The following is a 144179-nucleotide window of genomic DNA, read 5'->3' as shown; positions in this document are numbered from 1 at the left end:
AAGAATGCAATTCGTAGGAGCGGATCTTTTTTAATGATTTTTTTAAGATTAAAACTTTGGAAAATCGTAAAAACTCATATCCCGCAGCATTTTGGGTCGGCATTTATTTTGTTGTGCATTTAAAATCCCCATTTGAATTGTGGTGTATACACTTGGTGTGCACCAAAAACCTTCTTTTTGCTACACACCGGGGGCGTGCGCACCAAGGGACAATCTTTTCGAAGGTTGTCCTTTTGATCTGGTTTTTTCATGGTGGTGGAGAAAATTGCAAGGAACCAAAAGCAGAAAAAAGGAAGCAATTTACGAGAGCGTATTTTTTTTTAATGATTTTTTAAGATTAAAATTTTGGAAAATCATAAAAAATCATATACTAAGCATTTTGGGTTGGGGTTTGTTTTTCTGTTCTCCAAAAATGCCCATTTGAATTGTGGTGTATTCATTTGGTCGGGGGATCTTGAACTCTGTGGGGGACGATCTTTTCAAAAGAAGATTTTTGGTGCACACCAAGGGCAAACATAGCCCACATCAACCTCTATTCCTCTAAACTGGGTTTTCGGAACATAGAAAGGGGTTGAAATTCAAAAGTTTTGGTTTTTTGCATGGTGGTGAAGAAAAATGCAACGAATCTAACGCAAAGAAGAGGACAAAATTCGCAGGAGCGGATTTTTTTTAATGATTTTTTGAAGATTAAAATTTTGGAAAATCGTAAAAAATCATATACTAAGCATTTTGGGTCGGGGTTTATTTTGTTGTGCTTCTGAAATCCCAATTTGAATTGTGGTGTATACACTTGGTGTGCACCAAAAACCTTCTTTTTGCTACACACCGGGGGGGCCTGCATGCTTGAAGAATTTTAGAATTATTGAAGAAACAAAGAACAAGAAAATAAAAGCAAGAACGAGCTAAAGAGTAAAGTGAATATGTTTCTGGAAACTTGATTTTTACTAACTAACTAAAAACAGAAACAGTGCGGGCTAATTTATATTGCCCTTATGACAAAACGCATCGTATTAGCTGTTCTTTTACAAAATTGCTAAAGAAACATCCTTGTTTGTAAAGATTACAAAATACACCAAGATCTACTAAATTGTAAACTTGTACAGATTACAGATAGATCCAGATCCCATTATACACATTTTTCTCAACATCTCCCCTTAAACAAAACTCCACTACACATACCAAAAAAACCAATAACAATCCTCATTACACATTCTTCTCAACATCTCCCCTTAAGCAAAACTCCACTACACATACCAAAACAACCAATAACAATTCTCGTTACACATTCTTCTCAACATCTCCCTTTAAACAAAACTCCACTACACATACCAAAACAGCCAATAATAATCCTCATGCGTATTAGTCTCAACATCTCCCCTTAAACAAAGTTGCATTCCACACCAGTGACACTGCACTATACTTATATCAGTAACACTGCACTATACTACACTTACCAGTAACACCAACACTGCATTACACATTCTTTTTCAACTTCTCCACTTACATTCAAAACTACACTGCACACCAGTAACACTGCACTATACTACACTTACCAATAACACCAACACTGCACTACACATTCTTTTTAAACTTCTCCACTTACATTCAAGACTGCACTGCACACCAGTAACACTACACTAAACTATACTTACCAGTAACACCAACACTACACTAAACATTCTTTTTAAACTTCTTCACTTACATTCAAAATTGCAAGAACAACAATAACACTATTGCACTGATGCAGCCTACTTCCAAGCAGCTCTATAGACATTTTGTCACGGATCAAAAGAACTCTTCAGTTAGTTGTCTCAACCTTTGGCATTAAGGGAAACACATTCAACTTCTCTTTAAGAATCAGAAATCTAATTGTAGCAAGTGTTTTTGTTAGAACATCAGCAATTTAGTACTCCAAGGATACATATTGGATAGATAACCTTTTGTCAACTGCTAGCTCTCTCACATAATGCACATCAATTTCCATGTGCTTTGTTCTTGCATGAAAAATAGGATTTGATGACAATGCACCAGCACTCATGTTATCACACCATAGAATAGGAACATTGTTGATTTGTAAGCCAAGTTCTTGAAACAAGTTTTGGATCCAAACTAACTCTGTTGCTGCCTGACTAAGGGCTCTATACTCTGCCTCGGTGGAGGATAAAACAACCACCCTCTGTTTTCTAGAGCACCATTGGATCAGATTTCCACCAAGAAAAATATTGTAACCTATTATAGATCTCCTGTCACCTACATCACTTGCTCAATCTTCATCTACATACCCTTCTAAAGTAAGCTGCTGATTTTTGGTAAACAATAAACCATGCTGCATTGTACCTTTAATATATCTGAGGACTCTTTTGCATGCAGTCCAGTGATTCATAGTAGGATATTGAAGAAACTGACTTAGTCGATTGACAGCAAAGGCTAAGTCAGGTCTAGATAATGTTAAATACTGTAGTCTTCCTACAAGGCTCCTATAAAGAGAAGGTTGATAAAAAAAAGGCACTGTCTTCTTTCATGAGTTTGGTTCCCGTAGCTCTAGGAGTGAAACAGGGTTTACAATCAGAAAGACCAACTTTGCTCAACAAGTCTTGAGCATATTTGGCTTGAGTAAGCAATAAACCCTTTTCATTTCTATGAACCTCAAAGCCCAAGAAATAGTTAAGTGCACCTAGAGTTTTTAGAGCAAACCTATTGTTCAAGTCTGTAACAATCTTATCAATCAAGATAGAATCATTCCCAATAATTAGAATATCATCTACAATCACCAATAGGTAGATTACTTTAGTTCCTTCCTTAAAGAAGAACAAACTTGTATCAGAAACACTGCCTTAAAAACCCCAATCAATAAGGGCAGTTTTTAATTTGTCAAACCAGGCCCTTGGGGCTTGTTTGAGGCCATAAAGAGCCTTACGAATTTACATACATGTTTAGGGTAATGCTGATAAGAAAAACCCTCAGGTTGCATCATAAACACTATCTTTGTAAGCTCCCCATTTAAGAATGCATTGTTGATGTCTATTTGCTGAATTTCCCAACTGTTATGGACAGCAAGAGAAAGCATGATTCTGATAGTTGCTTGTTTAATTACTGGTGAAAAAGTGTCAAAGTAATCTAATCCAAGGGTCTGCTGAAACCCCTTGGCAACTAACCTCGCCTTATACTTTTGAAGGGTGCCATCAAGTTTCAATTTGGTCTCAAAAACCCACTTACAGCCTACTAGATTCATGTCTGAAGTAAGGGGTACCAGTTCCCAGGTTTTGTTCCTCAATAGTGCATCAAACTCCTCATTCATAGCTATTTTCCATTAAGGAATTATGACTGCTTCTGCAACAATTTTTGGTTCTAGTAAAATAGATAGATTTGTAATATAAGCCTATCCTATCAAATGTTGAGACCGAGACTTTGATCTTGTAATCATTGGGTGGTTATTGGTGACAGGTTCGTGCTGTTGAATAGGAAGAACTATTTCTAACTGAATTCCAGAAGATGCAACCTGATCACTCACTAATGAACCTTTAGCTAAACCAGAATCTAAAGTATGATCACTCACTAATGAACCTTTAGCTAAACCAAAATCTGAAGTATGATCACTCACTAATGAACCTTTAGCTAAACCAGGATCTGAAGTATGATTACTCACTAATGAACCTTTAGCTAAACCAGAATCTAAAGTATGATCACTCACTAATGAACCTTTAGCTAAACCAAAATCTAAAGTATGATCACTCACTAATGAACCTTTAGCTAAACCAAAATCTGAAGTATGATCACTCACTAATGAACCTTTAGCTAAACCAGGATCTGAAGTATGATTACTCACTAATGAACCTTTAGCTAAACCAAAATCTGAAACACCTTGAGGTAAATCTGAGATACCTTGAGCTAAACCAGAATCTGAGGTACCATGAACTAAGCTTGTTGCATCAGGAGAATAAACTGGTGAATCAAAATACACTCTTGTATTTGTGTGAGTTGTAGGCAAAGTATCAGAAACAGGACAGGACTGAGAGGAATCTATAACATCAACATCAGAATTGATTCCCATTCTAATATTGGAGTTCAAATAGTGAGATAAATCCCAGGATGAATGTAAACCTTCAATATTAGAATAGAGATTTGATTTTGCACTATCCAAATCTTTAAACAGAAAACACTTAAAACCAGTCTTGTAAGGAAATTCCTCTTCATTAAACTTAGCTTGCTTTACTATATAAATTTTACCTGTAGAGGAAAGGCACTTATATCCTTTATGAGTTGAGCTATATCCAAGAAAAATACACTGCTCCGTATGGTAGGATAACTTATGTTTTTGGTAGGGTCTTATAAAGGGATAGCAACAACATCCAAACACTTTCAAGGCAGTATACTCAGGTTCCTTGTTATACAACTTCTGATAAGGTGAAACATCCTCTAAGACAGATGAAGGCAGTCTGTTTACAATAAAAATTGTTGTACTAAAGGCTTGCCACCATAGACATAATGGCATACCAGCATGTGCCAATGAAGTTAGACCAAACTCAGTGATGATTATGTGTCTTCGTTCTACCCTACCATTTTGTTGGTGCAGGTAAGGACAAGGATGCCTAAAACCAATACAATGCTCCTGTAAATATCCAGTAAAAGATCTAAACTCTCCCCCCCAATCTGTTTGCAAACACTTAAGCTTGGCATCTAATTGTTTCTCAGTAAACTTATGAAAATAGGTAAAAACTTGAAAAGCTTCTGACTTAAATTTTAAGGGATATATCCATATATGCCTACTATAATCATCTACAAGCAACATGTAATATTTGAAGCCTTCAGAGGAGCTCACAGGTGCAGGACCTCACAGATCAGAATAGACTAACTCAAGAGGTTTTGTGGTTGTAGAACCAGACTTGGGAAAAGAGATTTGAGACAACTTGCCAAATTGGCAGGATTCACAGAAAATATTATTGTCAAAAACACCAGTTACATGAACTTTATTCATCACATTCTTAAGAGTTTTGACTTGTGGATGCCCTAATCGAGCATGCCACAGTTTAGTCAAACTAAGAGGTACATCAGATTTCTGTGAAACAAAAGTTTTATTTAAACTGCAGCTATCAATAATAGAGCTGAAAGTAGAATTTATTGCATTTGAACTAGAAATGGAAGTGGCAAGAGAGAAAGAAACTTACTCAGCAGTAGGCAAAAAAACTTGCAGCTGATAGAGACCATCCTTTAGGGATCCTTGAAGCAATATCTCACTGGTCCACTTATCCTTTACAAGACAATGGTCAGAATGAAATTCAACGATCACGCCATTGCTTTTGTAATTTGAGATATGCTTAGTAAATTCTTTGCAATGTTAGGAACACACAACATATTCTTGAGAAATAAAACTCTAGAGGTAGTGTTTGAGTTTAGAAAAGACATACCTGTGTGTGAAACTGGAACTGTTTAACCATTCCCCACTTGAACAGTAGCTCCACCGTGGTAATTGTCTTGGATCACCATATTCTTTAAATCAAAAGTCATGTGGTTTATTAGCTCCAGAATCCACATACCATGTTTGATCTTTCACAGTCTGAGGAGTAGCCATTGATGTGCCAAAAGAGGATGAATTAAGCTGCTGTTGTAAGTTATGTTGTTCTCCATCAAGGACTGAAGAGTGGCCATACTGAGACTGTTGAAGATGCCCAGAATTAGGGACACTTTGTGGAATAGAAGCATAACCTCTAGAGTATCCAACTTGAGAATTAATTGGTGGATTTGTCTCTGCTGAGTTATATGGGATAGGGGTAAAATTGGTATTAAATTGACTTGGTACACCTCTAGTTGCTAGTAGAGCTTGTGGTGACTTATGGGATTGAGCATCAATCAATGAAGTTTGTGGACTATTGATATTGCTAAAACGAGTACCCTGTCCAGCATTGTGAGTAGCCTGTCCAGCATTATTAAAGCTTCTAATACTATATCCAATTCCAGTATTATATCCTGATCTAGAATTTACAAACCCCTAATACTTATGATCAAATATGTGGTAACACTATAATGCCGAATGTCCTCCTTTACCACACACTTGACAAATCAGCCTTGGTCTAAAATAACCTCTGCCTCTACTACGTACCAACTGAGAATTATAAGCCTAATACTGATTATATGGCATAAAACCATCCCTTGGAGCTGACTGTTGTGGGTGTTGTATGAGGCTAAACTCACGTCTAGGAAACCCCAGATTAGTATTAGAAAACTAATTTTGTTGTGAACTAGCTAGATGATTCCGATGAGTGTAGTGAGGAATATTGAGAAAGGATTGTTGCAACTGTGAATGTGGGTGAGAGGTTTGTGTATAAGGTTTGGAGTTAGTGACATCAAATGCGTGAGGATTAATAACCTGAGGTGCTGAATTGGACTCATTCAAACCTTGTTTTGAAACCACAAGAGCCTCATGAAAATTGGTAAAGGATGTATGTTGTCTTTCTAACCTAATTTCATGTTTGTGAAGTAAAAATTGTGCCTCCTACAGTGTGGTTTGACTACTGGTTGAGACTAAATTGGCCACTATCGCATCATATTCAAGCCCAAGGCCATCCAAGATATACAACAGAAGCTCTTCATCAGTTAAATTGACACCACTAGCAATTAACTCATCTCCTAGTTCTTTCATTTGCAACACATATTCATTCATAGTGCTAGCATCTTTGTTGGTAATTTGTAACAAATTTCGAAGGTGTAGGGTTCTAGCTTTAGAGGCAGATTGAAAATGTAACTCAAGAGTATTCCAAATCTCATAAACAGTAACACATTTAGCTACATGACGAAACATTGTCTCTGAAATTGTAGAGTAGAGCCAACTTACCAAAAACTGATCAATCTTCTTCCATGCAAAGTAATCTGGATTTGGTTTCTTGATTGTCTGTCCAAGATCGTCTGACTTTTCAAGAATAAACATCGGTGGACACATCCTTTCTCCAGTCACAAATATTTCAATTCCATGTGAGGTAAGTGCCGGCAGAATCTGTGATCTCCAAAATGAATAATTTCTTTCCAGGAGTTTCATAGAAATGGTAGGTAGAGTAGGAGGATTACTCGGAATACTGAAATTAGTACTTTCAGTGTTCATTTTCACTGATTTTGAGTGAGAATTTTCTGAGTCAAAGCAAGGAGTCACCATAGACGTGTGTCTAGGGCTCTGATACCATGAAGAATTTTAGAATTACTGAAGAAACGAAGAACAAGAAAATAAAAGCAAGAACAAGCTAAAGAGTAAAGTCAATATGTTTTTGGAAACTTGATTTTTACTAACTGACTAAAAATAGAAACAGTGCGGGCTAATTTATATTGCCCTTATTACAAAACACAGCGTATTAGCTGTTCATTTACAAAATTGCTAAAGAAACATCCTTGTTTGTAAAGATTACAAAATACACCAAGATCTACTAAATTGTAAACTTGTAAAGATTACAGACAGATCCAGATCCCATTATAAACATTCTTCTCAACATCTCCCCTTAAACAAAACTCCACTACACATACCAAAACAACCAATGACAATCCTCATTACACATTCTTCTCAACAAGGGATGATTTTTTCGAAGGTTGTCCTTTTGATCTGGTTTTTTCATGGTGGTGGAGAAAATTGCAAGGAACCAAACGCAGAAAAAAGGAAGCAATATATGGGAGCACATTCTTTTTAATGATTTTTTGAAGATTAAAATTTTGGAAAATCGTAAAAAATCATATACTAAGCATTTTGGGTCGGGGTTTATTTTGCTGTTCTCCAAAAATACCCATTTGAGTTGTGGTGTATACATTTGGTCGAGAGATCTTGAACCTTGTGGGGGACGAACTTTTCAAAAGAAGGTTTTTGGTGCACACCAAGGGCAAACACAGCCCACATTAACCTCCATTCCTCCAAATTGGGTTTTCGGCGCATAGGAAGGGGCTGAAATTCCAAAGTTTTTGTTTTTTGCATGGTGTGAAGAAAAATGCAAGGAATCTCACAAGAAGAAAAGGAAGAAATTCGCATGAGTGGATTTTTCTTAATGATTTTTTGAAGATTAAAACTTTGGAAAATCGTAAAAAATCATATACTAAGCATTTTGGGTCGGGGTTTGTTTTGTTGTGCTCCTAAAATCCCCATTTGAATTGTGGTGTATACACTCGGTGTTCAAGCCCTCGGCGTGCACCAAAAACCTTCTTTTTGTGCACACCAAGGGACAATCTTTTTGAAGGTTGTCCTTTTGTTCTAGTTTTCTCCATGGTGGTGGAGAAAAATGCAAGGAATAACATTAAAAAAAAAAAAAAAAGAAGCAATTCACACGATGGATTTTTCTTAATAATTTTTTAAGATTAAAACTTTGGAAAATCATAAAAAATCATATATTAAGCATTTTGGGTTGGGGTTTGTTTTGTTGTGCTCCTAAAATCCCCATTTGAATTGTGGTGTATACACTTGGTGTTCAAGCCCTTGGCGTGCACCAAAAACCTTCTTTTTGTAGCACACCGGGGGCGTGCGCACCAAGCGACAATCTTTTTGAAGGTTGTCCTTTTGTTCTAGTTTTCTCCATGGTGGTGGAGAAAAATGCAAGGAATAACGGAAAAAAAAAAAAAAAAAAAGCAATACTGAGGAGCGGATTTTTTTAATGATTTTTTGAAGATTAAAACTTTGGAAAATCATAAAAAATCATATACGAAGCATTTTGGGTTGGGGTTTTTTTTGCTGTGCTCCAAAAATGCCCGTTTGAATTGTGGTGTATACATTTGGTCGGGAGATCCTGAACGTTTTGGGGACGATCTTTTCAAAAGAAGGTTTTTGGTACACACCAATGGCGAACACATCCCACATTAATCTCCATTCCCCTAAACTAGGTTTTAGATGCGTAGGAAAGGGCTTAAATTCGAAAGTTTTGCTTTTTTGCATAGTGGTGAAGAGAAATGCAAGGAATCTAACACAAAAAAAAGAAAGCAATTCGCACGAGCTGATTGTTTTTAATGATTTTTTGAAGATTAAAACTTTGGAAAATCGTAAAAAATCATATATTAATCATTTTTGGTCAGGGTTGGTATTGTTGTGCTCCTAAAATCCCCATTTAAATTTTGGTGTGCACGCCCTTGGTGTGCACCAAAAACCTCCTTTTGCCTGCACGTCGGGGCGTGCGCGCCAAGGGACGATCTTTTCGAAGGTTGTATTTTTGGTATGGTTTTTTCACGGTGGTGGAAAAAAATACGAAGAACCAAACACAAAAAGAAGGAAGCATTTCGCAGGAGCGGGTTTTTTTTAATGATTTTTTTAACATTAAAACTTTGAAAAATCATGAAAATTCATATACGACGAATTTTGGGTCGAGGGTTTATTTTGCTGTGCTCCAAAAAAGCCAATTTGAATTGTGGTGTATAGATTTGGTCAGGAGATCCTGAACTTTGTTGGGGATGACCATTTCAAAAAAGGTTTTTGGTTCACACCATGGGCAAACACATCTCATATTAACCTCCATTCCACCAAACTGGGTTTTCGATGGATAGGAAGGGGCTGAAATTCGAAAGTTTTAGTTTTTTGGAAGGTGGTGAAGAAAAATGCAAGGAATCTAATACAAAAAAAAAAAGAATGCAATTCGTAGGAGCGGATCTTTTTTAATGATTTTTTGATGAAAAACTTGGAAAATTGTAAAAAATCATATAATAAGCATTTTGAGTCAGGGTTTGTTTTGTTGTGCTCCCAAAATCCCCGTTTGAATTGTGGTGTGTACACTTGGTGTGAAGGCCCTTGGTGTGCACCAAAAACCATCTTTTCACTGCACATCAGGGACGCGCGCACCAAGGGACGATCTTTTCGATGGTTGTCCTTTTGATCTGGTTTTTTTCACGGTGGTGTAGAAAAATACAAGGAATCAAGCGCAAAAAAAAAGGAATCAATTCGTAGGAGCGGATTTTTTTTAATGATTTTTTTAAGATTAAAACTTTGGAAAATCGTAAAAAATCATATACTAAGCATTTTGGGTCGGGGTTTGTTATGCTGTGCCGTAAAAATGCCCATTTGAATTGTGGTGTACACATTTGGTCAGGAGATCCTGAACTTTATCGGGAAGGATCTTTCAAATGAAGGTTTTTTGTGCACACCAAGGGCAAACACAGCCCATATTAACCTCCATTCCCCCAAACTAGGTTTTTGGTGCACAGGAAGGGGCTGAAATTCAAAAGTTTTGGTTTTTTGCATGGTGGCAACGAAAAATGCAAGGAATCTAGCGCAAAAAAAAGGAAGCAATTCACATGAGCCGATTCTTTTTAATGATTTTTTTAAGATTAAAGCTTTGGAAAATCGTAAAAAATCATATACTAAGCATTTTGGGTCGGGGTTTGTTTCATTGTGCTCTTAAAATCCTCATTTTAATTGTGTTGTATACACTTGGCATACACGCACTTGTTGTATACCAAAAACCTTCTTTTTGCTGCACAATGGGGGCGTGCGCACCAAGGAACGATCTTTTCGAAGGTTGTCCCTTTTCTCTGGTTTTTTTTCATGGTGGTGGAGAAAAATGCAAGGAACCAAACGATAAAAAAAAAAGAAGCAATTCACATCAGCGGATTTTTTAACAATTTTTTGAAGATAAAGAAATTGGAATGTCTTAAAAAATTATATACTAAGCATTTTGGGAAAGGGTTTCTTTTGTTATGCTCCAAAAATGCCCAATTGAATTGTGGTGTATACATTTGGTCTGGAGATCCTGAATATTGTGGGGGACGATCTTTTCAAAAGAAGGTTTTTTGTGCACTCCAAGGGCAAACATAGGCCACTTTAACCCCTATTCCCCCAAACTGAGTTTTCAATGCACAAGAAGGGGTTGAAATTCAAATGTTTTGGTTTTTTGCATGGTGGTGAAGAATAATGCAACGAATCTAACGCAACAAAAAAGAAAGCAATTCACACGAGCAGATTTTTTTTAATGATTTTTTGAAGATTAAAACATTGGAAAATCGTAAAAAATTATATACTAAGCATTTTGTGTCAAGGTTTTTTTTGTTGTGCTCCTAAAATCCTCATTTGAATTGTGGTGTATACACTTGGTGTGCACGCCCGTGGTGTGCACCAAAAACCTTCTTTTTGCTACACACTGATACAATCTTTTTGAAGGTTGCCTTTTTTATCAGGTTTTTCTCATGGTGGTGGAGAAAAATGCAAGGAACCAAACACAAAAAAAAAGGAAGCAATTTGCAGAATCGGATTTTTTTTAATGATTTTTTTAAGATTAAAACTTTGGAAAATCGTAAAAAATCATATACAATGCATTTTCGGTCGGGGTTTATTTTGCTATGCTCCAAAAATGCCCATTTTAATTGTACTGTATACATTTGGTTGGAAGATCCAGAACATTATGGGGGACGATCTTTTCAAAAGAAGGTTTTTGGTGCACACCGAGAGCAAACACAGCCCACATTAACCTCTATTCCCCCAAACTAGGTTTTAGGTACACAAGAAGGGGTTGAAATTTGAAAGTTTTTTTTTTTTTTTCATGGAGGTGAAGAAAAATGCAAGGAACCTAACGCAGAAAAAAGGATGCAACTCGCAAGAGCGAATTTTTATTAATGATTTTTTGAAGATTAAAATTTTGGAAAATCGTAAAAAAATCATATACTAAGCATTTTGGGTTGGGGTTTGTTTTGTTGTGCTCTTAAAATCCCCATTTGAATTGTGGTGTATACATTTGTTCCGGAGATCCTGAACATTGTCGGGGACGATCTTTTCAAAAGAAGGTTTTTGGTGCACACCAAGGGCAAACACAGGCCACTTTAACCCCTATTCCCCCAAACAGGGTTTTCGGTACGCAAGAAGGGGCTGAAATTCAAATGTTTTGGTTTTTTGCATGGTGGTGAAAACAATGCAAGGAATCTAACGCAAAAAAAAGAAAGCAATTCGCACGAGCAAATTTTTTTTAATGATTTTTTGAAGATTAAAACATTGGAAAATCGTAAAAAATTATATACTAAGCATTTTGTGTCGGGGTTTGTTTTGTTCTGCTCCTAAAATCCCCATTTGAATTGTGGTGTATACACTTGGTATGCACGCCCTCAGTGTACACCAAAAACCTTCTTTTTGCTACACACTGAGACAATCTTTTTGAAGGTTGCCTTTTTGACCTGGTTTTTTCATGGTGGTGGAGAAAAATGCAAGGAACCAAACGCAAAAAAAGGAAGCAATTTGTAGAAGCTAATTTTTTTTAATGATTTTTTGAAGATTAAAACTTTGGAAAATCGTAAAAAATCATATACTATGCATTTTGGGTCGGGGTTTATTTTGCTGTGCTCCAAAAATGCCCATTTGAAATGTACTGTAAACATTTGGTCGGGAGATCCAGAACTTTGTGGGGGACAATCGTTTCAAAAGAAGGTTTTTGGTCCACACCAAGCGCAAACACAGCCCACATTAACCTCCATTCCTCGAAACTGGGCTTTAGGTGCCGAGGAAGGGGTTGAAATTTGGAAGTTTTGGTTTTTTTTCATGGAGGTGAAGAAAAATGCAAGGAACCTAACGCAAAAAAAGGATGCAACTCGCACGAGCGGATTTTTATTAATGATTTTTTGAGGATTAAAACTTTGGAAAATCGTAAAAAAATCATATACTAAGCATTTTGGGTTGGGATTATTTTGTTGTGCTCCTAAAATCCCCTTTTGAATTGTGGTGTATACACTTGGTGTGCACCAAAAACCTTCTTTCTGCTACACACTAGGACGATCTTTTTTAAGGTTGCCTTTTTTATCTTGTTTTTTTCATGGTGGTGGAGAAAAATGCAAGGAACCAAACGCAAAAAAAAGGAAGCAATTTGCACAAGCGGATTTTTTTTAATGATTTTTTTAAGATTAGAACTTTGGAAAATCATAAAAAAAATCATATACTAAGCATTTTGGGTAGGGGTTTGTTTCGTTGTGCTCTTAAATGTTAGAGTAGATGCCCTAGAGTCAATCAATTATTGTGGAATTGACTCTTTGTAATAATGTTCATTAATCAATAAAAGGCATTTTATTCTATATTGCGTAAATCATTATTATGGCAATATGTATTGATATATGTCCTTAGAATGGTAGAACCGTGACGAGGGTATCAAGTGTTTCAAATCTTGATAGTGAGAACCCTATGAGCACATGTGGTGGCCATTATAGAAACATCCGTAGGCCCAATATTATTCTGAAGTAAGGGCACAGATAATACGGTAAGGCTATCATAGTGTTGAACGACCCTGTCGAAAGGCAGTGACTGATCTCACTTGTCAAGGTTGTTTGGTGACAACCTGGTGCAACAGATGGGTGTTTGCTGTAGGCGAATACACCGCAGCAAGTTCACTAGACTGACCCACCAGAGTATTCCATATGGATGGTAACCCCAGTGTCTATGGAACAAATCCTCTAACGAATGATGGTGCATGTGATCCTTAAACTTGAGATCACCAGAGCGCCTTGTACACCGATTGGTACAGTTTGACACTAGCCTAACGCAGTTCTATTCAGAGCTGTCAATACGGTGGTGATTGGCTGCATCAAGGAGTGTATCAAAACTCTGGTGGATAGACAGAGGATTCATCACTCCTAGGTATAGGAGAAGTTATCTCACGACATAATTCGTAAATGGCAATGACACTAAAACTGTGGCCACAATGGGATTGAGTTGTTGCTCTATCCAGTTTATAATATAGGTCATTGGTCCAAAAACTGAATACATAATATCAAGAGTAACCGAAGGTTGACACTATTTCTATGCCTTCGTCTCGTCGAGATAACGTATGATGAAAGGATCGAATTGTACGGTAACCATATCGTTGACAGGTAGCTACTTTGCTGAATCCGAATCTATCGGGTGGCCATGATGCCTTGCTAGGGGCCAATCTTGGTCTGTGTATTAGTGAGACGATTAATTGGTGTTAATCGCGATACTATACACTACCGGTATGATGAAGAGCCTATGGGTCACACACATAGAAGATAATTTAAGAGCCAAGAAGAAAGAAGGGCGTTTTCGTCTTTTTAGGCGAAAGGGTATTTTGGTAATTTCACAGTGCAATTCAATTTGTTGAGGTCGTAGCCTTTTATTTAATTTGTTAGAAAAATTAAATAAGTAAAATTACATTTAAATATGTGTTAGCATATATTTAAATAAATTATCATTATTGTTAAATGTTAATATATATATTAATTTATTTTAATTGAGATAATGATGAATTCAAATAAATATCTAATTGGGAGTGTTTGGAAACAAGGGGTGTTTGGGTTGGAGCCCAAGCCTATTCCATATGGGAATAGGACAATTAAATTTTACTGTAAAAGAAAAAGGTTATTTGTAAAAGGTAAGAGATTCATTCATTTGATTATTCATTGAAAAGAGAAAGAGCTACAACCCCTAAACACTCTCACGCCAGATTTGGGTTTTTGCCTAAAATCAATTACTCTTCATTTCTTCTTTGTTCTTAAGGCTAAAGAGGGATCTAGCAAATCCCTCCTTAGTTCCTTGCGATTGTCTTCGTGTGGACTACGTCGGTTCGATCCTACACTTGGGTCGGTAGCAAAATACATTCAGAGACAACTTGGAGGAGCCTCCAAACGTGCGTATGATTTCTTAAACTCTAGATTAATTTTCTGTAGATTCTTATTTGGTATAAACTGTAAAATTGTACCCTGATCTTGGTTCTATGGAACAATCCTTGTTATTATTGTTTTTGTTTTCCGCTACCTCAATGGATCGTTTCCTAACATTAAAATCCTCATTTTAATTGTGGTGTATACACTTGGTGTACAAGCACTTGGTGTATACCAAAAACCTTCTTTTTGCTGCACACCGAGGGCGTGCACACAAAGGAACAATCTTCTCAAAGGTTGTCCTTTTTCTCTGGTTTTTTTCATGGTGGTGGAGAAAAATGCAAGGAACCAAACGATAAAAAAAAGAACCAATTCACATCAGCGGATTTTTTTAATGATTTTTTGAAGATAAAAAAATTGGAATATCGTAAAAAATTACATACTAAGCATTTTGGGTTGGGGTTTATTTTGTTTTGCTCCAAAAATGCCCATTTGAATTGTGGCGTATACATTTGGTCCGAAGATCCTGAACATTGTGGGGGACGATCTTTTCAAAAGAAACTTTTTGGTGCACACAAAGGGCAAACACAGGCCACTTTAACCTCTATTCCCCCAAACTGGGTTTTCGGTGCACAAGAAGAGGCTGAAATTCAATTTTTTTTGTTTTTTGCATGGTGGTGAAGAACAATGCAAGGAATCTGACGAATAAAAAAGAAAGCAATTCGCATGACCTGATTTTTTGAAGATTAAAACTTTGGAAAATCGTAAAAAATCATATACTAAGCATTTTGGGTCCGGGTTTGTTTTGTTGTGCTCCTAAAATCCTCATTTGAATTGTGGTGTATACACTTGGTGTGCACCAAAAACCATTTTTCTGCTACACACTAGGATGATCTTTTTGAAGGTTGCCTTTTTGATCTGGTTTTTTTCATGGTGGTGGAGAAAAAGCAAGGAACCAAACACAAAAAAAAGGAAGCAATTTATAGAAGCGGATTTTTTTTAATGATTTTTTTTAAGATTAAAACTTTGAAAAATCGTAAAAAATCATATACTATGCATTTTGGGTCGGGGTTTATTTTGCTGTGCTCCAAAAATGCCCATTTGAATTGCACTGTTCACATTTGGTTGGGAGATCCACTTTGTGCGGCAAGAACTTTTCAAAAGAAGGTTTTTGGTGAACACCAAGAGCAAGCACATCCCACATTAACCTCCATTCCCCTAAACTGGGGTTTAGGTGCACAGGAAGGGGCTGAAATTCGAAAGTTTTGGTTTTTTCATGGAGGTGAAGAAAAATGCAAGGAACCAAACGCAAAAAAAAAGATGCAACTCACACGAGCGGATTTTTATTAATGATTTTTTAAAGATTAAAACTTTAGAAAATCGTAAAAAAATCATGTACTAAGCATTTTGGGTCAGGGTTTGTTTTGTTGTGCTCCTAAAATCCTCATTTGAATTGTGGTGTATACACTTGGTGTGCACCAAAAACCTTCTTTCTGCTACACACCGGGAGGATCTTTTTGAAGGTTGCCTTTTTGATCTGGTTTTTTTCATGGTGGTGGAGAAAAATACAAGGAACCAAACGCAAAGAAAAGGAAGCAATTTGCACGAGCGGATTTTTTTTAATGATTTTTTGAAGATTAAAACTTTGGAAAATCATAAAAAAATCATATACTAAGCATTTTGGGTCGAAGTTTGTTTTGTTGTGCTCCTAAAATCCTCATTTGAATTGTGGTGTATACACTTGGTGTGCACCAAAAACCTTCTTTCTGCTACACATTGGAACGATCTTTTTGAAGGCTGCCTTTTTTATCTGGTTTTTTTCATGGTGGTGGAGAAAAATGCACGGAACCAAACGCAAAGAAAGGAAGCAATTTGCACGAGCATAATTTTTTTTAGTGATTTTTTGAAGATTAAAACTTTGGAAAATTGTAAAAAAATCATATACTAAGCATTTTGGGTCAGGGTTTGTTTTGTTGTGCTCCTAAAATCCTCATTTGAATTGTGGTGTATACACTTAGTGTGCACCAAAAACCTTCTTTCTGCTACACACTGGGATGATTTTTTTGAAGGTTGCCTTTTTGATCTGGTTTTTTTATGGTGGTAGAGAAAAATGCAAGGAACCAAACGCAAAGAAAAGGAAGCAATTTGCACGAGCAGATTTTTTTTAATGATTTTTTGAAGATTGAAACTTTGGAAAATCATAAAAAAATCATATACAAAGCATTTTGGGTCGAGGTTTGTTTTGTTATGCTCCTAAAATCTTCATTTGAACTGTGGTGTATACACTTGGTGTGCACCAAAAACTTTCTTTCTGCTGCACACTGGGACGACCTTTTTGAAGGTTGCCTTTTTGATCTGGTTTTTTTCATGGTGGTGGAGAAAAATGCAAGGAACCAAACGTAAAAAAAGGGAAGCAATTTCCACGAGCGGATTTTTTTTAATGATTTTTTGAAGATTAAAACTTTGGAAAATCGTAAAAAATCATATACTATTCATTTTGGGTTGGGGTTTATTTTGCTGTGCTCCAAAAATGCCCATTTGAATTGTACTATTTACATTTGGTCGGGAGATCCAGAACTTTGTGCGGCACGATCTTTTCAAAAGAAGGTTTTTGGTGCACACCAAGAGCAAACACAGCCCACATTAACCTCCATTCCTCCAAACTGGATTTTAGGTGCACAGGAAGGGGCTGAAATTTGAAAGTTTTGGTTTTTTTAATGGAGGTGAAGAAAAATGCAAGGAACCTAACGCAAAAAAAAGGATGCAACTCGCACGAGTGGATTTTTATTAATGATTTTTTGAAGATTAAAACTTTGGAAAATCGTAAAAAAATCATACACTAAGCATTTGGGTCGAGGTTGGTTTTGTTGTGCTCCTAAAATCCTCATTTGAATTGTGGTGTATACAGTTGGTGTGCACTAAAAACCTTCTTTCTGCTACACACTGGGACGATCTTTTTGAAGGTTGCCTTTTTGATCTGGTTTTTTTCATGGTGGTGGAGAAAAAAAAAAGGAAGCAATTTGCACGAGCGGATTTTTTTTTAATGATTTTTTTAAGATTAAAACTTTGAAAAATCGTAAAAAAATCATATACAAAGCATTTTGGGTCGGGGTTTGTTTTGTTGTACTTCTAAAATCCTCATTTGAACTGTGGTGTATACACTTTGTGTGCACCAAAAACCTTCTTTCTGCTACACACTGGGACTATCTTTTTGAAGGTTGCCTTTTTGATCTGGTTTTTTTCATGGTGGTGGAGAAAAATGCAAGGAACCAAACGTAAAAAAAGGGAAGCAATTTCCACGAGCGGATTTTTTTTAATGATTTTTTGAAGATTAAAACTTTAAAAATCGTAAAAAAATCATATACTAAGCATTTTGGGTCGAGGTTTGTTTTGTTGTGCCCCTAAAATCCCCATTTGAATTGTGGTGTATACACTTGGTGTGCACCAAAAACCTTCTTTCTACTACACACTAGAACAATCTTTTTGAAGGTTTCCTTTTTGATCTAGTTTTTCTCATGGTGGTGGAGAAAAATGCAAGGAACCAAACGCAAAAAAAAAGGAAGCAATTGGAGAAGCGGATTTTTTTTAATGATTTTTTGAAGATTAAAACTTTGGAAAATCGTAAAAAATCATATACTATGCATTTTGGGCTGGGGTTTATTTTGCTGTGCTCCAAAAATGACCAATTGAATTGTACTGTATACATTTGGTAGGGAGATCCCGAACTGTGTGGGGGACGATCTTTTCAAAAGAAGGTTTTTAGTGCACACCAAAAGCGAACACAGCCCACATTAAACTCCATTCCCCCAAACTGGGTTTTAGGTGCACAGGAAAGGGCTGAAATTTGAAAGTTTTGGTTTTTTTCATGGAGGTGAAGAAAAATGTAAGGAACCTAATGCAAAAATAAGGATGCAACCCGCACGAGTGGATTTTTTTTAATGATTTTTTGAAGATTAAAACGTTGGAAAATCGTAAAAAAATCATATACTAATCATTTTGGGTCGGGGTTTGTTTTGTTTTGCTCCTAAAATCCCCATTTGAGTTGTGGTGTATACATTTGGTTAAGAGATCCTAAACTTTGTGGGGGACGATCTTTTCAAAAGAAGGTTTTTGGTGCACACCAAGGGCAAACACAGCCCACGTTAACCTCCATTCCCCCAAATTGGGTTTTAGGTGCACAAGAAGGGGCTGAAATTCAAAAGTTTTGGTTTTTTTCATGGAGGTGAAGAAAAATGCAAGGAACCTAACGCAAATAAAAGGATACAATTCGCAAGAGCGGATTCCTTCTAATGATTTTTTTATGATCAAATCTTTGGAAAATCGTAAAAAATCATATACTAGCATTTTGGGTTGGGGTTTGTTTTGTTTGTCTCCAAAAATGCCCATTTGAATTGTGGTGCATGCCTTTGGTGCGCACCAAAAACCTTCTTTTGCTGCACACCGAGGTCGAGCTCACCAAGGGACGATCTTTTCAAAGGTTGTCCTTTTGATCTGGTTTTTTTCATGGTGGTGGAGAAAAATGCAAGGAACCAAACGCAAAAAAAGGAAGCATTTCGCAGGTGCAGATTTTTTTTAATGATTATTTTCAGATTAAAACTTTGGAAAATCGTAAAAAATCATATACTAAGCATTTTAGGTAGGGGTTTGTTTTGTTCTGCTCCTAAAATCCATTTGAATTGTGGTGTATACACTTGGTGTGCATACCCTTGGTGTCTACCGAAAACCTTCTTTTGCTTCTCACCGAGGGCGTGCGCACCAAGGGACGATCTTTTCGAAGGTTGTCCTTTTGATCTGGTTTTTTTGCATGGTGGTGGAGAAAAATGCAATGAACCAAACGTAAAGAAAAAAAAAAAAAGGGGAAGCAATTCGCAGAAGCGGATTTTTTTTAAAGATTTTTTGAAGATTAAAACTTTGTAAAATCGTAAAAAATCATATACTAAGCACTGCGCTCCGAAAATTCTCATTTGAATTGTGGTTTATGCTTTTGCTCGGGAGATCCTGAACTTTGTGGGCGATGATCTTTTCAAAAGAAGGTTTTTGGTGCACACCAAGGGCAAACACAGCCCACATTAACCTCCATTCCCCCAAACTGGGTTTTCAGTGCACAAGAAGGGTTTGAAATTCGAAAGATTTAGTTTTCCGCATGGTGGTGAATAAAAAAGAAAGGAATCTAACGCAAAAAAAGGAAGCAATTCGCACGAGCAGATTTGTTTCAATGATTTTTTTAAGAATAAGACTTTAGAAAATCGTAAAAAATCATATACTGATCATTTTGGGTCGGTGTTTGTTTTGTTGTGCTCCTAAAATCCCTAATTGAATTTTGGTGTATACACTTGGTGTGCACCAAAAACCTTCTTTTTGTTGCACACTGAGGGCGTGCGCACAAGGGGACGATCTTTTCGAAGATTGTCCTTTTGATCTGGTTTTTTTCATGGTGGTGGATAAAAATGCAAGGAACCAAACGCAAAAGAAAGGTAGCAATTCACATAAGTGGATTTTTTTTAATGATTTTTTGAAGATTAACACTTTGAAAAATCGTAAAAAAATCATATACTAAGCATTTTGGGTCGGGGTTTGTTTTGCTGTGCTCCAAAAATGCCCATTTGAATTGTGGTGTGTACATTTGGTCGGGAGATCCTAAACTTTGTGGGGGACGATCTTTTCAAAAGAAAGTTTTTTGTGCACACCAAGGGCAAACACAGCCCACATTAACGTCCATTCCCCTAAACTGGGTTTTCGGTGCACAGGAGTGTCTGATATTCGAAAGTTTTGGTTTTTAGCATGGTGATGAAGAAAAATTCAAGGAATCTAAAGCAAAAAAAAAGGAAGCAATTCATATGAGCGGATTTTTTTAATGAATTTTTTAAGATTAAATCTTTGGAAAATTGTTAAAAATCATATACTAAGCATTTTGGGTCGGGGTTTGTTTTGATGTGATCTTAAAATCCCCATTTGAATTGTGATGTATACACTTAGTGTGCACCAAAAACCTTCTTTTAGCTTCACACCGAGGGCGTACGCACCAAGGGACGACATTTTCGAAGGTTGTCCTTTTGATTAGGTTTTTTTCATGGTGGTTGAGAAAAATGCAAGGAACGAAACGCAAAAAAGGGAAGCATTTCGCAAAAGCTGATTTTTTTTAATGAGTTTTTGAAGATTAAAACTTTGGACAATCATAAAAAATCATATGCTAAGCATTTAGGGTTAGGGCTGTTAGCACGTAGCGGAAAAACACAGTTTTTAAAAACAAATAAAACCGATCGTATGCTTTAATCCCAAGTCTGGGTACTAATTATAATATTTAAAACCTTTTTCATTACAAAAGTATGATAAATCCATACAAGGATTTAGAATACTTACTCACGTTTGGAGGGTCCTCTGAATGTCTCTGAATTTGGACACGAACACTGTTCATCGACTAATGTTCACCAACATTGTTCACGTGATTCTTCGCTAATCAATCCAAAATAGGACCGCACTCACAGTAATCAACACGAAGGCAGTCTGCAGAACCCTTGATTGTTTTGCTGGAACAATCAAACTGCTTCAAGATTTAAGAAGAAGAAAAGGAAATTTTTCTCTTTTTCACTCGAGTGAAACGTGAGAGAGAGAGAGAGAGTAAAAGGTTGGCTGGGGTTTTAATTTTTCAATGAATGAATGAATCTCCCAATGTGTTAATTTTAAGTTGCACTTATATAGTGCAACAATTAAAACCCTATTCCACTTAGGAATAGCCTTGGGCTCCAACCCTAGTTCACCCTTGCAACCAAACGCCCCCTTTATGGTATTTTAATTTATTAATTATTATTATAATTAAAATCAATTAATATATAATAATATATTAACATTTAATTAATAAAAATAATTCATTTAAATATATACAGAGATATATTTAAATAAAATCTCTCTAATTTAATTTTAAAATTAAAATTAAATACAAGCAACAACCTAAGCAAATTTATCTGCAATGTGAGATTACCAAAATACCCTTTAGTCCTAAAAGACAAAAATAACTTTCTCACAAATTGATTCTTAAATTATCTTCTAAGTGTGTGACCCGTAGGCTACTCATCATATCGGAAGTGTGTAGTATAGCGATTAACACAAATTAATCATATAACTACACACAGACCAAGATTGAACCCTACCAAGGAATCATGGCCACCAGATAGTTTAGGATTCAGCAAAACTAAAACCTAACAACAATATGGTTACCGTGCAATCCAATCCTATCATCATCTGTTATCTCATAGAAACTGAGATACAGAAATAATGTCAACCTAAGATATCATAGACATATTTGTATTCAGTTAATGGACCAATAACCGGAATAATAAATTGGATTGAGCATCAACTCAATCCCAATATGGCCACAAATTTAGTGTCATTAACATTTAATGAATTACCTGGTGAGATAACTTCTCCCGTACCCAGGAGTGATGAATCCTTTGTCGATCCACCATAGTCTCGATACACTTCTCAATGTAGCCAATCACTACCGTATTGATAGCTCTAAATAGAATTACGTTGGGCTAGTGTCAAACTACACCAATTGGTGCACAAGACGCTCTTGTGACCTCAAGTCTAAGGATCGGATTTATTCCATAGACACTGGGGTTACCATCTATATGGAATCCTCTAGTGGGTCTATCAAGTGAACTTGTCTCTAGCAAGCACCCATGCGTTGCACCAGATTGTCGACAAAAAACCTTGACTATGAGATTAGTCACTGCCATTCGACAGGGTTGTTTAATGCTACGATAGCCTTATCGTATTATCTGTGTCCTTGGTCAGAATAACATTGGGACTACAGACGTTTCTAGAATGGCCAACATTTATGATAATAGGGTTCTCACCAAGGGACGATCTTTTCGAAGGTTGTCCTTTTGATTTTATTTTTTTCATGGTGGTGGAGAAAAATGCAATGAACCAAACACACAAGAAAAGGAAGCAATTTAGAGGAGGCATTTTTTTTAATGATTTTTTTAATATTAAAACTTTGGAAAATCATAAAAAAATCATATACTAAGCATTTTGGGTAGGGGTTTGTTTTGCTGTGCTCCAAAAATGCCCATTTGAATTATGGTATACACATTTGGTTAGGAGATCCTAAACTTTGCAGGGGACGATCTTTTCAAAAGAAGGTTTTTTGTGCACACCAAGGGCAAACACAACCCACATTAACCTCTATTTCCCCAAACTAGGTTTTCGGTGCACAAGAAGGGTCTGAAATTCAAAAGTTTTGGTTTTTTTCAAGGAGGTGAAGAAAAATGCAAGGAATCTAACGCAAAAGAAAAAAAAAAAAAAAAAAAAGGAAGCAATTTACCGGAGCGCATTTGGTTTTAATGATTTTTTGAAGATTAAAACTTTGGAAAATCATAAAAAATCTTATACTAAGCATTTTGGGTTGGGATTTGTTTTGCTATTCTCCAAAAATGCCAATTTGAATTGTGGTGTATACATTTGGTCGGGGGATCTTGAACTCTGTGGGGGACGATCTTTTCAAAAGAAGGTTTTTGGTGCACACCAAGGGCAAACATAGCCCACATTAACCTTCATTCCTCCAAACTGGGTTTTCGGCGCACAGGAAGGGGATGAAAATTCAAAAGTTTTGGTTTTCTGCATGGTGGTGAAGAAAAATGCAACGAATCTAACGCAAAGAAGAGGATGAAATTCGCACGAGCGGATTTTTCTTAATGATTTTTTTAAGATTAAAACTTTGGAAAATCTTAAAAAATCATATACTAAGCAATTTGGGTCAGGGTTTATTTTGTTGTGCTTCTAAAATCTCCATTTGAATTGTGGTGTATACACTTGGTGTACACCAAAAATCACCTTTTTGCTACACATCGGGGGCATGCACACCAAGGGACGATCTTTTCGAAGGTTGTCCTTTTGATCTGGTTTTTTCACGGTGGCGGAGAAAAATGCGAGGAACCAAACACAAAGAGAATGAAGCATTTCGAAGGAGCGGGTTTCTTTTAATGATTTTTTGAAGATTAAAACTCTGAAAAATCGTGAAAATTCATATACTAAGTATTTTAGGTTGGGGGTTTATTTTGCTGTGCTCCAAAAATGTCAAATTGAATTGTGGTGTATACATTTGGTTGGGAGATCCTGAACTTTGTTGGGGATGACCTTTTCAAAACAAGGTTTTTGCTACACACCAAGGGCAAACATAGCCCACATTAACCTCCATTCCACAAAACTGGGTTTTTGGTGGATAGGAAGGGGTTGAAATTCGAAAGTTTTAGTTTTTTGGAAGGTGGTGAAGAAAAATGCAAGCAATTTAATGCAAAAAAAGGAATGCAATTAGCATGAGGGGATTTTTTTTTAATGATTTTTTGAAGATGAAAACTTTGGAAAATTGTAAAAAATCATATAATAAGCATTTTGAGTCAGGGTTTGTTTTGTGTGCTCTTGAAATCCCCATTTGAATTGTGGTATGTACAATTGGTGTGAATGCCCTTGGTGTGCACCAAAAACCATCTTTTTGTTACACACAAGGGGCGTGCACACCAAGGAATGATCTTTTCAGTGGCTGTCCTTTTGATTTGGTTTTTTCCATGGTGGTGTAGCAAAATGCAAGCAACCAAGCATAAAAAAAAAAAAAAAAAAAAAAAAGGAATCAATTCGTAGAAGTGGATTTTTTTTCATGATTTTTTTATGATTAAAACTTTGGAAAATCGTAAAAAATCATATACTAAGCATTTTGGGTCAGGGTTTGTTATGTTGTGCCCCAAAAATGTCCATTTGAATTGTGGTGTACACATTTGGTTGGGAGATCCTGAACTTTGTGGGGGACGATCTTTTCAAATGAAGGTTTTTTCTGCACACCAAGGGCAAACACAGCCCACATTAACCTCCATTCCCCCAAACTGGGTTTTTGGTGCACATGAAAGGGCTGAAATTCAAAAGTTTTGGTTTTTTGCATGGTGGTGAAGAAAAATGCAATGAATCTAGCACAAGAAAAAGGAAGCAATTTGCAAGAACGGATTCTTTTTAATGATTTTTTTAAGATTAAAACTTTGGAAAATCGTAAAAAATCATATACTAAGCATTTTGGGTCGGGGTTTGTTTCGTTGTGCTCTTAAAATACCCATTTGAATTGTGGTGTATGCATTTGGTCTAGAGATCTTGAACATTGTCTGGGACGATCTTTTCCAAAGAAGGTTTTTGGTGCACACCAAGGGCAAACACATGCCACTTTAACCTCTATTCCCCCAAACTGGGTTATCGGTGCATAAGAAGGGGCTGAAATTCAAATGTTTTGGTTTTTTGCATGGAGGTGAAGAACAATGCAAGGAATTTGACGCAAAAAAAAAAAAAAGCAATTCGCACGAGCAGATTTTTTTTTAATGATTTTTTGAAGATTAAAATTTTAGAAAATAGTAAAAAATTATATACTAAGCATTTTGTGTCGGGATTTATTTTGTTGTGCTCCTAAAATCCCCATTTGAATTGTGGTGTATACACTTGGTGTGCACCAAAAACCTTCTTTTTGCTACACACTGGGATGATCTTTTTTAAGGTTGCCTTTTTTATCTGGCTTTTTTCATGGTGGTGGAGAAAAATGCAAGGAACCAAATGATAAAAAAAAGAAGCAATTCGCATCAGCGGATTTTTTTAATGATTTTTTGAAGATAAAAAAATTAAAATATCGTAAAAAATTATACTAAGCATTTTGGGTTGGGGTTTATTTTGTTGTGCTCCAAAAATGCCCATTTGAATTGTGGTGTATACAATTGGTTTGGAGATCCAGAACATTGTGGGGGATGATCTTTTCCAAAGAAGGTTTTTGGTGCACACCAAGGGCAAACATAGGTCACTTTAACCTATATTCCCCCAAACTGAGTTATTGGTGCACAAGAAGGGGCTGAAATTCAAATGTTTTGGTTTTTTGCACGGAGGTGAAGAACAATGCAAGGAATCTAACGCAAAAAAAAAAAAAAAAAAAGAAACCAATTAGCACGAGCAGATTTTTTTAATGATTTTTTTAAGATTAAAATTTTGGAAAATCGTAAAAAATTATATACTAAGCATTTTGTGTCGAGGTTTGTTTTGTTGTGCTCCTAAATCGCCATTTGAATTGTGGTGTATACACTGGGTGTGCACTAAAAACCTTCTTTTTGCTCACACTGGGATGATCTTTTTGAAGGTTGCCTTTTTGATTTGGTTTTTTTCATGGTGGTGGAGAAAAATGCAAGGAACCAAACGCAAAAAAACAAGGAAACAATTTGCAGAAGCGGATTTTTTTTAATTATTTTTTGATGATTAAAACTTTGGAAAATTGTAAAAAATCATATGCTATGCATTTTGGTTCTGGTTTATTTTGCTGTGCTCCAAAAATGCCCATTTGAATTGTGGTGGGTACATTTGATCAGGAGATCCTGATCTTTGTAGGAGACGATCTTTTCAAAGAAGGTTTTTGGTGCACAGCCAAGGCAAACACAACCAACGTTAACCTTTATTATCCCAAACTGGGTTTTCGGTGCACAAGAAGGGGCTGAAATTCAAAAGTTTTGGCTTTTTGCATGGTGGTGGAGAAAAATGCAAGGAATCTAACGCAAAAAAAAAAAAAAAAAAAGCAATTCGCACGAGCAAATTTTTTTAATGATTTTTTGAAGATTAAAACTTTAGAAAATCATAAAAAATCATATACTAAGCATTTTGGGTCAGGGTTGGTTTTGATGTGCTCTAAAAATTCCCATTTGAATTGTTGGTGTATACACTTGGTGTGCACACCTTGGTGTGCACCAAAAACCTTCTTTTTGCTGTAGCCCAGGGGCATGCGCAACAAGGGATGATCTTTTTAATGGTTGTCCTTTTGATCTGGTTTTTTTCATGGTGGTGGGGAAAAATGCAAGGAACCAAACGCCAAAAAAAAAGGAAGCAATTCGTAGGAGCGGATTTTTTTTAATGATTTTTTGAAAATTAAAAATTTGAAAAATCGAAAAAAATCATATACTAAGCATTTTTGGGTCTGGGTTATTTTTACTATGCTCCAAAAATGCCCATTTGAATTGTGATATATACATTTGGTCGAGAGATCCTAAACTTTGTGGGGGACGATCTTTTCAAACGAAGGTTTTTGGTGCACACCTAGGGCAAACACAGCCCACATTAACCTCCATTCCCCCAAACTGGTTTTCGGTGCACAAGAATGGGCTGAAATTCGAAAGTTTGGTTTTTTGCATGGTGGTGAAGAAAAATGAAAGGACTCTAACGCATAAAAAGGAAGCAATTCGCACGAGTGAATTTTTTTAATGATTTTTTGAAGATTAAAACTTTGGAAAATCGTAAAAAATCATATACTAAGCATTTTGGGTCGGGGTTTGTTTTGGTGTGCTCCAAAAATTTTCATTTGAATTGGGGGTGTATACAGTTGGTGTGTACCAAAAACCTTCTTTTTGCTGCACACCGGGGGCGTGTGCACCAAGGGACGATTATTTCGAAGGTTTTCCTTTTGATTTGGTTTTTTTTCATGCTGGTGGTAAAAAATGCAAGGAACCAAACGCAAAAAAAATGAAGCAATTCACAGGAGCGGATTTTTTTTAATGATTTTTTTAATATTAAAACTTTGGAAAATCGTAAAAAATCATGAGCAATGCTAGTTTTACAAAGACACATACAAAGGGGACATACAAAGATAATCCCCACCCTTGATTTTCATGATTTTTCTCTCTCTCTCTCTCTCTCTCTCTCTCTCTCTCTCTCTCTCTCTTTTTCGTTTTTTCTTTATTTTTTTCTTATAGCTGATGTTACTTTGTAGCCCTCTTTGTATGGGTCTTTGTAAGGATAGTATTTTTCAAAAATCATATACTAAGCATTTTGGGTTGGGGTTTACTTTGCTGTGGTCCAAAAATGCCCTTTTGAATTGTGGTGTATACATTTGGTCAGGAGATCATGAACTTTGTGGGGGATGATCTTTTCAAAAGAAGGTTTTTCATGCACACCTAGGGCAAACACAACCCACATTAACCTTCATTCCCCCAAACTGGTTTTCGGTGCACAGGAGGGGGCTGATATTCGAAAGTTTTTGTTTTTTCCATGGTGGTGAAGAAAAATGCAAGGAATCTAACGCAAGAAAAAGGAAGCAATTCGAGTGAGCGAATTTTTTTTAATGAATTTTTTAAGATTAAAAGTTCAGAAAATCGTAAAAAATCATATACTAAACATTTTGGGTCGGAGTTTGTTTTGCTGTGCTCTGAAAATGCCCGTTTGAATTGTGGTGTATACATTTGGTCGGGAGATCCTGAACTTTGAGGGGGACAATTGACATGACCCGTCCCAACCTTCCTCATCCCATACGATCCGGGCGCACCCACAAGACTCGGATAATGGAGATGTGCCGTGTAGGGAAAACTGTGAAACCTGAAATCCTGTTTTCCTGAATATACTTTACATAAATAATCTGTATGAAAATGTAATTAGAAATATATGTATGAATACGTACATAAACATATTTAGGAAGTTTGGAAAAATATAATGCTTAATCCATGAAAATCTGGAAACAGAGTATCAAGTCTTATGTAATTACAACAAAAACATAAGACTATTACAAAAGAAACATAAGCCATTATTTTTTTTTGGAACATATGCCATAATACACACATGAGAAGATGTCGACGTGTGGCATAACCTTGAGCGGTGACTCACTACTTAGCACGATCTCCTTGTTAACCTAGGGGGAGGAAAACATTTTTGAAAAGGGGTGAATTGAAATACTCAGTGAGTACGGGAAAAGGGAAGTTTGCAAAACATTCGTCAAACAAAAGTTATGGCATGTAATGGTTCTTATGAAATACTGAAAACAACATGATTCTATAAACATGATATGGTGGCAACTAATCATTCATGTATGCAGGCATAACTCATTTCTAATTGTTCTAAGTATTGTAATCTGATCAATTAAACTGACAACAATTTCTGAATCCAAGCTCATCACTAAATGCTAAAAAATCTTTTATGAGAACTTAAAGAATAGCTGTAAATGCTTATGCTTCTAAAGACAATGTTTTTTATAAATCATGCTACAAACATCAAATGTTTCATATAACTAATGCAAATTATCCATAACTGTTCTGATACTGAAAATTGAAACTATTAACTGATATTGAAAACTGTAGGCTGGTATCTGAAAACTTTAAACTGATATCCTGTTTCGAAACAGTAAACTGATACCGAAGGTTCTCACCACAACTTATACCCTGGGGAAAAATCTCGATACCTGGTGGGCGTCCCACACACAGGCAGAGCTGGAAAAAACATCTCAATACCCAGCAAGATCTATCATCGCGTGGGCAGAGCCTGAAGAAAACCATCTCAATACCTGGAGGACAAACTAAATGCCCAGGCAAAGCACTAAATATCTCAGTACGCATGTACAAAGCCTGAAGACCGAATATCTCAATACCTAGCGGAATCCTGCATTGCGTAGGCAGAGCTTGAAACTGGGGAATGGGTACTTCGTAGGGTGGTTTTAACACCACCACAATCTCATGCATAATCTCAAGTAACATGTAAGTCAAGAGCATATTACATATGTGCTTATAAAATCATGCATATACGACATAATATTCAAAAATCACATACAAGGGTGACAATGTAATTTTCTAAACATGTTTCAAAACTGACCGTTCAACCCTTTTTAATTATTCACTTAATTACTACTTTTCTATATAAATAAAAAGTCGTTACCACCATAAAACCATTTCAAATTTTTGGGAGTTTATCAACATATTCAGAAGCCAAGGTTCCAACGTCAGTAATTAATACTTTAATCTTACGGAGTTATAAAAAAATGTATATATAAATATAAAATATTATACTAAAGTATGTAGGTCCATCCCTTAGTTACTAGACAAAACATAATTTCTTATTAACATATCTACACCTCTTAACACCTATCCTTTCTCTATCCATAACCCTAGCCCACATGTATAACCATCGTAAGTCTACCCAAATCAACAATCAACACTACCTAGCCATCACTCAAGCTGCCTTAATTTCCCAGCATTTCCAAACACAATTTAAATCAATTTTCTCAAAGACATTCCAGCCGAGAGCATGCAAGTGTATTCAACCAACCAACCTTTAAATCAAAAACATAATGCAAGCATATCTCCCAAATGTTTTCGAGCTGAGTGCATGCAATTAAAGTATCTAGCCAACATCACAATTTAATGAAACAACCAAATGCATGCAAGTTCAATTAGCAAGAAAATTACATTCAATTTGAAAAGTCAAATCAATCACTGTAGAATTCATCCGAAAACATACAAGAGAAAGTAAATCAAACTAACTTCACATTTAGCTCAAATCTCATCAAAACACAAAGACGGAGAACTACAATTAACATGCAAGCATATATCTGAAATTTTAAGGAAAGTTTTCATTTGATCCACCCACAAAAGTTCAGCTCAACTCGAAAAGCCCCACTACCTCAAAGATCTTCCCTTTCTCCTCCACCTAACAACCCGAAGCACCTAAGAATTTAGAGAAAAAGAAATGCATAAACTGTATGAATGGCGGAATGATATGCACTCTAAAATCACATGCATGTTACCCATTGAAGAAAAACTTGTGAGATCTCCTCCTTCCTCACTTAGCCGACACTTACATACACACACTCTCTCTCTCACTTCCTTGCTTTTCTCTCTCTTCTTTCCCTTCTCTTTGGTTTTCTTCTTCTTCATTTGGGCGGGCAGCCAAGATTTATATAAAACAATTTTTTTTACACAACAGCCCCCAAATTCTCTTAATTCTTGTATAACCCTGCCACATAATCTTTTCCTTGCAAAAAGCTCCAGATTTTGTGCCCTTTCTACATGCAAACCCAACAGTTTCCATTTCTTCGTTTTCATCCCCAACGAAACTTTAAAATTTGACAGAAAAATCCCTTCTATTATATAATATATATATATATATATATATATAATATATATATATATTATAATGTAATTTTACAACAATCTTTTCAAAAGAAGGTTTTCGGTGCACACCAGGGCAAACAAACCAACATTAACCTCCATTCCCCTAAACTGGTTTTCGGTGCACAGGAAGGGCTAAAATTCAAAAGTTTTGGTTCTTTGCATGGTCGTGAATTTTTGCTGCACACTGGGGTGTGGTGCACCAAGGGACGATCTTTTTGAAGGTTGTCCTTTGATCTAGTTTTTTTCATGGTGGTGGAGAAAAATGCAATGAACTAAACGCAATAAACTCCAAAAGTAACGAAAAAATTAAACATAAAAAAAAAAAAAAAAAAAAAAAAGAAGGTAGCAATTTAATGGAGCGGATTTTTTTTTAATCATTTTTTGAAGATTGAAACTTTGGAAAATCGTAAAAAATCATATAGTAAGCATTTTGGGTCGAGGTTTTTTTTGTTGTGCTCCGAAAATGCCCATTTGAATTGTGATGCATACATTTGGTCGGGAGATCCTAGACTTTGTGGGGGACGATCTTTTCAAAAGAATATTTTTGGTGTACATCAAGGGCAAACACAGTCCACATTAACATTCTTTCCCCCAAACTGGGTTCTCGGTGCACATGAAGGGACTGAAATTTGAAAGATTTGGTTTTTTGCATGGTGGTGAAGAAAAATGGAAGGAATCTAACGCAAGAAGAAGAAAGCAACTCGCACGAGCAGATTTTTTTTAATGATTTTTTGAAGATTAAAACTTTAGAAAATCGTAAAAACTTATATAGTAAGCAATTTGGGTCGGGGTTTGTTTAGTTGTGCTCCTAAAATCTCCATTTGAATTGTGGTGTATACACTTGGTGTGCACCAAAAACCTTTTTTTTATTGCGCACCGTGGGCGTGCGCACCAAAAGACGATCTTTTCTGAGGTTTTCTTTTTGATCTTGTTTTTTTCATGGTGGTGGAGAAAAATGCAAGGAACCAAACGCAAAAAAATGGAAGCAATTCATAGGAACGGATTTTTTTTAATGATTTTTTGAAGATTGAAATTTTGGAAAATCGTAAAAAATCATATACTAGGCATTTTGGGTCGGGGTTTGTTTTGCTGTGCTCCAAAAATGCCCATTTGAATTGTGGTGCATACATTTGGCTGGAAGATCCTGAACTTTGTGGGGGACTATCTTTTCAAAAGAAGGTTTTTAGTGCACACCAAGGGCAAACACAACCCACATTCACCTCCATTCTCCCAAACTGGGTTTTCGGTGCATAGGAAGGGGCTGAAATTAGAATTTTTGTGTTTTCTGCATGGTGGTGAAGAAACATGCAACGAATCTAACGCAAAAGAGGAAGCAACTCGCACAAGCGGATTTTTTTAAATAATTTTTTGAAGATTAAATTTTGGAAAATCGTAAAAAATCATATACTAATCATTTTTTGTCGGGGTTTGTTTTCTTGTGATCCTAAAATCCCCATTTGAATTGCGGTGTATGCGTTTGGTCGGGAGATCCTGAATTTTGTGGGGGACGATCTTTTCAAAGGAAGGTTATTGGTGCACACCAAGGACAAACACAGCCCACATTAACCTCCATTCCCCCAAACTGGGTTTTCGGTGCATAGGAATGGGCTGAATTTTGAAAGTTTTGGTTTTTTGCATGGTGGTAAAGAAAAATTTAAGAAATCTAACAAAAAAAAAAAAAAAAAAAAAAGGAAGCAATTAGCACGAGTGGATTTTTTTTTAATGATTTTTTTAAGATTAAAATTTAGGAAAATCGTAAAAAGTCATATACTAAGCATTTTGGGTCGGGGTTTGTTTTATTGGGCTCCTCAAATTTTATTTGAATTGTGGTGTATACACTTGGTGTGCACGTGCTTGGTGTGCACCAAAAACCTTCTTTTTGTTGCACACCGGGGGCATGCGTACCAAGGGATATATTTTCAAAAGTTGTCATTTTGATCTGGTTTTTTTCATGGTGGTGGAAAAAAGTACAATGAACCAAATGCAAAAAAAAGGAAGCAATTCATAGGAACCGATTTTTTTAATGATTTTTTTAAGATTAAAACTTTAGAAAATTGTAACGAATCATACACTAAGTATCTTGGGTCAGAGTTTACTTTGTTGTGCTCCAAAAATGCCCATTTGAGTTGTGCTGTACACATTTAGTCGGGAGATCCTGAACTTTGTGGGGGATGATCTTTTCAAAAGAATGTTTTTGGTGCACACCAGGGGCAAACACAACCCACATTATCCTACATTCCCCCAAACTTTGTGGGGGACGATCTTTTCAAAAGAATGTTTTTGGTGCACACCAGGAGCAAACTCCATTCCCCCGAACAGGGTTTTTGGTGCGCAAGAAGGGGCTGAAATTTGAAAGTTTTGGTTTTTTGCATGGTTGTGAAGAGAAATGCAAGGAATCTAACACAAAACAAAAGAAGCAATTCGCACGAGCAGATTGTTTTTAATGTTTTTTTGAAGATTAAAACTTTGAAAAATCGTAAAAAATCATATACTAAGTATTTTGGATCGGGGTTAGTTTTGATGTGCTTCTAAAATCCCCATTTAAATTGTGGTGTATACATTTGGTGTACACGCCCTTTGTGTGCACCAAAAACCTTCTTTTTGCTGCACACTGGTGGCGTGCAAACCAGGGGATGACCTTTTCGAAGGTTGTCCTTTTGATCTGGTTTTTTTCATGGCGGTGGAGAAAAGTGCAATGAACCAAACGCAAAAAAAAGGAAGCAATTCGCAGGAGCCGATTTTTTTTTAATGATTTTTTGAATATAAAAACTTTGGTAAATCGTAAAAAATCATATACTAAGCGTTTTGGGTTGGGGTTTACTTTGCTATGGTCTAAAAATGCCCATTTGAATTGTGGTGTATACATTTGGTCAAGAGATCCTGAACTTTGTGGGGAACAATCTTTCCAAAATAAGGTTATTGGTGCACACCTAAGGCAAACATAGCCCACATTAACCTCCATTCCCCCAATTTGGTTTTCGGTGCATAGGAAGAGGCCGAAATTTGAAAGTTTTGGTATTTTGCATGCTGGTGAAGAAAAATACAAGGAATCTATCGTAAAAAAAAAGAAACAATTTGCATGAGCGGATTTTTTTTAATGATTTTTTTAAGATTAAAATTTGGAAAATCGTAAAAAATCATATACTAAGCATTTTGGGCCGCGGTTTGTATTTTTGTACTCCTAAAATCCCCATTTGAATTGTGGTGTATACACGTGGTGTGCACCAAAAACCTTCTTTTTGCTACACATCGGGGGTGTGCGCACCAAGGGATGATCTTTTCAAAGGTAGTCTTTTTGATCTGGTTTTTTTCATGGCAGTGGAGAAAATGCAAGGAACCAAACGCAAAAAAAGGAAGCAATTCTCAGGATTCGATTTTTTTTAATGATTTTTGAAGATTAAAACTTTGGAAAATCGTAAAAAATCATACACTAAGCATTTTGGGCCGAGGTTTATTTTGCTATGCTCCAAAAATGCCCATTTGAATTGTCATGTATATATTTGGTCGGGAGATCCTGAACTTTATGGGGGACGATCTTTTCAAAAGAGGTTTTTTGGTGCACACCAAGGGCAAACACAACCCACATTAACATCCATTCCCCCAAACTAGGTCTTCGGTGCATAGGAAGGGGCTGAAATTCGAAAATTTTGGTTTTTTGCACGTACTGAAGAAAAATGCAAGGAATCTAACGCAAAAAAAGAAAGCAATTCGCACGAGCGTATTTTTTTTAATCATTTTTTGAAGATTAAAACTTTGGAAAATCATATACTAAGCATTTTGGGTCGAGGTTTGTTTTGCTGTGCTCCAAAATAGCCCATTTGAATTGTGGTCCATACATTTGGTTGGGAGATCCTAAACTTGTGGGGGACGATCTTTTCAAAAGAAGGTTTTTGGTGCATGCCAAGGGCAAATAAAGCCCACATTAACCTCCATTCCCCTAAATTGGTTTTTTAGTGCGCTGGAAGAGGCCGAAATTCAAAAAATTTTGTATTTTGCATGGTGGTGAAGAAAAATTCAAGGAGTTTAACACAAAAAAAGGAAGCAATTCGCATGACCGGATTTTTTGAAGATTAAAACTTTGGAAAATCGTAAAAAATCATATACTAAGCGTTTTGGTTCGGGGTTTGTTTTGTTGTACTCTTAAAATCCCCATTTGAATTGTGGCGTAGACACTTTGTGTGCTCAGAAAACCTTCTTTTTGCCGCACACTGGGGGCGTGCGCACCAAGGGACAATCTTCCGAAGGTTGTCCTTTTTATATATTTTTTTTTTTCATGGTGGTGGAGAAAAATGCAAAAAAAAAAAAAAAAAAAAAAAGGAAGCAATTTGCAGAAGCGGATTGTTTTTAATGATTTTTTGAAGATTAAAACTTTGGAAAATTAAAAAAAAAAAATCATATACTAAGTGTTTTGGGTCGGTGTTTGTTTTGCTTTGCTCCAAAAATGCCCATTTGAATTGTGGTGTATACATTTGGTTGGGAGATCCTGAACTTTGTGGGGACGATCTTTTCCAAATATGGTTTTTGGTGCACACCAAGGGCAAACACAGCCCACATTACCCTGCATTCCCCCAAACTAGATTTTCGGTGCACAGGAAGGGGCTAAGATTCAAAAGTTTTGGTTTTTTTCATGGTGGTGAAGAAAAATTCAAGGAATCTAAAGCAACAAAAAAGGAAGCACACGGGCGGATTTTTTTTAATGATTTTTTTGAAGATTAAAACTTTAGAAAATCGTAAAAAAAACATATAATAAGCATTTTGGGTCGGGGTTTGTTTTGCTGTGCTCCAAAAATGCCCAATTGAATTGTGGTGTATATATTTGGTCTGGAGTTCCTGAAATTTGTGGTGGATGATCTTTTCAAGAGAAAGTTTTTCGTGCACACCAAGGGCAAACATAGCCCACATTAACCTGTATTCCCCCAAACTGGGTTTTTAGTGCACAGGAGGGGGCTAAAATTCAAAAGTTTTGGTCATGGTGGAGAAGAAAAATGCAAGGCATATACCGCAAAAAAAAGGAAGCAATTCGCACGAGCGAATTTTTTTAATGATTTTTTGAAGATTAAAACTTTGACAAATAGTAAAAAATATATACTAAGCATTTTGCGTCTGGGTTTGTTTTGTTGTGCTCCTAAAACCTCCATTTGATTTGTGGTTTATACACTTGGTGTGCACCAAAAACCTTCTTTTTGCTGCACACAGGGGGCGTGCCCACCAAGGGGCGATCGTTTCGAAGGCTGTCCTTTTGATCTAGTTTTTTTCATGGTGGTGGAAAAAATGCAAGGAACCAAACGTAAAAAAAAAAAAAAAAAGGAAACAATTCACAGGAGCGAATTTTTTTTAATGATTTTTTTAAGATTAAAATTTGGAAAATCGTAAAAAATCATATACTAAGCATTTTGGGCCGCGGTTTGTTTTGTTGTTCTCGTAAAGTCCCCATTTGAATTGTGGTGTATCCCCTTGGTGTGCACCAAAAACCTTTTTTTCGGAAACACTAGGGGCGTGTGCACCAAGGGATGATCTTTTCGAAGGTTGTTCCTTTGATCTGGTTTTTTTCATTGGGTTGGAGAAAAATGCAAGGAAGCAAATGCAAAACAAAAGGAAGCAATTCGCGGGAGCGGATTTTTTTTAATGATTTTTTGAAGATTAAAACTTTGGAAAATTGTAAAAAATCATATGCTAAGCATTTTGGGTCGGGGTTTGTTTTGTTGTGCTCCAAAAAAGGCCATTCGAATTGTGGTGTACACATTTGGTTGGGAGATCCTGAACCTTGTTGGGGAGGATCTTTTCAAAAGAAGGTTTTTGGTGCACACCAAGGGCAAACACAGCCTACATTAACCTCCATTCCCCCAAACTATGTTTTCGGTGCACAGGAAAAGGTTGAAATTCAAAAATTTTGGTTTTTGTATGGTGGTGAAGAAAAATGCAAGGAATCTAACTTAAAAAAAAGGAAGCGATTCGCACGAGCGGATTTTTTGAAGATTAAAACTTTGGAAAATCATAAAAAATCATATACTAAGCATTTTGGTTGGGGTTTTTTATGTTGCGCTCCTAAAATCCCCATTTGAATTGTGGTGTATACACTTAGTGTGCATGCCCTTGGTGTGCACCGGAAACCTTCTTTTTGCTATACATCGGAGGCGTGCGCACCATGGGATGATCTTTTCGAAGGTTGTCCTTTTTATTTGGTTTTTTCCACGGTGGTGGAGAAAAATGCAAGGAACCAAAGGCAAAAAAAAGAAGCAATTAGCAGGAGCGGATTTTTTTTAATGATTTTTTGAAGATTAAAATTTTGGAAAATCATATAATAAGCATTTTGGGTCAGGTTTGTTTTGCTATGCTCCAAAATGCACATTTGAATTGTGGTGTACACATTTGGTCAAGAGATCTTGAACTTTGTGGGGGAGGATCTTTTCAAAAGAAGGTTTTTGGTGCACTCCAAGGGTAAACACAACCCACATTGGCTCTATTCCCTCAAATTGGGTCTTTTTAAATATTAAAACTTTGGAAAATCACAAAAAAAAATAAATAAATAAATAAAATAAAAAAATCATATACTTTGAATTTGGGTCGGGGTTTGTTTTGTTGTGCTCCAAAAATACCCGTTTGAAATATAGTGTATATATTTGGTCAGGAGATCCTAAACTTTAGAAGGGAAGATCTTTTCAAAAGAAGGTTTTTGGTGCACACCACAGGCAGGTACTGCCCACATTAATCTCCACTCCCCCAAACTGGGTTTTTGGTGCACAGGAAAGGGCTAAATTTCGAAAGTTTTGGTTTTTTTCATGGTGGTGGAGAAAAATGCATGGAACCAAATGCATAAAAAAAAAGGAAGCAATTCCCAGGAGCAGTTTTGTTTAATGATTTTTTGAAGATTAAAACTTTAGAGAACCGTAAAAAATCATATACTAAGCATTTTTTGTCAGCATTTGTTTTGCTGTGCTCAAAAAATGTCCATTTGAATTGTCGTGAATACATTTGGTCGAGAGATCCTGAACTTTTTGGGGGACAATCTTTTCAAAAGAAGGTTTTTTGTGCACACCAAGGGCAATCACATTCCACATTAACCTCCATTCTCCCAAACTGGGTTTTCGGTGCACAAGAAGTGGCTGAAATTCAAAAGTTTTGGGTTTTTGCATGGTGGTGAAGAAAAATGCAAGGAATCTAACGCGAAAAAAAGGAGGCAGTTCACACGAGCAGATTTTTTTTAATGATTTTTTGAAGATTAAAATTTTGGAAAATCGTAAAAAATCATATACTAAGCATTTGGGGTCGGGGTTTTGTATGTTGTGCTCTAAAAATGCCCATTTGAATAGTGGTGTATATATTTGGTAGGGAGATCATAAAATTTGCGGGGGACGATGTTTTCAAAAGAAGGTTTTTGGTGCACACCAAGGGCAAACACAGCCCATATTAACCTCCATTGTTCGAAACTGGGTTTTCAGTGCACAGGAAGGGGCGCAAATTCAAAAGTTTTGGTTTTTTATGCGGCAGTGAAGAAAAATGCAAGGAATCTAATGTAAAAAAAAAAAAAAAAAAAGGAAGCAATTTGCACGAGGGGATTTTTTTTTTTTTTTAAACTTGGAAAATCGTAAAAATAATATACTAAGCATTTTGGGTTGGGTTTTATTCTTGTGCTCCTAATCCCTCTTTTAATTGTGGTGTATACATTTGGTCGAGAGATCCTGAACTTTGTGGGGGACAATCTTTTTAAAAGAAGGTTTTTGGTGCACACAAAAGGCGACCCAACCCTCATTAACCTTCATTCCCAAACTACGCGTTTCCGATGCACAGAAGGAGTTCAAATTGAAAAGTTTTTTGTTTTTTGTATGGTGAAAGAAAAATGCAAGGAATCTAACGCAAAAGAAGGAAGCAATTCGCACAAGCAAATTTTTTTTAATGATTTTTTGAAGATTAAAACTTTGGAAAACGTAGCGTATACACTTGGAAAAGTTTTGGTTTTTTTTATGGTGGTGCAGACAAATGCAAAAACTCACACAAAAAAAAAAAAAAAAAAAAAAAAAAAAAAAAAAAAAAAAAAAGATGCAATTCACACAAGCGGATGTTTTTTAATTACTTTTTAAAGATTAAAACTTTGGAAAATTGTAACAATCATACACTAAGAATTTTGGCTTAGGGTTTGTTTGTTGTGCTCCTAAAACAGTTGTGGTGTATACACTTGGAGTGCACCGAAAACCTTTTTTCTGTTGCACACTAGGGGCGTGCGCATCAAAGGACGAACTTTTCGAAGGTTGTCCTTTTGATCTGGTTTTTTCATGGTGGTAGAGAAAAATGCAAAGGTCAAACGCAAAAATAGGAAGCAATTCGCAGGAGCGGAATTTTTTTAATAATTTTTTGAAAATTAAAACTTTGAAAAATTGTAAAAATCATATACTAAGCGTTTTGGGTCGGGTTGTTTTTTGCTGTGCTCCAAAAACGCCTGTTTGAATTGGGGTGTATACATTTGGTCAGAGATCCTGAAATTTTAAGGGACGATCTTTTCAATATAGGTTTTTGGTACACACCAAGGGCAAACTATTCAACATTAACCGTCGATTCGGTGGGTGGGGGTTTTTTTGTTAATTTTAAACTTTTATTTTTGGGGGGGGTGGGGGGTGGGGGGGGGGGTGGGGGGGGGGGGGGGGGGGTGGGGGGGGGGGGGGGGGGGGGGGGGTGGGGCGAGGGGTGTTTAGTTAAATTAACAAATGTAGGGGTTAAAAAGTAATCTAAATTTTTCATAAAATGTTTTCCAATATGTATCAAACACCAACTTATAGAATTTACATTGAGAAAAAATATTAAGAGAATGCAAAATTTTGGACTTTAAGATGACTTTGCATACTCCAACACTACATAAATACATGTGCTAGTTTTTTTGAAACTATTTTTATCTTTTTTACATTGTCTATACCTGGATTTGATATGCTCTCCATTAATTATTAATGCAGTATATATTTTACCTCTATAACACTTCCACTAAGATAACTAAGTCAAAACAATAATTTTCTCTATTAGTTATAACCTTCTAATAATATAAAATTAGTTTAGTCTCCCCCATTATGACCATAGAGAGTTTTACTTATATTTTATTTTATTATATATATATTTATTTTTCAATTCAATTCTATAGGAAGTAAAGTCAAGACAATTTGAAGAATAAGTCAAAGCTTTATTTGCCAAAACAAGAAGATCCAAGGGGGAACTAAAGGCTGAAGAATTTCATAGCAAAATGAGAGAATAATAATTAAGAGACCATAGTGAAATTTGCCTTCAATTTAAGTCCCACGTGACGGAATTGGAATAGCTTTGAGTTGCATAATGACGTCGGGCCATATATTGATAGAATTGTTTCCCAACTAAAGCTATTTAGAAATTCTAAATTAAATAGGAAAAGGTTGTGTTTTCATACAAATTGATAAAAAAAAAAAAAAAAAAAAAAAAAAAACCCCGCAAGGGTTGGAGTCTTTTTACACAAATTGACGTAGAGGAAAAGAAGACTCGGCTAGCAAGTTTGAGGATTTTTCTTCTCAATTTATTCTGCTATGATGTAGTCTAACTATGAAGATTTAATTCTATATTGTGTTATTTAAAATTTATTATTTCATGTGGTTTTACTATGTTTAATACTTTAAATATTTAATTAATTTGAGAACCATATTGAAACCACGTGTTTTGTTCTTTGTAATGAATGCCATAAATTCTTTGGGAACGGAAATGTATTAACTTGATTTGTGCAATTAATCTATATTACCATGATCTTATCAGTGTCCATATATTTTAATTCACATAGAGATATAGTTGGTTAGTGGGTGAGGGTATTTTTATATTATTTGAGAAAAGTTATTAAAAAAATAGGTTTTTTTCTGACTGTTAACTGGCTGATATATTTTAATATGGTAATATCGATGTTCTAGTGATTCAGACATTTGAATTTTTAAATTACCTTTTTAGCTTATTTTAATTTCTTTAAATTCTCTAAATTCATATTTTTAATTGATTTTTTTAAATAAATCAGGATTAGTTAATTTTGGTACTTAATAAGTTAACAATCCTCGTGGGAACGATATTTTTCTTTACTTTATTACATGTTCAATTTGTGCATTTGTGATTTCTTCACAACAAAGGTCTATGGAGATTTAAGTGGGGTTCGTGGTAGTGGGTTGTTACGTTGTCTTCTTCGAGAATTGGTCAATGTATGCTAAGCTGTCGCGAAAACCTTAGTTTACAAATAGAAAAAAAAAAAAAAAAAGATGTAGCTAGTTACCATATGGAAAAAGTTTAGCTTTTTATGTGCTCTTCGCTTAGAGAAAACAAATCAAAAAATTCTCATTTCTTGGATGCAATTAAAATGCACAGTGTGTTAATTATTTTATAAAGAATTATATGAAATGGAAGAAGAATAGACTTGTTTTAGAGAGAAGACATAACCATGTGAGAATTGGGGAAATTATTTATTTTTTCTTGTATTTTAGTGAAATAAAATACTTTATTAAAATAATTGAACACACTATAGATAATTCTAAGCCTAAGATAAATTTACTAATAAGTCTAATCCTAATCAATTCAAAGAACCTCATCCTATCTAACTAAGAGTATAATGAAATCCTCCTTTGAAAGAAGTCTTGTCTTCAGGCCAAAAAAATCCAACCGCAATCAATATGACATTTTTACCCCATGTCTCTGCCATCATTGAAATTAATACTAGAGTCATCAACTTCTAATAGTAATGTGAAACCCTAATTGACAAATGCTCAAGAGGGGGATGAAAAGGAGATTAATAAATTAATCGGAATAATTAATCTCCAACTACCCAAATGCTATGGACACTTAATCAATATATGAGACAACATAGATGTGCAATAAATGAATTCCTTAATGAGCAATATACTATATCAATAAATAATATGTCTTAAATGCATGAGGCAAGTATAAACATTCAATAAACATAAATAAGAGAGATAAGGGAAGAGAAATGCTCATAGATTTATAGTGGTTCGATTTAATCCACAAGCCCTCCTACATCCCTTATTCAAGGCAAACTCCTTGAAGTTCCCCAAAATCGAATTGTGCTTTTATACTATTTTTCATAGAATTTTGTCTCTACTATAGTTTAATAGGATTTCGCCTCTAGATTTATAGGATTTCGCCAGCAACATTAATAAAAGTGTTTGTGAATGATTGCCTTAAGCTAGGCTTATACACAACCTTAGAAGCATGAACGGTTTCTCTGGAATAACGTCATTCCTTTATGGAACGAGCTTGATGAATTTTGGAATGGGCGTTTTCGAGGTCATTCGGGTCTGACACTTAAATTGTTCGGGTCTGCATTTAAATTTCAAAACTTATTTGAGCTCGAAACTTCCAAGTCAAAATCTTGACTTTGACTGACAGGCATTCCAACACGTGGAATAGGCGTTCCTTCTCTGATTTCATAGTTTGTGTCAAGATTCCAGAAGTATGAACAATGAATGGAATGATGTCATTCAATGGAACGGGCTTGATGGACGATCGTTCATTCTGATCTTCTTTCTTCTATGTGTGCTTTGTTAGAGTAGATGCCCTAGAGCCAATCAATTATTGTAGATTGACTCTTGTAATAATGTTCATTAATCAATAATAAAAGGCATTTCATTCTATATCGCGTAATCATTATTATTGCAATATGTATTGATATATGTCCTTAGAATGGTAAACCGTGACGAGGGTATCAAGTGTTTCAAATCTTGATAGTGAGAACCCTATAGCACATGTGGTGGCCATTCTAGAAACGTCCGTAGCCCAGTATTATTCTGAAGTAAGGGCACAGATAATACGGTAAGGCTATCATAGTGTTGAACGACCCCTGTTGAAAGGCAGTGACTGATCTCACTTGTCAAGTTTTTTGGTGACAACCTGGTGCAACACATGGGTGTTTTTTGTAGGCGATTACACACACAAGTTCACTGGACTGACCCACCAGAGGTTCCATATGGATGGTAACCCCAGTGTCTATGGAACAAATCCTCTAACAATGGTGGTGCATGTGATCCTTAGACTTGAGATCACCGGAGCGCCTTGTGCACCGATTGGTACAATTTGACACTAGCCTAACGCAGTTCTATTCAGAGCTGTCAGTACGTGGGTGATTGGCTAATCAAGAGTGTATCAAGACTATGGTGGATTGACAAAGGATCATCACTCCCGGGTACGGGAGAGTTATCTCACGGCGCAATTCAGTATATGGCATGACACTAAAACTGTGGCCACAGTGGATTGAGTTGTTGCTCTATCCAGATTATAATACGGGTCATTGGTCAAAAACGAATATATATATCGAGAGTAACCGAAGGTTGACACTATTTCTATGCCTTCGTCTCGTCAGATAACGTTGATGAAAGGATCGAATTGTACGGTAACCATATCGTTGACAGGTAGCTACTTTGTTGAATCCAATCTATCGGGTGGCCATGATCCTTGCTAGGGCCAATCTTGGTCTGTGTATTGTGAACGTTAATTGGTGTTAATCGCGATACTATACACTACCGGTATGATGAGGACTATGGGTCACACACATAGAAGATTTTAAGAGCCAAGAAGAAAGAAGGGCGTTTTCGTCTTTTTAGGCGAAAGGGTATTTTGGTAATTTCACAGTGCATTAAATTTGCTGAGGTCGTAGCCTTTTATTTATTGTTAAAAATTAAATAAGTGAAATTACGGTTAAATGTGTGTTCGCACATATTTAATTAAATCATCATTATTGTTAAATGTTAATAAAATATTAATTGATTTTAATTAAGATAATGATGAATTAATAAAATATCAAATTGGGAGTTTTGGCAACATGGGGTGTTTGGGTTAGAGCCCAGGCCCATTCCATGTGGGAATAGGGCAACTTGTTTTGGCTATAAAAGGAATAGTGTTTGTGTGATTTAATTTTCAATTCATTTTTGCCTTTTGATAAAAACACACAGCAGCCCCTTTTTACACTCACTCACCCTCCACGCCCCTTTCACTGTTCCATTGAAAACAACATTTTGTTTTTCTTCTTGATTTCTTAAGGAGGCCAAGGAGGATCTAGCAAATCCCTCCTTGGTTCTTGTTGATTGTCTTCGTGTGGACCTCTACGGTTCGATCCTACACTTGGATCGGTAGCAAACACATTCAGGGACAACATTGGTGGAGCCTCCAAACGTGGGTATGAATCTAAACATTTGGATTTATTTTTCTGCAGATTCTTATTATGCATAAACTGTAAAATCTGTGCCTTGATTTTGGGTTCTAAGGAACGATCCGTGGTTGTAAATTTTTGTTTTTCCGATGCGCAACCGGGTCGTTTCCTAACACTTTAGCCTTCTTACTTAAGTCTTTAGATATGCTTGAAATAGGCATTCGATTTGGTCATTCCAATTGGAATGATTTGAGCACCTTTAGCATGAATTTGGTAGAACTATGAACGAGCATGAGGAATGATGTCATTCCATGTTGAACGGCTTTCTGGGAAATTAAACAAGGTAGGAATGGGCGTTCGACTGAATTGAATGGGCATTGCATCTGAAGAAGTTTGCATTTTTTTTTTGGGTTATAACTTAAGTCATACCTTTGCATTTTTTATAGATTTCAATTAGTCTTTTGATTAGTTTTGGGATATCAAAACACATGAGGGCTCATCAAGTAGTTATTGGGGTTGGTTGCAACGATGCCCAAGCTTGGTTTGCTCATTAAAATTAAAACATAGACCTTTGGAACGTCTTTCCACTTGTTCAATGAGTGATAGACAATGTATGGTAGGCAAACCAGGCAAACCTTGAGGTGTTGGTCCTAATAAAGAAGTAGACTTATTTGATGTTGAATTTATCAATGTTTTAATACCCAACCCGCGGTATGATCCGGCCAAGGGACCGAGTCCAGATTGGGCGGTTGAACCGGTCCGACCCTCCAGATGACATCATTATGTTGACGCCAACATGATGACATCAAAAAATTTAATCTCAAAATTATAACTTATAAACCCTAGTGGCTGCTTTATCTTCTTCTTCCTCCTCATAATCCAACGCCCTCATAATAAAAAAAAAAAATACAAACAACCCTTTTGACGGATCTCTCTAAAGCTCAAAAGGTTCCATAATTTCTTCATTGTTTTCTTCTTTATAAACTCCTTTACTTTTCATTTCACACTCAACTGGCTTCTTCCTTCTCTTCTCTCTCTGCCTCTTCTTTCTCTACTCTCTCCAAACCCCTTCTGCTTTCCTTCATTATCACCATTTGACAGCTCTTTTTCCCCTTCTCCGCTAAACCCAGCAGGCTTAGGCTCTCCAACAAGTTGAAAATTCTCTTAGCTCGTTTTGAAAATTTGTACTTTTGTTCTTAATTGTTGGAATTTTGATTTTGTTGTATTGACAAGTGACTTGGAATGAAGAATTTTGATTTTATTTTATCGAATATTTCAGTCAATTTCTCAAAGAATGAAGATTGTAGATGGAAGAATGAAGTTTGAATTGAACTTTGAAGACGCAGTTGTAGAAAAGAAATTTTTTTAAGGTTTTTACTTTTAGTGACCCTATTTTGGGCCACGGGTCAATACGGATTAAATGTCAAAGTCGGGTTTAATGAATGTTCAGACCGATGAAGGCCTAGTTCCTAGTTCGGTCAGTCAAACAAGTCGGGCTAGGTTTTAAGACATTGGAATTTATTCGTTTCTTTTGGTTTGACGCCGGAAGATTTAACGTGGGTATCTTTTGGTTCTTAGAAGGATGCGAAATTGGTTTTTTGGAGTCATAAAACATTTAAGATTAGGTCACTTGAACTTATGCTAGAGGATGCTTCCCTGGTTACTATAATGGCTTCATTTGTTAAAGCGTGCAAGTTCAAATGCATACATAAGGGTTTTTGGCCTCCATATTTGAGCATCCACCCTAATGCTGTTATGTAACCTTGAAAGAAAACAACTAACTAGTGATGTTTCAGGTTGCCTTCTATTCTATTTGCCAACCGTTAAAACTACACTTGATAGTCATGAAATATCCCAGTTTGATGTAATTTAGAGAGAGTTCCCCTAACATCAACTTGACCAAGGAGCCGATTGAGTACACGATGCAAGTGTAAATTGTTAAGATTTTCAAAATATTCTGTAAATCTTTTGATTATTTTGTAATCCTCTAATTATGTCAGACTTATGATTTTCAGAATATTCTAGATATTCTGTAATCTCATAATTTTGTCAGGCAATACGTTGTGTAATCTGTAACTAACATAATTAGGAAATTTAGTAGATTGTATTCTCCCTACATAAGTTTGTAATTCTTTATTGAAAATCATGAATTGAAAATAAAAGTCTTCAAAACAAATATAAGTATATCCAACTTAATTCACCCACTATTCGCTCCAACCACAGATACCATGGAATGGCATCTCTAATAAGATGAGCCATAGCTAAAGTCAGCATATGAGTATTAGTAATACCAGTAACCCGTTGACATTGCTACAATACAAAAATCCATCCAATTGGGTCATCACCATTAAACAATGGAAAATCAATTCATATCGAGACCAATAAGGCAAATTATCTTACGTTAGTTGAGATTGCTAAGGATATTTTGGTTTTTCCAGTTTCCACTATCACTTCAAAATCTGCATTTAGTGTAGGAGGTAGAACTCTAAGTTCACATTGTTGTAGACTCCACCCACATACACTGGGGGCTTTTATGTGCACTCAAAATTGGCTTTGGGCTTGAATTAGAAGTATAATATTATGTAAAACAAACTTTTTTATGTTATAAAACTACATTGTAATGACTTCTTTCTACTAATATGCTCATAAAATATACGTAATAAAAATACATGTATAATTAATAGAAAGTAGTTGGACCCAAATTTTTCTTTACTTAATATATACATTCTTTACATAGTACAAAAAGAACATGTACAAAAAACTATCATAATGGTGGATAGTGTTGCCAGTTCTCTCCGCTTGCCGACGTCCATCCGACCACATCCTCACCTATTTCCTGCAAAAACATAGAAAACAACGGGGTGAGCACAAAAATGCTCAGTAAGTAAATCCTCTACTCCGTTATCCCCGTGCATCACTCTTTAATTCTTTCCTTACTCTATTCTTTTTCTTCTTTTTCTTTCTCTCTTGTTCTTTCTATTTTCTTCTTTGTTTCTATTGCTTACGGTACTCCTATACTAATCTTTCTTATTCTTACAAATCATGATAGAAGTCATGATAACAATGCATGAATGAAATGCACAGGCAATAATGCATAGGAATGCATTCTCTTTCTTCTCTTCTGTTTTCTATTTTTATGCATTTCTTTTCTTTCTATTCTCTTCTTTCTTTTCTTTCTCATGCTTTCTCATTCTTTCTCTTTCTTATTCTTTCTTAATCTATGCCGATCGGACTCAGTTGATGCATGAATTCGAAACCCTTGGCCATGTGACTGTATTCTCTCTCTCGAGTATAGCACTCATCCGCATGCACTCTCACGGGCTATACCAATTCTTCTTCTCATTCTTAGGCCGCTCACTGAAGGCGGCGTACATGCGGGGATATTCTGTTCATCACTCACAGGTTCCCCATCACACAACCTAATCTTTTCTCTTCTTTAGCACTTTTCTTTCTTTTATTCTCTAGTGCTTATTCTTTCTTTCTCTTTACTTTTAGAGTGCTTTACTCTCACAATTTATGATTATTTCTTAAGTTATTACACATATATAAATATATGCATATGGATGGCTCATGCTTAGAATTCTTTCTTAAATGCACTCATGAAATGCAAATATTCAATCTTGCATAAATTAAGGTTCTCTACTCATACTCTTGCTTCTCTTAGGCATTTCATCAAACAATAAGCATGCATACACAAAGTCTACTTTAACTATAATTCTACTTCTTTCTTAAACCATCCAAAATTGGAGTAAAACTCCCTTGAATCATCACAAATCCTGCCAAGGAAACACACTCCAAATACTCTTCCCAAACTCTTTCTAAATCCATCCAAACTTCCATTAAATTCTATCAACACAACCAACCCTTTTCATGTGGAAAAACCAACCATGAACCATCAACACACTCAATGACAATTCCATCTACTCATCTCAAGCATAAAGAATTCATGCAAGATTCATATAAACAATCTCTACACATCATTCAATCACTCAAAACTTAGCTTAGGTTGGATTTACTTACCTTATGCTTGAATAGTTTCCACTCGCATTGAGAAACAAATCAAAAATTAGCTCATGTCTTTGGATGCAATAAATGCACAGTGTTATTATTTTATAAAGATTATATGAAATGGAAGAAGAATTAGATTGTTTTAGAGAGAAGGCATAAGCCTAGTGAGAATTGGGGAAATTATTTATTTTTTCTTGTATTTTAGTGAAATAAAATACTTATTAAAATAATTGAAAACACACTTAGATAATTCTAGCCTAAGATAAATTTACAATAAGTCTAATCCTAATCAATTCAAAAGAACCTATCCTAATCTCAACTAAGAGACAGATAAATGCATCCTTCTTGGAAAGAAGTCTTGTCTTCAGGCCAAAGAAAATCTTCAACCGCAATCAATAATGGACATTTATCCACCTTGTCTCTGCCATCATTGAAATTAATACTAGAGTCATAACTTCTAATAGTAATGTGAAACCCTAATATGACAAAATGCTCAAAGGGGGATGAAAAGGAGATTAATAAATTTCGGAATATTAAATCTCCAACTACCCAAATGCTATGGCCACTTAATCAATATATGAAAAAATAGATGTGCAATAAATGAATTCCCTTAAGAGCAATATACTATATCAATAAATAATATGTCTTAAATGCATGAGGCAAGTATAAACATTCAATAAACATAAATAAGAGAATAAGGGAAGAGAATGCTATAGATTTATATGGTTGAGTTATATCCACAAGCCCTAAATCCACTTATTAAGGCAAAAACTCCTTGAAGTTCCCAAAATCGAATGTGCTTTTATACTAGTTTCATAGAAATTTGGTTCTCTTACTATAGTTAATAGATTTCGCCTCTAGATTTATAGGATTTCGCCCGCAACATAATAATGAAGTGTTTGTGAATGATTGCCTTTAAGCTAGGTTATACACACCTTAGAAGCATGAACGGTTTCCTGGATAACGTCATTCTATGGACGAGCTTGATGAATTTTGAATGGGGTTTATCTCGAGGTCATTCGGGTCTGACACTTAAATTGTTCGGGTCTGACATTTAAATTTCAAAAACTTGATTTGAGCTCGAAAACTTCCAAGTCCAAATCTTGACTTGAAGGACAGGCATTCCAACACGTGGAATAGGCGTCCTTCTCTGATTTCATAGATTGTGTCAAGATTCCAGAAGTATGAACAATGAATGGAATGATGTCATTTCATATGGACGGCTGATGGGACGATCGTTCAGTTCTGATCATTCTTTCTTCATATGTGTGCTTTATGTAGAGTAGATGCCCTAGAGCCAATCAATTATTGTAGAATGACTCTTTGTAATATGTTCATTAATCAATAATAAAAGGCATTTCATTCATAATATCGCGTAACTATTATTATTGCAATATGTATTGTATATGTCTTAGAATGGTAGACCGTGACGAGGGTATCAAGTGTTTCAAATCTTGAAGTGAGAACCTATGAGCACATGTGGTGCCTTCTAGAAACGTCCGTAGCCCAGATTATTCTGAGTAAGGGCACAGATAATACGGTAAGGCTTCATAGTGTTGAACGACCCTGTTGAAAGGCAGGGACTGATCTCACTTGTCAAGGTTTTGGTGACAACCCTGGTGCAACACATGGGTGTTTGTTGTAGCGATTACACCCAGCAAAGTCACTGGACTGACCCACCAGAGGATTCCATGGATGGTAACCCCAGTGTCTATGGACAATCCCTAACGAATGGTGGTGCATGTGATCCTTAGACTTGAGATCACCGGAGCGCCTTGTGCACCGATTGGTACAATTTGACACTAGCCTAACGCAGTTCTATTCAGAGCTGTCAGTACGGTGGTGATTGGCTATATCAAGGAGTGTATCAAGACTATGGTGGATTGACAAAGGATTCATCACTCCCGGGTACGGGAGAAGTTATCTCACGGCGCAATTCAGTATATGGCAATGAACTAAAACTGTGGCCACAGTGGGATTGAGTTGTGCTCTATCCGCTTATAATACGGGTCATTGGTCAAGAAAGAATAATAATATCGAGAGTAACGAAGGTTGACACTATTTCTATGCCTTTGTCTCGTCGAGATAACGTATGATGAAAGGATCGAATTGTACGGTAAACCTATCGTTGACAGGTAGCTACTTTGTTGAAATCCGAATCTATCGGGGGGCCAGATGCCTTGCTAGGGGCCAATCTTGGTCTGTGTATTAGTGAGACGATTAATGGTGTGTTAACGCGTACTATACACTACCGTATGATGAGGAGCTATGGGTCACACACATAGAAGATAATTTAAGAGCCAAGAAGAAAGAAGGGCGTTTTCGTCTTTTTAGGGAAAGGGTATTTTGGTAATTTCACAGGCAATAAATTTGCTGAGGTCGTAGCCTTTTATTTAATTTGTTTAAAATAATAAGTGAAATTACGGTTAAAGTGTGTTCGCACTATATTTAATATAAATCATCATTATTGTTAATGTTAATAAAATATAATTGATTTTAATTTGATAATGATGAATTAAATTAAAATATCAAATTGCGGAGTGGTTGGCAACATGGGTGTTTGGGTTAGAGCCCAGGCCCATTCCATGTGGGAATAGGGCAACTTGGTTGGATAAAAGGAATAGTGTTTGTGTGATTTAATTTTCAATTCTTTTTTGCCTTTGATAAAAACACACAGCAGCCCCTTGTTTACACTCGCTCCACGCCCCTTTCACTGTTTTCCAATTGAAAAACAAAAATTTTGTTTTTCTTCTTGATTTCTTAAGGCCAAGGAGGATCTAGCAAAATCCCTCCTTGGTTCTGTGTTGATTGTCTTGTGTGTGACCTACGGTTCGCTACACTTGGTCGTAGCAAACACATTCAGGGACACATTGGTGGAGCCCAAACGTGGTATGAATCTAAAACATTGGATTATTTTTCTGCAGATTCTTATTATGCATAAACTGTAAAATCTGTGCTTGATTTTGGGTTCTAAGGAACGATCCGTGGTTGTAAATTTTTGTTTTTCCGATGCGCAACCGGGTCGTTTCCCTAACACTTTACCTCTTACTTAAGTCTTTAGATATGCTTGAAATAGGCATTCGATTTGGTCATTCCAATTGAATGAATGATTTGAGCACCTTAGCATGAATTTGTGTAGAACTATGAACGAGCATGAGAATGATGTCATTCCATGTTGAACGCTTTCTGGAAATTAAACCAAGGTAGGAATGAGCGTTCGACTGAATTGAATGGGCATTGCATCTGTAAGAGTTTTGCATTTTTTTTTTTTGGTTATGATTAAGTCATACCTTTGCCATTTTTTTATGATTTCAATTAGTCTTTTGATTAGTTTTGGGATACAAAACACCATGAGGGCTCATAAGTAGTTATTGGGGTTAGTTGCCACGAGTGCCAAGCTTGATTTGCTCATTAAAATTAAAACTAGACCTTTGGAACGTCTTTCCACTTGTTCAATGAGTGATAGACAATTATGGTAGCAAACCTTGAGATGTTGGTCCTAATAAAGAGTAGACTTATTTGATGTTGAATTATCAATGTTTTAATACCCAACCGCTGTTATGATCCGGCCAAGGGACAGAGTCCAGATTGGCAGTTGAACCGGTCCGACCCTCAGATGACATCATTATGTTGATGGCTAGCATGATGACATCAGAAAAATTTAATCTCAAAATATAACTTATAAAACCTAGCGGTGCTTCATCTTTTTTCCTCCTCAAATCCAACTCCTAATAAACAAAAAATACAAACAAACCTTTTGACGGATCTCTCAAAAGCTCAAAGGTTCCATATTTCTTCATTGTTTCTTCTTTATAAACCCTTTACTTTTCTTTCACACTCAAATGGCTTCTTCCTCCTCTTCTCTCGCTACTCTTCTTTCTCTACTTTCTCTAAACCCTTCTGCTTTCCTATTATCACAATTTGACAGCTCTTTTTCCTTCTCGCTAAGCCCAGCAGGCTAGTCTCTAACAAGTAGAAAATTCTTTAGCTCGTTTTGAAAATTGTACTTTTGTTATTAATTGTTGGAATTTTGATTTGTTGTATTGCAAGTGACTTGGAATGAAGAATTTTGATTTTATTTTATCGAATATTTCAGTCAATTTCTCAAAGAATGAAGATTGTAGATGGAAGAATGAAGTTTGAATTCAACTTTGAAGATGACAGTTGTAGAAAGAAATTTTTTTAGGGTTTTTACTTTTAGTGACCTGATTTGGGCCAATGGTCAATACAGATTAATGTCAAGTCGGGTTTAATGAATGTTCAGACCAATGAAGGCCCAGTTCCTAGTTCAGTCAGTTAAACAAGCCGAGGTGGGTTTTAAAGACATTGGAATATTGGTTCTTTTGGTTTGACGCCGGAAGATTTAAAAAAAGAAAAAAAAAAGATGCAATTCACACAAGCGGATGTTTTTTAATTACTTTTTAAAGATTAAAACTTTGGAAAATTGTAACAAATCATACACTAAGAATTTTGGCTTAGGGTTTGTTTTGTTGTGCTCCTAAAATCAGTTGTGGTGTATACACTTGGAGTGCACCGAAAACCTTTTTTCTGTTGCACACTAGGGGCGTGCGCATCAAAGGACGAACTTTTCGAAGGTTGTCCTTTTGATCTGGTTTTTTCATGGTGGTAGAGAAAAATGCAAAGGATCAAACGCAAAAATAAGGAAGCAATTCGCAGGAGCGGAATTTTTTTAATAATTTTTTGAAAATTAAAACTTTGAAAAATTGTAAAAAAATCATATACTAAGCGTTTTGGGTCGGGGTTGTTTTGCTGTGCTCCAAAAACGCCTGTTTGAATTGTGGTGTATACATTTGGTCGAGAGATCCTGAAATTTTTAAGGGACGATCTTTTCAATATAAGGTTTTTGGTACACACCAAGGGCAAACATATTCAACATTAACCGTCGATTCGGTGGGTGGGGGTGTTTTTGTTAATTTATAAACTTTTATTTTTTTGGGGGGGGGGGGGGGGGGGGGGGGAGGGGTGTTTAGTTAAATTAACAAATGTAAGGGGTTAAAAAGTAATCTAAATATTTTCATAAAATGTTTTCCAATAATGTATCAAACACAACTTATAGAATTTACATTGAGAAAAAAATATTAAAGAGAATGCAAAATTTTGGACTTTAAGATGACTTTGCATACTCCCAACACTACATAAATACATGTGCTAGTTTTTTTGAAACTATTTTTATCTTTTTTATCATTGTCTATACCTTGGATTTGATATGCTCCATTAATTATTAATGCAGTATATATTTTACCTCTATAACACTTCCACTAAGAATAACTAAGTCAAAACAATAATTTTCTCTATTAAGTTATAACCTTCTAATAATAATAAAATTAGTTTAGTCTCACCATTATGACCATAGAGAGGTTTTACTATATATTTATTTATTTTATTATATATATATTTATTTTATTCAAGTCAATTCTATAGGAAGTAAAGTCAAGACAATTTGAAAAGAATAAGTCAAAGCTTTATTTGGCCAAAACAATTGAAGATCCAAGGGGGAACTAAAGGCTGAAGAAATTTCATAGCAAAATGAGAGAATAATAAATTAAAGAGACCATAGTGAAATTTGCCTTCAATTTAAGTCCAGCACGTGACGGAATTGGAATAGCTTTGAGTTGCATTAATGACGTCGGGCCATATATTGATTAGAATTGCTTCCCAAACTAAGTCTGTTTAGAAATTCTAAATTAAATAGGAAAAGGTTGTGTTTTCATACAAATTGATAAAAAAAAAAATAATAATAATAAAAAACAACCGCGAGGTTTGGAGTCTTTTTACAGCAAATTGACGTAGAGGAAAAGAGAGACTCCGGCTAGCAAGTTTGAGGATTTTTCTTCTCAATTTATTCTGCTATGATGTAGTCTAACTATGAAGATTTAATTCTATAAGTTTGTGTTATTTAAAATTTATTATTTCATGTTGGTTTATTACTATGTTTAATACTTTTAAATATTTAATTAATTTGAGAACCATATTGAAACCACGTGTTTTTGTTCTTTGTAATGAATGCCATAAATTCTTTGGGAAACGGAAATGTATTAACTTGATTTGTGCAATTAATCTATGAATTACCATTGATCTTAATCAGTGTCCATATATTTTAATTCACATAGAGATATAGTTGGTTAGTGTGTGAGGGTATTTTTTATATTATTTGAGAAAGATTATTAAAAAAAATAGGGTTTTTCTGACTGTTAACATGGCTGATACTTTTTAATATGATGATATCGAGGTTCTAGTGATTCAGACATTTAAATTTTATAAATAACCTTTTTAGCTTATTTTAATTTCTTTAAATTCTCTAAAATTCAATATTTTTAATTGATTTTTTTAAATAAATCAAGGATTAGTTAATTTCGGTATTTAAATAAGTTAAACAATCCTCGTGAGAATGATATTTTTCTTTACTTTATTACATGTTCAATTTGTGCACTTGTGATTTCTTTCACAACAAAGGTCTATGGAGATTTAAGTGGTGGGTCGTGGCAGTGGGTTGTTACGCTAGTTTTCTTCAAAAATTGGTCAATTTATGCATAAGCTGGCGCGAAAACCTTAGCTATTAAAAAAAGAAAAAGAAAAAAAGACGTAGCTAGTTATCATATGGAAAAAGTTTAGCTCTTTACGTGCTCATTCCTGAGAGAAAACAAATCAAAAAACTGTCTCATTGTCTATTGGATGCAATTAAAATGCCAGTGTTAATTATTTTTATAAAAATTATATGAAATGGAAGAGAATATACTTTTTTTTACGAGAGAAGACATAAGCATAGTGAGATTGGGGAAATTATTATGTTCTTATCGTTGTATTTTATTGAAATAAATGACTTATGTTTAAAGCCTAAGATAAATTTACTAATAAGTCTAATCCTAATCATTCAAAAGAACCTCATCCTATCTAACTAAGAGATAATAGATAAATCCTTCCTTGAAGAAGCTTGTCTTCAGGCCAAAAAATCTTCACCAATCAAATAATCACATTTATACCCATGTCTCTGCCATCATTGAATTAATACTAGAGTCATCAACTTCTAATAGTAATGTGAAACCCTAATATAACAAATGCTCAAAGGGGATGAAAAGGAGATTAATAAATTAATCGGAATAATTAATCTCCAACTACCCAAATGCTATGGACACTAATCAATATATGAGACAACAATAGATGTTGCAATAAATGAATTCCCTTAATGAGCAATATACTATATCAATAAATAAATGTGTCTTAAATGCATGAGGCAGATATAAACATTCAATAAACATAAATAAGAGAGATAAGGGAAGAGAATGCCATAGATTTATATGGTTCGGAGTTATATCCACAGCTCCTACATCCACTTATTCAAGGCAAACTCCTTGAAGTTCACCAAAATCGAATTGTGCTTTTATCTAGTTGTTCATAGAATTTTGTCTCTACTATAGTTTAATAGGATTTCGCCTCTAGATTTATAGGATTTCGCCAGCAACATTAATAATAAGTGTTGTGAATGATTGCCTTTAAGCTAGGTTATACACAACCTTAGAAGCATGAACCGTTTTCCTGGAATAACGTCACCTTTATGGAACGACTTGATGAATTTTGAATGGGCGTTTATCGAGGTCATCGGGTTCTGACACTTAAATTGTTCGGGTCTCATTTAAATTTCAAAACTTGATTTGAGCTCGAACCTTCCAGTCCAAATCTTGACTTGACTGACACAGCATTCCCAACACGTGGAAGAGCGTTCCTTCTCTGATTTCATAGATTTGTGTCAAGATTCCAGAATGTATGAAAATGAATGGAATGATGTTCATTCATATGGACACGGGTGAGGACGATCGTTCATTCTGATCATTCTTCTTCATGTGTTGCTTTATGTGAGTAGATGCCCTAGAGCCAATCAATTTGTAGTAATTGACTCTTTGTAATAATGTTCATTAATCAATAATAAAGGCATTTCATTCTATAATCGCGTAAATTCATTATTATTGCAATATGTATTGATATATGTCCTTAGAATGTAGAACCGTGACGAGGGTACAAGTGTTTCAAATCTTGATAGTGAGAACCTATGAGCACATGTGGTGGCCATTCTAGAAACGTCCGTACCCAGTATTATTCTGAGTAGGCACAGATAATACGGTAGGCCATAGTGTTGAACGCCCTTTGAACAGGCATGACTGATCTCACTTGTCAAGGTTGTTTGGGTGACACCCTGGTCCGCAGGACACCTTGGTGTTTGTTGTAGCGATTACACCACACAAGTTCACTGGACTGACCACCAGAGGATTCCATAGGATGGTAACCCCAGTGTCTTGGAACAAATCCTCTAACGAATGGTGGTGCATGTGGATCCTTAGACTTGAGATCACCGAGCGCCTTGTGCACCGATTGGTACAATTTGACACTAGCCTAACGCAGTTCATTCAGAGCTGTCAGTACGGTGGTGATTGGCTATTCAAGGAGTGTATCAAGACTAGTGGTGGATGACCAAAGGATTGCATCACTCCCGGGTACGGGAGAAGTTATCTCACGGCGCATTCAGTATATGGCAATGACACTAAAACTGTGGCCACAGGGGAGTAGTTGTTGTTCTCTATCCAGATTATAATACGGTCATTGTCAAAACAATATATAATATCGAGAGTAACCGAAGGTTGACACTATTTCTATGCCTTCGTCTCGTCGAGATACGTATTGATGAAAGGATCGAATGTACGGTAAACCATATCGTTGACAGGTAGCTACTTTGTTGAATCCGATCTATCGGGTGGCCATGATGCCTTGCTATGGGCCAATCTTGGTCTGTGTATTAGTGAGACGATTAATTGTGTTAATCGTCGATACTATACACTACCGGTATGATGAGGAGCCTATGGGTCACACACCATAGAAATATTAAAGAGCCAGGAAGAAGAAGGGCGTTTTCGTCTTTTTGGCGAAAGGGTATTTTGGTAATTTCACAGTGCAATTAAATTTGCTGAGGTCGTAGCCTTTTATTTAATTTGTAAAATTAAATAAGTGAAATTACGGTTAAATGTGTGTTCGCACATATTTATTAAATCTCATTATGTTAAATGTTAATAAAATATATTGATTTTAATTAAGATAATGATGATTAAATAAATATCACATTGGGAGTGTTTGGCAACTGGGGTGTTTGGGTTAGAGCCCAGGCCCATTCCATGTGGGAATAGGGCAACTTGGTTTGGCTATAAAAGGTAATAGTGTTTGTGTGTATTTAATTTTCAATTCATTTTTGCTTTTGATAAAAACACACAGCAGCCCCTTTTTAACACTCACTCCCCACGCCCTTTCACTGTTCCATTGAAAACCAACATTTTGTTTTTCTTCTTGATTCTTAAGGCCAAGGAGGATCTAGCAAATCCCTCCTTGGTTCTTGTTGATTGTCTTCGTGTGACCTCTACGGTTCGATCCTACACTTGGATCGTAGCACACATTCAGGGACAACATTGGTGGAGCCTCCAAACGTGGTATGAATCTACACATTTGGATTTTATTTCTGCAGATTCTTAATTTGCATAAACTGTAAAATCTGTGCTTGTATTTTGGGTTCTAAGGAACGATCCGTGGTTGTAATTTTTGTTTTTCCGATGCGCAACGGTCGTTTCCTAACACTTTACCTTCTTACTTAAGTCTTTGATATGCTTGAAATAGGCATTCGATTTGGTCATTCCAATTGGAATGATTGCGCACCTTTTAGCATGAATTTGGTAGAACTATGAACGAGCAGGAATGATGTCTTCCATGTTGAACGCTTTCTGGAAATTAACAGGTAGGAAGCAGTTCGACTGAATTGAATGGGCATTCATCTGTAAGAGTTTTGCATTTTTTTTTTTGGTTATGACTTAAGTCATACCTTTGCATTTTTTTATAGATTTCATTATTCTTTTGATTATTTTGGGATATCAAAAACACATGAGGGCTCATAAGTAGTTATGGGGTTAGTTGCAACGATGCCCAAGCTTGATTTGCTCATTAAATTAAAACATAGACCTTTGGAACGTCTTTCACTTGTTCAATGAGTGATAGACAATGATATGTGCAAACCTTGAAATGTTGGTCCTAATAAAGAAGTAGACTTTATTTGATGTTGAATTTATCAATGTTTTAATACCCAACCCGCTGTATGATCCGGCCAAGGGACAGAGTCCAGATTGGGCAGTTGAACCGTCCGACCCTCTAGATGACCATTATGTTGATGGCTAGCATGATGACATCAGCAAATTTAATCTCAAATTATAACTTATAACCCTAGCGGCTGCTTCATCTCTTCTTCCTCCCATAATCCAACTCCCTCATAATAAACAAAAATCAAACAACCCTTTTGAGCGATCTCTCAAAAGCTCAAAGGTTCCATAATTTCTTCATTGTTTTCTTCTTTATAAACTCCTTTACTTTTCATTTCACACTCAAATGGCTTCTCCTCCTCTTCTCTCGCTACTCTTCTTTCTCTACTTTCTCTAAACCCTTCTGCTTTCCTCCATTATCACAATTTGACAGCTCTTTTTCCCCTTCTCCGCTAAGCCCAGCAGCTTGCGCTCTCTAACAAAGAAATTCTCTTAGCTCGTTTGAAAATTTGTACTTTTGTTATTAATTGTTGGAATTTTGATTTGTTGTATTGACAGTGACTTGGAATGAAGAAATTTTGATTTTATTTTATCGAATATTTCAGTCAATTTCTCAAAGAATGAAGATTGTAGATGGAGAATGAAGTTTGAATTCAACTTTGAAGATGCAGTTGTAGAAAAGAAATTTTTTTAGGGTTTTTACTTTTAGTGACCTGATTGTTTGGGCCAATGGTCATACAGATTAATTCAAAGTCGGGTTTAATGATTTCAGACCAATGAGGCCCAGTTTCCAGTTCAGTCAGTTAAACAAGCCGAGGTGGGTTTAAAGACATTGGAATTTATTGGTTTTTTTGGTTTGCGCCGGAAATTAACCGTTGGTATCTTTGGTTCTTAGAAGATGCGAAATTGGTTTTTTGTGAGTCATAAAACATTTAAGATTAGGTCACTTGACCTTATGCAGAGGATGCTTCCCTGGTTACTTAATGGCTTCATTTGTTTAAAGCGTGCAAGTTCAAATGCATACATAAGGGTTTTTGGCCTCCATATTTGAGCATCCCCCCTAATATGTTATGTAACCTTGAAAGAAAACAACTAACTAGTGATGTTTCAGGTTGCCTTCTATTCTATTTGCCACCATTCAAACTACACTTGATAGTCATGAACTATCCCTGTGATGTAATTTAGAGAGAGATTCCCCCAACATCAATTTGACCAAGGGGCCCGATTGAGTACATGATGCAAGGTAAAATTGTTGAGATTTTCAAAATATCTGTAAATCTTTTGATTATTTTGTAATCCTCTAATTAGTGTCAGACTTATGATTTTCAGAATATTCTAGATATTCTGTGAGTCTCTTGATTTGTCAGGCAATACGTTGTGTAATCTGTAACTAACATAATTAGATTTAGTAATTGTATTCTCCCTACATAAGTTTGTAATTCTTTATTGAAAATCATGAATTGAAAATAAAAGTCTTCAAAACAATATAGTAAATACCACTTAATTCCCCACATATTCGCTCCACACCACAGATACCATGGAATGGCATCTCCTAATAATGAGCCATAGCTAAAGTCAGCATATAGATATTAGTAATACCAGTAAAACCCGTTGACATTGCTAAATACAAAAATCCATCCAATTGGGTCTCACCATAAACAATGAAATCCAAACAATTCATATCGAGACCACTAAGGCAAATTATCTTACGTTAGTTGAGATTGCTAAGGATATTTTTGTTTTTCCAGTTTCCACTATCACTTCAAAATCTGCATTTAGTGTAGGAGTAGAACTCTAAGTTCACATTGTTGTAGACTCCACCCACATACACTGGGGCTTTTATGCGCTCAAAATGGCTTTGGCTTTGAATTAGAAGTATAATATTATGTAAAACAACTTTTTATTTTATAAAACTACATTGTAATGACTTCTTTCTACTAATATGCTCATAAATATACTAATAAAATACATGTATAATTCATATAAAGTAGTTGGCACCCAAATTTTTCTTTACTTAATATATACATTCTTTACCTAGTACAAAAAGAACAGTACAAAAAACTATCAATGGTTATGTGTTTGCCATTCTCTCCGCTTGCCGACGTCCATTCGACCACATCCTCACCTATTTTCCTGCAAAAACACGAGAAACACCGGGTGAGCACAAAAATGCTCAGTAAGTAAATCCCTCTACTCCGTTATCCCCGTGCATCACTCTTAATTCTTTCCTTACTCTATTCTTTTTCTTCTTTTTTCTTTCTCTCTTGTTCTTCTATTTTCTTCTTTGTTTCTATTGCTTACGGTACTCCTATACTAATCTTTCTTATTCTTACACGATATGAAGTCTGATACAATGCATGAATGAATGCACAGGCATAATGCATAGGAAGCATTCTCTTTCTTCTCTTCTGTTTTCTATTTTATGCATTTCTTTCTTTCTATTCTCTTCTTTCTTTCTTTCTCATGCTTTTCTCATTCTTTTCTCTTTCTTATTCTTTCTTATCTATGCCGATCGACTCAGTTGATGCATGAATTCGAACCCTTGGCCATGTGACTGTATTCTCTCTCTCGAGTATAGCACTCCTCCGCTCGCACTCGCACGGGCTATACCAATTCTTCTTCTCATTCTTAGGCCCTCACTGAAGGTGCGTACATCGGGATATTCTGTTCATCACTCACATGTTCCCCATCACACAACCTATCTTTTCTCTTCTTTAGCACTTTTCTTTCTTTTATTCTCTAGTGCTTATTCTTTCTTTCTCTTTACTTTTAGAGTGCTTTACTCTCACAATTTATGATTATTTCTTAAGTTTATTACACATATATAATATATGCATAATGATGGCGCATGCTTAGAATTCTTTCTTAAATGCACTCAGAAATGCAATATTCAATCTTGCATAATTAAGGTTCTCTACTCATACTCTTGCTTCTCTTAGGCATTTCACTAAACAATAAGCATGCATACACAAGTCTCCTTTAACTATAATTCTACTTCTTTCTAAACCATCCAAAATTGGAGTAAAACTCCCTTGAATCATCACAATCCTGCCAAGGAACACACACTCCAAATACTCTTCCCAAACTCTTTCTAAATCCATCCAAACTCCATAAATTCTATCAACCAGCCAACCCTTTTCATGTGAAAACAACCATGAACCATCAACACACTCATGACATTCCATCTACTCATCTCAGCTAAAGAATTCATGCAAGATTCTATAAACAATCTCTACACTCTTCAATCACTCAAAACTTAGCTTAGGTTGGATTTACTTACCTTATGCTTGATAGTTTTTCCACTAAAGTTCTCTACTCTTGTTGGGCTCAGCTTCCTCTTAACCCTCTTGTGCTTAGGATTAACTCCTTATCAAATTCTAACCAAAAGCCCTCAAAATCCTTGAAAATTAAGTTAAAAGTTGGAGAAATGAAGATGAAGTGGCGGTGGCAGAAGATAAATGGGGGGTTTATAAGACTAAACCCTTACTATCTCATATTATAAGCACTTTTTCCTATTTTATCCTTACACTTTCTTGGAAATTCCAACTTGCCCTTAATTCTTTGCAATCACAACCCAAACTCTAATGTATCTCTCATGAATTTTCCTTACATTTCACTCCCCTTTTTCCTGCAATTAGGGATAGAATGTCCACTTTGCCCCTATGGAAAAATCTCTTGAACCTCATGAAGAATTTCAGCTGACTCGTCACCGTGGCGAAGACTATTTTCTTCGCCCCGGTGAAAAATTACAGAACCTACGTCGCCGCGGCGAATATTATTCTTCGCGCGGCGAAGTCTGTAACTCTAAATTTTTTGCCAAATCTTCACCAATTCAGGGCAACCACTCAACCAAACCACATATCCTTCAATTAAGGGCCAATCAAACACATATTACAACATACAAGCTTAACTAGGGCAAACAATCAACATTAAGGGCAAAATGACAACCATGAGCTACTTACCTCATGGGCGTTACATACATCATGTCCTTTATCATAACATTTAATTTTTTGGCTTTTGTAATAAGGTTTGACTCTTAATGTGAGATTTTCAGTAGAGAAAAATGATGATACGATCTTAAAGGATCGCTACCATCAATGGATGAATTGATACTAAAACAGAGGCCTATAGTTTCAGTGCTTAATGGATGATTTATTTTGCACTAGAAATCTTGAAATATTAAGTTGTTTTTGTGACCTGCCATGTTTAGTTTACTTTTAAGAACTTGGGGTATCTAGAATTTTAGTTGTTTTGTCTTTGTTGATGTGTTTGAAAGTTGGGAACATCTTTTGTCTTTGTTGATAAACTTGTCATTATATAGTTTTGTTTGCAGTTTGATTGTGAACCAACTGAATTTTGTTTGATGAATTTTATTTGTTGTGCTTGATTTTCTAGGCCATTAGATTCATGCCACCTGTCTGGACCAAGTCGAATCCCAGCAATCATGATGGTCCCATGTTCGCCCTCATGGCAAGTGGTTTAAACAATGAGTTCGTCAGCTCAAGACATGATGTATTCTGACTTAATAATTACCTAGCACATGGATCACTCTAATTTTGCACCATGGGTGAGCGCCTGACTCACAATCTAATTGGAAGGGAGTTATGCATGTAAATCTCCCCATAATTATCAATTCCCAGCGTTGACAGACGAGAATCCAAAAGTGAGGCTATTTCCATCTCAAAAATAGTGAACAACTCGAAGGGTTCACCCCGATGAAGCACCTGCAGCAAGTTGTTGACCTCTCTTGTGTTTTGATATGCCAAACTATCCAAAAGTTGATTGATTACTAGCCATAACATGCTAAGGTTGACACAAGTCATGACCAAACCAAAACACAACTTGTCAGGTGGTAATGACCAGCTTAAGCAGCACGCCGTTCGATTAGAAGAAAACTCCCAAAGATGAACATGCTCCATTGCACGACCTGTTCCTCTTGGTTGTTCATCACCCTGCCAAATGTGTGGCACTGCACGACTGTTTCATTCAAGTCAAAAGTCAATATTATTCAAATTCAAAATCCTTGGCGCTCTTGACTATTTACAAAGTATCTAAGTACAATCTCATGTATCAATGCAGAGGCACACCGTTCTAACTCACTGGTGGAACGACCACTCTCTATCTGAAGATTTTGCAAATCGTTCCAAGAAGTTGTGGTTGCTTTCTGTTGGAGTAGATGCCTTTGAGCATTATTATTGTGGAATTAACTCTTTGTTAATAATGTTTATTAATCAATAAAAGACAATTTTCTTCTATATCTGTAATCATATGTTGTATGTATTGATATATATCTTTAGGATGGTAGAACCGTGACGAGGTATCAAGTGTTTTCAAATCTGATAGTGAGAACCCTATGATCACATATGGTGGCCATCTAGAAATGTCCATAGTCCGTAGTATTTCTGAACAAGGGCATGAGAGAATACGGTAAGACTATCATAGTGTTGAACACCCTGTCGAAAGGGCAGTGACTAGTCCTCACTTGTCAAGGTGTTTGCCGAAAACACTGGTGTGACACACGGGTGTTTGTTATAGGCAAGTTCACTAGACTACCCCCCCTGAGATTCTATAGTGATGTAACCCCAGTGTCTATAAATAACTCCCTAAATAATGTGGTGCATGTGATCCTTAAGCTTGAGATTACCAGAGCGTCAGGTTACCGATTGGTGTAGTTTACCCTAGCCTAATGTATTCTATCCAAAGCTATCAATACAATAGTGATTGGCTGCATTGAGGATTGTATCAGACTATGTGGATCAACAAATGATCACGACTCCTGGGGATGGGGAGAAGTTATCTCACAAGCGCAATTCAGTGAATGGCAATGACACTAAACGCTGTGGCCATAAGGGGATTGAGTTGTTGCCCGCCACCCAATTTATTATTATCGTCATTGGTCTAGTAACTGAACAAAGACATCAGGATAACTAGGTTTGACACATTTCTGTACCTTCCTCGTGACATAATAACGAATTATAAAAGGATTTGATTCCACAACAACGATATCATTGACAAGTAGCGATTTGCTGAATCCGAATCTATCGATGACCCATGATGCCTTGCTAGAGGGCCAATCTTGGTATGTGTGTAGTGAGATTAATTGGGGTTATCACATACTACTATTGTCGATATTGAAAGGTGCCTACGGGTCACACACTAGAAGATAATTTAAGTAACGTTTGTTTTTATGAAAGGGGTATTTTCGTCATTTAGGATGAAAGGGTATTGTTGGTAATCTCTAGTGCATTATTTGTTGAGGTTGTGTGCCTGTATTTAATTTTTAATTGGAAATTAAAATTGTGAGATTATATTTAAATATATGTTGGCATATTTTAAATGGATTATTATTGTTAATTAAATGTTAATATTTTTATTTTAAGGTGGATTAGGTTGGAGCCCATGGCTATTCCTAAGTGGAATAGGGTTTTTAATTGTTGCACTATATAAGTGCAACTTAAAATTAAAAACATATAACATTCATTCATTAAAAAAAAAACCTAGCCACCTACCTTCCTCTCTCTCACGTTTTTGACTTGGTGGAGAGAAAATCTTTTTCTCTTCTTGGATTCTTGAAGCCATCAAGTGGATCTAGCAAATCCCTTGATGGTTCTATGGATTATCTTTGTGTGGACAACATGAGTGTGATTCTACTTTGAATCGGGAGCGAGATCAAATCAGAGATATTAAAGGAGCCTCCAAACATTGGTAATGTATTCTGAATCCTTGTATGTATTTATAGTGATTTACACAGATTTGTTAGTTTACACTAGTTACATTTTAACATGCAAAACGTTATAATCGTTGCTCGGACCTTTGGCTTTTAGAGTAATGACAAATTCAGTTTTAATTGTTCTTTTCCACTGTGCGAATTTGTTCACTTACTTTCAGCTTCTGGAAGATCTTGTGCATTTGGAAGAGCAATTTGGGTAAAGCTGTTCCGCATGGTAAAATGATTGTGCGGTGTCTTCGTACGACCATACGGTGTGTTGGAACGTCCATTCCAGAAACCCTAGATCTAAGAAATATATCCACTGTGTCAGGAACAACTGTTTGCGATTATGAAATGACCATTCCTTTATGTATGCAGGCTTTATTAGAACTGCATTAAATGAAGCAACGGCTAATTCTTTTAAGGGATATAAAAATTCAAGGTTTTTATGTAAAAGTGAAGAGAAAAGTCATATCAAATCAGAGAACATTCTTATATAATCCCTTGAGCTCAAAATCCAAATCACTTACTCTCACTTGTACTCATCTTGTAAATCTTTGAGAGAATATTTGTTCTTATTGTGAGTATATGCCTATAGAGAAGAGGCAATCATTCACAAACAATTTGATTATAACCTTAGAGGCGAAATCCTATAAAACTAGGTGCAATCTTATAAATCTAAGTGTGTAAGGCAAAAATCCTAGTTAAAACTATTGTGCTAGCACAATCTGATTCTAGTGGAACTTCAAGGAGGTTGCCTTGAAGAAGTGGATGTAAGAGGCTTGTGGATATATCTCCAAACCACTATAAATTTTTGAGCACTTCTCTCTCTCTCTCTCTCTCTCTCTCTCAACATATTTATTACTCTTGCTCATACATTCATCATACATATTTATTGCTCATAAGTTGATTGCATTTATCGTTGCTCACTTGCATTAACTTCAACTTTGTCATTCTTTGGTTGTTGAGTTTATTTATTGAACTTATATTTGTTTAACTTATCATTTTCTATTCTTGTATAAGATAGTTTTTATTGCANCTTCTTTTGAATCCCGATTTATTTTTTTAAGTATGTAATTAAATTAAGTAAATTTAAGTTTTACTTTATTTTTAGTTTATTGTATAAATTCAAATAATAGTTTAAATATTTCATATATTTATTTTGATTATAGTTTAAAATATATGTTTTATTAATCAATATTATTATACATATAGTTAAATTAAAAAATAAAAACTGATATATAATTATTCAAAGGGTATTATAATTTTTATAAGGTAAATTTTTTTTGTGTATTTGTTATTTTTCGAAACTTTTAGTTATCTCTTACTTGCTTTTCTAGAACATTGCGGAGGAAATTGTTATAAATGGTCAATTATGATTTTTAGTATATTACGAGGTTATTGAAGAGGTGGTGAGTTAGACCCATCTGGATTGCTAATAGAGGTGACAACTAAAGAGATTTACTCGGCTATTAACTTTATGGTCTAAGAATTAGTTGAAATACGCACAAACTAGTTTGGATACCCCATTCACCGAAAAAAAAAATATTGAAGGAATTTATCCGACTATTAACTTTAGAACCTGAGTTATTAGTTGAGATGCCCACATATTGGTCCAGACAACCCGATAAAAAAAAAAATGGTTATAAACTCTTCCATAGGTGAATGCAAATTGCAAACCACTTTCGGAGGGAGAATAAAAAAAATCATTAATAAAAACATGCCACGTTTCCACGATGAAAATAAAATGAGTAATACTACATCAACAATTATTTTTCATAAACTTTCTCTTATAACCCTGACATAACAGCTCATAATTGGTTAACTTATAATTAATTAGTGAGATCTATGTGGGACTTATTATGAGCTGATTAATTATAAACTATTACATCAAGGTTATGAAAGAAAATTTATGAGAGATGGTTGGTGTAGTCTATTCAAATAAAATTCCCATTACCGCTATTTTAATCCTTGGACATGTTAAATTGTGGAGTAATATTACAGTTATTAACGATAATGTATCGAATTTATGCACTGAATAATGTGATAAAATCTTGATCATTGATTAATATTAAGTTAAAATTAATTTTATTATGTTATTCGATGCACTATCGTTCGTGACTGTATTATTTTTCTAAATTGCGTGGTAACGTGGGTTTTTAAAATTCACTGTTGATGATTCGTGGACTTTGCATGACGGTTTATCAATAACCAATCAAAATGAAACATGTCACCATATATTAAAATATCATCCAACTGAGCCCTTCGCCATTTCCTTCTTCGAGCGCCTTAGTTTTCAAGGAGAGTCAATCGCCGTTATTTTTGTGGAAGATTGCAGTAATGGCGGAAGCCACAGCGATGCAGACGAGCCGCGGTGGCGGTTTGAGGAGGGGAGCCGGAAGAATGGAGGAAGACCTGATGTGTTCGAAACGACGGAAGGAGTGGAGGCAATCACGAGTTTCGATGGGATGGGAATAAAGGACGATCTGTTGCATGGAATTTATCAGTACGGATTCGAGAATCCCTCGGCCATACAACAGAGAGCCGTCATGCTATAATGAAGGGCAGAGATGTAATTGCACAGGCCCAGTCCGGTACCGGCAAGACCTCTATGATTGCACTCTCTGTTTGCCAGATGGTCGACACGGCTTCCAGAGAGTACGTTTTCTACAAACTCTAATTTTCCTTTATTTTTTAATTTTTTTTGTTTGATTTTTTGTTTAATTTGATTCGCTTGAAATTGTTGCCGTAACTTTCAGAACCCTTAGTAGTGAATAATAATTATCAATAATATGATTATGGGGTCCAGGCTTTGATTTTGTCACCTACAAGGGAATTGTCGTCGCTGACGGAGAATGTGAGACTGGCAATTGGTGAATTTATAAATATTCAAGCCCATGCTTGCATTGGAGGCAAAAGTGTTGGTGAAGATATTAGAAAGCTAGAGAATGGAGTCCATATTGTATCTGGAACTCCGGGCAGATCGTCTGTGATATGATCAAGAGGAGGACATTGCGTACTAGAGCTATTAAATTATTAGTCCTTGTGAGTTAATTTGTTCTTACGTTCTCTGTGGCATTTACTTTTATAGTAGATGGGTCCAGTAATTAATATTAATGTTTTTTTATGTGTTGTTAGGATGAATCTGATGAGATGTTGAGCAGAGGGTTCAAGGATCAAATTTACGATGTGTACCGATATCTTCCACCAGATCTTTAGGTTTGCTTTCTGTGATTGTGGTGTCGATGGGTTTTATATTTGATTGACATGTAACATAATGAGAAGATGAAAAGAGATAACAATCTGAAAATGTAGTCTACAATGAGTTTCTTGTTTCTTAATGTAGTTTTCACGTTTTATCATTGTATCACAACCTTACATATTACATCTAACTGTTTGATTGTTCATTTTAATCTCTAGAATAGCTGATAGTAATGCTCACTGCTCAGGTGTGACAAGTTGTAGCAGTGGCATTCTAAATCTTTGAATATGTTATTGTAGGTTGTCTTGATATCTGCTACGTACCCTTCCTCATGAAATCTTGGAGATGACAACCAAGTTTATGACCGATCCTTTAAAGATTCTTGTGAAGCATGATGAGTTGACTTTGGAGGTAAATGATTGTTCTACTCTAGGCTTGTTGCCTTTGTTTGTAAATCTAGATACTTAGACAAGTTCTTCATCCATTTTGTATATTTTGTGATAACAGGGAATCAAGCAGTTTTTTTGTGGCAGTGGAAAGAGAGGAGTGGAAGTTTTACACACTATGCGATCTCTATGATACCCTTGCAATTATGCAAGCTGTTATTTTCTGCAACACAAAGCGAAAGGTATTATTTGGCTAGTGGTTTTAAATCTGAACAGGAAACGAATCTCTTTGGTATCTAATTTCACTCGGAATGGTGAGATTAAATATGAAAATGTTGATGTGTTATCCTTTTAAAAGGATCTTCTAATTTTTGTTTTCTACCGTTAAATAACTATTGGACCCATTACTACACTGGAAAACAACATTTAGTTAACTGTAATAAATAGTATGTAGCAACTAGCAAGCAATGGTGTGATATATATGTAATGCATGTGAACAGTTGGATTCAATGTCTGCAAATGTAACCTACATTCTGATGCATTCTGGACTGGATTGATGGTGGGGACTAGGAGAGACATTCTCCCGATTTTTTTCTCCTTAAAGTTTTCCTTAGCATTTAGTGAGACAAATGAACTCATTGAGTTGCTAGATACCTGTAATATTCACTTTCAACTCTCATTACGAGATTTTGGATTCTTATATTATGATCTTTGGATGTATCATATAATTGTTTTATATTTTGGTTTAATCAAACCAGATAAATACATAGTTCAATGAGATATCCTAATGAACTTATGTAATCATTCCAGAATTTGTCCAATACACTTTATTTTAAATAATCTGTGTTTGATGACTAGTGTGAGCTTGAGGTTGCAATGGGCTTAAGGTTTATTAAGCCTTTAATGGACGAGCCCAATAAACTAATATATAAATTGGTTAGGTTTCTTTTCCAAACGCAATTGGAACAACTTTACCCATTTGTTAGTCGTCATTAAGTGTACGTTATTGGAAGGAAGACCTATGCTTTCCGTGACATGAAAAACTGTCGCTTCTTCCATAAAGAATCCAAGAATCAGAAACCATAAATAAATTAGGTTTGTTTTAGACTTTATACTCTTAATTCAATATTCTATAATCCATATGTTGATCTTTTGGATGTTGATAATCATGATTGATTTCTATCATTCGGTTTAATTTACTATTGATAGAATGATTGATTGATTTTCTTACATGTGGTATCAGAGCTAATCATTATAAGATTTGGTTATAAGGGATTGAAATTTGGGTTTGGCTTAATTTTGAATTAGAGTTCTTGTATAAATTAGGAACCCGATTTGGGGCTTTTGTGAATTGAACCCATATGTGGCTTTTCTTGCCATTCCGACCATTAGAGAGACTTTTTCCGGCCATTGGAGGAGTGGAAAGGCTGAATTTTTACTGCGGGAGTTGCAAAATCGCGATCTGGAATTTCTAGATCGTAGGGGTGTAATTGTCATTTTTTTAACCAATAGGTGATTAAATAATTTTATAAATGTTTAGGGGCAAATAATGACTGTTTAAATAGGGTCAAACCAACCCGATAAAGTCAAACTAGGTCAATCAACCTGGCAACCCGACCCAGAAAAGTCAAAGCAGGTTAATCAATCTGATCCAGTCAACGCGGGTCAACCTTACCTGGTGACGAGGCACTTGGGAGGGAGTTAAGGCGTGTGGCGGCACGTAAGCTTGTGTGGTAGCGCGTGAGAGCGCATGAACGTGAGCATGGTTTTCCGGCACGTGGTATTGTTTTTCCAGCGCATGTTTGTGTTTTCAGCGCGTGACAGTGTTTTTGATACTTTTCGCTATGTTAGTGTTATTTTATACTGTTAATCTATCATCAATGTTGTGTATAGACATAATTAAAGGATAGTTTTTAAGGGAAGAGTTATTGTTCACTACATTAAAATGCAACAGTTATTGAATTAAGATTATCAGAGATAATTAGGTGTATATCTCATAAAATCTTAATATTTAAGACAATATTATTTACTATCATTAAAACAATTTTGTGAGTTGTCAGAATGTTTAATCGCCAAAGCGAAGCACTCATTGAAGCTTGCAAAATTATTCATTTGGTAAATGATATGTTCTCCAATTTTAATGCATATAATTTTTTACCCAAAGATGGTTTTTATTTGTGTTAAAATTAATGGCTGCACAAGGTTGATATTTTTTGAAAATGCATTGGTCTTGAAAAATTCAATACACATAAAAGTGGATGATTTTTCAATTGACACGTATTTTCCTATTAAGTGGAGGATGAGCTATGACCTATAAAGTTTTATCTCCAAAAAGGCCATAGTCTTCTGAATGTCATATGTTCTCATTAGTTCTTTTCATAACCTTATGCATAGGGTCCTAATAGCATATCATTTTCTCTGCCAAAGTGGAGTTAAAGATGATGCACCAGGAATCCCTATAAGATATAGCTTATCAAGTTTTTTAAAGCTATTTTGATCATTTATTGCCTATAACTTTTTAAATGGGACTCTAATAGCATGACATTTTCTCTGCCAAAATGGGAGTTAATGGTGATGCATCCAGTGTCCCTATGTGAAATAGCTTACGAGGTTTAAAGAATTTTTTAATTATTTATTGCATGTGTTACTGATCTATTGCATTGTTTTTTTTTTTTTTAATATTTTCCATTATAGTGAACAATAATAATGCCACCATTGTGGTCTTGGTAGTTAGTAATTTTAAGAGATGGAAACATGATATTGAGTTTGTTCTGGGAATATACAACAAATCATGTTACTGATAAAAACATTTCATGTTTAAAAAATTCTCATGGTTTATAATTTATTGTTTATTATTGTATTATATATACATGAATAGTTGTATATATGTGTGGGAATATGAATAAAGTGTGTTTGTGGGCATTTTGTTAGATACATGAATTTCATGTCTGAAGAATTTAGGTTGAGATAAGTGGTAATTGCCAAAGCAGTATATTAATTTGGGAAGTTGGTTTCTTCTTCTTATTATTATTTTTTTTTTTATATAGTGGAACCTTGGATAAATTAATAGTAACATACCGCCAAGGTAATTTTTCATCTCACAGGAGATGAATCATCCGAAAGTTAGCCATTATTGTTGATTGTTTTATTTTAAGGTTTAATTGTTTGTTGCATTTCCCACCTAAAGGTAACATTGCGATATTACACTACAACAAAAATGGCCTACAGTAACATGCAAAAGTGTTACTGTAGGTAATTCATAGCATTTATAAGGATGCTATGACAACCCATGTTACGAAAAAGTAGACATTGGTAACACTTTTTGCATGTTACTAATCATTTCAGTAACTGTCATAAAATGCTGTTGTTAGGTATATTGTAGCACTTATTCGTAGTAACAAATGATTTTTGGTAATACTGCATAAATATTATAAATAAGTTTTCTGTAACATTCTTAACCTGTTACAGTTTAATTTTCTGTAACATTCTCAAAATGCTATAAATAAGTTTTCTGTAACATTCTTAACCTGTTGCAGTTTAGTTTTCTGTAAAATTCTCAAAATGCTATAAATAAGTTTTCTGTAACATTTTTAACCTGTTACAGTTTAGTTTTCTGTAACATTCTCAAAATGCTATAAATAAGTTTTCTATAACTTTCTTAACATGTTACAGTTTAATTTTCTGTAACATTCTCAAAATGCTATAAATAAATTTTCTGTAACTTTCTTAACCTGTTATAGTTTAGTTTTCTGTAACATCTCAAAATGCTATAAATAAGTTTTTTGTAACATTCTTAACCTGTTACAATTTAGTTCTCTGTAACATTGTTAAAATGCTACAGAAGAGTTTTTAATAACATGTTAAAAGTGCTACCAAAGTATCATTCATTGCATTTAGTAAATGTTACAAAATTATCTTCCATAACATTTTGAAAGTGTTATCAAAGTGTCTGCTATAGCATATATAAAATTGTTATAGTTGTTATTTAAATAATACAAATTATAAACAATGATACACTAATTTTCCAAAGAACATTTCATTGATGGTGAACCTTCATATACAAAAAGTTTGCAGATATGCCTAATAAATAGGCACCCAACATCCTTTACATCCATAAAATCTAATATGCTTCATATATCATATCACATTTTGTAACATATAAACCTTCATATACAAAAAGCTTTATATATGCCTAACAAATATGCACCTATCATTTTTACATTATAATACCTAGATGATTGGAAAATTAACTATGAGCAATAGTTAATACCTTCCAATCATTCAAAAAATTCTAATAACAAAAACCATCATGCATACATTCTTCCATTCCAAATTGTGCTTTACCAAAAAAGTACTCTTGCATTTTCACAACCTACAAAACCATTAATACAAAAAAATCTTCAATTCCCATGTATATTCTCAAGGATGACAACACATATATATTGTAAATTCAAGAAAAGATTAAGACAAAAGTACCCCAAATATTTAATGCAAAAGAAAGAGGAAAAGAACATGTTTAAATCTTCAACTTCACAATCACTAGTTCTAAAAAATGGCACCATGCAAATTTAAAAGAACATGTTTAAATATTCAGCTTCACAATCACTAGTGCAAAAATGCCAACTGCAATTTTACAGACTGCAAACTGTAGTCTGCAATTTTGCATACTGCAGTCTATAAAATTATAGACTACTGTTGCAAACTGGACTCTGTAAAATTACAGACTGCAGTCTATAAAATTGCATACTACAGTTTGCAAAATGCAGATTGTAGTTTGCAAAAATGCCGACTGCAATTTGCAAACTACAGTCTGCAATTTTGCAAACTACAGATTGCATATTGCAGTTTGCACACCATCAAGAATCTTTCTTCACTCAATTAAATAACAAAGAACACATTATTATGTTATAGTGCAAAACCTTTAAAGTTTTACAAAGACAGTAGAGTGGCCTGCTTAAATATATTTCATGTCATGCTACACAATTTAAATAAAAATTAAAAACTTCTGAAGATAGATCAAACTCTATACATAAATTGTGTGTTCATATAATTAAAACATTGAATACATATATACGTCAACATGAGAAAATTTAGATACTAAGATAATGCATACCTCACCAGTAGCTACACTAATGACATGAATAGTATAACCTAGACCAGAATTTTATGCATCCAATAATTTAAAAGAGCAACAGTAAATTTCTAAGTTATACCTCAACCTCAATAGGAAATAATGAAGCCCAAACCGTATTTGAAATATATAGCATATAAACAAAATACACCATTTTACATGGGCAAAGTAATTATATTGCAATACTATAATGCAGAGTAAAAGAAAAAAAAAAACACAAAACAAAATATTCTTAGAGGTAAAACAAAATATTCTTGGAAATGAAACAATAAGTGTTTGATCATACGGTTAGTCAAACATTAATAAGAGGGAACTTGAATTATTTTCTCCCAGTAAATGAAGAAAAGAGAAAAGAAGTCTCACTTGCAATATAAACCAACTTCACAAGTTACTAGACTCCAAACAAAAACGTATTAGGTACCTAAAATGGAAAAGAAGTTACCTAAAATTGTTTTCGAAAAGGTAGGACAACTTTGTCAGAAGGCCAAGCAATTGTACTCCCTACAACACCTTCAACAAAAACCATTTTGGATGCATACCTCCATAAAAATGCATTAGGGACCTTGGCTATATCAATCCAAACTCTCATAGCATTAGGTCCAATAGGAACATGATGAACAAGTGCTTTTGGATCATCTAATGAGAAACGTCCTTCAGTTACTACTTCAGTAGACCCACTCCAATCAAGCAACTTGCATTTAGTTTTGTGGGGGATTGTTTTCACAATCTACAACACCAAATGGATACAATAAAACATTTTACATTCTCAAATGAAATGACTAAGGGAAAACGTATACATTTATTGACACATAAACATCTTGATATAAAAATAATCTAACTGATAAATCTTCGGATTCTTCAACTGCTTGTCTTTGACCCTGTAAAGTTCATGTGAGAATATGAGAAAAAATACAAAGTATAATTACGAAATTAAAGAAAAGGTTTTAGTGATACTAGCCTAATTTTGATTCAAAGCTAGGTTGAGCAAGTCCTTCATATGGTTCATTTCCATTTTCATCTCTGCTTGCTATTGTGCCATTTGAGCTATAAGGCTGTCCCTTTAAGCAATTATGGACAATTGTGTAAGAGTTACACCCTTTCCAAGTCCCTTCACATGTCCACCTTTATCAAGACCTAATACCTTTGTTATAACATCTTCTCTTAAGTTTGTAGGAGTTGGCAAACTTGAATCATTACCCATTTGTTGAAACTTTTCCTATAAATAACACAACATCAAGATTTTTCTAATTATATAATACCGTATATATAACAAAGTACTTACAATTGCTTCTGCAGTCTTGGTGTTGACTGGCTCACCATTCTTTTTCTTGTGAGCTTCTATCCACACTCAACTCTGGACACGACCCGCTTCCTAGTTTTCTTTTTCTATCAAAAAATGAAAAAAATGAAAAATGTTTATACTATTTTTCAATTTAAAACTACAATCACATAACAAAGAATGAGACATTACTATATCCTCAGTCATGCGAGCATAACCCCTTCGACCACCTATGTAGGAAGTTTGTTTTTTCCTCCTATTTTTCGTTTCTTCACTTTTACCCTAAAATGACCATGTGCAACTACATCAACAATACACATATGCATATATAATATAATGACTATATGTGTGCAATGTTATAATTACCTTAAACTTTGGCCCTAATTTTTCTTCCACAAACTTTTTCCATTCACTAATACTCTTAATGTTATCAGGTTTGAGGGCCATTCTTTCCTCTTCATTTTTGGCCATCTTAATGTTACTCACCAGTCTAGACTTTGAAGTTCTCCAAAGAGCACCCATCTCCTTGAACACATAGTGTTTCTGCCATTCCTGATCCAACTTATATCTTGCCTGAGAGATATAAGTAAATTGTTAAAACAAGCATGGATATACATGGAGATTCATACATAACCTGAACACATTTCCATAATTTCTCTCTCATGTCAGAAGGAAGTTTTCTTCAATCAGGAATTGTAAAAGGTACAATTTCTCTCCCAAGAGGTCCCAAGAATGAAGATAGCTTAACATATTCTTCATCAATAGGCTGACCTTTGTCATTGAACTTGATCTCAATTCGATTATCACCATTCAAAGCAATGGTCTTTATTTTAGTTGGACCTCTTTTTTTCTTAGGCACAGTAGTGGAATCCATAAGTACTTATCTTTGCCTCAATACCTGCTAAACAAATCAAAGAAAGTTAATTATTAAGAATCTAAAATGACATTTAAATTACAATTAATTATTAAGAAATTAATAAATGCAAAAAGTCTCATTACCTATAAACAAGGCGCAACTACAATTACATGATAGACAATATGTAAATGAATAGATAACTAGCTTCAATCCACAAAATAAAAAGTGTACATAAAAGAATTGTAGTTCCATTTAACTTAAATTTACAAAAGTACATAAATCACACCAATAGACCTTCACAATCCTCTCTCACGTAACTTCCTCACTATCATCATAAATGTTCATATTGCGTGTTGTAACATATTCCTGTCTACTAGTCAAATCCTCATCTTCATTATACATTTCTAACTCATTGTAACCTCTCGGTGGTACCTTCAACACAACGTACCAACTAGGTGAATCAATTTCTCTAGAGTAAAACACTTGTTTCGCTTGAGATGCTAGGATAAATGGCTCCCCTACATACTAATTCTAACTTTGGTGCAAATTGACAAGTGTAAAACCATCTTCAAACTTAACTCCGTGTCCAGCATTGGCCCAATAACACTTGAATATTGGAAGTTGAAATTGATAGTAATCCAATAAGATAATTTCTTTTATCACCCCCATAGTATGCAATTACATCAACAACTCATATTGTTGTTGCCTCAATTGAAACACCACTATTTTGTGTTGATTTGTCAACATCCTTTGTGTGAATCCTTTATCCATTTATAACTTAACCATTATAACTCATGGCATGATTCCTTAGACCATTTGCAAGCCACTTTAGTGTATCTCCATCCTCACATATGGAGGTTAGGAACATAACCTATACAAACAATTTTAAAGAGGTGTTAATATTATTTATGAGATGACTTACAAAGTATTTAGCAATCATTCAAAGTATAATACCTTTTCTTTCAACCATGTTGCAAAAATATTTGCATGGGTCTTTTGGAGTAAGTTGTGATTTCTCTCAAGATTCTTGTTGGATTGCTTTAACTCTTCCAAATGCATCCTAACATGAAACCAAGTAGTGCAAAAGTCATATACAGTGTAAATAGTTATCTAAATTGGAAATCTAGATATAAATACTTACTGTAGAAATGGTTCGGTCATTGTTGTGTTAAATAACAATAACGATGTGCACTCTCTAACACTTCATCACTTAATGACATTGACTTTCCTCCCAAGATTGAACGACCTTCTAGAATTACGTCGGAAAAGAAATCTTGATTTTGAGCATTTTGATCATTTCCTCCAAAATCATGTTTAAAATACCCACTACAGAAAGTAACAGTTTCATCAACAAGATAACATTCTGCAATACAACCTTCAGGTCGTGCACAAATTTTAACATATCCTTTCAGAATCTTCATGTACCTAAATAAAAATATATCACATTAAATTAATATCTTTAAATAATAGACGAATTTAAACAGAGATGGGTTTAACAATTGATCACCTCTCAAACGGATACATCCATCGATACTGAATGGGTCCGCCTAGTCGTGCTTCTCTTCCTAAATGAATTGAAAGGTAGATCATGATATCAAAGAACGATGGAGGAAAGAATTGCTTAAACATACATATGGTTTCAACAACTTCATCTTCTAGTGCAACCACAACTTCTCTATCAATAACTCGTTGGTATAATTTATTAAAAAATGCACATAATTGCCATTCTTGGTCCCTTGGGTAACAACCCTCTTAATGCTACCACCAATAATTGTTGTATTAGAACATGACAATCATGTGATTTAAGACCCGTTATCTTGCATTCTTCAATTGATACATAATTCCTAATGTTTGAGATATACCCGTCAAGTAACTTTAGATTAAATAATCTCTTAAAATTTTTTTCTTTCTCCATCTTTGATAATGTATGTGGAGCTACTGGAAGGTATGTTCTACGCCCATGATCTTTTGGATGCAACTCGTGACGAATTCCCTATCTTCTAAGTCTTTTCGAGCATTGATTCCATCTTTTGTTTTTCCACTGATGTCCAATAATGTGCCAATGATACCCTCACAAATGTTCTTTGCAATGTGCATAACATCCAAATTATGGCGTAATGGCAACTCTTGAAAATAAAATTTTCAAAAAGTTATAAGCAATACAAAAATCATATAAAAACCGTGGATAACAACATAAATAAAATTCTATAACACCAATAAGATGTACCTTCCAATATGGCAACTCGAAAAAGATAGATATTTTTTTTTCATAATGGAGTACCTTGCAATCTCTCTTCCTTTTCTTCTTAGAGCTTTTTCCCCAATCATTCTCAAAATCCTTAAGAGCAGACAAAATTTTTGCACCATTCATGATCATAGGGCTTCTTTCGTTTTCTTCCTTTCCATCAAACCAAGCCTTTTTTTTTTTTCTAAATGGATGAGTAAGTGATAAAAATCTCTTATGACCCATATAACAGAATTTCCTACTAAACTTTAACCAATGAGCATTTGTCTTGTCACCGCACAACGGACATGTTACTTTTCCCTTTGTTGTACATCCAAAAAGATTTCCATAGGCTGGAAAATCATTTATGGTCCACATCAAAATAGCCTTTAAATTAAAACAAGAATTAGTGTACGAATCATAAACATTTACACCATTATTCCACAGTTCTTGTAGATCTATCAGAGACTGTAAATAAACATCAACGTCCTTACCCGATTGTTTAGGTCCTGGAATTAATAAAGTCAACATGATATTTTCTTTCTTCATGCATAACCAAGGCGGCAAATTGTATATAATAAGCATTGCAGGCCAACAACTATAAGTTGTGCTTATGTTTGAAAAAGGATTAAAGCCATCAGCAGCCAAGCAAAGTCTAAGATTTCTAAGGTCTTCTACAAAAGCAGACCATTTATAATGAACCAAGTCCCATGTTACAGAATCCACTGGGTGACGCATCTTGTCATCTTTACTTTTGTGTTTGAAATGTCATTGTAATTCTTCCGCCATTTTGGGTGACTTGAACATCCTTCTAAACCTTGGTATTATAGGAAAATATCTTAAATCTTTAGCCGTGACACCCTTCCTAATTTTTTTCATTCTTTCATCTACCTTCCATCTTGAAGAGCCACACTTTGGACAACTTTGCAAGTTGTTTATTTCTTTCCTAAACAAGCAACAATCATTCACACAAGCATGAATTTTTGTCATACCCCAAATCAAACTCCTTAATCGGTTTTCTCACAGAGTAGACTGATTTGAGAATCACATTATGCTCTGGTAACATGTCTCCAAGCATCTCTAAAAGGCCATCAAAATTGTTGTCAGTCCAACCATTCGTAACTTTGTGTTTATATAAAGCTACACTGGCGGACATTTTTGTATACTTGGCACAACCAGGATATAAAGGAGTTTTAGCATTGTAATAGTTCTCTCTAGCTAGTATACTCTGTGAAATATAATGTGAAATCACTAAATATGTCATAGAAAAACATATATGTATATAAGTGTAAAATAGTGGACCCAAAACTAACTTTACTTTCATATACAAATTTCCACATCAAGTAACAAAGTCTCACAAAAATAAACTCAAGGTACAATCAGACACTGTTGCCAAACTCCTCCACTTCTTAACGTTCCATCTGACCACATCTCATCTATTACCTACAAAAATAGTGAAATCAACAGAGTGAGCACTAATTGCCCAGTAAGTAAACCCACTACGTTACGGCGTTACCCTTCTTCCTCCGTTACTCATATTCTGAATTTCTTTCCTTACGTCAAACTTCTCTATTCTTCTATGCTCTCTCTAAGATTCTAGTTTCTCACTTACTGATATGTAAGTACAATTAGTAAAACTAATTCTAGATAGTAGAAATGGCATAATGCATATGCACAAATGCATAGGATGCATTTTCTTTTTTGTATTTCTATTTTCTTTCATTTTCTGTGTTTCTCTTCTTTCTATTCTTTCTTTCTTTTCTTTTCTTTTCTATTTTGGTTTGCCGATCAGACTCGGTTGAGACATGGATTTGGAACCCTGGTCATGTGAGTGTATTCTGAAATTCTTTCTGGGTACAATCCCCATCCACATGCACTTCTAACAAACTATACAAATTCTTCTTTCTATTCTAAGGCCGCTTACTGAAGGCGGCGTGCATGTAGGGCTATTCTATTTCCCTATCACTCACGGGCTCCCCATCGCAAGAACCTTCTCTTCTCTTCTCTTTCTTTTAAATAAGAATTCGGTTTCTTTTCTTTTCTTTAATAATTGAATCTATAATAAATTTTCTTTTCTTTCTTTCTCTTTGTTCTTTAGTGTTCTCATATGTGTATGTATGCATGTAGATGGGCTTATTCTTGTTATTCTTTCTAAATTCAAATGTTTAAATGCAAGAATACAATATGGCATGTGGACATGTCATTCTCTACCATCTACAAACTCATATCAAGATCACAAGCTATCATATTCATGCATGCACTTCATTTAGAAATTTCATCAAACAATTTGCATGCACATACAAACACTAAATTGGCTACACTTCTACATCTCTCTCAAGCCACCAATATTTGGAGTAAAACTCCCTAAAATCGACAACAAACCTGGCCAGGAAATCACACTTCACAATTCTACTCCAATTCTTTCATAAGTCATCCAAACTTCCACCAATTCACCACATACATAAACACTACTTCTCATGGCTGAATTCTAACCATCATTCATTATCAATTCCATCAACAATTCTCAATATACAAACACATACATACATATAAGAATTTCTCTACACAATTATTGCTCAAATCATAACTAGGGTTGGATTGACTTACCTTAGATGTGAGCAACACAAACACTTTAGTCTTCCCTTGATACAACTCTCTTTCTCTTAAACCTTAAGCATATAAACCATAAGAATTCAACACTTTTAAAAATTTAATCTCACATCTTAGTGCAAGAATCTTACCTATGGATGCTTAGGATTGAAAATCTATCAAAAGTGAACCAAATTCTATAGATTTTCTTGGAAAGTAACTGGAGAAAATTTGAGAGCTTTTGGGGATGAAGGTGGCGTGAATTGAGGTAAAAAAAATGGCTAGGGTTTCATCTCTTGAACCCTTAATAACACATAATATTATTTATATTTTCCCAATTTACCCTTGCACTTTTTAAGAAATTTCATCTTTGCCCTTTAGTCAATTATAATAATGTCTTCATTTCCATTGCATTCTCCATGTAATTCTACTTATTTTCACTCCCCACACTTTTAACCAATTATGAGTGGAATGACTATTTTGCCCTTAAGCAAGTTTTCCAGAATTTTCTCAAAAATTCCGGAGAGTTTTTTGCCCCGATTAACTTTTTTCTTTGCCTCGGCAAAGTATGAAATTTCTGACACACGAATTTGGGCAGTGAGTTCATTGCCACGACGACAAAATTCCTTTGTCGCGGCGAAAAGTGAAAATGTCAACCCTTTCAATCTTTCACCTTAGAATACATAATACTAAGGGCATTAAGACATAAGTAAAGTACCTCGATATGGGTGTTACAAGCATCTTCCAATGATTGCATGAAATCATTGTCTCTTCTCTCTTCTGATGTTGATGCCATATATTCACTAGTAATTAAGTTAAAAACATCTGAACTCTTTACTTGAGTAACAGTTTCTGTAATATCTTTTATTTCACAATGATGGAGCCAAATTGTATATGTAGGATCCATTCCTCGTATAATCAGATGCTTATAAACAACGTCTATACCATGATAAGTCAAGTTGCGACAATCTTTACAAGGGCATAAAATCTTTGCTTCATAACTTGCATTCTTTTCAGCCATCCTGACAAAGTCCCATGCACCTTGCATGTATGCATCCGTAGCTCTATCAAAAGAGGGAAAAAAAAAAGAACTAAAACATCTAAAACCTTGTTAAGGAAAATCATTATTACTTCATACACATATGGAAGTGTGTCTTTTAATCTTTTTCTTACCTGTTCAGATGCACCCAATCATTATTCATCATCATCATCATTACTTAAATCTACACAATTATTAAAAGCCAAACAATACATGAATAATTATAGGTAAACATAGCAAGAACATTATGAAAACAACGAAACATGAGTTGAATGTAACCAACATAATATGCAAATTCTATTGAACAACACAATAATGCTCACTCTCTGAATACTTAATGGTTGTAGCTTATTAACTCCAATCTTTCTTGTTGCAATAATCTTTAATTCCCTCTTGATGTGGGACAAATTTCAATCTGCACAAATGGAAACACTATTACAATTTGACAAATACAATAAATTCATATTCAAATATGCACATGCAAACTATTTGAGACTTTGCAAACTGCAATCTACAATTTTTGTAAACTACAATCCACATTTTTGCAAGCTGCAGTTTGCAAACTGCAGTCTGCATTTTTGCAAGCTGTAGTTTACAAACTGTAGTCTACATTTTTGCAAGCTGCAGTCTGCATTTTTGCTATGGATTTGTGTTTGATTTGGTTACTAGTCTAAATCTAAAAGCATGAGAAGCAGAGTTCATTAACAGAATATCAAGATTTTGAAGCAAAAAATGAATTCATGATATCCGGAAAAATAAAAGGCTTTACCCACCTTAGCCAGCCTCTTCTTTTTAGCTGAAAAAGCGTATCAACCAGATTTAACAAAGGTACACTTACTTTAGATGGGGTCTACTGCATGAGAATCAATAATAAATATTACTAACATCTCCAAATATGCAATCAGAAAGAATAAGTCTCTCGAATAAGTAAATAACATAACATTTAAAAAGGCCAAAAGGAGTATACAAAAGGATAACAATAGAAGAAAAAACTAAAAATAGAAAATACTCCTCAACTCTAAAGCAAAGCAAACATCATATATGCTAAATTAACCAATCAAAAAATTACTTGAATCATCATCATTGCTACACCCTACCCTTTATCATCAATATTCTTATACTCAAAATCTTTAAGGTCATAACTGCATCTTCAGGATAGTACACATAAAATGCTAGTTAACATCTATGTCAAGCTCCCAATGTCGCTAAAATAGTCACTCCAAAAAACTTAAATCAACTACCATTGATTTTCTTTTGCGATCATAATTTTCTCAACCTTGTAACCAACAGCGCCCATTCCCCTGCTCCCAAAAGGAAATACATAAGATAGAGAGAAGAAAATGAATATGATGACAATGATAACACTGTCTTAAGTCACTTTATATTTAATCTCTGCCCAAAATCTTGATATTCTATTAATGCAATCTGCATTTTTGCAAGCTGCAGTTTGCAAAAATGCAAAGCAAAAATGCAGACTGCATTTTGCAAACTGTAGTTGAGATAAACCGAATTTGACTAGCCACTGAGATAGTTGCTTTAAATTTAAAAGTTTCTACATTACCACTTTTGACGCAATTTTAATTCTAGAAATAAAGCACAAAACAATAAACAGTAAATGCACCAAAAAAAAAAAGTAACAAATGTGAGGAAGGAGTGCAAGAGTGAAACTATTAAAGCAAAAGAAGAATGTGAAGCAACTAGAAATGACCTTTTTTACATGTGACCTCCACCTAGAGTTTGTGTACCAACTAGAAATGACATTTTTTACAGGCGACCCTCCACCCAGAGTTTGTGTACCCTGATGAACAACATACTCACTATCAAATAACCAAAAAACGTAAGCAAACAACTGACAAGATTAAAAAAACGAAGAAAATGATTCACCTGAACCGTAGCTTCACTGATTTGCCTTTTAAAGGATGGGGGCTTCGATTTAAGGTTCAATAAGTTATGGGTATTGGAGATTTTAAGCCAAAAATTCAATGAAACCAATGATTTTAACTAGATTTTTCTGAATGAAGATGATTAAGTGTAGGGTATTTTGTTTGAGTGAGTAGGTTGGAAGAGTTGAAAATGCTCTAAGTGTAGGGTGGCTTCATTGAGATAGTGAAAAACTATTATAGGGGGAAGTTTGCAGCTGAAATTTGAGTAAAGAAGTAAAAATTGCAAAAATGGAGTGAAGAAGATGAGTGAATGAGGTATTAGGTGTTTTTTTTTGGGGGAAAACTTTGTTTGGCGAGTATTTGTGTTTTTTCACTGTTAAAGTTTAAGAAAATGGTAACACTTTTAAGTGTTATTATATTTTGATTTAGTAACACTTTTAAGTGTTACCATATTTTAATTTAGTAGAATCAATATTTTTTTCAATACACGCAAATTGCCTATAGGACGGGAGGCGTTGCCCCCTACACCTCTGCCCATTGACCAAGTAACAAGACTCCCGAATGCATATGTGTGACCCCTTATTGTTGAAGTGCTGGACAACTTTAACACTTGGGAGACAAAACGACACCAAAAAGTGATGAAATCACATCGAGAATTAAGGTGAAGAGTCAAGACAGTGAAATGGCTTTTTCAGGCGAGATTTCAAGTCAACCAAACTTGGGGAAGGTGGATTTGACCTTAGGGAGTATGGACCAGCCCCTAGGATGTCTAGAAGTTGTTGAAAAACTAAGAAATTAAAGTCATCGAGAAGATGAATGGTGTCGTTGGAATCCAGGAAGGTCTTACGTGATGACGACCGGCCGTTGAAGAAGGAAAATGGTCGTCAAAGGTGGAAGTTGGACAGTCTCCAGAAAATGGATGAAGATGGGTGGATGTTTTTGGCTTTGCATAACCTTCCATCTTCCTTTTATACTATTTATAAAAACATTTGAGTTTGGTCCCTACATGAATGAGATGTAACAAAGTAAAGCCCAAATAGTAAATTTGACCCCTAAACAATGAAAATGAGACAAAATCAACCTCATTTCATATTGGCGGGAATAATATTTTGTTTTCCAGTAAATTGGGTTTATGGTAACACTTATAAAATGTTACTGTATTTTGATTATATGGTAAAATTATAAAAAAGTTACTATATTATTAGGTCTATTGTAACACTTTAAAAATGCAACTGTAGATATATTTTCCATAACATTTAAGAAAAAGAGTTACCATTGATATAAAATGTATTACAAAAAGTTAAAGTGTTACATATAAAAATTGTTATCGTAACATTTTACATCAAGTGTTATCATAGATAGTCTACGGGAACACTTTAAGGAAAAGTGCTACTGTCCAGTGCTACCGTAGGCCATTTTTGTTGTAGTGTTACAACTTGGGATCTCATGTGAATAATGAGATGATCTTAATTACGGCTTAATCATGTTTTCTTTATACCCATGGTGATATATTAAATAAAGTATTATATATATATTATATAATACATTACGGCTTAATCATGTTTTCTTTATACCCATGGTGATATATTAAATAAAGTATTATATATATATAAGGTTAATTGTTAACATTGATACTTTGACTATGGATGTTGGCTTGAGAAGGTAACAAAGAATTGATATTCCCTATGAATTATCTTTTTAACTATTAAAACAGTTGTGATTAGAATTGAAGTCATGGCATTGATGAGAAGAACACCAAAGGCTATTGGAGCAAACCACCAAAGAGAAAAGGTGGATTGGATGATCATGACTCTTCATGGTTATAAGTTTGAACCAAATTGGATGTGAACATGAGTTAGTCCAATTAGTGTATCATTTTATTCCTGTGAATGAAAAAATATAGGATATTGTCTAGGAAGGAGAATTGATTAAAGATGAGTTGAAGCTCAATGCCCTTAAGGAGACTCTTAATTACCCTAGTCTTGTTGGTTTCGTTGATTTGCTTTGGAACAAGCTGCAAAATCAAAGCCCTAAAGTCATTAATAATGATTATAAACGTTATCCAATTCATCAAAAAGCACATAAATTGGGGTGGCAGAAAGACTGTCGGTGCATTTATTGGAGTCTCGACTAGTAAAGGTCATCACAAGAGATTTGGTGTTCCTTTGCCTAGGATAGATTACAAATTAGATAATGACCTTGGATTAAGGCTTATTAGATACTTCCTAGTTCGTGGGAAGTGGCATTTTGATTGATGATATCTATGATAGTTGGAGATTAGAATTTGGGACGGTGATTTAAAAATGCGAATGTCTTTATTAGCCTTGTCCTTTTTAAGTTTTATAAAGATTCAATCTACTTGTGATGTGAATAAGGATAATTTGTTGAAATTGAAATCCCTGAGTAAAATGGTGCACGTATTTTGTTATTTTGTTTGAAGGAAGGTTATTTGTAGTGCTTAATTTGTTTATCTCATTCCTTGATGCACTACATATAGTTGAATATCTCTTCCTTGGCTACCTCTATATTTGTTTAAGAAAATATGAATTTTCCTTTTGTATCTTGGTCATTAAAAGATGAAGATTTTCTTCATGCTTGTTTTAGTAATTTTGAAACCATGTTTTAATGAAGTTAAAAATTGTCAAGATTGAAAATTTTCCGCATATAAAAGTTCTCTTTTTTTGAAAAAAAAAAAAAAAAAGTTTATTCTTGATGATTTTTTTATCTCATTTAAGGGGAAAGTATTTGCTATAACATGTTTATATATGAGTCTTGAAAAGCTTTAATTGAAAGTTTTAAAATCTTTAAAGAAATTTTGAGGTAATAAGTATTGTGACGGACATGAAACTATTATTTATATAGTTGGTTGCCAAAAGGTTTTGTTATGCCTTGTACACTTAAGCAAAATGGGATGGCTGAGAGTCATAGTTGCACTAGTAAAGGTATGATGAAATATTGTTGATATGTATTCTATGAAATGTAATTTTTCGTGATAGCTTGTGTTTTCCCTTATTAAAGTTATATTCATTGGTTATAGATGAGCATTTAAGCTAAAAGGGATTAAAAAAGCATATTAATTGTTTTATGGCTAGGTTACTAGCTATGAGCTTCACATAAGGATTAAGGAGTATATTTTTCATAGAAATATTATTTCTCTCGTGTATTATGCTCTCATGGTTTTTTAAGGTTAGGGAGAGGAATTTTAATTTCTCTCGTATATTATGCTCTCATGTTTTTTTAAGGTCAAGGACTATTTAATGATCTATATCTAGATTAAAGAAAATCTATACAATATAGTCACCCAAAGGAAATTAAAATTCCTCCCACTGAGCTTAAAAATACATGAGAGCATAATACATGAGAGAAATAACATTTCTATGAAAAATATACTCCTTATGTGAAGCTCATAGCTAGTAACCTAGCCATAAAACAATTAACTTTTTTTTTTTATTCCCTTTTAGCTTTAAACACTCACTTATCACCAATAAGTATAGCTTTAATAATAGAAAACACAAGCTATCACAAACAATTACATTTCATAGAATAGATATCAACAATATTTCATCATACCTTTACTAGTGCAACTATGACTCTCAGCCATCCTGTTTTGCTTAGGTATACAAAGCATAACAAAACCTTTTTGCAACCAACTATATAAATAATAGTTTCATGTTCGGCACAATACTTAGTACCTCAAAATTTCTTTATAGATTTTAAAACCTTTAATTAAAGCTTTAACAATTTGTCAAGAATAAACTAATTTTTTTTTTTTTTAAAGAAAAATAAAACTTTTATATGTGGAGAATTTTCAATCTTGCCAATTTTTAACTTCATTAAAACATGGTTTCAAAATTACTAAAACAAGCATGAAGAAAATCTTCATCTTTTGATGACCAAGATAAAAAAGGAAAATTCAGATTTTCTTGAGCAAATACAGAGGTTGCCAAGGAAGAGATATTCAACTATATATAGTGCATCAAGGAAGGAGATAAACAAATCAAGCTCTACAAATAACCTTCTTTCAAACAAAAAATGTACACCATTTTATTCAAGGTTTTCAATTTCAACAAATTATCCTTATTAACATTACAAGTAGATTGAATCTTTATAAAACTAAAAAAGCACAAGGCTAATAAAGACATTAGCAATTTTATATCACCGTCCAAAATTCTAATATCCAACTATCATAGACATCATCAATCGAAATGCCACTTCCCACAAATTGGGAAGGATCTAATAAGCCTTATTCTAAGATCATTATCTAATTTGTAATTTGTCCTAGGCAAGGGAACATCAAATCTTTTCTGATGACCTTTACTAGTCGAGACTCCAATAAATGCATCGGTCGTCTTTCTGGCACCCCAATTTATGTGCTCATTGATGAATTGGATAACGTCTATAATCATTATGAACGATTGTAGAGCTTTGATTTTCTAGCTTGTTCCAAAGAAAATCAATGAAACCAACAAGACTAGGGTAATTATGAGTCTCCTTAAGGACATTGAACTTCAACCCATCTTTAATCAATTCTCTTTCCCAGACAATATCCTGTGTCTTTTCAATCACATGAATAAAATTATACACTAATTGGACTAACTCGTGTTCACGTCCATTTGGTTTAAACTTATAACCACAAAGTGTCCTAATCATCCGATCCACCTTTGCTCTTTGGTGGGTTGTTCTAATAGCCTTTGGTGTTCTTCGCATCAATGCCCTGACTTCAATTCCAATCACAATTGTTTTAAAATTTAAAAAGATGATAAATTTTTTATTACCTTCTCAAGCCAACAACCATAGTCAAAGTATCAATGTTAACAATTAACCTTATATTGTGAAATATATACCAAGCCATATATATAAACATCACAATATAAAATACTTTATTTACTATATCACCATAGGTAGGAAAAAAACATGACTAAGCCGTAACTAAGATCATCTCATTATTCACATGAGATCTCAAGTTGTAATATTGCAATCTTACCTTTAGATGGGAAATGCAACAAACAGTTAAACTTCAAAATAAAACAATCAACAATAATTTATTCAATGTTCCACTCTATAAAAAAAAATAATAAGAAACCAGAGTTTCATCTTAATTATTTTCTTCAGGTTTCTACTGTGATCAATTATGACCTTCCAAATAATCGTGAGCTCTATATCCACCGTATTGGACGGTCTGGTCGTTTTGGACGCAAGGTATTCACTTTATCATTATGGATTAACCAGCCTTATTACAGGTGCAGGTTGACTGTTGTTTCTTTGCCCTGACAAATACTGAAATTCTAACATACTTTTTATGTTTTCATCTTTCTGATCATATTTATTTGAGTTTATTCACAATGCATGCAAGAAAGTTGACAACTGAATAAACTCCTCAGTGGCCATTCATATTAGCACTTGTAGACTGTGAAAACTCGAACTTAAAAGTTCATAAAATCTATTTTTGCTCTTTTACTATTTGGTCACCCAATAATGATTCATGTTATATTTTTATTGTTTATGATTTATACACGATAGCATAAAAAACTTTGCATGTCATGTCTAATGAACGTCATTCCTTTTCACAATTTAATCAAATTATGTTGTATAAAGATTAGATAGTCCGAAGAAAGACTTGCATTAATGTAATTAATTATATTATTAAATAGATATTATGAAATTTCTGAAATTCAATCTGGGAAAGCGAAGAAGAGAAGCCATTCAACTGAATGACACATCCAAAATCTATATACTCTCCTCTTACAAGAATAATAATTTCCTATCAAACTCAATAATACCAAAAGTTGAAATGGTTCCAATATAGATAACACTATCTACAAAAGGGATTTACGATTGATACCCAAATGGTCAACTGCAAAACTAATTTAGATATATGCTCAGCTTCAGGAGTCCTTTTCAACTACTCAACTTTTACAAAGGGCACAGAAGAAGACACAGCCACACAGGGCTTTGGCATGGATTGAACCATTTGCCTGGAAGTGAAGACCACAATCAGTGCATTTTCAAAGATTAATGGCAAAAATATAAAACATCAACAATAGAGGAATAAGATGAATATAAGAATTATGCAAACAACAAGCGGGTAACGATAGTGTTTTCGCAACAATTATAAGGTCATTGTGGGGTTAAACAATTCAACTTTCAATAAGTCCATTAAGGAGCAATCTCAGAGGAAATATATATAACAATGCGTTTGCAAGATTGTTTTTAGTAAAAGATACAGGCTTAATTATTATTATCTTCAAGTGAATGGATATTTTGAATAATGCATGTAAAAAGAAAATTTTACACTTAATTTTTCCCAAAAGTATTCAAACCACATAAATTTGGATGATATTCGAATGATGCTGCTACCTACAGATTCTACGTACTTCACCGGATATCTAAACATGACCTAACAATGTTCCTCAAAGGGGTAACTCTGCATGTTCATACTGTATTATGAGAACTTTATACACAGCATGGAAGCCTCTATTAACTCCAGAAAGAATATTCACTTTATTCTGATAGATGGTATATCATTATCTTTTGACAGTGGATGAGCAATGTTTACTTATAGTTTTGCAGCAGATTCTTCATGGAAAAACAGTCGTCCTTTATAAGTTCATTGACTTCTGTGGTCTGTACTCACTTATTCCTACACCAATCTTTCAAACTGAGAGACAAACCTGTAGTTTGCATAGTCAGCCCTAGAAGACCCACCAAAACAGGAATTCTACGGCAAGTTATGAACATTTGCAACGTCAATGAGCTGCACATAAGAAAACTCGTGATATGTCCTAATTCTACTTTCTAACAAAGAAAAGCAAGAAATTACAACCCGATAAAGGAGAAAATTCCAAACCTTGACTGGAAAAGCTGCTGCAAGAAATATTTCTTCAATTTTTTTACAATATAGAAAAATTATTATAAAATATTGAAGAAATAAAAATTACAAGGAATCTAAAACTTCGTTTTGAATCCCAATTTATTTTTATAACTTTTTAAGTATGTAATTTAATTAAGTAAATTCAAGTTTTACTTTATTGTATAAAATAAAAAATAGTATAAATATTCATATATTTATATTATTTATAGTTGTTATAATAGAAACTTAATACTGATCTATACTCCAACACAAATCAATCACACGAAGAAACAAGAAAACACAACAAGAACAAACACACAAACAAGCCACGATTTACCGTGGTTCATTTATCCTTTTATGGATAAGCTACATCCACATTGAGCTCAAGAACGGTATGAGCTCGCTGCACTTCGATTATCAGGAACAGTCAAGATTACACAGATTCAACACTCACCAGATCTACCCAATTACAAACTGCAACCAGCCTTACAAGATACTCTATGAATATCCCTAACCCAAGAGAACAACACTCTCACCTGAATGATTAAACTCCCTAATCACTCGACTGATTTAACTCACAATCTGGAGAAATAATCTCAACCCTAACACAGAGAAGTGCAAACCCAGAAAACCCTAAAATATGTCTATTGTTTTCTAATATGAACGAAAGAGTGTTTATATATGGTTTGACTTCGTGGTTGATCCTGACCGTTAGATCTGGAGTGCATCCTGCAGTCTAAATTTGTCCCGGTCAATATGCCTAAAACGACGTCGTATTCTTGTTGCTCAAAACGACGCCGTATTCTTGTTACTCAAAACGACGCTGTTTCAGGCTTCCACATTTAACAATCTCCACCTTGGAAGTACTGGAAAGAGACTCTTTGTGCAGCTGGCCTGGTACCATTCTATCATAGCTCTTTATCACTCAAGGCTACTTGATATACAGCAAGTTCAAGCAGTGCTTGAACTTGGCTGGATTGATAATTTTGGTGCCCATATCTGCTGGATTCTCTTCTGTGGGTACCTTCTTAAGTTCAATGATTCCATTTGCAACTTGGTCCCTCACGAAGTGATAGCGGACATCCACGTGTTTAGTTCTTTCGTGATACATTGGATTTTTGCTTAGGTGGATCGCACTCTGACTGTCTGAATACACTGTCACCTTTCCATCAATTAGTTTTACTTCTGTCAGAATTCCTTTTAGCCATAAGGCTTCTTTAACTGCATCAGTTACTGCAATGTACTCTGATTCTGTTGAAGACAGTGCTACAATAGGCTGTAACTGTGATTTCCAGCTTATACAATTTCCACCCAGTGTAAAGAAATATGCAGTTGTTGATTTTCTGGTATCCTTATCACTTGCAAAATCAGCATCTACAAAACCAACCAGATCAAGTGCAATATTTCTTTTATAGTATTCTAGCCCAACACAAACAGTACTGTTTATATATTTTAGCATCCATTTTAGAGCAGTCCAATGCTCCATACCAGGATTGGACATATACCTGCTTAACATGGAAATGGCAAAGGCTAGGTCTGGCCTAGTACTAATCATGACATATATCAGTGACCCCACAACATTAGCATAAGGGACAGACTCCATTTTCAACAGTTCTGACTTAGTGTTGGGGCATTGTGATTTACTAAGAATAAACTGACTGGTTAGGGGCATTGAGACCAGTTTGGCACCAGCCATGCCAAACTTTGTGACTAGTTTGAGTAAGTAAGATTGTTGCTGCAGTCTAAGTTCACACCTCTTTCTATCCCTGTTTATTTTCATGCCTAAAATTTTCTTAGCATTTCCTAGGTTTTTCATGCTGAATTCAGTGTTGTCTTTTCTTCAATTCACTGATCAAGGTTTTTGACTTACTGATCAACAGCATGTCATCCACATATAAGAGCAAGTAAATAGGCATATTATCATCCATTTTAAAATAGAAACAACTGTCATATTGACTTCTAGTGAATCCTATACCTATTATAAAGGTGTCAAACCTTTTGTACCATTGCCTAGGGGACTGTTTTAACCCATATAGGGATCTTTTTAGAAGGCATGCATGTTCAAGGAACTTAGGGTCAGAAAACCCCATAGGTTGGCTCATATAGATTTTTTCTTCTAGTGTTCCATGGAGAAATGCAGTGGTGACATCCAACTGCCATAGTTCTAAGTCTTGATAAGCAACTACAGACAGCATCAACCTAATTGTTTTGTATTTTACCACAGGGGAGAAGACTTCATTGAAGTCTATCCCCTCCCTTTGGGTGAAACCCTTAGTTACAAGTCTGGCTTTGTACCTAGGTGGGTCAGCTATGGAAATGCCCTCTTTAAATTTAAACAACCACTTACATTGGGTCAGCTTCTGATTACTTGGTTTTGGAACCAATGTCCAGGTTTCATTTACCTTTAAAGATTGCATTTCCTCCTCCATAGCTGTTTTCCATTTGTCCCTATCCTTGGATTCCATGGCCTCTTGATATGTATCAGGTTCAGACCTAAGCATTTCAGTACCTGCAAGTAGAGCAATGTAAATTAGTTCTGCATATGAGTACCTTAAGGGTGGTTTTACCTCTCTTCTGGTTCTGTCTCTGGCCAGTTGATAGTTTGTTAGTTCATTTTGTTGTGGTTCTAAGAACTCTTCTGCTTCCTCCTCTTTAGCTTGGTCAGGTTTCTCAAATGCAATTTCAGTTTCAGGCTGCTAGGTAGTTTGTGCTTGTGCTTGAGGTGGGTTTAATTGATGGGTTGTGTGCTCCACCTCAATCTGAGTGGTACTGGTCTGTCTGGTAGTTTCTTCTGTGCTTTTGGTTGTTCCTTCATCAGGGTTAGTGCCTTTGCATGGGAATACTCCCTCATTAAACACAACATCCCTGCTCACCAAGATCCTGACCCCTGGTGACTCTCTGTCTCATAGCCTGTATCCTTTTGTGCCCTCAGGATATCCAAGGAACACACACCTAGTTGATCTTGGTTCCAGTTTTCCCCCCACTGTGTGAGCATATGCAGCACAACCAAACACTCTTAGGTACCCTAGTTCTGGTCTTCTCCCAGACCATCTTTCTTCTGGACTGATTAGACTTATTGCTGTGGAAGGACTCCTATTTATTAAATAGGCAGTTGTGGAGAGTGCTTCTCCCCAAAAAGTTTTTAGAAGGTTTGAGGTAATCAAGAGGCATCTTACTTTATCTAGAAGTGTTCTATTCATCCTCTCAACCACCCCATTTTGCTGAGGGGTATTTCTCACTATCCTATGCCTCAGGATCCCATGTTCACTACAAAACTTATCAAACTCCAGATTGCAGAACTCAAACCCATTGTCAGTCCTAAGGGCTTTCACCTTTCTGCCAGACTAGTTTTCAACAAGGGTTTTCTAGTCTCTAAACTTTGCTAAGGCTTGATCTTTTGACCTAAGTAGGAATACCCAGACCTTCCTGCTGTAGTCATCTACTATTGAGAGGAAATGGCTGTTTCCACCATGAGATTTAACCCTTTCTAGCCCCCATAAATCAGAATGTAGATAATCCAAACAATTGTTTGCTAAGTGAACTCCCTTAGGAAAACTGTTCCTACGATGTTTACCAAGTACATAATTTTCACAGAATTCTAGACTGGTAACAGTATCTTTCCCAAATTGTCCTAGCCTGTTCAGTACATCCATCCCCTTCTGACTCATATGACCTAACCTTAAGTGCCATATTTCAGTTACTGATAAATTTGGAGACCCAAGTGTTGTGCTGTTGCAGTCAGAATAAAAACTACCACAAAGTACATACATACCATTTTTCTTTTCTCTTGTCAACACAAGGTTCTCATTTTTATAGACATTCAACCAGCCACTGTTTGCCTTATAGCAGCAGCTTGCTTCATCTAGGGTGCCTAATGATATGAGGTTTCTTTTTAAGTCAGGTATATATCTGACTTTGGTCAACCTTATTAGTTTTCCCCCATTTAACCTAAGGGTTATGCAGCCAATCCCCTTAACCCTACATGCTTGGTTGTTCCCCATGTACACAGTCTCATGATCAGACTCCTCAAAGTCTTGGAACCAACTCCTATTAGGCCTCATATGGAAAGTACAACCTGAATCTAACACCCATTCTTTTGTAGTGTTAGATATTGACACTGTGAGGACTTCTGGTTCATCCATTTGGTTACTAGTGGTGGCTAGGTTGCTCTCTGTGTTACCTAGTTTCTGTTTCTTCTTCTAGTCAAAATAGTTTTTCTTTAGGTGGCCTGTCTTATTACAGTAGTAACATTTCCTGGTTTCTGTTTTGGCTTTGTTGTTCCTCTTCCATTTCTTCTTGTTCTTACCCCCCTGATTTGGCTGAAAAACTTTACTAGACTGAGTAGATTCTATTCTACCCTTCACAAACAGAGTGCTATTGTTCCTCTTAAGAGTTTTAAGCTCTAACTCTCTAGCTTTAAGACCCGTAACTATCAAATCAATGATAGGTACAGTACCAGAGTACTGAAGGGCATTTTTGACTACTTGGTAGTATTCAGTTAGGGAATTTAATAATATCATGGCAAGATTAGTTCGTCCTAATTCTTGGTCTGTGCCCTTTAAGATTAGATTCATCTTAAGGAATTCATCTAAGTTTTCCTCTATGGACTTTGAATTATCCATCTTATAAGAGAATAAGGCTCCCTTTAAGAAAGCCAAATTCGGTGCAGACTGTAAGGCATATAAAGATTCTAATTTACCCCATAAACCAAGAGTAGTTTCGAATCCATCTACCTTTCGAAGGACACAATCCGAAAGATTCATCACGATCAGGTTATAAGCTTCTTCGTCAATCTCTTCCTTCTTCTCCAGTTTCTCCTCTGACCATTTCTTGGGATCCTTTTCCAGTGTAATTGCAACCTTGTTGTGTCAGAGAAAAGCCTTCTTCCAGCTCCCGAAGTCGATCTTCCCATCGTATTGGGAGATCTCCATATGGGTAGTGCTCATTTTTTCCTGTAATGGCAGGGAAGGACAGTCTAAAGTGTACGTGGCGTTGTTACACCAGAAGTTGTCAATTACTGCCAGGCAGTTTTTAAGGCGGTCACTGGTTTTCTAGCCAATATACCCTTACACTTTATCAAGATTTGACTCTCTAGAACCAATTCTAGACTCAAAGAAATAATCAATTCAAAAAACCCCAATTCTCGAAACCCTAATTTTGTGAAACCCTAATTTTTTTATTTTTTATTTTTCAAAAAATTCCCAAATTCACAAAACCCTGATTTCGTAAAAAACTTCTTATACCGAAACAACGACAAAGAAGGTGAGTCTAAGGTGTACGAGGCGTTGTTACACCAGAAGTTGCCAATTACTGCTAGGCAGTTTTTAAGGCGGTCACTGGTTTTCCAGCCAATATACCCTTACACTCGATCAAGATTTAACTCTCTGGACTTAATTTGGAGACTCACAGGAATTGATTTGATAAAACCCCCAATTTCTCAAAAGAACCCTAATTTTTACGAAACCCTAATTTTGTAAAAACGAACTTCAACTTCAAGAAATGGCTCTGATACCACTGTTATAATAGAAACTTAATACTGATCTATACTCCAACACAAATCAATCACACGAAGAAATAAGAAAACACAACAAGAACAAACACACAAACAAGCCACGATTTACCGTGGTTCACTTATCCTTTTATGGATAAGCTACATCCACGTTGAGCTCAAGAACGGTATGAGCTCGCTGCACTTCGATTATCAGAAACAGTCAAGATTACACAGATTCAACACTCACCAGATCTACCCAATTACAAACTGCAACCAGCCTTACATGATACTCTATGAATATCCCTAACCTGAGAGAACAACACTCTCACCTGAATGATTAAACTCCCTAATCACTCGACTGATTTAACTCACAATTTGGAGAAATAATCTCAACCCTAACACAGAGAAGTGCAAACCCAGAAAACCCTAAAATATGTCGGTTGTTTTCTAATATGAACGAAAGAGTGTTTATATATGGTTTGACTTCGTGGTTGATCCTGGCCGTTAGATCTGGAGTGCATCCTGCGGTCTAAATTTGTCCCGGTCAATATGCCTAAAACGACGTCGTATTCTTGTTGCTCAAAACGACGCTGTTTCAGGCTTCCACATTTAACAATAGTTTAATATATGAAATTGATTAATAAAATATTATTATTTATATAGTTAAAATAAAAATTAAAAACTGAAAAGTATATAAAATTATTCAAAGGGTGTTTATAAATTTTATAAGGTATTTTTTGGGTGTATTTGTTATTTTCTGAAACATTTAGGTGTCTCGTACTTTTCTCAAACATTGTGGAGAAAATTGTTATATGATAGTTGGACGCAAAATTATTGGGAAGGGATTGTCTGCAGAGAATTTACAGCATTCAAAGCATAACACCAATGAAAAAATGCCACGTTTCCACAAAGAAAATAAAATTCCCATTGCTGGTCTTTAAACCCTGGACATGGTTAAATTTCGTGGTAACGTAGGTTTTTAAAATTGAGTTAACGACATCTTCCCAACCAAAAAAAGTTCTATTGACACTTTCTCACCCTCAAACTTTTAAAAGACCCTCTTATTACCCAAACAATATGATTTTCTCTTATTTGGGTGGGAAATATAGTGATTTATGAAAAAACCCTCTTCTTAGCCTCTTCCCTTGCCGACAATTGCCGCCAACATTGGGGAGTGCCAACAACAAGAAAATATTGCAAACAAACATTTCTCAATTGTCTTTCAACCTAGCAAACACAAAAATTGAACGAATCAATCGCAATTAATCAAATTAAAACTCGAAAAACCCTAGGGCAGAGGAGCTTCAATCCTCGACGATTGGAGAGCAAACGAGATCTAGGATGTTGGGGCTTTTGGAGAGAAAGATTCAAGGAATCGATTGGCAATGATAGGGATGATTTTCGGTATCGGAAACGATCGGAAATTGGCTTAGAAGTCAAAAGGTCACGGGATGCACGACTGACAATTGGTGAGCAAGGGATGGTGATAGAGGTAAGGGTTATGTAGAGTGGCTTGTGGGGAGTGTGATGGTGATGTCTAGGGGAATTTATGGCAAGGAAATCGACCAGAAATCCGACTTGAAGAGTCAGCCGTGCAAATGGAGGTGGTGGTGGGAAATGGTGAGTGATGACGACAAATGGAGGCTTGGGTTTTGTAGAGGAGGTGATGGGGATTCTCTGGGTGGTGTCGGAAGTGATTTTAAACGTCAGGATTGGCCAAAAAATGGCAAAAACCCATCGAATCTAACGTGGCTAACGTGTGCAATCTTCTACTAACGTGCATTGTTCTTCTCCGATAGCCACTATTTGGTGACCATTCTACCCTCATTAATTATGAGCTTTTGACCATTTTGCCCTTTTTGACAATAAAAATTACTAATAAAATTATGTTTTGGGTACTGAAATAGTATTTAAAATGTGGGTGGGTATGATTTGTATTTTTTGGGTGGAAACATGTCGTTAACTCTTTTAAAATTCACTGTTGATGTTTTTTCATGACGGTTTATCACTAGCCAATCAAAATGGAACATGTCACCATATAATTAAAATATCATCCATCTGAGCCCTACTCCCATTAAAACATTGACATACCGAATCATAACTCTCGGAATAAGTTGTACAATTCTTTTAAAATACATACACGGCCAAGTAACTTTATCTTTCTCTCTGCCAAAAAACCCTAATTTCACTCGAACCAAATCCATCTTCGTGCGTCTTAATTTTCAAGAAGAGAGTTAATCCCTGTTATTTTTGTGGAATATTGCGGTAATGGCGGCAGCCACAGCGATGCAAACGAGCCGCGGTGGCGGTTTGAGGAGGGGAGCCGGCGGAATGGAGGAAGACAAGATGGTATTTGAAACGACGGAAGGAGTGGAGGCAATCACGAGTTTCGATGGGATGGGAATAAAGGACGATCTGTTGCGTGGAATTTATCAGTATGGATTCGAGAAGCCGTCGGCCATACAACAGAGGGCCGTCATGCCTATAATCAAGGGCAGAGATGTAATTGCACAGGCCCAGTCTGGTACAGGCAAGACCTCTATGATTGCCCTCACTGTTTGCCAGATGGTCGACACTGCTTCCAGAGAGTACGTTTTCTACAAACCCTAATTTTCGTTTCTTTTTTAATTTTTCAACTTTTTTGTTTAATTTTAATTCCTTGAAATTGTTGGCTTAACTTTCAGAACCCTTAGTAGTGAATAATAATGATCAATAATATGATTATAGGGTACAGGCTTTGATTTTGTCACCTACAAGGGAATTGGCATCTCAGACGGAGAAAGTGATACTGGCAATTGGGGATTTTATAAATATACAAGCCCATGCTTGCATTGGAGGCAAAAGTGTTGGTGAAGATATTAGAAAGCTAGAGAATGGAGTCCATATTGTATCTGGAACTCCGGGCAGAGTCTGTGATATGATCAAGAGGAGGACATTGCGTACTAGAGCTATTAAATTATTAGTCCTTGTGAGCTAATTTATTCTTACCGTTTCTGTGGCATTTACTTTTATAGTAGATGGGTCCAGTACTAATATTTTTTGACATGTTGTTAGGATGAATCTGATGAGATGTTGAGCAGAGGGTTCAAGGATCAAATTTATGATGTGTACCGATATCTTCCACCAGACCTTCAGGTTTGCTTTCTGTCTTTATGGTTTGGGTGGGTTTTATATTAACATAATGAGAGGATGAAACATGAGAAGATGAAAAGAGATAACAATCTGAAAATGTAGTCTACAATGAGTTTCTTGTTTCTTAATTTAGTTTTCATGCTTTATCATCTGTCACTACATATTTCATCTGACTGTCTGATTGTTCATTTTAATCTCTAGAATAGCTGATAGTAATGCTTAGGTGTGACAAGTTGTAGCAAAGGCATTCTAAATCTTTGAATATGTTATTGTAGGTTGTCTTGATATCTGCTACCCTTCCTCATGAAATCTTGGAGATGACAACCAAGTTTATGACCGATCCTGTAAAGATTCTTGTGAAGCGTGATGAGTTGACTTTGGAGGTAAATGATTGTTCTACTCTAGGTTTGTTGCCTCTGTATGTAAATCTAGATCCTTAGACAAGTTCTCCATCCATTTTGTATTTTTTGTGATAACAGGGAATCAAGCAATTTTTTGTGGCAGTGGAAAGAGAGGAGTGGAAGTTTGACACACTATGCGATCTCTATGATACCCTTACAATTACACAAGCTGTTATTTTCTGCAACACAAAGCGAAAGGTATTATTTGGCTAGTGGTTTTAAATCTGAACAGGAAACGAACTTTTAGGTATCTAATTTCACTCGGAATGGTGAGATTAAATATGAAAATGTTGATGTGTTATCCTTTTAAAAGGAGCTTCTAAGTTTTGTTTTCTCCCGTTAAAATAACTATTGGACCCATGGCTTCAGTGGGAAAAACATTTAGTTAACAGTAGTAAATAGCTATGTAGCAAGCAATGGTGTGATATATATGTAATGATAGTTTGTGTGAACAGTTGGATTCAATGTCTTCAAAAATAACATACATTCTCAATGTTGAATGAACATGCATTTTGGACTGGATTGACTGGTGGGGATTAGGAGAAACATTCTCCCATATATTTTTTTCTCCTTAAAGTTTTCCTTAGCATTAGTTGAGACAAATGAACTAATTGAGTTACTGGATTCATATAGTATTCACTTTCAACACTCATTACCGGATTTTGAATTCTTATATTATGATCTTTGGATATATTGTATAACCATTTCATATTTTCTAATCAGGTGGATTGGCTAACAGAGAAGATGCGTGGCTACAACTTTACTGTCTCATCAATGCATGGAGACATGCCTCAGAAAGAAAGAGATGCAATTATGGCAGAATTTCGTTCTGGTACAACCCGTGTCCTTATTACAACAGATGTGTGGGCTCGAGGACTTGATGTTCAACAGGCAAGTCCTTCTGTTATTTATTTTTAATGTTCTAATCCTTTTGTATGTGTTTCACTGTGAATGTATTAGGAAAAAATATATTTTTGCTCTTTTTATTCATCTTAAATCATTTTCTTCAGGTTTCTCTTGTGATAAATTATGACCTTCCAAATAATCGTGAGCTCTATATCCACCGTATCGGACGGTCTGGTCGTTTTGGACGCAAGGTATTCACTTATTATTATTATACTGGAATACTCAGCCTTATTATAGGTGCAGGTTGACTGTTGTTTCTTTGCCCTGACAAATACTGAAATTCTAACATACTTTTTATTTTTTCAACTTTCTGATCATATTTATTTGAGTTCTTTCACAATGCATGCAAGAAAGTTGTTATGCATAAACCCTCTGAAAACTTTTGTCGGTATAGAAATTGGTATTTTGGAAAAGCTTATTCACTCCCAAGTAAATTATTTTAATTTCAATGGATAAAAGTTTACACAGTTTCTTAACCCAAAAAAAAAAAAAAAAGGGATAGGTCTCTACATTATAGATTTATCATGAGGTGAATTAAGTTTATCACTAGATGCATAAGTTCATTATCGTATGCATCATGTCCATGATAAATTTGTCTCACCTGTTTTGCATGATTGCCCTGTGTTAACTTAGTTGAATTGTGTATTGTCACTAAAACGGGATTTTTTATGGTTTACAGGGTGTAGCTATAAATTTTGTGAAAAACGATGATATCAAGATTCTCAGAGATATTGAGCAGTATTACAGTACTCAGATCGATGAGATGCCGATGAATGTTGCTGATCTGATTTAAAGAGATGTTTATTATTTCGGTTGGCTGAAGGGAAATGATGGGAGTGATGCATATAATTGTGTGATGGATTTTTCTGGGTGGTTGCATTGTGTTTTTTCTGATGATGAGGTTGTACCACTTTCCCCAAAAATGCTGGATGGTGTTTAACGACTTTACAAATGGTTTTGGTGACATGAAACTTACAACTAGACTGTTAACTTTCTTTCTGTTGATAAGGTTAAGTGATTTAGATTTATTGCACCTTTGCAAATTTTAAATCAAATTTTTAAGTGTGATGAATGGATTGTGAATTGATGTTAGCATTCTGGAGTTTTACTTTATCACTTAGCCCCTTACGCCACCAGCCCAGCCTTACTGAATTGATACTTCATGGTTAAAGAAGATAAATATTTGTACTTCTCGAATGGTATTTCAAATTTCTCTCTGAAATAAATATGTTGTCTTATCTGGTTTTGATACTTAAGAGAAGGGATAAATGATATGTCAACTCAATTGGCCAATTAGAGTATTGCTATGTCGTTTGAATTATGGTCTCTCATCTTATGAATCTCAGATGGCTTGAATGTTTCCTGTTCCTGGTTTCTGTATTATATCTTTATTGTTTGTCTTTATGATTTGTACACGACAGCATCAAAAACTCTGCATGAAACGTCTAGACCTTGAGCCAAAAACAATTTATTGAATTTACACACTTGTCATCTAGCGAATTTGGTTTACAGTAACATCGATGGAAGCTTTTTTTTTTTTTTTTTTTTGTTTTTTTTGATATTGTGCTAAGGTATGAGTCGTATGACATTGAGATAAAGATAGTCCTATTCCTACACCATCTTTCAAACTGAGAGACAAACCTGTATTTTGCATAGTCAGCCCCTAGAAAACCCACCAAAACAGGAATTCTACGCAAGCTATGAACATTGCAACGTCAATGACTGCAAATAAGAAAACTCGTGATACGTCCTATTCTATTGTCTACAAAGAAAACAAGAAATTACAACCAGATAAAGGAGAAAATTCCAAACCTTGACTGGCAAAGCTGCTGCAGAAAATATTTCTTCAATTTTTTTACAGTATAGAAAATTATTATAAAATATTGAGAAATAAAAATTACAAGGACTCTAAAACTTCGTTTTGAATCCCAATTTATTTTTATAACTTTTTAAGTATGTAATTTAATTAAGTAAATTTAAGTTTACTTATTTTTAGTTTATTGTATAAAATCAAAAAATAGATTAATATTCTATATTTATATTATTATAGTTTAATATATGAAATTGATTATAAAAATATTATTATTTATATAGTTAAAATAAAAATTAAAAACAAAAATAGATATAATTATTCAAAGGGTGTTTATAAATTTTATAAGGTATTTTTTGGGTGTATTGTTATTTTCCGAAACTTTTAGGTGTCTCACTTTCTTAAACATTGTGGAGAAATATTTATACGCAAATTATTAGGTAGATTGTGTGCAGAGAATTTATAGTACTCAAAACATAAAACCAATAAAAAAATGCCACGTTTCCAAAAAGAATAAAATTCCCATTACGGGTCTTTAAACCCTGGATATGTTAAATCTCGTGGCCACGTAGGTTTTTAAAAATGAGTTAACGACACTTCCCACGCAAAAAAAGTTCCTTACTTTCCCACCCTCAAGCTTTAAAACACCCTCTTACTACCCAAATAATATGTTTTCCTCTATTGGGTGGGAAATATAGTGATTTACAAAAAACCCTCTTCTTAGCCTCTTCCCTTGCCGACAATTGCCGCGACATTGGGAGTGCGACGACAAGAAAATATTACAAATAAACATTTCTAATTATCTTTCAACCCAAGAAACACAAAATCGAACGAAATCACAATTATCAAATTAAACGAAAAACCCTAGGGTGGAGGAGCTTCAATCGCCTACGATTGGTGAGCAAACGAGATCTGGGTGTTGGAACTTTTGGAGAGGAAGATCTAAGGAATCGATTGGTGGTGGTAGGGATATTTTGGCATCGGAAACGATCATAATCGCTTAGAAGTCAAGGTCGCGTGGTGCACAGCCGACGATCGATGAGCAAGGGACATGATGAGTTAGGGTTATTGAGAGTGGGTTGTGCGAGTGTGATGGTGGTGTCTGGGAATTTATGGCAAGGAAATCGACCAGAAATCCGACTTGAAGAGTCGACCATGCATGGAGGTATGGTGATGATGACGACAAAGGGGGGTTGGGTTTTGTAGAGAGGTGATGGGGATTCTCTGGGTGGTGTCAGAAAGTGATTTGAATGTCGGGATCGACCATAAAATGGCAAAAACCAACCGAATCTAACGTGGCTAACGTGAGCCATCTTGCTAACGTGCACGTTCTTCTCTGATAGCCACTTTGGTGACATTCTGCCCTCATGAATTGTGGGCTTTTGACCATTTTGCCCTTCTTAACAACAAAAATTACTAAAAATTAGTTTTTGGATACTGAAATAGTATTTAAAATGTGGGTGGGAATGGTATTGTTTGGGTGGACAGCGTTAACTCTTTAAAATTTACTGTTGATGTTTTTTCATGACGGTTTATCACAGCCAATCAAAATGAACATGTCACCATATATTAAAATATCATCCATCTGAGCCCTACTTCCATTAAAACATTGACATACCGAATCATAACTCTCGGAATAAGTTGTACAATTCTTTTAAAATACATACACGGCCATAACTTTCTTTCTCTCTGCCATAAAACCCTAATTTGACTCGAACCAAATCCATCTTCGTGCGTCTTAATTTTCAAGAAGATAGTCAATCCCTGTTATTTTTGTGGAATATTGCGGTAATGGCGGCAGCCACAGCGATGCAAACGACCGCGTGGCGGTTTGAGGAGGGGAGCCGCGGAATGGAGGAAGACAAGATGGTGTTTGAAACGACGGAAGGAGTGGAGGCAATCACGAGTTTCGATGGAGGGGAATAAAGGACGATCTGTTGCGTGGAATTATCAGTATGGATTCGAGAAGCCCTCGGCCATACAACAGAGGGCCGTCATGCCTATAATCAAGGCAGAGATGTAATTGCACAGGCCCAGTCTGGTAGGCAAGACCTCTATGTTGCCCTCCTGTTTCCAGGGTCGACACGGCTTCCAGAGAGTACGTTACAAACCCTAATTTTTGTTTCTTTTTTATTTTTCAACTTTTTTGTTTAATTTTAATTCCTTGAATTGTTGGCTTAACTTTCAGAACCCTTAGTAGTGATAATATGATCAATAATATGATTATAGGGTACAGGCTTTGATTTTGTCACCTACAAGGGAATTGCATTCAGACGGAGAAGTGATACTGGCAATTGGGGATTTTATAATATACAAGCCCTGCTTGCATTGGAGGCAAAAGTGTTGGTGAAGATATTAGAAAGCTAGAGAATGGAGTCCATATTGTATCTGGAACTCCGGGCAGAGTCTGTGATATATCAAGAGAGGACATTGCGACTAAGCTATTAAATTATTAGTCCTTGAGTAATTTATTCTTACCGTTTCTGTGCATTTACTTTTATAGTAGATGGGTCCAGTACTAATATTTTTTGACATGTTGTTAGGATGAATCTGATGAATGTTGAGGCAGGGTTCAAGGATCAAATTATGATGTGTACCGATATCTTCCACCAGACCTTCAGTTTGCTTTCTGTCTTTATGGTTTGGGTGGTTTTTATATTAACATAATGAGAAGATGAAAAGAGATACAATCTGAAAATGTAGTCTACAATGAGTTTCTTGTTTCTTAATTTAGTTTTCATGCTTTATCATCTGTCACTACATATGAATCTAACTGTCTGATTGTTCATTTTATCTCTAAATAGCTGATAGTAATGCTTAGGTGGTGACAAGTTGTAGCAACGGCATTCAAATCTTTGAATATGTTATTTTAGGTTGTCTTGATATCTGCTACCCTTCCTCATGAAATCTTGGAGATGACAACCAAGTTTATGACCGATCCTGTAAAGATTCTTGTGAAGCGTGATGATTGACTTTGGAGGTACTGATTGTTCTACTCTTATTTGTTGGAGTGAAGAAAGATTCTTGATGGTGTGCAAACTGCAAACTGTAATCTGCAGTTTGCAAAATTACAGACTGTAGTTTGCAAATTACAGTCTGCAATTTTGCAGTTGGCATTTTTGCAAACTATAATCTGCATTTTGCAAACTGCAGTTTGTAATTTTATGGACTGCAGTTTGCATACTACGATCTGTAAAATTGTAGATTGCAGATTGTAGTTTGCAAAAATGTCAACTGCAAAATTGTAGGCTGCAATTTGCAAACTGTAAAATTGTAGTTGGCATTTTTGCACTGGTGATTGTGAAGTTGAATATTTAAACATGTTCTTTTAAACTTGCATGGTGCCATTTTTTTAAAACTACTGATTGTGAAGTTGAAGATTTAAACATGTTCTTTTCCTCTTTCTTTTGCATTAAATATTTGGGGTGTTTTTGTCTGAATCTTTTCTTGAATTTACAATATATGTGTATTGTCATCTTTGACAATATACATGGGAATTGAAGATTTTTTTTTTTTTGTATTAATGGTTTTGTAGGTTGTGAAAAATGCAAGAGTACTTTTTTGGTAAAGCACAATTTGGAATGGAAGATGGTATGCATGATGTTTTTTGTTGTTAGAATTTTTTGAATGATTTGAAGGTATTAACTATTGCTCATAGTTAATTTTCCAATCATCTAGGTATTATAATGTAAAAATGATAGGTGCATATTTGTTAGGCATATATAAAACTTTTTGTATATGAAGGTTTATATGTTACAAAATGTGATATGATATATGAAACATATTAGATTTTATGGATGTAAAGGATGTTGGGTGCCTATTTAATAGGCATATATGCAAACTTTTTGTATATGAAGGTTCACCATCAATGAAATGTTCTTTGGAAAATTAGTATATCATTATTTATAATTTGTATTATTCAAATAACAACTATAACAGTTTTATATATGCTATAACAGACACATTGATAACACTTTCAAAATGTTATGCAAAATAATTTTGCAACATTTACTAAATGCAATGAATGATACTTTGGTAGCACTTTTAACATGTTATTAAAAACTCTTTTATAGCATTTTAACAATGTTACAGAAAATTAAACTATAACAGGTTAAGAATGTTACAAAAAACTTATTTACAGCCTTTTGAGATGTTATAGAAAACTGAACTGTCACAGTTTAAGAAAGTTACAGAAAACTTATTTATAGCATTTTCAGAATGTTACAGAAAACTAAATTGTAACATGTTAAGAAAGTTATAGAAAACTTATTTATAGCATTTTGAGAATATTACAGAAAACTAAACTGTAATAGGTTAAGAATGTTACAAAAAACTTATTTATAGCATTTTGAGAATGTTATAGAAAACTAAACTGTAACAGGTTAAAAATGTTACAGAAAAATTATTTTTAGCATTTTGAGAATGTTACAAAAACCTAAACTGTAACTGGTTAAGAATGTTACAGAAAACTTATTTTTAGCATTTTCATAATGTTACAGAAAATTAAACTGTAACAGGTTAAGAATATTACAGAAAACTTATTTATAGCATTTATGCAGTGTTACCAAAAATCATTTGTAACTACGAATAAATGCTACAATATACTTAACAACAGCATTTTATGACAGTTACTGAAATGATTAGTAACATGCAAAAAGTGTTACCAATGTCAGCTTTTTAGTAACATGTGTTGTCATAATATCCTTATAAATGATACGAATTACCTACGGTAACACTTTTTGTATGTTACCATAGACCATTTTTGTTGTAGTGAAGACACAGCCACACAGGGCTTTGGCATGGATTGAACCATTTCCCTGGAAGTGAAGAGCACAATTAGTGCATTTTCAAAGATTAATAGCAAAAATATAAAATATCAACAATAGAGGAGTAAGATGAATATAAGAATTATGGAAACAACAAGCGGGTAACGATAGTGTTTTCGCAACAATTATAAGGTTATTGTGGGGTTAAACAATTCAACTTTCAATAAGTCCATTAAGGAGCAATCTTAGAGGAAATATATATAACAATGCATTTGCAAGATTGTTTTTAGTAAAAGACACAGGCTTATTATTATCTTCAAGTGAATGGATATTTTGAATAATGCATGTAAAAAGAAAATTTTACACTTAATTTTTCCCAAAGTATTCAAACCACATAAATTTGGATGATATTCGAATGATGCTGCTATCTACAGATTCTACGTACTTCACCAGATATCTAAACATGACCTAACAATGTTCCTCAAAGGGGTAACTCTGCATGTTCATACTGTATTATGAGAACTTTACACACTGCATGGAAGCCTCTATTAACTCCAAAAAGAATATTCACTTAATTCTGATAGATGGTATCATTATCTTTTGACAGTGGATGAGCAATGTTTACTTATACAGTTTTACAGCAGATTCTTCATGGAAAAACAGTCGTCCTTTATAAGTTCATTGACTTCTGTGGTCTGTATTCACTTATTCCTACACCAATCTTTCAAACTGAGAGACAAACCTGTATTTTGCATAGTCAGCCCTAGAAAACCCACCAAAACAGGAATTCTACGGCAAGCTATGAACATTTGCAACGTCAATGAGCTGCAAATAAGAAAACTCGTGATACGTCCTAATTCTATTGTCTAACAAAGAAAAGCAAGAAATTACAACCAGATAAAGGAGAAAATTCCAAACCTTGACTGGCAAAGCTGCTGCAAGAAATATTTCTTCAATTTTTTTACAGTATAGAAAAATTATTATAAAAATATTGAAGAAATAAAAATTACAAGGACTCTAAAACTTCGTTTTGAATCCCAATTTATTTTTATAACTTTTTAAGTATGTAATTTAATTAAGTAAATTTAAGTTTTACTTTATTTTTAGTTTATTGTATAAAATCAAAAAATAGATTAAATATTCATATATTTATATTATTTATAGTTTAATATATGAAATTGATTAATAAAATATTATTATTTATATAGTTAAAATAAAAATTAAAAACTAAAAAGTATATATAATTATTCAAAGGGTGTTTATAAATTTTATAAGGTATTTTTTTGGGTGTATTTGTTATTTTCCGAAACTTTTAGGTGTCTCACTTTTCTTAAACATTGTGGAGGAAATAGTTATACGCAAAATTATTAGGTAGGGATTGTGTGCAGAGAATTTATAGTACTCAAAACATAAAACCAATAAAAAAATGCCACGTTTCCAAAAAGAAAATAAAATTCCCATTACTGGTCTTTAAACCCTGGATATGTTAAATCTCGTGGCCACGTAGGTTTTTAAAAATGAGTTAACGACAACTTCCCACGCAAAAAAAGTTCCATTACTTTCCCACCCTCAAGCTTTTAAAACACCCTCTTACTACCCAAATAATATGTTTTCCTCTTATTTGGGTGGGAAATATAGTGATTTACAAAAAAACCCTCTTCTTAGCCTCTTCCCTTGCCGGCAATTGCCGTCGACATTGGGAGTGCGAGCGACAAGAAAATATTACAAATAAACATTTCTTAATTATCTTTCAACCCAAGAAACACAAAAATCGAACGAATCAATCACAATTAATCAAATTAAAACTCGAAAAACCCTAGGGTGGAGGAGCTTCAATCGCCTACGATTGGTGAGCAAACGAGATCTGGGATGTTGGAACTTTTGGAGAGGAAGATCTAAGGAATCGATTGGTGGTGGTAGGGACGATTTTTGGCATCGGAAACGATCATAAATCGGCTTAGAAGTCAAAAGGTCGCGTGGTGCACAGCCGACGATCGATGAGCAAGGGACAATGATGGAAGTTAGGGTTATGTAGAGTGGGTTGTGCGGAGTGTGATGGTGGTGTCTGGGGGAATTTATGGCAAGGAAATCGACCAGAAATCCGACTTGAAGAGTCGACCATGCGAATGGAGGTAATGGTGAGTGATGACGACAAAGGGGGGGTTGGGTTTTGTAGAGGAGGTGATGGGGATTCTCTGGGTGGTGTCAGAAATGATTTTGAATGTCGGGATCGACCATAAAATGGCAAAAACCAACCGAATCTAACGTGGCTAACGTGAGCCATCATTTGCTAACGTGCACTGTTCTTCTCTGATAGCCACTGTTTGGTGACTATTCTGCCCTCATGAATTGTGGGCTTTTGACCATTTTGCCCTTCTTAACAACAAAAATTACTAATAAAATTATGTTTTGGATACTGAAATAGTATTTAAAATGTGGGTGGGAATGGGCTATTGTTTGGGTGGGAACAGCGTTAACTCTTTTAAAATTTACTGTTGATGTTTTTTCATGACGGTTTATCACTAGCCAATCAAAATGAAACATGTCACCATATATTAAAATATCATCCATCTGAGCCCTACTTCCATTAAAACATTGACATACCGAATCATAACTCTCGGAATAAGTTGTACAATTCTTTTAAAATACATACACGGCCAACTAACTTTATCTTTCTCTCTGCCAAAAAACCCTAATTTGACTCGAACCAAATCCATCTTCGTGCGTCTTAATTTTCAAGAAGATAGTCAATCCCTGTTATTTTTGTGGAATATTGCGGTAATGGCGGCAGCCACAGCGATGCAAACGAGCCGCGGTGGCGGTTTGAGGAGGGGAGCCGGCGGAATGGAGGAAGACAAGATGGTGTTTGAAACGACGGAAGGAGTGGAGGCAATCACGAGTTTCGATGGGATGGGAATAAAGGACGATCTGTTGCGTGGAATTTATCAGTATGGATTCGAGAAGCCGTCGGCCATACAACAGAGGGCCGTCATGCCTATAATCAAGGGCAGAGATGTAATTGCACAGGCCCAGTCTGGTACTGGCAAGACCTCTATGATTGCCCTCACTGTTTGCCAGATGGTCGACACGGCTTCCAGAGAGTACGTACAAACCCTAATTTTTTTTCTTTTTAATTTTTCAACTTTTGTGTTAATTTTAATTCTTGAAATTGTTGGCTTAACTTTCAAACCCTTAGTAGTGATAATAATGATCAATAATATGATTATAGGGTACAGGCTTTGATTTTGTCACCTACAAGGGAATTGGCATCTCAGACGGAGAAAGTGATACTGGCAATTGGGGATTTTATAAATATACAAGCCCATGCTTGCATTGGAGGCAAAATGTTGGTGAAGATATTAGAAGCTAGGAATGGAGTCCATATTGTATCTGGAACTCCGGGCAGAGTCTGTGATATGATCAAGAGGAGGACATTGCGTACTAGAGCTATTAAATTATAGTCCTTGTGAGCAATTTATTCTTACCGTTTCTGTGGCATTTACTTTTAGTAGATGGGTCCAGTACTAATATTTTTTGACATGTTGTTAGGATGAATCTGATGAGATGTTGAGCAGAGGGGTCAAGGATCAAATTTATGATGTGTACCGATATCTTCCACCAGACCTTCAGGTTTGCTTTCTGTCTTTATGGTTTGGGTGGGTTTTAATTAACATAATGAGAAGATGAAAAGAGATAACAATCTGAAAATGTAGTCTACAATGAGTTTCTTGTTTCTTAATTTAGTTTTCATGTTTATCATCGTCACTACATGACATTAACTGTCTGATGTTCATTTTAATCTCTAGAATAGCTGATAGTAATGCTTAGGTGTGACAAGTTGTAGCAACGGCATTCTAAATCTTTGATATGTTATTGTAGGTTGTCTTGATATCTGCTACCCTTCCTCAGAAATCTTGGAGATGACAACCAAGTTATGACCGATCCTGTAAAGATTCTTGTGAAGCGTGATGAGTTGATTTGGAGGTAACTGATTGTTCTAATCTAGGTTTGTTGCCTCTGTAGTAAATCTAGATCCTTAGACAAGTTCTCCATCCATTTTGTATTTTTTGTGATAACAGGGAATCAAGCAATTTTTGTGGCAGTGGAAGAGAGGGTGGAAGTTTGACACACTATGCGATCTCTATGATACCCTTACAATTACACAAGCTGTTATTTTCTGCAACACAAAGCGAAAGGTATTATTTGGCTAGTGGTTTTAAATTGAACAGAAATGAACTTTTAGGTATCTAATTTCACTCGGAATGGGGAGATTAAATATGAAAATGGTGATGTGTTATTCTTTAAAAGGAGCTTCTAAGTTTTGTTTTCTCCCGTTAAAATAACTAGGACCCATGGTTCAGTGGTAAAAACATTTAGTTAACAGTAGTAAATAGCTATGTAGCAAGTATATATGTAATGATAGTTTGTGTGAACAGTTGGATTCAATGTCCAAATATAACATACATTCTCAATGTTGAATGAACATGCATTTTGGACTGGATGACTGGTGGGGATTAGGAGAACATTCTCCATATATTTTTTTTTCCTTAAAGTTTTCCTTAGCATTAGTTGAGACAAATGAACTAATGAGGTTACTGGATTCATATTATTCACTCAACACTCATTACCGATTTTGATTCTTATATTATGATCTTTGGATATATTATAACGTTTCATATTTTCTATCAGGTGGATTGGCTAACAAAGAAGATGCGTGGCTACAACTTTACGTCTCATCAATGCATGGAGACATGCCTCAGAAAGAAAGAGATGCCATATGGCAGAATTTCGTTCTGGTACAACCCGGCTTATTACAACAGATGTTGGGCTCGAGGACTTGATGTTCAACAGGCAAGTCTCTTGTTATTTATTTTTAATGTTCTAATCCTTTTGTATGTGTTCACTGTGAATGTTAGGAAAAATAATTTTTGCTCTTTTTATTCATCTTAAATCATTTTCTTCAGGTTTCTCTTGTGATAAATTATGACCTTCCAAATAATCGTGAGCTCTATATCCACCGTACGGACGGTTGGTGTTTGGACGCAAGGTATTCACCTTATTATTATTATACTGGAATACTCAGCCTTATTATAGGTGCAGGTTGATGTTGTTTCTTTGCCCTGACAAATACTGAAATTCTAACATACTTTATTTTTTCACTTTTGATCATATTTATTTGAGTTCTTTCACAATGCATGCAAGAAAGTTGTTATGCATAAGCCCTTTGAAAACTTTTGCGGCATAGAAACGGTATTTTGGAAAAGATCACTCCCAAGTAAATTATTTTAATTTCAATGGATAAAAGTTTAACACGTTTCTTAACCCAAAAAAAAAAAAAAAAAAAAAAAAAATAAAAAAAGGGATAGGTCTCTACATTATAGGTTTATCATGAGGTGAATAAGTTTATCAATAGATGCATAAGTTCATTATCGTATGCATCATGTCCATGATACAATTTGTCTCACCCATTTTGCATGATGTCTGTGTTAACTTAGTTGAATTGTGTATTGTCACTAAAACGGGATTTTTATGGTTTACAGGGTGTAGCTATAAATTTTGTGAAAAACGATGATATCAAGATTCTCAGAGATATTGAGCAGTATTACAGTACTCAGATGATGAGATGCCGATGAATGTTGCTGATCGATTTAAAGGATGTTATTATTTCGGTTGGCGAAGGGAAATGATGGAGTGATGCATATAATTGTGTGAGGATTTTTCTGGGTCGTTGCATTGTGTTTTTCTGATGATGAGTTTGTACCGCTTCCCAAAAATGCTGGATGGTGTTTAACGACTTTACAAATGGTTTTGGTGACATGAAACTTACAACTAGACTGTTAACTTTTCTGTTGATTAGGTTAAGTGATTTAGATTATTGCACTTTGCAAATTTTAAATCAAATTTTTAGTGTGATGAATGGTTGTGAATTGATGTGACATTCTGGAGTTTTACTTTATCACTTAGCCCTTACGCCACCAGCCCAGCCTTACTGAATTGATATCATGGTTAAAGAAGATAAATATTTGTACTTCTCGAATGGTATTTCAAATTCTCTCTGAAATAAATATGTTGTCTTATCTGGTTTTGATACTTAAGAGAAGGGATAAATGATATGTCAACTCAATTGGCCAATTAGAGTATACTATGTGTGAATTATGGTCTCTCTTTTGTGAATCTCAGATGATTGAACGTTTCCTGTTCCTGGTTTCTGTTATATTATCTTTATGTTTTGTCTTTATGATTTGTACACGACAGCATCAAAAACTCTGCATGTAATGTCAGACCTTGAGCTAAATACAACATTGTCATCTAGCGAATGGTTTACATTAACATTGACGGAAGTTTTTTTTTTTTTTTTTTTTTTTTTTTAATTTTGTGCAAAGGTATGAGCGTATGCATTGAGATAAAGATAGTCCCGAGAAATAGGAAATACTTGCACTTGCGAGAACGTAATTAATTATATTATTAAATTTCTGAATTTTCCTCTTACAAGTTACAAACATAATAATTCCTATCAAACCGATAATACCAGAAGTTAAAATGGTTTCAATATAAATCACACTACATTAGAATTAGATGCTACAAAAGGGGTTTGTACTTGTATTACAAACTAAGCAGGGCTGCAAGAGACCAAACCATCAGATTTTCCCGAAAAAAAAAAAAAAAAATGTAAAGGAGTCTTGATTCTAGGCAAGCTCAATGAAGAAAAGAAGCCACCACTATGGGACACCTACAAGATCCAAGTAGGAGTAAATTCCAAATTTTGACGCCCTTACATCATTAAATAGGCTATTAGAAATTATCAAAACCATGGAAAAAGAAACGAGGCTTAGAAAAAATAAATAAATACAATTCCTCCCTTTTGAACCAAATATACGCGAGGGCAGAACAAATATAGACACGAATTTACAGAACAGTATTGATATGAAGTGCTTTAAGCAGCGATGTAGCCATTTGTTTGACCAAAACTTGTCCTCCTAAATGCTGCCCATCTCTCCTTTCTTCGATTAAATTCTGAAGTTTTTGTGGAAGATCATTCTCGACTATCAATTGTTTTGGCCGAGGATGGTGCTCGTAAACAGCCTTAACAGAAAAGTTTCGCCGTAAGCAATTCATAAAATTATAGGAAGCAAATAGGGACTCTTTTGTACAATGATGACAAAAATATTAATCCTAATAAACATATGAATGAAATTCCATTTAAGATTAATACCCAAATGGTCAACTGCAAAACTAATATAGATATACGCTCAGCTTCGGGAGTCCTTTTCAACTACTTAAAACTTCTACAAAGGTGATAAATATTGACTAACGAGTCAAGAGAGGGGAAGGGCACAGAAGAAGACACAGGGCTTTGGCATGGATTGAAACGCTAAGTAGACCTAAAACTAACACAGTTGCCAGTTTGCGAGTAACTGTTTGAACACATTGATAATTTTCTATCACAGGAACACAAGGCACCTAAGTTTGCATATCAGGCACACGTCATAAAAGAGAAGCATTAACTGTTATTTATTCCTAAAAGTTGAGAAACGTGAATGGCCTTGAACTTGTATTATAGTTCAGCATCTCGCTGAAACTAAGCCCACATCAGAACTCTTAACAAATTGGGGACAAGTTTTAACATCTAAAGCCTGTTAGTTCTTGGAGACAAACCTTTAATTGTTTGAAAGCAACATCCAGCAACAAACAGAACAACCATGAATCAGTCACAATTCATTAAAAAGACTTGGAAATTTTAGCCAAATGATTCTTTTACAATTTTCTGCATAGAATGACACTGAAGGGAATATCAAGGAAAAATGAAAGGCAGGCAAAATTTAATAAAGATGACTTCCATTTCCTAATGACAATTCTTGAAAATACAACTACTGGCATTCTGCTCATTCCTTGAAGCAACTTAGATTACTGAAAGAAAATTCTTTCAAATAGCAAGGTGAGGTCAGCCAAGATTTTTACCAACACAGTACAGGAATTTTTGTGAATACATTAGGTTCACTAAACTTTATCTCCTTACTACAAACTATGACAAAAAAAACCACATGCAAGACTGAATCAAATGGGAAATGGAGATGGAGAGCGAAAAGTAAAAAGTATATGCAAGTATTACTTACCTTAATTAATTTAAGCAGATTAAGACGGGCTATAGCATCTTGGTGATCCAGCCTTGCAATGAGCAATGGTGTCAAACCATTGACAGCTAATGTTGTATTTATTCGGGATGATTTCCTGCATGCCAAAAGTAACATAGTGCTTAGAATTTAAGAAAGTACCAGAAGGAGAGCTATTCTGCAGTATGTAATTATTGTCAATGCCAAGAAAATAAGACGTTCACCCAGATATTTTGGTGACTACAACTACTTTTAAATTAAAAAACATCTAAGATTTCCCAAACATTATTATGCCACACATCAAATGCATATTGATCTGTGAATCAAAGTATTGAATGCTGACAAAATTAAACATAACTAGCTGATATATGCAGGTATCTAATCCTATCTGCACAGCACATCAGTCAGAATAAGTTATGCTGTATTTAAATAGTGAAAAGGCACAATAGACAATCTTATGAGGTTGGCATCTTCTGTACTAGCAACCCCAAAAGACTAATAGATAATCATATCAATATTTACAACTAGTAACAACTATCTCCACTGAAAAAAATAGAAGTTATATCACATACGTTATAATTTTCAGAAAAGGCTCCAATATGTGCACGAAATGTGGTTCAGGACATCTTTGAAAAAACTTCACCAACTTCTGAACTGCATCTTTTTTCAGCAATGCTTGTTCCACCTTGCGGTTGTCATTATCATGAGCCAGGCAAACAGCAATTGAATCCAATGCTGTCACAGACCAAACCTCATCCTCAAGAAGATTCAAATACACATCCAATCCACCATGGGCCCTTAATTGTTCCCTTGAATTGCGAGATGCATGAGCCATGTCACACAGAAGAGGTAATGCATGTTGTTTCAAGGGAGAATCAGACATTATAAAGTGCATTAAGTGTGGAATAATTCCATTCTCAGCAGCTTGTTCTTGTCTCCTCTTATTAATCTTGCAGAGATTGAACAGTGCATGGAGGACCTTAAGAAACACAAAATAATATGGAGAGATCAGAACCGAGTCAGTGGCAATAGTTAAAAGATCAATGAAAAAATAGCAGTATAATCATGCAGATTGACAGTCCAACTTAATTCAGTGATGACACTTGGACAGAGACGTAGAATAAACAAGACAAGTTTGTGGTGTAAAACACTTAGATTATTGATCCTATAGGAAAATACAAATTAAATGTGCAGCTAAAGCTTCAATGCAGTGTAGCTGCCATCCTCTCCATAAAACTGCAGTGAAACAAATTTTTGAGGCAGTAGAAACATTTTCCTACTTTTATTTACCTTCTTTTTTTTTTTTTTTTTTTTTCCTATTTGCATGGTGGGACACTCAAAACATACATACAGGTCCACACATTACATCAGAATATAATTCAAGAGCCGCTTCACCAATCATGCATGTAATTACCAAACAAGATTTTCATATACTGAACCTACAATAAAACAAAGTACACAAAAATACAATTTGCAATGCTAAAAGGCATATATTCATAGGAATTTAGGCTAGGAATCCCAACCTCATGATGTATTAGAGATACAAGCGGCCCATCTTTGAGATCAAGATTTGGGATTAAATATTTAATTGCATCTGCACGCTGAAGATTCTCTAAGCAGTTTGGATCGGTTGACAAATGATTAATACACTTCAGTATCTAAAACAAACAAGAAACCAGTAAGATTGCAAGAGAGAGAAATAATTTATAAAATCTGAAAAATTGAGGTAAAAAGAAAATTTTCTATATTACCTTCAAAAGAATAGGGGGTAAGAAAATTTTCTATATTACCTTCAAAAGAATAGGGGGTTCTATTCGATTGAACATCTGAAAAAGACGGCAAAGCAAGCTTTGGCTACACATGTAGGATTTTACTGTTGTGTCAGCCTGAGCAAACTCGAGCAGAAGGTCTGCTACCTTTTCCAGGTATTCCCTTGCAANAGGAATTTAGGCTAGGAATCCCAACCTCATGATGTATTAGAGATACAAGCGGCCCATCTTTGAGATCAAGATTTGGGATTAAATATTTAATTGCATCTGCACGCTGAAGATTCTCTAAGCAGTTTGGATCGGTTGACAAATGATTAATACACTTCAGTATCTAAAACAAACAAGAAACCAGTAAGATTGCAAGAGAGAGAAATAATTTATAAAATCTGAAAAATTGAGGTAAAAAGAAAATTTTCTATATTACCTTCAAAAGAATAGGGGGTAAGAAAATTTTCTATATTACCTTCAAAAGAATAGGGGGTTCTATTCGATTGAACATCTGAAAAAGACGGCAAAGCAAGCTTTGGCTACACATGTAGGATTTTACTGTTGTGTCAGCCTGAGCAAACTCGAGCAGAAGGTCTGCTACCTTTTCCAGGTATTCCCTTGCAACATCCGCATTTAATGTTGATACCATGTGGGAAAGTAACCCAGATGATGTTGCACTCCCTGGTCTGGCATTTAGAACACCAGAGCCAGACAGAACTCCTGATGCCGTTTGGGATGCAATCCCAGACATGGACGCAGCTACTTCATTAGATGCCAGTGTTCCCACCTTCTTCGTCACTGTCTTATTGGCAATTTTCGGTGTAGACTCAAGATTGCCATTCTCTCTTCCACGTCCAGAAACCTCTGTGAATCATAAAGGAATCATTTACCTAAATAAAACCAAATTGTCCCCAAGCATAAAGCTATTTAAGCTAAAGTTCAGAAAATAAATAAGAAAAAACAGCAACATATAAAGAAAATAGACAACAAAAGGTAAAAAACGCTAATATAGCTTTTCTTCCTTTAGTTGCTATGCAATCTAGAACTGAGTCTGCATTACCACTACAAACTACCAATATGCCATAGAGGAACATAGGAAAGGAGCCACATTAAAGGTCAAAGCAAAGCTCGACACCCAGATGCTTATAAACTACAACCTGGAAGTATAAAGTTGAAATGATACAGGGTCAAATTCCTAAAGCCATGGAAAAGTATATAAATAAAAGCAATCACCTGCAAATTCTGCCATCAGAAAGTCCAAATCGCCATTGGTTTTCTTTTCATTAGATGCATGTAAGAGGGGCAGTATACTTTCATGTCTTTCCATCCCGGGGAGGTGGCGCATATACTCCAGCTGACCAGAGATATGCCGGGAGGGTGGTTCCTTCTCCAACAAGCTAAGCAGAGGTCGAACTTGATCTGACTGAGTAGTCATTGAAGTAGGAAATCCATTAGATGCACTTTCTGGTGATTTTGGAGGTCTGTCTGTAGATGTCCTATTTGCAGAGTTAGTGATTCGCTGCTGTCTGAGGTCAATTTCTGCTCGTGAAGGATCAGCTTTCCATCTATCCAGGTCTCGCTCTTTAGACATGGCAGCTGAAGGTTCCTTAGTTGCTGAATTTGCAACGGGCTCTGGCAATTTTGAAGCGACTGCATCCAACACTCCATTGCTATATTGTGATCTGTCATTATCCACAGCAAGAAATTGGGAATCTGATTGATTGGCATCTAACCTCTGGGAATGAGACGTTGAACCTCGTGAAGGTTCTTGAGTTCCGATTAACAAGGGAAGATCACTCATTCCATGCCTAGCTTTAAGAACATCAGGCTGATCAGTTAAAGAAAGTGGAGCCTCACTTTGAGTGAATATAGGATGGCTGGAGTCCAAGGGACCAGAACGTGGTCGTTGAGCTGCCCCATCTACCGGAAATCCACCCCCAACAGATATAGAAGCTAGTCGAGTTGCCTCATTCAAGCTATAAAGTGTGTTAATAAGCCTAAGCAGTATCCCATTCTTTGCAGCTATACGGCAGAAATCATTTCTTGGGGTAGATCGCTGAAGCTTAAAGACTTGCCACATGCCGTCAATAGCTAGGTGAACCATTTCCCTGGATGTGAAGAACACAATCAGTGCATTTTCAAAGATTAATAGCAAAAATATAAAATATCAACAATAGAGGAGTAAGATGAACATAAGAATTAATGAAAATAAAAGGGAGGTGAGGATAGTGTTTTCACAACAATTATAAGGTTATTGTGGTCATTTGACTGTCTTCGTATATGGTGGTTAACCGTCGTTACAGTTTTGTTCACATAGTGGTCTGCTGGTCCACTTTTGCAAATTCATCTCCTTTCATTAATAGTATAAATTTCATTGTTTTTTATATTAATAATAAAATAAAATAAATCAAACCCAATAAGAATGTCTGGCACTCTGTTCCAGTGGAAAAAGGAGCTAAATATCACCATAATATCAAACCCACTAATTATTTGCCACAATGAAACTACGTGCTGACCAAGGTGGCCAAACGGTAATATATAAGGTCATGTTACTACCAAGATCATCAAATTAGAACAATGACCAATTTCTATATTATGATCACAACTGATGCAAAACATCTAAGGAACAAGAAGATTTTAACTTTCAGTAAGTCCATTAAGGAGCAATCTAGTAGAAAAGCTGTGTCTCAAAGGAAACATAACAATGCATTTGCAAGATTGTTTTTCCTAAAAGAGACAGGCTTCTTATTATCTTCAAGTGAATGAATATTTTGAATAATGCATGTAAAAAGAAAATTTTACACTTAATCTTTCCCCAAAGTATTCAAACCACATAAATTTGGATGGTATTCAAATGATGCTACTATCTACAGATTCTATTTGACCGGATATCTAAACATGACCAAACAATGTTCCTCAAAGAGGTATCTCTGCACGTTTATACTGTATTATGAGAACTTTATACAGTGCATGGAAGCCTCTATGCACTCCAAAAAGAATATTCACTTAATTCTGATAGGTNTTCAAGTGAATGAATATTTTGAATAATGCATGTAAAAAGAAAATTTTACACTTAATCTTTCCCCAAAGTATTCAAACCACATAAATTTGGATGGTATTCAAATGATGCTACTATCTACAGATTCTATTTCACCGGATATCTAAACATGACCAAACAATGTTCCTCAAAGAGGTAACTCTGCACGTTTATACTGTATTATGAGAACTTTATACAGTGCATGGAAGCCTCTATGCACTCCAAAAAGAATATTCACTTAATTCTGATAGATGGTATCATTAGTGGATGAGCAATGTTTACTCATATAGTTTTACAACAGATTTTTCATGGAAAAAAAGTCATTTTTAAATTTATTGACTTCTCTGGTCTGTACTCACTAATTCCTACACCAATCTTTCAAACTGAGAGACAAACCTGTATTTTGCATAGTCAGCCTCTAGAAAACCAACCAAAACAGGAATTCCACGGCAAGCTATGAACATTTGCAACGTCAATGAGCTGCAAATAAGAAAACTCGTGATATGTCCTAATTCTATTTTCCAATAAAGAAAAGCAAGAAATTACAAGCAAATAAAGGAGAAAATTCCAAACCTTGACTGGCAAAGCTGCTGCAAGAAATAAGCTGCCTCCATGCGAACTTCCCGAGGACGATCAGGTACAGCAAAGCTCATCACAACAGGGATCTATCATGTGGCTCAAAATTAGTAAAATCGCATCTAATCTACAAAAAAATCCCACCCACTTGTCTTTTCAAGAGCACAGGAAAATAAAAAACATGGTAAATATAATGTGAAACACAGTGCTAAATATTACTGCTGCAATACTATCGTGAAAAGGGAATCCTAAAATCACCCAGAATTCATGTTCCTTTCATTTATGTTACACACAAATTTGATTTACTTGACTATCCAACAATAAAAACTAGTGTATACTATAAGAAGGTCATAATAAAGACAGAGGTAAGTCCACAGAAAAAGGACTATTCAACTGGAGCAAATTCACAAATGTCAGCCTCCTTTTCAGAAGCCACCCAACCATAAATGTCAAGCAATTATCAACTTATGGAATAATAAAGCTTGAATGAGCATACTACTTACCAAACCAACAAGGCAAGCATTTTCCTGGAAATCGGAGTTATCTTTAATAATCTGATTTATTAGTTGAAGCACACTACATAAAACCTGCAGTCATAAAAAGCGCTAATAAACTCAAATGATGTTTGTTAATTCCAACTTCTGGCATATACTAATGAACACTTAAAAAATGAATAAAGGTTCATATAGCTAACATACTCGAATTTTAGGAACATCAAGCAATTCCATTAGAGGGAGCAAACCATGCTGGGTAACAAAAACAATTTTCTGCTCAGGCCGCTGGTGAAAGATAGATATAAGTTTCTGACAGGAAGAAACTATTGCATCTTCAGATTCATCTGATCTTAAGGATGTGACTAATCTGCTAAATTCAACAGCCTACAAAGCAAAAACATAATAAGCTTCAAGTCTATGCAATAATAAAATAAAAACTTATATATAATTTCTCAAATCTGTTGACATGTTCAGCAGGAATTAATAAGCAAAAGACATGAAGAATTGACATAACATATGTTCCAGAAGCGTAGGTCATAGGTTGTCATAGGTTTAACTCCTTTAAAGCAATACTTAGCATAGGAATATACTCTTTTAACTTTGACTAGTTGAAATTAAATCTTATATCTCATTCCTAAACTTCAACTGCAAACTACGTTAATCATACATGTCAAATTTAACCCACCTATTGAAAGTGGATTAAATGTCATTATTCTGAATAAAACATATGGTGTCATTTATCCAACCCAAATAACTATGAGTAGCAGAGGTTGTTTCAGCAGAAATTTAATAAATATTAAATAGAAGATCCAAAAGGGAGTTCAATGTCATTGAAACCTTCACTAGGAAAAAAAAGGATTCTCTACTGAATATATAAGTAATATATCGGTGGAGCCTGACCAACTTAGAAATAATCACAAGCATTTTTAACTCCAAACTTCAATTCACAATCAAGAGAAAGATCACATACCCTAACCAAAAGTCACTACATAATCTACAGAACATATACTTTTTGCTTAATTAGTAGAACACAAAATGCACACAAATCCAGTGCAGATGAACATCGATATCAAACCAATCAAGACTGCTTATGGTAACAAAATGCTGAGTACCTGTAGAGGAAAAAGGTTTTCCGGAGGCAATTTCTCATCAAAAACCTGACCCAAGAAAAAAATAAATAAACAATGAGAACCATATAATAAGACATTAACCTTCTGAACTCAATGCAGATTTTTTTTCCTTTTATGATTATAATAAAAAAGAGCAATCAACCTCAATACTTCAAACATACCAAGCCATCAATGTCAATATCGTCCTTCAAAACACCTATCATTAACCGCAATAGGTCCCCTCCACCACCATTTGTCTGCCCCATATCATTCTCCATCTGTTTCTGAGCAATTGTAGCCCTCAATTTTGTAGCCAAGTCATTTTTCCCAGGATCAGTAACAGATGCATTGCTTTGGTTCGCATGCGATGTGGATGCAGATGTTGAAGCTTCAGCTGCCCGATCCTCCATGTTTTTCTCCAATGGATGAAATAAATCATCCAAGGAAGCATCTCCAGGAGTGTCACTAAATCTACTCAGCTCATTCTCTCCCAAGGTTGTTGATGACTTTACAGCCTTCAAAAATGGAATTTACACAAATCCATTAGGTTCAATTTTTTAATGTAGTAATCAGACTCCTAGGTAAGCTTGAATCCAGGCCTTGGATAAACCACTACTAGCCCTCAGAAAATTACTGAAAAAGAAATGAAGGGAAAAAATAGCAAAAACAACATCGTTTAAAAAAAAATTGGTAAATAAATGTATGAACACAACCAGGATCAAACCCATAACTTTTGCTCTGCACCCTACTATAATGGGAAAAACAGATGCCACTAGGCCCAAAGACCATGGGGATCTAATATCATCCATTACTAGGAAATGAGTGAAGTTATTTATTACATTCATTTTGTTGGCTAAAAAACTTAATAAATTCCTTTGTTCTTAAGGTAGAAACACCAGTCATCTCAATGAAAATGTTATTAGTCCTTTTTTTTCTTTCTTCATTTGGCAAATTAACATCCACACACCCAAGCCACAACCTTTTTTTTCCATCTTAGCAATGATTTACCGCAAGAACTGTTCATGACAAATATTTTATCAGTGCATACAGTTATGCAAGCCTTTTCTGGTACTGTAAAAAGAAAATTTAGATCTAACAACAAAAACAAAATTATGATGAACAGCAATCAGAATAAACTGATATTAATTACAATTAATTTAAGGTCCATGTTGTTTATGATTTGTAAATAATTTTCAAAAACTATGACTTGTTTCCCAATACTTTTCATATCGAAAGATTGTTTCCAAAGTTAGAAAACTATAGAAAACAGTTATAATGAACTTTTTTTTTTTTTTCATTTTCTGATTGTAAAGTAGCTTTTAGCGTTGTATCTAATTAAAATCTGAAAATATTTTTGAAGACATTTCAAATAAATAAGTTTTCTTAAGTTTTACTGTTTCCCTTCTTTTCACAGAGAAAAAAAAAAGGAATTATATTTAAATTCTAAACTGAACAGGGTCATACCTTCTGAAGATTATTATTTTGACTTCTCGGAAAACCAAATGATTTATTCTCAACATTGTTAGAACTTCCTTTCCCACCATGTTTAGTAGCTACATTTTTTCGTCTTGTTTCAGGAGATCCAGCCTCACCACTGATCAGCATTTCCTCCTGATCACTTGTATTTGATATCTCTTGAAGCTCAGTTGGATCCTTTGCACCCACAACTTTATTAGAAGATATAGTGCAAGACCCAGTTTGTATAGCTGACTTCTCAAGAATAGATAAGGTGGGAACTTGATCTGATTGAATGACATCCTCTAGATTTTCTATATTTTCTATTCTTTCTTCAACAAAATTACCATTTGAAGAATTTTCCTTATCAGATTTGCTCAAATGCGTAGCTTCCGGCAAGTCTTTCCTAGAGCCCTGAAAATTTAAAGGCCCAAGTCATTAATGAAAAACAAATACACTTCAATTACTTCATCTTAAATTGAAGAGTAGATAACTCTTAGCACTGCTTATTTTGTACTTTCTTTAATTTAATTTATCCAATTCCTTTTGCCAAACACATCACTCTGTATATTGTTTCATAAAAGGGTATTAATTTGCTCCATTGAAAGTCCAGGTAGAAAATATTCTCACAGTCACAGCTGCTCCTGCTTTCTCTGTTGAAAAACCTTCACCAGCACTCCAATTATCTTCATTAGACATTTCCGCATCTGTCGAAACATCTTCATGTTTATTTCTGCCAAAAAGAAGAGTATTTAGTGAGGAAGCATACAATAACAACAGGAGTAAAACACACTTCACTGGAAGTGCAGATTAGATTCAATGCTTCCATAGAATACAAAAATCCTGATGGTAAAGACATAAACCAAAGAAAAAATAAAATAAAATCATTCTTCAGCAGGGTGGGCTAGATGAAATGTAAAAAGGATAAATAGAAGACAAATGGAAGAAACACTAACAACTTCTCGACCTAAAAGAAGAATACCATTGGGCCAGAATTCAAAATCGTTAGTCAGTACAACAGAGTTATATCTCCAATATTTCAGTCAGACATTTAACAGAGAACCTAAATTAAAGCCCTAATAGGTGGCATTTACTGGGATCCCATGCAAAAGATCTCATAATAATTACAGGATGGATTCCACCATTACTACCACTAAACCAAACATGCAACAAACTCAATAAACTCCAGCAACTTTTCATTCTTGGTAAAGATTTTTCCATATTTTATCACACAGCCTGTTTCAAGATTTAAAGGAATTTTCTATAGAAAAAAAAAAAAAATTGAATTAATGAAGTAAATTGTGTTACAAGAGTGGACACTCTTATCATTGATTTTCAACTTAGACCAAACCATGTATCAATCGTATAAATAGAAAATGTTGAAGTATGAACAACTAAATGATTTTCATATGTTAAAAAAAAAAAAAAAAAAAAAAAAATAAAGAAATAAAGAAAATAAGAAAAAAAAGCCTCAATTTCCAACATGTATATATTACTTGAGAAGTCCAACAAACTTAGAATTTTTTATGGAACCTAGGAATGCCTGACCCATTCATACGGTTCACCAAGTTAAAACTACTGCCAGACCCTACAAACTTGGTACTTATGAGATATAACATCCCAATAAACAGTCCTACAGGAAGTTGTACCCCTAGAAATCAAATCATAAAACCTGAAACAATCAGTGCACAAGTTTATTCTATCAATACTAGGATAAAAAAAGGGACAACAAAATATGCCGAAGAGCAGAGAATTTTAAAAAGTTCACAATTAAACTAGTGAAAACTATTAAATTCCCATTTGCTAAAAAATGATATAAGCACCAGCAGCGAGAGTAAAAAAAATGGTGGAAAATTTAAAATTAGTAAGAAACTTGCAATTTAAATTTTCAAAAACTTGCATATGGTTATAGTAACAAGTTTAACAATGTCTCTGATGTACAGGAATTGAATTACACCGTCAGAGTTGCACATGGACGTGTTCAGTGCAATAAAATACAATATGTATATATAAAGATCCAAATCTCTTAAGACTAATTTGTAAAAGTCACTACAAACTTATGAATTAGCATGTAGATTGAAACCATCAAAACTTCTGTGCATCAAGAACATAGATTCCTTGCACAACAGGCAACTAAATAATATATGGGACTATAAATGTATCTACCTCACTGGTCCACTATGATGAAAAGGAGGCTGCAGTGCACGTCTATAGTTCTGTATCCAAGGGTGAGATAGCAATGTCTTTGCATCAGGCCTCTGTCGAGCATCCTGGAAAAAGCAACAATAGGTCATGCAATGAATGATGGAAATGACAGTATACTACACATCAAGGGGAAGTCAAACAAATGGCATTCACCTCTATATTACAAGTTAATTATCCTGCCTTGCTTCAATCACCCCCACTCAAAAACAAATCGTCATACAAGTGCAAACTAGGTACTAATTCTTCTATCTCATAAATCTCATGCATAATGACTTCTCTCATTGCATGTCAATCAGTGGCTCTTTTATAAAAAAAAAAAAATTATTTATTCTTAATTTTGTTGACATTTTATGAAATACATAGAATTGCTATAGGAGTTAACTATAACTATCTTGATCATAGAAGTGGACAATCACAAAATACAACTTTAACATCCAGCATCTTTTCACTCATGCAAGCATCTTCTTGGAAGTTAATGCCTTAATGATCAAGAGATCTACCACTTCAAGGGTGTCCCTCACTTTGGAAGATGTACTAACTGTAAAGTTCTCTAACTGCACATCAGTAATTAAGGAGAAGAAATTTTGGAGCTAGTGTTACAAAATTTATATGATGCAATCTAAGAAATAATGACAAACTTGTGACTTTTGGAATGTCTGCACAACTACTACAATTTAGTAGAGAGATGACATAAGTGCTTTCACCAGCAACTACTTTACTGAATCAAAAACATAAGACCAGTCACCCTCTTTCTAAATAATTAAAGTCAAAACATCAAAAACATCAAATAGTCATGAAGTATGAAGTTGAGGTGGCTAGAGTACTACATACAAAATTCTATGATTAAACAACTACACTGATCTATGACTTAGAGATGAACAAAAAACCTTGAGCAAAAAAAGAAAAGACTATTTATCTTGCACTTTACCTTCTTAAAGCATTGACGCAGAAAGTCAGTGATGTCAGGAGATAGGCTATCAGGTATTGGAGGACGCTCATCCTGAAATTATTGGAAAAGAAAAGTGGGGAAAGAGGAAAAAATTTGTCATCATTACAATAAACAACCTAACAATAACAATATTTTAGAAATTCTAGCAGAAAGGTATAATTCTAGGAGCACTATGGATCATAAAAATCCATCAGGCATTATGAGAGATCAATGTGATTTTAACAGAAATAAAAAGAAGGAAAAAAAATCACAGGATTTGCAGGAAGCATTTGGTTCCTCATCCTAATAAATGGGTAACAATTATGAAGAAACCATAGATCAAACCTGGACAATACGAAAGAGAGCTGGCATAGGCTGCAGATCATAGTAAGGAGGCACGCATGTAAGCAATTCAATCACAGTGCAGCCAACACTCCAAATGTCAGACGCAGCACAAACCCCAGACATCTCAATCACCTGCAACATATTTCAGTTTCATATGAACCCATAGACACCTTAAGAAACATGTAATAGACAATGGAAGACATAATTTAAACCAACTAAATGTGACAAATATTATTTAGACATGATCACATTTGACAAAGAAGTAATTAATCACAACATCTAATAGGTCTTAGTCTGGGCTCCTGCAAATTACTCGCACCCAGGCCTGACACTGTCAGCCATTGCATTGGCAGGCAGCAGTTTACAGAAAAGTCTGTTGCTTGTCTCGTGTGGGGAGCCTACAAACAAGTAGCATGTTCTTAAAACAAAATGCACAGTCAACAAACATTTCTCTCTTTATTCCCTTTTCTCTCCTCTCAAACCATTATATTCTCTATTTATTCTCTAAAAATCTATTCCTGAAATGATGTGTTTTCCAGCGAAGCATGAAGAAGAAAGATCCTTCTATTTCTTTCTTGCTACATCAGCAGAAAGTAGCCAACAATGTGCAACTCCTCCAAATTTTGACCATGTCTCTTTCACCAAAGGCATGAAAATGTTCCATCAAAAAGGGGCAAAAGAGCCAAAATATATCACTATATTTTTGCCGCCTGAATTAGTTTATACCACAAACTTAAAGCATTGCTACAGTCCAAGAACAAAATATCCAGAGTTTTAAAATTTTTTCTCTGCAGGCAAACAAAGAAGCAGATGAACATATATTAGGGATATCTCTTTGAATAACATCATCTATATCAACTCTAACTTGCAGCAAAAGTTTAAGAAAAAATAGCACCTAGATTCCTGAGGTCTGCTACAGTATCACAGTCATCCCCTGCAGTTCCAAATCTATCACACCCCTTAAAGCTCAGGGTTTCTAGTTTCAACACAGTAAAGATTATAAAGGTTATGATGTCATCTCATACATCTTATTCTGCATTAATTGAATTTTCCATTGTTTCCAAAAATAACGCTTAACTTAAAGTTTTGCTTAAAGAAAAAAAATCCCTCCAAAATTGCAAAAAAAAAATAACATCTACACGCACTACACTTGTCAACCATCACCACTGCACCAAATAACACTGCCCATATACGCTATCAGGACACACTGATATCTAAAACCCTGCAAGCCTTGCCATAAAAAACCACCGGATATCATACAAGCATTGCTTGAAGTATTAAGGATGTTTAACCAAAAAACTGAACCCGTTTTGCATCGTCTATGACTTCAATGACATAACAAGATAAAAAAGCTTTTGATTTAGAAGAGGAAGAACCCTCAACAGGCCCTACATGGCCTCATTTGCAAGCTGTGTATGAATTTCCTTTGACGTTTGTGGTATCACCAAAGAAGGGTGCCAAATTGGCTAAGCAGTATATGACAATTTTTTTAACTTCTTTAATAAATATAAATAAATAAATATATTAATTCTCTAACCAGGACATCCTGACATAAATTTATTTAGACCATGCACATACAGCATTTGATCTGGGTTATTTAGTCCAATGTAATGGATCTAACGGTAAATATATATGGTCCTGACTGATCTCTAGTCAGGACATCCTGACATGAACTTATTAAGACCATGCATGTACACCATTTGATCTGGGTAACAGATGCCCTTAGTAGAAAAGTCTCTTTATCTCAGATTACTGTACAGGGATGACTACAGCAGGAGATCTTCCAAGAAGGAATTGAAATTGTGATTAAAGGAGGATTGGCTCAAATGGAGATCAAACCCACTTTAGTGGAGGAGATCAAGATGAAACAGGCTAAAGAAGATATCAGCAAGGAGATCTGCCAACCGATGACAGAGGGTAAAGAGACAAACTTTAAAATAGTCGATGGGGCACTGATGTTTAGAGATAGAATATGTGTACCTCATGATGAAGAACTAACTAAGGAATAAAATCCTTAGTGAGACATACGATACACTTTATACAGCCCACCCTAGGAGTGTATAAATGTAAAGAAAAACTATTGGTCAGGTATGAAGAAAGACATTGCCAATTATATTGTCAGATATATAATATGTCAACAAGTAAAGGCAGAGCATCAGAGACCTTCAAAATTACTCCAACCCTTAGAGATTCCTAAATGGAAATGGAAGGATATCTCAATGGATTTCATTGTGGGACTTCCTAAAGTTCAGCGAGGATATAATGCAATCTGGGTGGTAGTTGACAGATTGACCAAGACAGCTCATTTTCTACCTGTGACACAACTCATTTTTTACCTATGACAGATAAGATAGATGCATTTCGATTAGGGTAGTTATATGTCAAAGAGATTGTGAGAATACATGGAGTATCCAAGACGATTGTGTTAGACAAAGATACCAAGTTCATATAAGCTTTCTGGGTTGGAATGCAGAGAGCATTGGGTACAAAGTTAGCCTTCAGTATGACTTATTATCCTCAAACTGATGACAAACTGAAAGGACTAACCAAGTGATTGAAGACATGCTTAGAGCTTGTTGTATGGATCACAAGGCAAAATAGAATAATATACTTCCACTAATAGAATTTGCCTACAACAACAACTATCAATCCACTATCTAGATGGCCCCATATGAAGCATTATATGGAAGAAGATGCAGATCCCCTTTGTACTGGGATTATATTGGAGAAAAAGATTATTTGGTTCAAGCAGTTGAACCAGAGATGACACAAAAAATGATTGAAGATGTCAAGCTTATCAGAGAAAGAATGAAGCAAGCCCAAGATCGACAGAAGAGCTATGCCGACCTAAAAAGAAAAGAAGTAGAATTTCAAGTGGCCAACAAGGTTTTTGTAAAAGTCGCGCCTTATAAACATATTATGAGGTTTGGAAAGAAAGGCACGCTTGCTTCATTTTACATTGGACCCTTTGAAGTATTGGAAAGAGTAGGCAAAGTAGCTTATAGACTTGCGCTACCAATGAGCATGGAAAGAGTCCATAATGTTTTCCATGTCTTTTTGCTGGGTAAGTATATTAGTGATCCTTCACATGTGCTTTAGATGAAGACAGTGGAATTACAGGATAATTTGACTTATGAGGAACGTCCAATTCAAATCCTTGACAGAAAGGTAAAAGAGTTCAGAAACAAGCAAATTTCACTAGTAAAAGTGCTTTGAAGGAATCACAAGATAGAAGAAACTACTTAGGAAATGGAGCAAAATATAAAAAGTCGATACCCAGAACTGTTTCTATAATTTCAGGGACATAATTATTGTAAGGGGAGAGGAAATGTAATACCCAAGATGTCAAAGGTATTTTCTCAACTCAAAATAGTCCTTTAGATGTTAATTTTATGTTAAAAAACATAAAATCTAACTAAGAACAAAATAGTCAATTCATTTGGAACGTATGAATCAATTATCCATAAAAGGATATTAGGGGCAAAATAGTCATTTTGCCTATGGATAAGCATTACAAAAGTCAAGGATGAGTAGGTTTAATGGCATTAAGTAATAATTATGTTTAGTGTTAAATGACCAAAATACCTTTATATGAAGAATTAAGGACTTATGAGTTATACAATAAAAATAATTGGGCCAATAGCATAATTCTGGAAAATTAATGAAATATTTTCCTATAAATGATAGGAAAATTCGTTCAAGCCAAGAGGAGACATCATTTCTTCAACATTTCTTCCATTTTCTCTCAAATCCTCAATGAAACAAGCTTTCCCTCTCTAAGTTTTAAAAGAGTTTTGCATAATATTTTCAAAGAGAACAAGATAGGAGCCTTGAATCTTCAAATTAAAGGGTTTAAGGAGTAAAAGAAGATAAAGGCAAAGGATTTGGTGGGGAAATTCTTTAAAAAGATAAGGAAAAACCTCCCATGACTTTAGGGATTATGCTAGGGTTTGTAAATTTTAATGAAACCTTAAATTAAGGCTTTAAGACATAAAATTTGTTAATGACAATTGTAGTTGAACTCATTAATTTTATTTATTGCCTTGAATTCATTATACATGAAGTAATTGTCATTTATGTTTTATGAGTTGTTATGTTTAATTGAAGAAAATGAAGTATTGTTGTTGATTGTGGCAAAACTTGTAGTATTGGAGGCCACATGGTATTGAATGGTTGCTATTAAAAGTGTTAATGTGTTGTTTGCATTAACATGTTATAGCAATGATGGATGATTATGAGAATGAGGTTTTACACTTCTTTTAAGATGTTAAAGACTATTAAGAGAAGATTTATTTGATCCACAAACTGACCTATTTGTTAATTGTCAATAGGAATTGATGTGACATAGTTTAATATGAAAAATTCAGATTTGGTAAGTTTAGGGGTTATGAACATGCTTCAATATTTCGACCATAACTTAAGTTATAAAAATCGAAATGAGATGATTCTTGAAGCACTAAAAAGTTAAGACATAGCCCTATAACTTTTATGTTTACACCAAGAGCCAATTCATTTAGGAAATGGATGGAAAATGGCCTGAAGAATAAACTTCTAGTTATTAAAATTTAAAATTTAACATAATTGTTTATTATGATTATGAATTGATTATATATTGATGTGATTAAGCCATATACTAATGTTTACCCATTACTTAGATGATTTTTTAAAGATATATATGGTCATGATGTGAATGCATGATTAATGTTATGAAATGGCATGAAGATGCAATGTAATACATGTTTTAAGATGATAAATGTGACCAAAAGGTAATGCAAATGGATTGATAATTCATAGATAAATCAAAAGTATTAAGCTCACTAAACGAATTGGCTTTTGGCCTAAACATAAAAGTTATAGAACTATGTCTTAACTTTCTAGTGCTTCAAGAATCATCTCATTTCGATTTTTATAACTCAAGTTATGATCGAAATATTGAAGCATGTTTAACATAACCCCCTAAACTTACCAAATCCGAATTTTTCATATTAAACTATGTCACATCAATTCCTATTAACAATTAACAAATAGGTCAACTTATGAATCAAATAAACCTCCTCTTAATAGTCTTTAACATCTTAAAGGAAGTGTAAAACCTCATTCTCATTGTCATCCATCATTGCTATAACATTGTAAGTTAATGCAAACAACACATCAACACTTTTAATAGCAACCATTCAACACTATGTGACCTCCAATACTACAAGTTTTGCCACAATTAATATCAATACTTCATTTTCTTCAATTAAACATAACTCATAAAACATAAATAGCAATAATTTCATGTATAATGAATTCAAGGCAATAAATAAAATTAATGAGTTCAACTACACTTGCCATCAACAAATTCTATGTCTTAAAGCCTTAATTTAAGGTTCCATTAAAATCTACAAACCCTAGCATAATCTCTAAAGTCATGGGAGGTTCTTTCTTACTTTTTTTTTTTTAAATTCCCCTACCAAATCCTTTGTCTTTATTTTCTTCAATAATACTACCCTCACTAACCCCTCTCACTAACCCCATGTGGGTGTTTGTGATTGGCTTAGTGAGGCAGGATCCATTATTGGACAGGCGGGACCCATGTGAACTGATGAATTGTGAGTTGACACGTGGCATTAGTGAGAGAAAGTTAGTAAGAAGTGTTAGTGATTGTAGTGTTACTCTATTTTCTTTTACATCTTAATCCTACATATATAACATTATACCTTAACATCTACCTCGAATCTTCAAATCACATCAAAACTAGCGTTTTCAATCCTTACTTTAAACCCTTCAATTTGAAGATCCAAGGCTCCTATCTTATTCTCTTTAAAAAAATTATGTAAAACTCTTATAAAACTTAGAAAGAGAAAGCTTGTTTCATGAAGGATTTAAGAGAAAATGGAAGAAAGATTAAAGAAATTATGTCTCCTATTGGCTTGAACGAATTTTCCTATCATTTATAGGAAAATATTTCATTAATTTTTCAAAATTATGCTACTGGCCCAATTATTTTAATTTTATAACTCATAAGTCCTTAATTCTTCGTATAAAGGTATTTTGGTCATTTGGTTCTAAACATAATTATTACTTAATACCTTTAAATGCAATTAAGCCTACTCATCCTTAACTTTTGCAATGCTTATCCATAGGCAAAATGACTATTTTGCCCTTAATACTCTTTTATGGATAATTGATTCATACTAGGGTGGGCACGGGTAGCGGGTAGAACCGGAACTGGAACCGGAACCGGAACCGCACTGTACGTGTAGGTTCCGATTCCATTTTATTGGAACCGATATTGTGCAGTTCCGATTCCGATGTAGAGGATCAGGAACCAAAACCAAAACCTAGGAAAGGAATCAGAAGCGGGTACCCGGTTTGGAGTTGACCATTTTGGGATAGTGTTAAATCTGTTGCTGCTTTGTTTACACTAGTTGTTCTCTCATTCTTCTTTTTCTTATTTCAATAATTGCTTGTGTTTTGATTTTAATTGAAAAATTTTATGTGAATTGTGATGAATTGATTGAATTCAAGTATTGTCTAAAGATTAGAGGATTTATGAGTCACATTGAACACAAATGAATGAGTAATCAAAAGTTGAAAACTACTAAATGTAGGTTTTCTTAATTTGTTAGGGATGCATTTGTAAACTTTTAAGGTATTTTTCTTATTTTTTAATGCAGGTTCCAATTCCTTATATTTAAGAACCAGAACCGACAGGTTCTAATTCCAGGTTCTTATTTTGGGAAGTTGCACTGTGCAATTCCGCTTCCAATTTTCCTGAAAAATGAAAGGTAACCGAAACTGCTCAACCCTAAGCATGGGTAACAAGTAGAACCGAAACCTGCGGGTAGAATCAGAACCGGAATCTACACTGTGCGGATAGGTTCCGATTCCATTCTATTGGAACCGACATTGTGCAGTTTTGATTCTAGTTCCTACAGGTTTTGAAACCGGAACCAAAACTTAGGAAAAGAACCTGAAGCGAGTACCCGGCTTGGAACCTATTTGGAACCTGTTTGTGTTTTGGTTTTGATTAAGAAATTTTATATGAATTGTAATGAATTTATTGAATTCAAGTGTTGTCTAGAGATTAGAGGATTTATGAGTCACATTAGACACAAATGAATGAGTAATCAAAAGTTAAAAACTACTAAATAAAGGTTTTCTTAATTTGTTAGGGGTGTATTTGTAAGCTTTTAAGGTATTTTTGTCATTTTTAAACTAATAGGGGCGTAATTGATTTTTTAAAAGGTACCCAAGTAAGGAACCGAAACCTACATTTCAAGTTCCAGTTCCCTGAATTTAAGAATCAGAACCGATACGTTCCGATTCTGGTTCCTTTTTTTTTGGAACCTGCACCGGCGGTTCCAGTTTCGATTCCCCCAAAACATGCAAGGTACCCGAAACCGTTCACCCCTAATTCATACCATTCCAAATGACTATTTTGAGTTTGGAACATACCTTTGACATCTTAGGTATTACATTTCCTCCCCCCTTACAATAATTTCGTCCCCAAAATTATATCTTGCCACCTTCGGCTCAAGGGCTTTCCCCACGCGCCGAACATGTCCAAGGTATTGTCCGCTATGGATCCTTCTGGCCACGCCTCTTTTGGACCCCCACAGCTTTGTTCTGCTCCGTGGTCTCTCCACCTTGCAAACACCTCCCTCATGACTTGAACCTTATACCTTAGCCAAGTATATATATACTGTGAGTAACGGGTAAAACAGGTACAGGTCCACGAGTCATTTTTTTTTCATGGGTAGGAAAATACATGACCCGTACCCGCCCGTACGGGTACAGGTCTACCCATGGGTCACCCATTTCCCACATATATTTTCACATTTTATTTTATCTTTTTTCAAATAAAAGTAACCATCTCTAGACCTGGCAAAAAGGTACCCCGTACTCGCGGGTCAACGAGCACCGGCATCAAATGGGCAAGAACGTGTACCTCTAAAATTTACCCGTATAAAAGTTGCCCGTGCCCGGCTCGTTTTCCAGAACATAACTTGGAATAAGGAGATAGAAAAGCTCGAATAAGCAAGGAAGAAGATATTGCAAATAAGGAGATAGCAAAGGCTTTAACACTCGATGTGAGTAGTTAATGTTGTAGTTGCTGGAAATTTTAATTGGGAAGAAGAAAAGTTGGAAATTTTAATTGGAAAGAGGAAAGAGAAGATGAAATGATAATTGAGAAGAGGAAAGAGAAGATGGAAATTTATTGGGAAGAGGAAAGAGGAGATGGAAATTTAATGGGATGAGAAAAGAGAATATGGAAGGTCTCGTGCAGAGAGGGTGATGGAGATGGGTTACTTTAATTTGAAAAAAGATAAAATAAAATGTGAAAATATGTGGGAAACGGGTGACCCGCGGGTCGACCCGTACTCGTACGGGCAGGTACGAGCCATGCATTTTCCTACCCGTTAAAAAAATTACTCGTACCCATTACCCGCAACTACCCGACCCGTCAGTTTGCCAGGTCTACGCATCTCCATCACCCTTTCTGCACAAGACCCTCCATCTTCTCTTTCCTCTTCCCAATAAATTTCCATCTTCTCTTTCCTCTTCCCAATTAAAATTTTCAACAACTACAAATCAAATACTCACACCGAGTGTTAAAGTCTTTGTTATCTCCTTATTTGCAATAGCTTTCTTCCTTGCTTGTTCAAGCTTTTCTATCTCCTTACTCCAAGTTATGTTCTTCCTTTCGTGTTGCATTGAGTAATGCAAGCGTTGAATCTGCTTTCAAAGTTCCACAAAGTTATTACAACTCAAATATTGTTATTGAACCTTAACTTAAGTTTTCGAGATCATGGATACTTCAGTACAATCTTGAAGCATTTATATTTCACCGCCAAGTCATGTTTTTGGTTCCAGTGAAAAATACAAATTCCAAACCTTTAATCTTACATGTGCACTGAAGTCTTCTGTTGCTTCTGATAAAAACGAATCAATAAAGAGACGAAACCTAACAATAACAATAAAGGCAGCTAACAAAGTCACTGGGTTGTTTGAGAGAAACAGAAAATGGAGGTCTACCTGAGAGCCCAGATGAACGGCGCTTTAAAGAGGATCCTAGAAGCGTGAGAGAGATGGCTGCCTGAAGAAGAAATGGCGACTTGAGAGATGGCTGCGTGAAAGAGAAATGGCGATTGGAGAAATGGCCAAATGAGCGTGAGAGAGATGGCTATGTGAGAGTCTAAGAGAGATGGTGTGAAATTATGAGAGATTGAGAGAAATGGCGTTAGTCTGTGACTGTGAGAGAGATGGTGAAAATGGAATTGGGTTTGGGTGTTTGGTTAATTGAATTAGGGTTTTAATTTTTTAATGATTTTTTTAAATAAAATGCAAGTACCCGCAGGCATTACCCGACCCACCCGCATTTTTTACGGGCGGGCCAGGTACGGATAACTTTTATACGAGTAAATTTTAGAGGTACCAGTTGATGCAAGTACCTGTTGACCCACGGGTACGAGTACCTTTTTGCCAAGTCTATATATATATATATATATATGGTCCTGACCAAATTTACATCAAGATGTCCTGACTACATATATATATATATATACACCACCGAAAAACAAAATCTACCTTTTTCCATGTAATTCAAAAATCCTAAAAGAAATTATAAACAGAACACATTTTTCTTCTTTGTTGGTCAATTGCTTTCAGTTCAGTTATTGACAAATAAGCCTCTTATTAGGCCCAACTCAAAAGTTGACTCATCCTTCATATTAACTGCTTCAATAATCTCTATCAAAGCCAACTTCAAGCCCTTTTGTGCCTAATTTTAATTTCTCTTCGACTAAAAAGATTAACAAGCTGAATTCTATCTATTTTCTTTCCAAACTGCAGCCTATCCAGGCTTTGTCGCTTTTCTATGTAACATGATTAAACAGTAGCAGATTTATAGAACTTGCAAAAACAAATATTGGCATAGACCATCAATCTTTTCAACAAAAAAATTATGCATTAAGAGTGACAATACTGCAAGCATTTCATGGAATGTTTAGGAACACAGAAGAGCCTAAAAATTGGATTTATCTGGAATCTGTGCTAGTAAATCTTATTTTCCTTGATGTAGAAACAACTCATCAGTTTCTGTATATATTTTGCCAAAATTGAATGGTTTTTGAGCTTCTTGTGGATAACTGGTCCACTTCGTACTTGTAACTCCTTAACATTTTCATTAGTATATTCTCAGCATAAAAAAGAAATTAAAAAAAAAAAAAAAAAAATGAAACCATCAGTTAGGATTAAACCTAGCGAATATGCTGAGATAAAAAGACTCAAAAAAATACCTCAGGAGCCATCCAGTATGGTGTTCCAACAACTGAATGCGTGTTAACATCAGCCTCAGTTAGCTTTGTGGCAACACCAAAATCAGCAAGCTTCACAAGACCCTAAAAGTAAAAACCAGGTCAAGTATTTCCTAAGCCAATCTCAAACATGCTGAAGCATTAATGAACAGATAACAACATTAAGACCATAAGACTTCAATAAAACTGCAGAAGCAGCAAAGATATATTAGGTACAAGATACTGAACATTTAACTTACGTAAGATTTTAAACTTTATAGACTTCAAGGCCAAATAAAATGGTGCAGGTAAAATAAATTGATGAAAAAAGACTTCCATTGCCTTTGTATTAGTCTAACCAAGAATATATCCTAGCAAACAATCAACGTTATGCATCATTAATAAAGCAGATCAAATATCAGGTAATCATATTACCACAAATCAATATCACATCTGATATTAGAAAAGTGCTACAAATCATGGAGTTTTTTCAAACAAAAATAAACAAATAAAGATACTAAAAATTTATGCAACCACAGTCAGTCCTATCAAAGCCACCATACTGGAAAAGATAAAGATAGCAAACTTCTGGTGCTAGGAGTAGTGATTAGCAATAGGAAATGGAAAGACCTACAGCATAGATTACTATATCAAACAGTAAGTTATGGAGATTCAGCACAATTTGTTGGTAAACAAAATGCTCTTAAAAAAAATACATCAAGGAAAAAGACAGGAAGAAAGCAAGACATAAGTCACCTCTTTGGTTGTCAATATGTTAGCACCCTTGATATCTCTATGAATAACACCTTGTTCATGAAGATAAACCAAGCCTTCCAAGACCTGTGTCATAATTAATATTACCAGACTGATGAAACTTTAACCCCAATCAATAGAAATAAATTGCACTAGAGCTAACCTGGGCAATGTAAACAGCCACCAAAGATTCTGGAAAAGGCCCAAATTTATTTGGCTTAATAATATTTGCAAGAGAGCCATTCTCCACATACCTGCAACAAATGAAAACTACCACATAAGCTTTTCTAGACAGGTTCTCATAATGCTACGCTTAAGATTTTTTTCAACAAAAAAGTCACTTACTCAAGAATTATGTGAAGATGAGTCTTTGTCTTCAATGACCCAAGATATTTCACAATATTTTTGTGGTTCAGATTCTGTAAGAGAAGGAAGATATTTGAATATCATGAACAAAAAATTCCCAGAATTTCATGACATCCCTTTTTTTATTTTATAAGAAACTATGATTTCGCCCCTTTTCATTTTTTATAAGAAACCAGAAGTTCAGCATATCCCATTGAAAACATCCTTTAAGACTTAATACTAAATACTGGCAAAAATATGTCAAACTATAGCAAGAAAAAAATTGAAAAAACAAATTCCAGTGGATAAGTATAGAGATAAAGCTACCTTCAATAAATCAATCTCTTGCTGTATGTCAATGAATTCCGCAAAGAAACAGCATAAACAGGAAAAAGCAACACATCAGCCAACTTACACAGTGGAGACCAGAAAAAAAATATAATACAGAAATGTTCCTATTAATTCAAAAAAAATTACCAACAAAAAAAATGAAGTAAAAGTTATGCCAGAAATTATGACTCTTTGGGAACTGAATGAGAACTGATATGAAGATAAGATAATTCTTTTAAGACACACAATAATAATATTTCCATATTTTCTCAAAACACGAATGCACTCACGAAATATTAGAACCCAATTCTAACAGTCAATAATTGAGTGAAATTTGAATTTCTTAAGCAGGTCCTCGGGATGGGACATGATAATCGCATGAAAGAACTCTTTAGTTTCAAGTGGCCTTGATAGTAAGCTTGTAAGTTTTTACTCAAACCTTCCACCACATATCCAAGAAACAAATTCATCTGCAAACAGAAACACACACACACACTAAAAAAAAAACCCTTAAAGTGCAATGATATTTCTTACTCTGTATCATTATTAGCATATAAGTTATACTGCTTATATTAAACAAATAAGCAACTAAAAGAATATATATAAGCAAACACCCAACTCAATTACAGGATAGACATTGCAATGTAAACTTTTTACACTTTGAACTAGGTTTTCAACCAGCTAAAGTTTTCCATAATCATAGCTATTCTAGCAATGCCTGACGCATTTAAACAGCTAATTTGCATTCCACTGGTTCCATATCCGAGAGGTAAAATTTGAATGTTAGTATTATACGCAGAGAGAAACCAGCAAAAATAAAATGACACTAATGTCTGATAGGTCACCATCCATCACACAAAATTTACAAGAAGAGAAGAAGAGGGGAGGGGGGGGTAGGCTATATGAGTGAAAGGAAGTTTGTTAGGGGAAAAGCCACGTTGCACACCAGTTAAAGAATAGAGTAGGGTCAGTTGAATATAAGTAGTGGACAGAGTCTGTAAAAGGGAGAGGATGGTTTTAGTGGGAATTGGTCTTGGAGGTTCCTAGCTCCTCAAAATGCTAGTGCTATCTTTTACATTTCCTATTGCATATTTTTCATACTTTTTCATGAATAGAGTGTCAATCCTTTGTCAGTTCAGTTCAATATAGTACAGACGTATCTCATTCATCTTGTTGTGATTCTTTCGGCTGATTAACTGTGAGGAATTGTGGCTAGTTTTTCTGGGTTCTTATCAATGTATGTCTACGACATTTGTAAACATTAAAAGAAGCAGTTATTTCTTGACAGGATGACTATGCCTTTAAACTGAATGAACCTAAAACTGAAACACACTAAACATTCTGTACGTAGATTAGTAGCATTACCAGGTTGCCTCCTTAAATAATTCATTACAAAGTTTTTTGCTAATATAAAATTTAAGATAATAACTAAAGAATAATGATTCTACATATCACTGTCTTCAAAAAGCATCAATTTGAAAAACAATAAAGAAGATGATGATGAAAAAAAGGTTTGAAGGAATTGAACTAAATACAAAGAAATAAGGAACCAAACCATGATTATATTAAGATCCTCTTGAGCTATATTCTCCAAAGAAACTTGTTTAATTGCAACGAAGTCACCATTCTCCAAATCCAAGCCTTTGTACACACGACCATAAGCACCTTTTCCAATTTCATCTCCAAGCATCTAGACCAAAAACAAATTAAAAAGAAAAAAAGAAAAATGGAAGTCTCATAGTCAAATAGCACTCCATTTTGGTTTCGTAAAACTTTAGTTATTCACTATTTGGAAAAGCAAAAAAAAAAAAAATATATATATATATATATAAGCCTCCTCTCATTCAAGTCCAGTACAACTGAATTCTAACTTAAATTCTTTAAATTTTTTGAAGAACCTACTGTTTAAGAATTCATTTGAAATCAAAGAAGCGCACTGAAAATATATAACCAGAAAACAACTGAATCACAGAAAATGTCGGAAAAGTAGAAGAAACTGAAATGACAAGCCCATACAAAAACAGAACTGAAACTACATAATTCAGTGAACAGTCATAAATATTTTTTTCTTACTTTCTAAATCCGACCTCCAATTTCGTTCACGAAAAAAAAAAAAAGAGGGAGAAAGGAAGAGAGAATCACAAACCCTAAGAAACTTCACTTTTCGAAAAGATTTTAACAGAAGAAATAACTTAAATTAGAGGGAAATGGGCTTACATATTTGTTGTCAAGAGTCTTGGATTTGTGAAAAGCCGTGGATGTCATCTGGCGAGACATCGCTGGCACTTCAAGTGTTCGTCAAAACGAAAATTGCAATTCAATTACTGGGTTTGGGAAAGTAAACCCTAGAGATGGACCATTTTAATGAGAGAAATGGAGAGAGTATGGAATTCCGGCGAAAAAGCCAGAGCTCCGACAGAAAGAAGAGAGAGAGAGAGAAAGAGCAAGGCAAAGGCTAAAGGCTAAAGGCAATTGGTGGGTTTGGTTAGTAATGAAATTAATAAATTAATTAAAGAATTAATAATACTTTTAACAGAGTGGAAATTATGTTCTCAACTTTTGAAGACAGTTGTCTATTCAAGTCAATTACAACTATTCTTTTTCAATGGGATTTAAGTTGATATAATTATGCTTTTTTTCTTTTTCTTTTTTTTTTTCTTTTTAATTCATATATTAATTTTGTGAGTAATTTAATAGGTTATGAGACACTTTATTTAAATTTTTTAACCATCTAAATTGTATATAGAATTATTATTATAAAATTTTTTAGTTTTGAAATTAACTTTTAAGAGTAAACAACTTTTTCCCACCCAAGGTTTGCTTTAATGACACTTTCTCACCCAAAAAGTTTCAAAAAACTATTTGTCCACCCAAAGTTTATATACCGTTAATATCCAAAATATATTTCACTTTCTTAGCCGACATTCAACGAGTTACCAAGAGCCAGAATAAGAGGAGTTTTGTAAAGTGGAGATTGGTGGATCGAACGGTGATGACTGATTGAATATTCGCTACAGAAATTAGCTGGAAATCAACTAAGAACAAGAAACTCTTACTTTGCGTTAGTCGATAATCAATGAAAATCAAATGTCGAAATGAGAAGGGTTTTGTAGAGAGGAGACTGTAGGTTCAAATGGTGGTGACAGAGAGAATTTTCGCAACCAAAATCAGCTTTGAGTAGTAGCGGAATATAAACTTTGGCTGGGAAAGTGGTATTTTGAAACTTTTATTGTGGGAAAGTGTCATTAAGCCAAACCTTGGGTGAGAAAAGTCGTTTCTAACTTTTAAATATCATAAAAATATTGATCATGGTTTTTTATAACTAAGATTGTCTTTGAATGCGTGTATATATATATATTTTCTAGATTTGTTTATCTAAATAATAACATTAATAATATGAATAAACAAAACTTTATACCCATAAAAAAAAAATTATACAATTAAGTTTGAATTTTATATCACAAATTAATGTTCACCATATAATTATGATATGTGTACATTACAAGTTCCAAATTTGTAAACTTGATAAATAATAAGTTACACTACTATTAAATTGAACAATAAGATGAAAAAATTGAACATGAAATTGATAATATCAAAAGACAAATAGAATAAAATAATTGAAAATTGAAAATTGTTGATAACCGTAAATTATAAATGTATTTTTACCCTAAAAATTAATTTAAATGATATTTACAATTTATAATTAGTGGTTAATGATGCAAAATATATGGAGGATGGATATATTCAAGGGTGTAGAGTTATGTTTTGTGAAGAATTAGAATATGGGTTCAATAAAATTTGAAATATTTGATGAGTGTGATTATATTTATATAGATAAAAATAAACAAAGATGCATTTTAAAGTTTGAAGTAGTTATAACATCTCTTTCATAAAGACTCTTTATTGGTCCTTTCCAAAACAAGAACACAATGAATTGAGTAGCTAAAATAGGTGTTAATAGAGTGTTATTGGTGGTGACTTTTGAATGTTATTGGTCCTTTCCATGAGTAGCTAAAATAGGTGTTAATAGAGTGTTATTGGTGGTGACTTTTGAATGTTTGGTGTATTGAATGGGGACATTTTCTTTTACACCACATCGCTTAAGCGACTTTGTAGATGCTTTTTAAAATCTGTCAACCCTTAATATATCGATTAATAATTTTTATTTTCTTGCATAATAGGTACTTGGCTATTATTAGACATGGGACAAGTGGTTTTGAGTGTTGAATATTTTGGTGAGTGGGTGGAGGAAGAAAGTTGCTAGAAATGGATTGGAAAGAGCAAACAAGTTAAAGCAATTGTTGTGAGTACAGAAGCTAATTTTGATGAGTTGATTGATGAAATCATTAGAAGAGGTGGGTTGAGTTGCTCACATAGTGATATAGTTGTGAAGTATTTTTTAAGCAGAGCTCCTACAAATTTTAAGGTACCTCATGTTGTATTAATGTTTGATGAAGATGTGAAGTTATTTATGCTTAATGTGGGCGATAATGGTTCGAGGCCAATTTTAAAAGTTTCGGTTGTGGATAAAGCTTTGGAAGTTGGTTTAAGAGTAAGCGGTAATTTGGGTGGGGGGAATGCTAGTTTTAATTTTAACTACGAGGGCATTGATTTCTTTGTTCAAAAATCAAGAGTAGGCGGTGATTTGGGTGGTGAGGAGGACACTATAGAAGAGGTTGGTCGTGTGGGGTAGAATGAAAATGTGGACAAGGAGGACCCGTACATGTTCCCGCAGATGTAGAGATTCCTATAAATACAGATTATGCAAAAAATGTAGTTTGTGAGGAAGAGAACAAAACGATTATTTATACAAGTTCAGAGGTGACAATTGCGGGTAGTAGTGAATCAACTCACGAGTTTACTGATGGTCGAACTTGCATGTAGGTTATTTATTTGACAGCAAGGAGGAAGTGGTGAGGAAGCTAAAACTTGTTGCCGTGAGAGGTAATTTTGGCTTTATCACCAAAAAGTCTGATTCATCGGTAGTGATGGTTGCATGTCGTGACCGAAAGTTCAAGTGATGGATTTGTTGTAGAAGGTTAGTGGAGTTTGAAAATTTTATTGTTAGCACATATACCCATGAGGACACATGGGTTGGGACATATTTCAAGTGAGCATCGACAACCCTCCGCTGATGTTATTGGACAATTTGTCAAAAGTCAGTTTGTTGAAGAGAAAGGTCAATCTCCTAAGGACATTCAGAGACTTGTGCACATAGAGTTGGGATGCGATGTTAGTTATTGGAAATGCTTGAAAGGGAGACAACATGCACAAGATTTTGTGAGGGGCATGCTAGAGCACAGGTACGTAGTATTAGAAGCGTACCGTTATATGCTTGAGTTGACAAACCAAGGTAGCAAGACGGCTTTGAAGTGGGACGAGAATATGAGGTTTAAATATTTTTTTGTTGCTTACGGTGCTGCTATAAGGGGTTTTGTGAACATGAGAAATGTGTTGGCTGTTGATGGTTGCTTTTTGACAGGAAAGTATGGAGTTACATTGTTGGTAGCCACTGCACAGGACAGTGAGAATCACACATATCCCGTTGTATGATGTGTGGTTGACTCTGAGAACGACAAGTCTTAGACTTGGTTTTTCTAGCAATTACTTACGATAGTGCCTGACAGTGACGAGTTATGCATAATATCCAATAGGCATAACTTTATAAAGAAGGAGATTGCCACTATTTACCCTCAAGCACATTATGGATTCTGTATGAGGCACCTTGGCGAGAACATAAAACAAATGTTTAAGTGCGTTGGCCTCCTTTAGACATTCTACATGGCAGCAAAAGCTTATTGAGTTAATGAGTTTGAGGAGCACTTTTGGCAAATTCGAATCAAGGATGATAGAATTGCTAAGTATCTTGAGAATGATATTGGTTTCAAGCGATAGAGTAGAGCTTACTTTCCTGGAAGAAAGTTCGATGTCATGACCACGAACATAGCCGAGTCCATAAATTCGAAATTGTTAATAGAATAAGAGTTTCCAATTGTTGCTCTTTTTGATGCAATCTAGAGGACATTGTCATGGTGGTTCTATGAGCGTCGTATGGAGTCAGATAATTTTACCACAACCCTTATTCCGTCAGCT

The 144179-nt window shown here is 35.0% G+C and overlaps 2 protein-coding genes and 3 pseudogenes across 2 annotated transcripts; 4 read left to right on the top strand and 1 right to left on the bottom strand.

Annotated features, from left to right (window-relative positions):
* Window positions 1-67021: 67021 nt before the first annotated feature.
* LOC116105633 lies at window positions 67022-88270 on the top strand (annotated as a pseudogene).
* Window positions 88271-97434: 9164 nt separating this feature from the next.
* On the top strand, window positions 97435-100862 carry LOC116106156 (eukaryotic initiation factor 4A-3). The gene is made up of 8 exons (XM_031392529.1): window positions 97435-97928; window positions 98068-98308; window positions 98395-98475; window positions 98748-98855; window positions 98952-99071; window positions 99597-99764; window positions 99884-99970; window positions 100459-100862. The coding sequence occupies exons 1-8, from the start codon at window positions 97609-97611 to the stop codon at window positions 100570-100572; spliced, it is 1239 nt and encodes a 412-aa protein (XP_031248389.1). The 5' UTR covers window positions 97435-97608; the 3' UTR covers window positions 100573-100862.
* Window positions 100863-103380: 2518 nt separating this feature from the next.
* Window positions 103381-104561, top strand: LOC116105540 (annotated as a pseudogene).
* Window positions 104562-109039: 4478 nt separating this feature from the next.
* Window positions 109040-112050, top strand: LOC116105458 (annotated as a pseudogene).
* A 962-nt stretch (window positions 112051-113012) lies between these two features.
* Window positions 113013-140517, bottom strand: LOC116105364 (MAP3K epsilon protein kinase 1-like). Its single transcript, XM_031391825.1, has 24 exons — window positions 140301-140517; window positions 139639-139773; window positions 138081-138101; window positions 137754-137827; window positions 137572-137662; window positions 137412-137495; window positions 136659-136760; window positions 126373-126504; window positions 126028-126099; window positions 125061-125164; window positions 123525-123627; window positions 122904-123308; window positions 121622-121954; window positions 121443-121487; window positions 120535-120714; window positions 120340-120423; window positions 119834-119925; window positions 119657-119740; window positions 117457-118331; window positions 116699-117087; window positions 116432-116566; window positions 115039-115445; window positions 114470-114584; window positions 113013-113438 (listed from the first exon to the last, which is right to left on the bottom strand). The coding sequence occupies exons 1-24, from the start codon at window positions 140358-140360 to the stop codon at window positions 113262-113264; spliced, it is 4299 nt and encodes a 1432-aa protein (XP_031247685.1). The 5' UTR covers window positions 140361-140517; the 3' UTR covers window positions 113013-113261.
* Window positions 140518-144179: the final 3662 nt, after the last annotated feature.

This window comes from Pistacia vera, unplaced genomic scaffold, assembly GCF_008641045.1.
Source record: "Pistacia vera cultivar Batoury unplaced genomic scaffold, PisVer_v2 Contig1009, whole genome shotgun sequence".
NCBI lineage: Eukaryota > Viridiplantae > Streptophyta > Magnoliopsida > Sapindales > Anacardiaceae > Pistacia > Pistacia vera.
This window is presented reverse-complemented; position numbering and strand designations above follow the sequence as displayed.

Bases quoted from the DNA above. Each gene is read 5' to 3' on its own strand.
- LOC116106156 (XM_031392529.1), top strand. From the start codon at position 97,609: ATGGCGGCAGCCACAGCGATGCAAACGAGCCGCGGTGGCGGTTTGAGG. The intron at 97,929-98,067 runs GTACGTTTTCTA...ATATGATTATAG, and splicing joins GTCGACACTGCTTCCAGAGA to GGTACAGGCTTTGATTTTGT. The intron at 98,476-98,747 runs GTTTGCTTTCTG...ATGTTATTGTAG, and splicing joins ATCTTCCACCAGACCTTCAG to GTTGTCTTGATATCTGCTAC.
- LOC116105364 (XM_031391825.1), bottom strand. From the start codon at position 140,360: ATGTCTCGCCAGATGACATCCACGGCTTTTCACAAATCCAAGACTCTT. The intron at 121,955-122,903 runs GTATGACCCTGT...CCATTTTTGAAG, and splicing joins AAAATAATAATCTTCAGAAG to GCTGTAAAGTCATCAACAAC. The intron at 120,715-121,442 runs GTACTCAGCATT...TTTGCTTTGTAG, and splicing joins AAAACCTTTTTCCTCTACAG to GCTGTTGAATTTAGCAGATT.